Here is a 144,179-nt window from a genome sequence, read left to right as displayed (position 1 = left end):
TTTTTTAAGCATCCTCTGTCAAAAAAGCATGCAGTTAAAACTATTAAAATGCTGAGAATGGATTGCATTAACATATCGAGCATTGCCACACCTTGTTATCCTTTTCTCCTCTGTCAGATCTTACACATGGGTCGCTCTTTTTGAACAACCTCCGCAGCCCTGCACGAAACAACAAATGTGGACAAATGTGTGAGCTGTCGATCGTATCAAAAGTTTATTAATGCTTTATCAAATCAAAAGGTAAAATAATTGATAAAACATTTGCATGATGTTTTCACAGTAGCTTTGCCAATAAGTACCGTATTTTTAGGACTGTAAGTCGCGTTTTTTTTCATAGTTTGGGTGAGGGGGGGGGGGCGACTTATACTGAGGAGCGACTTATATGTGAATTTTTTCACAAATTTTCAAAATAAAAAAAATAAAAATTGAAACCGCGATAAACGAGCCGTGATGTAGCAATGTATTACTGTAATTTTACATAAAGGACAAAGATTCGATCATGGCATGACGAAAATGACGAAGGGCCCCACTACTACTGGCATCATTAGCGACTTTATTTGTAAGTGACACGGAGGACGAAGAGTTTGAAGGATTTAATGATTTGGAGTGACACAGAAGGTTTGAAAAACTATTATGACTTTTACGCACGCCTGGTCCTACTCTGCGCAGCTTTCTTTAACCGCCATGGATTGAAGTTAGGGGCCGGCGCTCGGCCGGGTGGCTGTCCAGGAACGGTGGATGGGGCTCGGACATGGCTTTTACGGACGCCCGGTCCTACTCTACGGAGCTCTCTTTCACCTCCGTGGATGGAAGTCGGGGGCCGGCGCTCGGCCAGGTGGCTGTCCGGGAACGGTGGATGGGGCTCGGACATGGCTTTTATGCACGCCCGGTCCTATTCTATGGAGCTCTCTTCCACCTCCGTGGCTGGAAGTGCCACCTCCGGGGATGGAAGTCCACGCCGCCACACGCCTGGAAGTCAACGCCGGCGCTTGGGGCCGTGTGGCGGTTAACTATTTATGTTATAGTTATTTCATATATTTTATTTTGTGTAGCAACTTGTATATGTTTTTATCCTTACAGTTCAGTAGTTGTTGGCTCGTTGAACTCTTGTTTTGTTAAATAAAGACCCGTTTACCAAACCCGCGTCTTTCCTTGTACTTTGTTAACACTACAATATAGTTATATACTAGATCAGTGGAATAACGACGAGGCTGACATCAGGGCGCACGCGCGACGTTGTTGACAAAGGACGAGGAATTTGATCGATGGATTTAATGATTTGGAGTGACACAGATGGTTTGATAATATTATTGCTAATATAATAGTTATTTGATATATAATTTACATGTCGTTATATGGGCCTGTGGAATATTTTGAAGTGCAACCACCGTCAGCTGAGGGCACACGGCCGGCATTGTTGACATAAAGGACGATCGATGGATTTAATGAATTGGAGTGACACAGATGGTTTTATAAACGTGTTATTTATGAAACAGTTATTTGAATAACTCTGAATGTTATGCCAGGCCCGTTCTCAGCTCTTCGTTTGTGTTTATGTCACGTTAGCATACCTGTCATTTAGCCTGTTGTTGCTCGTTCATGTCTGATCTTGGTGTTGGATTTTGTCGAATAAATTTCCCCCAAAATGCGACTGATACTACCGGAGCGATTTATATATATATTTTTTTTTCACGTTATTGTGCATTTTATGGCTAATGCAACCTATATTCCGGAGCGACTTTAAGTCCGAAAAATATGGTGAACGGTTTATTATTGATTCATTAAGTTTAACCTTGAAGTTCAAATTAAAAGAATTGGTGGAGAAAATGTGCAGGTTTCCTACTTACAGTATTTGGCACATGGAGTCTCTGTGTTTAATCTTCTTACAGGTGAGGAAAAATTAGACATAAGATACCCCTGAAAGGGGTTTTGAATTATTTATACATTGGTATTGATTCATTCTCAACAGATTGAAAGACTATGATATCAAGGCGTTAAAGTAATTCAATGGATTTCATGCGAGTTTAAGACACCATGCAGGCAACATAAATCAATTACAAACACATACATTGTGTATGAAACTGGCAGGCAACATGAACTGTCATGGCTGGACAGCAGAGATATCAAATTGATATTAATGTCTGTGAGAAGCCGTTTCCTTTGGAATTATAGCATTGGTGGTCAAATGTCCTCCAGGGGGCGAAGGCACAGCTAAGAGCATGAATGTTTAACAGGACGTCTCCATGCAAAGCCTCCACATGGGGAGTTGAATTATTAAGCACCGTGAGCTTGCTCCGCATGACAACACAGGTGACATTCTCAGCTCTCCAATCACTCTACAGTCAAGTTGAATATCAGCTTGTAATTTGTGATGCGTGGATGTAACGTAAAAGTCACTTTAGCCATAAAGTGGCAAGATTGTATTGGCTTTCTCATTTGATTTTGGTGGCTATCGAACGTTTAAACCTTAGAAAAGGTCTGCACTTCCTTGGTGATGTTATTTTGAATGATATGTGACTCATGGTGTTAGCTGGGGTCAGAGGTCCAATCAAGGCAGGCACTACATCACTTTATAGCGATTCGGCTCAGGGGCCAGAAGGTCACAAGCTTCAATACTCACCATAGCGGTCCTCAGAATGTCAAGGTGAAATGTTTACCTTGCATAGATTTGTTTTTAACAATATGCAAGTGGAGAGTAAAGTAGAGCACTTTTTAGAAAACACTCAGTCCAAGTACAAAGTACTTATGTTAAGGACTAACAAGTGTTTCAGCCTCATGGTAGTTGTGGATGACAAAGCAGAAGTGTTTGTTGAGTTATGTTTAGTGCTGTTACTGGTTTCACTTTGGGAGGTTTGTACTTCTTTTTGTTGTTGAATTACTAAATGTTTGGATGGGTAAAAACAGGCACCGACACCAACAAGTGTTTGTAGACTGTTGCATTGCGTTTAATGGATTAATGTTAGGCGGGTTGACTAAATATTAAAATATTAGTAACTAACTTCATAGGCTCATTTTTTGTAGATAGGCACATGTGCACTCTGCGTAAAAACTAGCAAATTTAATGCAGGACAAGTCTACTCTACCAAGCTGCTGTTTTTGCAACGCAGGGGATTTTGTGCAAAGAATCCATTGTTGTCAACCTTGTAACACTCTACATAGTAATGTGTAACAGGTAAACAAGAGAACTTAGTTATACTTGTATTCAACTGTCGTGACCCCTTTATTTTTATTAGAGGAAGAGAAAATGGGCTTGGCCTCCCACCACTCCCACAGTTTGCCTGCAGCTTCACCAGAATCGAATGAGTGGCCTGCCGCATGTAATGAACTTATTTAAGCGTCTGGCACTTATCATTAGTCCACATTAGAGTGACAGCTACATGGATGAGCAGTGGATGGAAGCAGCGTCAGTCGATTAAAATGACAGCAGCTTGAGAGCTACATGTCCGTTCTCGCTTCTTCAGCGCCTAGCTTCATTTACATACTAGAAAAGATAGCACATTTGGATTGCAGCCATCTTCACTTATAAAGACGTTGCTTTGGTATGATACAGTACTGTTGTCTGAACCTGGGAGTGGTGCTCTAACTTGGCAAGGTGTCTGCAGAGCAACAGTTATGAATGTGAGCTACACGAGCGAAGATGGTGTCACGTTGGAGAGGCCGAGCGATTCCGCACGGACTGAGGCGGCCAGCGCGGTAAGCAACGAGCTGGTGTTCATAAAGCATTACTCACTCGCTACGCCGCTGGAAGCACCTTTTAGTGGACTTTGAAATACAGTCGGCTTCCCCAGGCGCTTGTTCAAGTGAGATAAGTTGCTGGTTGGCTTCATCAGACAACAACAACAACACACACGCGCGCACACGCACACACACACACGCACACGCACGCACACACACACACACACACACACACACACACACACACGTTACGAAGCGAATGCCCCTCCTTAGATAAGTCGGAAAGTACACACACACTCTCTCTCTCTCTCTCACACACACACACACACACGCACACACACATACACGCACACACACACACACACACACACACACACACACACACACACACACACACACACACACACACACATAATTTGTGCACTGTAAACACACTACAGCGCTTTATTGCCTGCAGGGGTTGCTCTGTTGCCAAAATGCTCAGTGCTCATGTAAATTTGGCATTTCTGTTGCTTTAAAGTGTATGTAAATGCAACTTTAACATGCTCTAAAAAACACTCAGAATGTTCGATTATATTCACCTGTATCCAAATAATATTATAGAATTTGAAATAAAGTTGCATTTGTGAGCCAAATGCAGTCAATTTGTGTGTATTTCTCGATCTTCGCCGCCCCTGTCATGATTCTGGATCACGTGGTACCGTGATTTTGTTTGTCCAAACAAAACGAGCCAATTTTAAGTCAGTGATGCAGCTTAGTGGGGCCTTCCAGCTCAGAGTACTGGCTGATCTTTCTGGTCATCTTTTCAAATTCTTGACAACATGAAGACTCCACAGCAGATGTCATCACAACACATTGTGTACACGAACACCTAGCAAAGTACAATTTAAAATGACACTTTCAAAGTACCCAAAGTTAAACTTACAAAAGAAAACCCATACCAAATAAAACTTACACAAGAAGAGCCCTAACATGGCACTTGACAGCTGTCAGTGTCAAATGCAAAATGTAAACAAGGACCATGTGAAAATTAGGTCAATGCAATCTCCGGTTAGAATATCTTATTTTTTTTCCATTTTGTGCGTAGGTATTAACAAGTAGAATAGTTTTAAATTATTCACAATTATTTAGGCAGTTAATCATGGGCTATATTTTATGAACCAGTCAGTATTTCCAAGCCGATCCACATTTTCATGACCATGTCCCTGCCCACGACCACGATGATCGCCATTTTTGGTTTGATTTTCTCCCCCTGGGGTACTTCTCACCGGTTCAAATTGGTACACTTGTACCCCAGGAAAGAAATCATACTCTTCTTCATTTTCATCTGAAGGTGAAGAATCATCTGAGGGAGATTTGTCAGACGACATCGCTTCCGCTGCTGTATCCGCCATGAGGATTACATGGGCTAAGTAACTCGGCAACGCTTGGCGTCCTATAATCTACGTCACAGTCACTTCGGCAATTTCCGGGATGAACTTCAACGATCACATACAAACCGTTTATTTTTCATCGATTACTCCTCAATTCGTAATTTTATTCAAAAATTAACAACAGTTTCCTAAAATACAAGTCCATCTTTATCAAATACATTTTGGGACCCCATAGTGTCTTTACATGCCCTTTAAGTTTCATTAATTTATTGACGTATTATATATTTTTAAAATCCTATACATGCTGGTAAAAACCTTCTCCTGGGCCAAACAGACTCCATAAAAGCAATAGATTTTAACCTTTAAAAAGGCCAATGTTAAATATATTAAACGCCTTTAATTTTAAAATCTAAAAACAGAACATGAAGCTGTTCTGGAGCGAGGACATCAACTTTGCACCCAACACACTATGTAGTCTATCTTTAATCTGTAGTAATTTAGGCATGATTATACAAAACATTTTTTGCAGGATAATTTTGAATATAAAATAACAAATAACAATAAACAGTACTTATGTAAATAAGAGAACCTTCGACCACCAGCATGCAAAATACCAAATTCCAAATTTATATATTGGATGGATTGCACAGAGAGAAATAAAATCAATCAACACAATAAGTGGTAAGGTTGAGTATATGAATGTTTCTTTATGTATTACTTACTGAACTACATTTACTTAGTGAATGAGAGTGATTGCTCGGCATGCATATTTGAGTGAGCAGGGAGGAGGAACACTCACCAACACTCTTTACAAGGTGGTCAAGCTCACTGGTCAAAAGAAAGCCCTTAAACGAGTACATCCTCTGGAAAATCCAGTCGCAGCAATGTCTTTCTGGAAGACTCTGGAAGAAAGCAGCATTTACCAGTATATCCCCAAAAATGTTTAATGCAACCAAAGTGTTTTCTTTACCATCAACTCGTTAAAGTCGAGCCAGTCAGCCCCTACTAGTATTTGTTTTCAAGCTGTGATTTTAATTGGATTTCATTTAAATTCAGACCCACAAGCATTTTGCAAATAAAGTCAGTAATGGGCTTTATTAGTCCTTGGTGAAATGACGAGAGAGGATTAAAAAAACGAAAAAAAACATCCTTGCATCTTTCAGAACCAATAAGTTCTATGCTTTTTTTTTAATGTTCCCATTGCACCCATCGTGAAATCATGAGCAAGCTGAGTGTCAGCCAATTAAGAGGGGTTCATAATTCTGATTCAACCTTTACGAGACAGGAGCTATACCCCAGAACAGTTGGAACATGTGCTGGCTTTTTGCCCAAATAAGAAATAATATATTTTTTTGCTTGTATTGACCCTTATAGTTGAAAAAATTGCTGTGCTATTCACATTGATAAGTAATTAATACATATAGTATCTATATGTACTATATATTAGAGGAAAATCCTGTTTTGTTCATATATAAGACGCACTGGACTATAATCTGCAGATGTTTTCATGTTTAATTTCCATGTATAAGAGAATATGCACAAATCACACAATATCATAAAAACCATGAAAGATAGATAGGCCGCACTGGACTATAAGCCGCAGGGTTCAAAATGTATACCTTATAGTCCAGAAAATACGGTGTGCATGTTAGTGTGGTAGAATACTTTTACCTTCAGTGATTAATTGACTGTCAATTGAAGGTAATTTATGTGTTCAATCAATTTTGATGAGTCAGTCTAGTTTGCTCTTTAAAGAAGCACAACATGGCCAATGCAATATTTAACTGAAACAGAGTTTCCTTCATAAACAATAAAGTATATAGTATAAAGTAAATATACGTATGCTAGCCTATTTATAGTTTAGATTACTTAACCTACATGCAGACAATCACATTACCATTTGAATGCAGAAGCATTTGTGATGCAATATTAATGATTTTAAAATTTCAAACGAATGGAAGTTTTCTTCCAGACAGATGGTGAGCCAGACTGTTTATGCAGGATAACCACATATCCAAATATACTTTTAATATGTAAAAAACAGCTTACAGTTGTTAAAACTTCGAGTGTGAATTTAAATAAACTTGACAGACTTTGATGCTTATCATCAACAAGCGGGGTTGTTGAAATTTTGGGAAACAAACAAAAAGACTATGATTAAAGAGCACCACTTGTGTATTTTATGGAATTTGACCCATCTTAGCCCTTTTAAAAAAAGAAAATGGCGTGCTGCTTTTTGCCCTCTGGCCAACGTCTTCTTACATGTCATCAGGATGATGATTTAGGCCGTCAGCTATTCTCCAGATGTCTCACATTTCTGTCTGTATCCATGTGACAGATTCCAATGAGCAAGAAAAACATGTTTGATGAATCAGAGAAGAGTGGGGTAGACAGGAGTTTGGGAATCCAGAACAGCCTTAAATAATTCCACTTGTGCATAATCAAGGCTAAATAGCTAAAGGAGGACTCATATTCAAATAGAAGGCGTACATTACGCGCTGATACCTCCACGCTGCGATTGCCTAAGGGTGCTGCTCGGGTAAGCAGCAAATTGTATCTTCACTTGGAAAAAAAAAAGGCATAAGAGTGTGTGGTATGATTGCTGAGATAAATAAGAGGGTTCATCTCTACTCACTGCTCTCTCATTCTCTTTGAACTCCCGGCCAATTTGGACATGCCGACACTGACCTGCACCTGAAAGCCTGAAGAGCACAGACTGCGCAGCACCGCTCCATCCACGCACCCGGCCTCGGTCACTAGTTCGATCGACAGCTACAGAGCAAAAATGATAGTGTAATTGATGCTCAGCTTTTTTCCAGTAAACAGCCGACCTGCTGGTGTGAAAATGATTTAATCCCAAGAGACAATGGTGTAAACAATTTTTTTTCCTGTGATGGCAAAAGAACGAATATCTTGTTTATGAGTTTGCAAAATGTCTGATATTAGCATTAAACTAAATGGGTTTTGTTGCAGTGCCATCTACCTACTCAGCGTCTATTTATACAACATAAACTTCCCTATGGCCCTTACGTTCACACAAAATAGGCAAACCACCACTAACGTCAAATGAGTAGTTTTGGCTTATTGACTGTGTTCAATTCTGCTACCATAAAGGTGAAGTCATCAACAGTTAGATTGAGTGCCTCAATCCTTCTGTAAAACTGTAGCAGAAGTGAATGTGCTGTCGCAGATAAGTCAGTGATTAGGTAAGACCCTTGATGCCTGGCCTATTATATAAAAGGAGGAAGCAAGCAAGCCCTGCTACTATTGTCTGCAGTGTTGCAAACTTAATAATAATTTTGCTGTATTTTCCAACCCCTCTAGCAACTGTTCTTCCAAAAAAAGAGGCAAGCTAAAATGACAAAAGTGGTCCCAATGTTAGCAACCTTCTTATTTCTTGAACAGTGGTAGAAAGAAGGCCAAGATGATTTTGCCTGATAATACTTTAGACAGTTGTACAGTTTCATAAAGCATGTCTTTTAACTTGTGAATTTTGTTTGAAATGTGTATTTCCTAATCATAGTAATAATCTACTATTTCTGCACACGTAACATTTTGTTGAGACTAGGAAATTTACTTTATTTTCAAGAAAATAAACATAAAATAGAAAAAAGCTATAAAGAATAAATGTTGGCCTGGCACTTGACAAGCGTTCCAGTATACATAAAACACATATAGAAGGCATCTGTTCTAACTACTCATCTTTTGTACTGGTTAATCAACCAATATTAAAGTATCTGGAGAGTTGACAAACATTATGACATCTCCAGCTCATTTCCTTGGCAAAAACTGTAAAAGGAAAGTATACACCATTTCAAGTGTCCTGTGTGGAGGGGTGGTAAGTAGCCTTGCGGTAATGACAACTCCTGCCGACTCTGCGCTCATAATGTCCCCTCCCTCGTCTATTCACTTCTAAGTGCTAAGTAACTCTAAGCGCACTAAGGAACACTTGTCTCTTTTCAATGCCACAGAAAAGATTATTCCAGACTTTTAAAGATAGGGCCTTCAGAATTTGGCAGATGTGTTTTGTATTCACTTAGTAGAGAGATGAGTGCAAATCACTTATTTTCCTGAATGTGAAAATTAATAAAAAAAAAAGGTTTGGTAGACATGGATAGGCCAAGCTGTGGGATGCATATAGGGCAGCGGTCCCCAACCTTTTTTACGCCATGGACCGGTTACGTGTCCTTTATATAAATAAATAATACATTTATAATAAATATATAAATACGATGAAATAAAATGGTACGACTGGCATAAAAACAAGTATAAACATGAAAATAAAACTTACCATTACGTTGAATTCGTGGGAACACTGAGCTTGTTTCTCAGAAACGAGCCGGCGTAATCGGAGACAATGACACCCGAAGTGGTTAAGGTTTGTCTTTTAATACAGGATGCTTGGTCTCCATGTGCCCAAGCACTTTTGAAGGCTTCATTGCCTCGTTAGCTGGCCTGTCGCCAGTCGCGAGTCGCCACATATTATGCAGAGTGGGCTTGCTTGGCGCGTCAGTAACCTGTGGCGATAAATCCATATTTGAAGTAGGACTTTCTTTAAAATGCAGCTTTCCTTTTCTTAGAAGTCGTAGCCTCTTCTTCTTCTGTTTCCTCATTGGGCTTTTTTCCAAACATCTCTGTTTCTTGCTAATTTTTTTGCTAGCTTCGCGGGCTCGACTTGGGGGACGAGCTTCTTGACCTGAATTAACCTGTGTCAAGAGATAAAGCTGCGCAGATGGATGTAATTATTTATTTTTCAAAATAAATTCTTACTCATTTTTGCTAGCTTTGCGGGCTCGACTAGGGAAACCTGTCTCGTGACCAGGACGAACGTCTTGACCTGAATTAATTGATCGTCGATACATTTTTTTTTTTTTCTGTGCGGCGCTGCGGCCCGGTACCAAGTGACCCACAGACCGGTACCGGTCTGCGGACCGGGGGTTGGGTTAGGGGACCAGAAATCATAGTCAGGCCTGACAACATCCCGGCAAAGGTTACAAATAAACTAACTTGTGACATTGACAAGTCTTCATCAGGAATGTTTTCTTTTTAGTCCCATGGTAGGGATGAACAATTTGGTGAACAAATCTATTGAAAGGGTGTTTTCAATGAACTGATTCTAATGATTCAGGTAAAAGAACTGTCGTGCCCATCACGACTTCCTCTTGACTGAGGCGGTTGGCAAGAATAACAAGTGGATTTCGAACAAGTGCTTTCGACTTCAAGGAGATTACTCCAAATGGGGAAAACTTGTAGTTTGAATTTGGACTGACCCTGGCACTTATTTGACACATTTTCTGTTTGTAGCCTTTAAAGGCCAAACCTGGTGACATGGGGGCGCACTGGTTAGCACGTCCGCCTCACAGTTCAGAGGGTGCGGGTTCGATTCGATTCCAAGTCCGGCCCTCCCTGTGTGAAGTTTCCATGTTCTCCGCGTGCCTGCGTGGGTTTTCTCCGGGCACTCCGGTTTCCTTCTGCATCCCAGAAACATGCATGGTTGGCCGATTGAGCACTCCAAACTGCCCGTGGGTGTGATTGTGAGTGCGAATGGTTGTTCGTCTCTGTGTGCCCTGCGATTGGCTGGCAACCACTTCAAGGAGTCCCCTGCCTACTGCCTGATGACTGCTGAGATAGGCTCCAGCACGCCCGCGACCTCCGTGGGGACAAGCTGTACAGACGATGGATGGATGGATGGATGGATGGATGGATGGATGGATGGATGGATGGATGGATGGATGGATGGATGGATGGATGGATGGATGGATGGATGGATGGATGGATGGATGGATGGATGGATGGACAGGCCAAAGCCAAAATCGGTAAGCGTCGTGCTATACATGTTGATTAATAGGACACACTTGGGCGACAAAACACACATCGGTCACTTTCTAGTACATATGTTTGTTCACATGAGAAATGGCTGGCCACATATATGAGATGCAATCCTCTAAATTGGTGTAGCCAATCCATATGTAAAATGACAGGAAATTGGGTTGGACGAACCCCAAAATAAAAACATTAGCCTCAGTTACGATACATTTTGGTGGGGTGTGTACTGCATATTGCTGTGACAAATATTTTTGTTTACTTTAATATTGCTGTCCTGCTTATACTGTACATAATCCTCCAAAATGTTTATGTTTACTTGGAAAAATGCATTAAAATAACTTTGGCTATTGTGCCACATGCTTCACCAAGTGTAAAGTCACATATAGATTACATGTTGGGCAAATTTCCACTAAAATATAATGTGTATGATTTACGTCCACAAACTTTTTCTTAGCCTTTGTTAATAGTGATGACTCATAATGAATGTTATTAAAAATCAACAGCAGTGCACAATGCTACAAACATAAATTAGAATTTCTGCTGCGACAGACAAGTAAGTCATTTATTAGCATAACAACCAAACACATCTCATTTGAAGTGTATTCTCATGCGCCACAGCCAACACCCATCTTTGATTATTCCGTTTTATGTGTGGTCTCTTATGAGCAGCCAAGCTCGTTGATTATAACATTAGGAGACTTGCCCGCTCAGCAGACAAAAGTATTAGAGGTGCCGCTACAGCAACAGCCATGTGTCTTCCTTCCGACATTTACATCTCCTATGCAAATATAGATGGGGCTGGTAATCATTCATCAGGAAACCATCTCCAAATGGGAACTTCCTCTGTCCTGCTCATTTATTATTCATCGCCACGAACGGGTCAGGCGGCGAGAGGCTCCACGGCGACTACAGTCGGCCTCATTCAAGTGTTTATCTGCCACATTGCTGCTCCAGTGTTCTCCATCTCTGGCACCAAGCGTGTGTCACTGCAGCTATAGATAAAACACCTGGCCTACAGCTTCTTTGCTGTGTTCAATGATTAAATATGCCGCATGGAACACGTACTGTAGCTGCTTCACATTGGAGAAATGAACATGAATTTTCAAATGTGGCAGGCAACATTACGTGTAGAATACACATGATGTAGATCAGGGGTCACCAAGTTCGGTCCTCAAGGGCACCAATCTTAGGGTGTATTGTAGTAGGGCTGCACCTAAAACAGGCTGGATTTACACCCTTGAAGACCGGACTTGGTGACTCCTGATGTAGATGCATGTGCGCAACACTCCTCAACACTCTTCATCCCTAACTGCATTGTTTGACAGAAGCGGTGAGAACATCAAATTAACACCGAACAGAATAGAAACATTAGCTTCCGCTCCAGCAGAGGTTTACACATATAAAATCAAAAAAAAAAAAAAAAACAGGTCTTGATAACTTAATGACTATGGCACATGAAACAACAAGGAACAAGTCAAAGATTTGTAAGCATGGGCGGATGAGACCTGGTAGGCCCTTCTTGACCATAGGGGAGGGCTCCTACTTCATGACAGATATTGAGGTCGTCTCATTGTTCTTTTTTGATATCTCATCTAAGAGCCTGATTGCAATTAAATAAAACCAATAAAATCAAATATAAGTCAATAAAATCCCCATGTATTGTAGTTTGCAATAATTTTGCTATAGAAACAACGGTTACCATTTAGCTCCAACTACAAGGGATCTGTAGACTGGACCTTTCCTGATTTCCCTCACTGATAGAACACACCCATACTATGTCAGGTGGATGTTGTTATGTCAATCGATAAGCTAAACATACAGTACATCACTTGACTTTTTGGCTTGTAGCGACAAATTCAGCAAGGAATGACAAGGAGATTTTAGTTAAGTTGTGAGTGTTTTGTGAATTATGGAAAAGCGCCCTGGGTATATCCCCGCTGGTCTCTTATCATACTTAAGTGAAGCATTACCAAGGCCCTGCAGCGTACCGCCCCCCCCCCCCAATGAAACTGCCGGTGGTGCACAATCATCATGACCCTTTAGGGCTCATGTTTCTCATTGCAGGATGTCTGACAATTTGCTGAGCTGTTGAATTTGGGATGCAAGCTGACGAGGAGGAGATGCGGCAGTACCAATGAAAATGAAGTTCTTAAAATTGATCACAAAGTTAAGATTCTTTGGAATGGTCACATTTTCCAAAGTGGGTGGTGGCTCGCTGGAGCACTGGTTAGCACATCCATGTCACAGTTCTTAGGCGCAGAGTTTGATTCCGGCTTTGGCCTTCATTTGTGGAGTTTGCATGTACTTCCCATACTTGCGTGGGTTTCCTCCAGGTACTCCGATTTCCTATGATTGGCGATCAATTCAAGGTGTTCCCTGTGCTTACTGCCCAAAGACTACTGGAATAGGCTCCAGCATGCCTGCGACCCTCATGAGTATGAATGATTCGCAAGATGAATACATTTTAAATACCATATTCTTTGGACTATGAGGTACACTTAAAATACTTTCATTTTTAGATTTAGTGGGGTCACTTGCATTAACATTGAAGTTGCACAGAAGGAAAGGAAGGTGGCTAATAGTCTGCACCCAGGAGAGCAAATCGTACATTCAGCCGGCATAAGACGCTCTGACTGAACATCAAGCTTGCAAGCTAAACGAGTTTGAGACATAATTGTGAGGGACAGAGGCTCACTTGGGAGGAACAGGCCATCTGCAAAGGTGCAAACTATCACTATGACACTCACAAGGGCACAAATGCCACTGACACAACCAATTTATTCAAAAAGCTACTTTGTTGGAAAGAGAATTATAGATTTAAATGTAAGATGTACTGAAAGAGGCAAAGTGTATTTTATATTTGTACAATATAATGGCAAATATTCCTTAAGATGCACTCTTTTCATACATCAACATGCCTCCCTGATTGATTGTCAAACTCTAACTGCCTGTTAAAATCCGCAATGTGGTTGGTGCCAGGGAACTAAATAACAGATGAGAGGACAGGATGAACAACAGTACTTTAATTCACCACGACTAATTTGATAATAAAAGTCAATTTCCATTTCACAGAGCAGCCAATTACAGCATGTTGTCACCCAGCTCGGCTGCTTCTGCTGCAGCTGTTCCGGCTTCCCAGTGCACACTGTCTGTGATGTTTTCCCTTTACTTTTTGTGTGTTTTAACATGTTTAATGTCTAGTTCATGCACTATGTCCCATAATGAAACCATAACGTACTTGGGAATTTAAAGGGGGTGGCGGTGTTAGATTACTACTAACGTCACTAATTCCTCTATCGTTGAAACTTTGACCAAAGACATGCCAATATCTAATATGTAAAAACAGACTGATTATCTGTGTGCTGAATCAAAATAAAACATGCGCTTTTACTTTGGAAAACAAAAATCCACATTTTTCTCCCATTTTCCACATGTTATGGATTACAGCATTGACTGAATCAAAAGACTTTTTAGTGTTCTGTAATGTGAATCTAAAATAAAAAATTATGTTTTAATAAAGAGATTGGATTCATTGATTAATTGTCAAAATAATCAGCAGAGTAATTGATTATTAAAACATTGTTAGCCCTAAAACACTAATACTAAAATTAACCTCAAGTACTTTACCTTATAATTAGAAAGAAACGTTTTGACATACAACAAAACCTCAGTCAGAATGTTCAAAATGGTAAGTAACTCTAAACAAAGTTGTACAACTCAGGGTGCTGTGTCAATAACCTAGTGATTGGCTCTTTGACCTCAGCTGCCTTGGGTGTTTTGGATCAAACGCTGTTCAATCAATAGTAATCTTGTTTTGAGAAAAAAAAAAATCCTGAAAATATGAAGAAGGTCAGTTGAAATGTGGCTCAGTGAGTAACCCCAAATATTGCACCTCAAGCACTTTGGATCCAATCTAAAAATTATTAGGAATCTTAGGAACACTTTAAGCACTTTGGATCTAATTTTAAAATTCTTAGGAATCGTAGGTACATGGGATGACAATGACGACAACATCTGTTAGTATTTGTAGTCATCAAATGGTTAAAGATTAAGATTTGTCACTTAGAATGCTGAAAGTGAAAAGATAATTTTATTGTCGAACCTAGCTACCTCAAACACATTGGTTTGAAATTAATTAGGGTTCAATAATATTCTTGTTTTGGCCCCGTATTTTCCGGACTATAAGTCGCTCCGGAGTGTAAGTCGCACCAGCCATAAAATGCCCCAAAAAGTGAAAAAAAAACATATATAAGTCGCTCCGGAGTATAAGTCCCATTTTGGGAGGCAATTTATTCTACAAAATCCCACACCAAAAACAGTCATGAACGAGCAACAACAGGCTAAACGATAGCAACAACAGGCTAAACGATAGGTATGCTAACGTGACAAACACAAACAAAGAGCTGAGAACGGGCCTGACGTAACATATAAAGTGATTAAGGACAACTATTACATGAATAATATGTTTATAAAACCATCTGTGTCACTCCAATTCATTAAATCCATCGATCGTTCTTTGTCAACAATGGGTGCGCCCGGCTGAGGGCGCTTGCACTTCAAAATATTCCACTGGCTCATATAACGATAGATAAACTATATTTAAAATAACTATAATATAAGCAATAATATTATCAAACCATCCGTGCACTTTAAATCCATTAAATCCATCGATCAAATTCCTCGTCCTTTGTCAACATCGCCGCGCGTGCGCCCTGACGTCAGCCTCGTCTTTATTCCACAGATTTAGTATATAACTATATTGTAGCGTTAACAAAGTCAAGGATAGACGTGGGTTTGGTAAACGGCTCTTTATTAAACAAAACAAACTTCCAAGCGTGTGGCGGCGTGGACTTCCAGACACGAGAGCTCCATGGCATAGGACCGGGCATGCGTAATGGCCATGTCTGAGCCCCATGCACCGTTCGCGGACAGCCACTCGGCCGAGCGCCGGCCCCCGACTCAGTAGAGTAGGACCGGGCGTGCGTAAAAGCCATAATAGTTTTTCAAACCTTCTATGTCACTCCAAATCCTTAATTCCTTCAAACTCTTTGTTCTCCGTGTCACTTAGAAATGATCACCGCTAATGATGCCGGTAGTCCTTACGTGGGTACGTTTGTCCTTTATGTAAACAACCGCCGCGCCGTGCCACTGACGTCACTTGAAATAGTAATCCCTTGGTACATCACGGTTCTCCAAACTTTCTTTCTGCTGCTCGATTACTGTTTTCAGCTGCATATTTTACAACTTGAATTTTGTAACCTGCAAAATATGATTTTCTTTTTGGTGCCATTTTTCTTCAGCCCACCCAGTTGATGAGTCACGGACAACGGTGAAATTTAGACCGCCTTCATCCAGTTTCGTCTGAAAATATAATTTTTTTTCAGATGTAGTTTTTTGTTTTGTTTATTTGGTTGTTTTATCAAAGTCAAAGTCTGCTTTATTGTCGATTTTTTTTCATATACCAAGACACACAAAGAGATTGAAATTACGTTCCCACTATCCCTCGGTGAGATAGTACACATATGCATACAAGCAACACAAAAAAAAACAAGAAGGCACAAACAATGAATAAATAAGTGTTGAATAAATGATAAATAAACTAATAATAATAAATAATAATAATAAATATAAGAGGAGCAAAAATGGAGCAAGTGTACATACAGCAGACAGTGGACTTGGATATGGTGCTTTAAAGTGTTCATTGCTTTATTTGATGTTTTCTCTATTTTTTATGTTTTGAATATGTTCAAGATAAATATATAAAAGCATGTGAAGTGATCAACTATACTAAAAATAACATGGGAAGTGGTCAACTATACTTGTAAGTAAGTGATGTCTTAATGATATATGTATATATATATATATATATATATATATATATATATATATATATATATATATATATATATATATATATATATATGTATACATATATACATATACATATATATATATATATATATATATATATATATATATATATATATATATATATATATATATATATATATATATATATATATATATACATATACACACACACACACACACGTATACATATATATATATATATACTTATATTCCCGCGACCCCTATGGGGACAAGCAGTATAGAAACTGGATGGATACAAAAAGCTCATACAAAGAAAATACATCTGTAACCTTAGAGAAGGGCAGCGCTATTAACAACAATGGGTAATGGAGACACGTGAAGGAATCACAGATGTCAATCATCATTACATATTATCTGCTTCCAATCCAAATTCCAAATGATCCCCCAATTAAGAAGAAAAATGAAGTCATGGTTGCGCTCGGTACTTGACATCCTTATTAATTACTTCCTACTTTGTGAAGGATTGACTCAAGCTTCATGTCACCTTGAAGTCCTCCTGGGCGCTTCGCTACATTAACCAAGAGAAAAATGCACAAACGTTTAAGTTTGTGCAGGTGAGAATTTTTGGTGATATAATATAATAAGGGGTGGATGACATAATTAAGCAGCACAGTGGACTCACGATTAGCAGGTCTGCATCACAGTTCTGAGGTTCAGAGTTTGAACCTTGGTTCCAGTCTTTTTGTGTCAAGTTTTCGTCTTCGGTCCACTTGACAAAAACTTGCATGTTAGGTTCATTGAAGACTCAAAATTGTCCACAGTTGTTAATGTGAATGGATGTTTGTTTAAATGGAGGCTGCAACTGTCTGGCGACCAGTCCTGGGTGTAACCCGCCTCTTGGTCAAAGTCAGCTGGGAAAAAAATACTAATGAGAGCAAATGCTATGGAAAATGGATGGATGGAAAAATGGGCATTCTTATTGTTTCATTTGTGACTGTTATTGCTCTTGCAACTCAGTTTCACGTTTGGAAAGATAACTTGAAAGATATCTTAAGACACTAAATGACTCAGCATCTACTACTCCACAATAACGCGTATTGCTTGAGATCAGGTAATTGTCCGGAAATGACACAGATGACTTGCAAGTGGTGGCTTTTCACAGCAAACTACCCCAGTTAGGTCAAAATCTGAGAAATGAAACTGTAGCTTGATCACTTGTTAAGTTTACCCTAAAATACAACAAAGTGCCATCCATCTGAAAAGGCATCTGCTAACACGAGTCAATGAGCAGCCCTAAACCCTCACCTCATTTGTCAGAAAATTCATCAAATGCCCACATAAAACCACAGCAAAAAAAAAAAAAAAAACACAAACAATACTGTAACATCTGCTTGGAAGCTGAAAATAAAACAACTGGTGGTAAATCAATAATGTCTATATTGTAAAAATGAATCGATCCCAAAAGAAAAGAAAACAGAAAAATCCACCTCGCAAGTGAATAGTAAATCTCATGCCTACTAATACATTCCCCAAAAGTGTTGAAAAAAAATATAGCTTTGGGAATTGATACTTGTATGGACTCCAGTATCGCATCGAGTATCGCCATTTTAGTTCACACCTCACCTTTGCTGGTTAGATAACTTTTAACAGTATGTGTGTGCAAATACTACATAAATGTATTAGCTCTACATATTCATTGTTGTCTGTGTGGCATTTTTGGGTGCATCTTGATAGGGTTAAGCACGAGAGGATTAAAAATAACGGCACACATCCCTTTGCATACTTTAATCCTCTTAGTGCCCACCCCTAATACGTTTTTATATCTTTCCCATCTCTCGCCGAGGTGAAATATCAGATTAGTCGCTTATGCTCGACTCGATCTCATTACAACCTCATCTAACACCGAGGGGTTGTTAGGCCGATGCCGGCCGTGGAAACGCAGAGCAGCTCGAAATGATCGCGTTAGTGATTTTTCTTCTGAGTGTATAAACGCACGCACACACACGCACACAAACACACAGTAGAAACATATTGTGACATACTGTCTCTGGCCTTTCTGCATTCAGCATGAAGCTGATTCAAGTCAAAGAGACATGGCGGCTGTTGACAAACACCGCATACACAAGCCACTTAATAAGCCATACCTAGTGTGAATAATAAAAAAAATATGTGCCTACATTAAATTTACTCGCCATCATGAGCTAAACCAGATCTCAAAGTGGAAAAAAAATCAATAATTTTGTTCCAAAAGTTAATGAAACGTAGTACACAGGAGCTAAATCAATGAGCGTACAACTCGCCGCGTCGGCATACCACACAAATTGTCTATATTTCACAAGTATCTTGCGTTGTACAGCAAGAGCGGCGGCCATTGCGATTCATGGTGAGGTTGATGGAAAATACGACATTCAAAGGGAGATGAAGTGCAGGCTGCAAAGTTGTTACTCTGTTTTATGTCGCAAGTGGCGGCAACTTTTTATTCACTCTCAGGAATATTCGATGTTCTCGAACAGAAGGAGGCCCAGCTGGCAGGGGGTCTAATGAAAATAACTATTCAGTCATGATTAGTGCAAAATAAGACCCGCATGCTGAGTCATTTTTCTTTTTGTTCTCCAGCACCACTGCATGTCCTTAACCTAGCGTTTAGAGTGTATGAATGAAAAACTGAAACAAATATTGATTGTATTTAATATGATTTTTTTCAGTTGTAGGAATGAAATTGCCTGTTTAACTAAGGATGTAGCCGACTTGCAGAGGAGCAAGGTAAGGCAGTTTCATTTACCGTATTTTCCACACCATAAGGCCTTAAAAGAGCAAAGGTGCGCCTTTTGTGTGGACCGAATTCCAAAATCTGTAAATGTTGTTGCGTGGCTGCCGCCACATAATATGTAGCCGTAATATGCAGACCCGACGAACCAATCAGAGGACATTACGTTGTACGTAAAATACGTAGACCGGGGCAATAAGCCAATAAGAGAACTGTACGTAATACGTAGAGTACGTACCATTAATTTCTTGTTCAAATACCAAAATTGTAAATTGTCTTCCCTTTTAACAACAGTGAGATATTGCTTCTTTTTTTTTTATAACCCCACTTTAAAAATAAATCGTTCATAATAATAAGATAGTTATTATACTAGATAGTTATTATTAATAGTTATTATTAAGATAATATGATATAAGATAATATTAGATAGTTATTATTATTATTGGCCCCACCAGGGAAACCATAACTACGATGTGGGCCGCAACAAAAATGAGTGACATTTTTATCTGCATTAGGCCATTACAATAAAAAATAGTAATACAAATAAACAAACAGCATGTATTACTCTTGAATTATGCTTCTCATTAACCCGAATAGTCCGAAGGACAAGTTCATTTAATGCACTCACTGTTGAATCAAAAGCGATTTTCCGATTCAAATATTTTAACTCACACCGTTGGTTCCTTTAGTTCCTTCTACTTGTATAACAAAGAACCAAATGAATGAATACACATCTTAACAGTCAACTGACTAACCCAACACTGACACAACATTGCACAATGTCACCAATTGATCCTCATTGGCCAACAATGAATCTCGCAGGATGTGCAGTTCACCTCCTTATCAGTGGAGAAAAGGCAGCGGTTAATCCAACAGGGTTACGATTGGCAAAGTCGCTCTTTATCCAGCTAAAGATGATCCCGCCTTTGCAGCCCTGCGCCCTGCAGATATCAGTCAGAGCGTGCTAAAGTGTGCGTCGAACGTGGGCCCTGATGTAGGCAATGAGCCGTGATGAGGCACCCGTCAACACTGTTCCACACTGATGAGTATTGAAGAATGCAGAACAGGTGGACTCAGTATGCAGCATTCACAGCAGTGTGAATACATACCAATGGGCACGATAACGACTGTGTTGATGCTGGAGGGTAGGTGGGCAAGCAAAAGGTCCACATCAAGAGGAAACGATATGAATATCTTAAACTGTTACTTTTGAACATAGGTGGGCATCGTCCTCTATGCCTGAGTTTTCCGTCCCTATTTTAGCCTCGCCCGGTCGGTCAGAGTCAGCCATATGTCATCGACAACCGAGTTACCAGTACCACATCACGCACAGGTGCCACGCATTATGTGGCTTGCATTGTGTACAGTTGCAATATACATCAAGAATGAGAAACATACAGCAGACAGCCAGTCAAGAGGCAGTATTATCCCACTATGGTCAGCTCTCTCTTTCTCTCTCTATTTCTACCGCAGAAACCATGAATGAAATAACTGTTGACACAAAGAGAATTATTTTTCCACCCTCGCGTCACTGTATGGCTTGTGGATTATGAAATGCTGTGATCCACCCTCGGTCTTCAGGCCCGGGTAAACATGAGCTGACACACGGGGGAAAGGAATCCCCACTGCCTCGAGGCCAGATCTCCTCTGGCCAAAATAAGCAGCACCAACGCACTGACTACATGCTAAGCAACGAGAGATAATGAAGCCAAGGATTATCATATTCAATATGTTGGTATTTAGCATCAAAGCCTGGATAATGGGGAGGCACATTCATGTTTCATACATGCATCAGGAAAGCTTGCATTCAGTGGTGGCAGCCTGAAATTTGAAGGTAGGAGATAGTAAATAGGGAAAAACGGAAAGAAGGCGCACGCTGCCCTTCAGTCATCAGCAGCTCAGGGCTTTCTTGAGTTCAGGCAAGGGAAAGGTCTGGGCTGCACTGATTGGGCTGTATAGCTACCTCCAAGCCTGCACACAATAGACACAACTTACCTGATCCACACAGGCCAGGAAAACACCATGGGGAAATAAACAGTGTGCTTAGCGGTGGTGTAAATACGAGCAAAAGTTGCCAAATTTAAAGGGGCCCTAACGCTTCCAATTTACTTTCTTTCTTTGTTGCTTTAAATATCCACCAACAGTCATGACCTAATTATTTCCCTTATGAATGATTTAATATTTCTAGTTATAATGTGCATGTATGCAGTATTTGCATTTAACTCTGTACAGCAGTACTGCAATACTTTGGTACTCTGTCACTCTGTATATACCTCTTTCAAATTTGGAATTTGTTATGCACCAATATGGTTTGAAACACAAAGAAGATGCTACTAATACGATTTATTATAAAAAGTAGGAATCATATTTTGGAATACAGTTTGCTTAACTGTAAGCACAGTTCTAGTATTGCTAACAGCACATCCCACACTGCAAAATGCCACAATCTCTCCATGAAACTAAGCAATCGTTCGACTTTCTCACTTAGAACATCAGCAAACCGATCCACTCATGCCACATCCAACGCCAACGGCTTAGAAGAGAGCTACTTTCCATGCTAATTTCTTTCTTTTCTACCTCCCATGACGGTAATTCCAGACCAGGCACGAGGCAGGGCGACACGTGTCGCTCTATCGAATTGCTGAGGTCTAATTGCATTCTGGGATACACGCCTGGAATTCCCAACGTCGGCATTGGTGCAATTATTAAGCCTCGTTCCAAGGGAGGAAACGTTTGGAGTGTCCAGCCAGGAGATGCACTGCTGCCTTTGCTACGGCTAGACAGAAGCGCCATCCCCAGCTGTTTCGACTCCTCTGGGGCTCCACTGCACTTGGACTATTATGATGCCAACTTAGCCAGCCTGCTGCAATCATAGAAGCACAAACAAGCCCCTAACCGCACTGAATGCTAAGCCAGATCAGTCTCGCGGGTGGTTTGTCAGGTTTTTGCAGGGATAACATAGCATGAGATTATTTTTTTTCACTCTCATTCTCTCGCTTTTCCGCCCGTGTTTTGGATTCACTCTTTCTGAGGTGGAGAATGGCTTGACACATGCTGCTGACATGCACGCACACTCACACGGCGCTGTACTGTAGACACATATACACACCAGAAACCTCTCACCTCTTATCTTCCCTGAGACACAATATGCCAAAGCAGTCTGCGTTTGTTAGCTGTAGGCGGGGGGGGGGGGGGGGGGGTGAAAATGAAGATTAGGTGTTGATGTATGAGAATGAGATGTTGCTGAAATTTATAAGATGATGAAGTTCAACATTTTACATGTCATGTACAAGAAAGCGCTTATGAAAGGCAGTACATATGACCCCGTCCCTAGGCCACTGCATTTATCACACAGGCAGCATATGTGTGCCTGCAGCGGTGGTTGTGCCCACTCAGACGGACGGACGGACAGACGGACGGACGGACGGACGGACGGACGGACAGACAGACAGACAGACAGACAGACAGACAGACAGACAGATTTCATGTCTCTATTCGGTCACTCCACTCCGATTAAGTAAAACAGTTACACATTTGCACTCATTTGTCTTGAATAGCCAACGGTTGTAAAAGGTCTCCAAAAGGGTCACCGTTGAGATAAGTACCGTGTGGCAGGGATGCTATCAGATGGCAACCAAGTCCCACAATGGCATCGCACACTTCATTTGCAGACATTCTGCGGCGCACATTCTAGCAGATTTTAAAAGTGAAAATATCTTACTTCAACTCAACTAAAATGAAGGGCACACTCATGCACTGGGCTTGTTCTATCATAACGGTATTTGAATTCATACAAAGTAACAGTTTGTCAATTGGTTGTCTGTTATATTTTTCTATGTCATCTGATTGACTGGCTGTCCTAATAACAAAGACATTTGATTGGGGCCAAATGATAATCAGCTTGATGTTAAAACTCCGGCATGGCATTAAAGCTTTGATTTGGCCTATTGTGCTTTAGACCACCTGTTGAGGGGTGGGGTGGAGTTCAGCAGACTGCATTTCAAGCTGCAGAGAAAACATGCAGCTTGGATAATGTTCACTTTGTACAGCGAAAAAAATACACACATTTTCACTGGCTTGCCTTAAGCGATCATTGCTTTGGTAAAATATTCAATTTCCACAATTTGAGAATGTTTGATAGAACACCGTCACAAGGTCATTTTTTCTCAGGAAGAGAAGGCAAAGACAAAGGAAGCGTTGCATAGATTTTGCAAGAGATGTAAAATTTGAGAAATGCACTCTCACAAAGAGAGAGAAGATTAATGAGAAATAGTTTTGTCTTGAGTCACTCAAGGCCAATTTAGCGACCCAATGGTATTATCAACCTATTCCAATGGACTATACATGATAGATTCATTGAAGACATAAAATTGTCCAATGTAATGTACTGTAGGTATGAATTGTTGTTTGTCTATATGTACTGTGCAATTCGTCAGTGAGCATTGTAACTTCTACAGTGCCTCTGGGGATAGGTTCCAGATCAGCCATGACACTAATAAGGACAAGTAATATGCAATACTCTGCCAGTGATACAATACATTCATGATACATACAGATCAGAAAATGAGGCATATACATTTTTCAAGATGTATTCTCCCAAACAAGCATATTGTAATATTGAATGAAACAGCATGAGCACTCACAGATCACAGCTGCAGATTTATAGGTAGCCCTATTTGATGTGCACTGTTTGTGCTCACAATTGCGCAAGATTTGGCCAAGATAATGTGCATTTGGTAGTAAAAATATACAGTACTAAAGTACCGTAATTTCCGGACTATAAGCCGCGACTTTTTTCCATAATTTTGGACCCTGCGGTTTATAGTCAGGTGCGGCTTATATAAGATTTTTTTTCGTGATTTTTGTGATGACTTGATCACTTTTACTCTTAACACTATTATATACAGTAAAAGCTACAAAACAAACTGACAAATAACTCGTTTTCAAATCAGACGAGTAAAAACTGGTCAAATATTAAAAAAAAAGATATATTATTAAAAGTGAAGACAATTTGCAATTCTAGTAATGACACGAATGTGATGCACAATTTGTCTTCGCGGGCCACATAGAGTGATGTGGCGGGCCGTATCTGGCCCCCGGGCCTTGAGTTTGACACCTGTGCCTTACTCTTTCTCTTACTCTGCCATGTGGCGCAGAGATTACACAAAGCAGTGGTGCTGTTTGGACCATCTGCATTGTATTAAAACCCAATCAATCAGCATTTAAATTAAATTCTTCTGACATTTTGCTCACCAAAAACAAGTTGTAATGAATGTGAACTTTTAATGCATTTTATTCAGAAGGTTACTTTGAACCTTAAACGGCGGCGCGGCGTACTTATGGATTTTTACGGCCTCCAGGGGGCGCTCTAGCAGGAAGCAAGAGCGAGACAGGCGAAGAAGAGATAATGCGCTGAAGAAGAACAGCAGTGGTAGATGCGTCAACAGCACACAGTGTCTGCTAATTGCCATTTAAAAGCATCAAAAGCGCCAACCATCACAAATGGAATATGCTGCTCCTAAACATGTTTTTATTGGAGAGGCAAGTGGGTCATTGGGTTACTAATTATTAATCGGTTAAATGTCAACAAACTGCATATTAAATGAGACGCGGCTTTTTGATGTTCAGGGGCTCCACCAACCATGCAACTTCAAACAACCTATTCAGACATTTCAGTCGCTCTATTAACATTTGTATGGAACAGACAATCAATGCAAGGACATCTGCACCAAATTGCATGAAAATGCATCCAACTAGAATTTCACTCATGGGGAAATAAAACGCCAAGGCAGAAAAGCTCTAAAAATGTCCACCCAACTGTTTTTATTCAAACTCATGACATTCTTGCTGCACTCCAGTCCAGTAGATGATGATAGTTCATATGAATACAAATGTAGCTTTTCAACTTCACATGCAACTTGCATCAGTTTCGGAAGGGTGCATTTCCCACGTCAAAATAGTACAGTTTGAATCTGTGAAAAAAAATAAAATAATGTGTCATTGAGGCACTCAAACAATCAACAAGTGTGGCGGAGGTCAGCTGTATTTATTTCAAAGCACGTGGCTCTTGTATTCGAGAAGGGGCTGATGGTGGAGAGAAACCACACTGCTGCATCAAAGTGGCGAATATGGAGTGTAAGTTTTTATCTTCAAGAGAGCAGCAAAAGGGTAAGCTATCAGTAGCTTCCATCCAACCATTTATAGCGCTTGTGCTAAGCTGGAGTCTACCCCAGTTGACATTGGGCAAAAGGCGAGTTATACCATGAACAATGGCGTTGCCAGCGATGGGCGCTTAACCCTAGTCTGCCGAGTCGTCCTCCGTCTGCAACCTGGGCACCCTTCCTTCCTTGTCCCTCTGTCATTATTAATAACCTAGTTGTCCCTGCATCGCCGTCCAGCATCATCCAACAGATGAGACAAACATCCATCCATCCATCCATCCATGCATCCATGCATCCATCCATCTATCCATCCATCCATCCATCCATCCATCCATCCATCCATCCATCCATCCATCCATCCATCCATCCATCCATCCATGCATCCATCCATCCATCCATCCATCCATCCATCCATCCATCCATCTTCTTCCGCTTATCCGGGGTCGGGTCGCGGGGGCAGCAGCTTTAGGAGGGACTCCCAGACTTCCCTCTCCCCAGCCACTTCACCCAGTTCATCCCGGGGGATCCCAAGGCGTTCCCAGGCCAGCTGAGAGACATAGTTTCTCCAGCGCGCCCTGGGTCGTCCCCGGGGTCTCCTACCGGTGGGACATGCCCTGAACACCTCCCCAGGGAGGCATCCAGGAGGCATCCTGACAAGATGCCCGAGCCACCTCACCTGGCTCCTCTCAACGTGGAGGAGTAGCGACTCTACTCCGAGTCTCTCCCGGATGACCGAGATTCTCACCCTATCTCTAAGGGAGAGCCCGGACATCCTGCGGAGAAAACTCATTTTGGCCGCTTGTATCCGGGATCTTGTTCTCTCGGTCACGACCCATAGCTCGTGACCACAGGTGAGGGTAGGAGCGTAAATCGACTGGTAAATTGAGAGCTTTGCCTTTTGGCTCAGCTCTCTGTTCACCACAACGGACCGGTACAGGGTCCGCATTACTGCCGACGCTGCACCGATCCGCCTGTCGATCTCGCGCTCCATCCTCCCCTCACTTGTGAACAAGACTCCAAGATACTTGAACTCCACTTGGGGCAGGATGTCATCCCCGATCCGGAGAGGGCATTCCACCCTTTTCCGATCGAGGACCATGGACTCGGATTTGGAGGTGCTGACCCTCATCCTGACCGCTTCACACTCGGCTGCGAACCGTTCCAGCGAGAGCTGGAGATCACGGCCTGAAGAAGCCAACAGCACCACGTCATCTGCAAAAAGCAGAGACGCGATGCTGAGGTCCCCAAACCGGACCCCCTCAACGCCTCGGCTGCGCCTAGAAATTCTGTCCATAAAAATTATGAACAGAATCGGTGACAAAGGGCAGCCTTGGCGGAGTCCAACCCTCACTGGGAACGAATCCGACTTGTTGCCGGAAATGCGGACCAGACTCTGGCATCGGTGATACAGGGATCGAACCGCCCTTATCAGTTGGCTTGGCACCCCGTACTCCCGAAGGACCCTCCATAGAACCTCCCGAGGGACACGGTCGGACGTCTTCTCCAAGTCCACAAAACACATGTGGACTGGTTGGGCGAACTCCCATGCACCCTCAAGGATCCTGCCGAGGGTGTAGAGCTGGTCCACTGTTCCACGGCCAGAACAAAAGCCACACTGCTCCTCCTGAATCCGAGGTTCGACCTCCCAACGGACCCTCCTCTCCAGCACCCCTGAATAGACCTTACCGTGGAGGCTGAGGAGTGTGATTGCCCTGTAATTGGAACACACCCTCCGGTCCCCTTTCTTAAAGAGGGGAACCACCACCCCAGTCTGCCAATCCAGAGGCACTGTCCCCGATGTCCACGCAATGTTGTAGAGGCGTGTCAGCCATGACAGCCCCACAACATCCAGAGCCTTTAAGAACTCCGGGCGGATCTCATCCACCCCCGGGGCCTTGCCACCGAGGAGTTTTTTAACTACCTCAGTCACTTCGACCGCAGAGATTGGAGAATCCGCCTCAGAGTCTCCAGGCCCTGCTTCCTCAATGGAAGGCGTGTAGGTGGAATTGAGGAGGTTTTCGAAGTATTCTCCCCACCGATTCACGACGTCCCGAGTCAGCAGCACGCCATCCCCACTGTAAACAGTGTTGACGTTGCACTGCTTCCCCCTCCTGAGACGCCGGATGGTGGACCAGAATTTCCTCGAAGCCGTCCAGAAGTCATTCTCCATGGCCTCATCAAACTCCGCCCACGCGCGGGTTTTTGCCTCAGCAACCGCCAAAGCCACGTTCCGCTTGGCTATCCGGTACCTGTCAGCTGCCTCCGGAGTCCCGCAGGCCAAAACGGCCCGATAGGACTCCTTCTTCAGCTTGACGGCATCCCTTACCGCCGGTGTCCACCAGCGGGTTCGGGGATTGCCGCCACGACAGGCACCAACGACCTTACAGCCACAGCTCCGGTCGGCCGCCTCAACAATGGAGGCGCGGAACATGGTCCACTCAGACTCAATGTCCCCCGCCTCCCCCGGGACGTGGGAATAGCTCTGCCAGAGGTGGGAATTTAAGCTCTTCCTGACAGGAGATTCTGCCAGACGTTCCGACCAGACCCTCACAGAGCGTTTGGGTCTGCCAGGTCAGACCGGCATCTTCCCCCACCAACGGAGCCAACCCACCACCAGGTGGTGATCAGTTGACAGCTCCGCCCCTCTCTTCACCCGAGTGTCCAAAACATGTGGCCGCAAATCCGATGACACGACTACAAAGTCGATCATCGAACTGCGGCCTAGGGTGTCCTGGTGCCAAGTGCACACACGGACACCCTTATGTTTGAACATGGTGTTCATTATTAAAAATCCGTGTCGAGCACAGAAGTCCAATAATAGAACACCGCTCGGGTTCAGATCGGGGGGCCGTTCCTCCCAATCACGCCTTTCCAGGTCTCACTGTCATTGCCCACGTGAGACAAACAATTTGATTTAAAATGTACATATACCAGAGTGGGCAGCTCGGTGGAGCACTGGTGAGCGCGTCTGCCTCACAGTTAGGAGGGTGTGCGTTCGATTCCACCTGCAACCCTCCCTGTGTGGAGTTTGCATGTTGTCTCCGTGCCCGCGTGGGTTTTCTCCGGGCACTCCGGTTTTCCTCCCACATCCCAAAAACATGCTTGGTAGGCCGATTGAGCACTCCAAATTGACCTTCGGTGTGAGTGCGAGTGTGGATGGTTGTTTGCCTCTGTGTGCCCTGCGATTGGCTGGCAACCAGTTCAGGGTGTCCCCCGCCTACTGCCTGATGACTGCTGGGATAGGCTCCAGCACGGCTGCCACCCCCATGGGGACAAAGCGGTACAGAAAATGGATGCATGGAAGGATATATCAGAGTATCTTCACCATGTGGTGGCTGCCAGAGTTTTACAAAGGCTCACATTTACTTGTTTTCATTTGCAACCTTAAAACATCAAAAGGTTTCAAGTTAAAAAAGGCTTACTTTAACTAGGATCCCACTCTGCATTATAAAGGAAGAAAAACTATGAGAGAAATTAGGCTAACAGCCTTGGAAGAGCACACACAATGGCATCCACCAAAAACACAAACATCCTTTTTGTATCCACCCAAGCGCGGCAAAACTATCACAAAGTTGTGGTGAGTTTTCGGGATATTGAGTGAACAACACAAAGCCAATGTACCCAATTTCCTTTCCAATGCAGTCAGCCCCATCAGGCTTGTGCTTTGGGGAAATTTGGATTAAAAACAGGCCCAGATTAAATGTGGCACGTCAACAGCCACCAGACCAAAAATAATAATAAAAAAGAAAAAAAAATCTACAGAAAGGCAGAAGCAAAGGCCCATTTTGTTACTAAACCCTGACATGGTTGACAGTAGAAATTCCAGGTGGATAGTAATTGATGCATCCTAGAAGGAGGTGGAATGGAGTGAAGGGCAAGATCGTCATTTACAATTAAGCTTGGATCCACTTTTTTTCCAAACGCCTCTGGTAAAAGATGCACGGGGAATCTAAATGTTTAAGTCGTATTGATGAGGATTATAATAAGACCAATGTCATCTCGGGCTTAGGCGAAACGAGCTGTGTCTGACGCCTCTTGCATCGGTGCCAAGTTCCATTTTCGGGAGGGCCACAGAAGCGATAAGGCCGGCATCTGTCACACAGGCTCAGATATTCCATCGCAACCAAGACTGCCCTTCGGTGGAGCGAAGACCTCAGCCGACACCGCATCTCCCAAAATTGCCCGTCCAACTTGCTTGATCAAATCGAATATTGAGCTCATCAATATGGTCCCACAGCTGTCTTGTACAAGGTGATAATGTACATTAGAAATGCAACTACATTACTGAGTGAGAGTTTGGGCTAGTTTGGGCTATTCCACGTCAAATTCCATACTGCTGAAAAGCCATGAAATAAATATGTACATCATTCGGAATCTGACATGCTGATAAGCGACAATCATGCAGAGCAAAGATCTTCTGTTTAAAATAACAAAAACAAAATAAAATGTGGTGAATATGAACATAACCTGAAGCATCCAAGGGTCATTTGTATATCACACATATCTCTTTTCAATTTTAACATTTACTCATGGAAGGGGAAGCCAAGTCAAACATTTTCCTTACAATATTATATTCTAATGCCACTAGTGTAAACACTGTATTTTGTTTAATATTGTGTGTGTAGAATATAAATTAAGCAGCATAATGCATCATTTATCCATCTCGGGCGGCAGCCGTTTTGCCTTGTACTGCCCCATGCTGTCGACTGAAAACGTCATCACGGTCCCTTTGGGCTCAGCTTGCGACCAACCTCTGAAATCATGTGAGCCATGATTGGTCGTTACCTGAGCTCTTTGGCACTGTGATGTCATTTTTAGTCACTCCATCAGAAAGATAAAAATGGGTGAATTTTGCTGTAACATCTTATTGTGATGAACGTTTTTGATGCGACTTCCCCTTCAAGGTGGCAGATGAGCTGAAACCTATTACAGCTGACTTTGTGCGAGAGGAGGATACACTCGTGCCTGTTCGATGCCCCTTGCCCCGGTGCCAAGTTCCATTGCCAGACGGGCCACGGGGGTGATAACACCAGCATCTGTCACACAGGCTCAGCTATTCCATCCCAAGAAAGCTTCAGGGACAAGTCAGCAGCCACGTGTGCCATTCCTCGGCAGGAGAGCAGAAAGAAATATGCAATATGAGATAAAATTCTGTGTGTACTTTCAGCTGCAACAGTTCAAGCTTTCTGCCACAAGTGCTTCAAATAGCTTCAAACACCATGCAAACTTGTGAAATTCCCATGGACTTCAATAGCCTCATGCTGCCTGTTGCCTTCAAGTTAAAGAACAAACCTTGAAGTGCACACAGCACCATGCGGCATATGTGTGTCAAGAAACGCAATTAATTATTCACTTCCGGTTATGTCAGCCTGTGTTTTACTTTTCCCCAGTCTACTGTCGGACAATAACGTGGATTTGGATGTTTCACTCGTTGCTGTGCATGATCTCATTATCACTAACAAATCAATGCAATACCCGTCAGGAATGAGTTGAGCAACGGTGACCAAATGCAACTTGAACCAGGATTTATTGAAGGGAAAGAGAGTTGGAAGGGAGGCAGGTGGGGAACCGACGACACAGACGGGAGAGAGACTCACGGCCAGCAAACAAACAGACAGACCGACCGACCGACGGACAGAAGTCCACTTGGACAAGGATAAAATTCTGACCGTGAGCCTCCAGACAGACCGGGGGAAAACCAGACGACAGGAACAGGAACACTGGGCGCGGACAGGGACGGAACACAACAGTAGACACCGACGGGGAGAAACACACGGGCAGGGCTTAAATACACAGGGCAACAAGAGGAAGCAGGTGATAGACATTACGGTAACAAAAGGGGTGTGGCCGAGGGAAGTGCAGGCCTAGCGTGCTCTGGCATTGGCGTGACAATACCATGACAGCCACACATTTGACATGATTCCATATTTTGTTTTGAGTCATTTTCGTCGCTTAAAGTCAGACAACATTAAAAAAAGTAAATAATGAACATTGAACTTTGGCCACCGTAAGAACATATTAATTGTCCAAGTAACGAATAGCTAACTGCAAAACAAAGTCTTTATAACAGTACAACAATAACCTTGATGATATGGTGTGTGCTTGGGAGATGAGCTTCTTCACCGAGTGACAAAATGCAGTTACCTGCTTCTTCCTCAGCTTGTATACCACCCATCAACCTCCTCTTACTTTCTGATGTACATACTGCGCCCCATAATGTATTGTATTCATGTTATGGCCATGTTGCACCAAGCCACCAGGAAATGCATCGTAGTACTGCTTCTATGGTGGTTTACCCATTTTTCATTCTCACCTTCACTGGCACCCTCTTGGTTTGTGGTAACATAATACAATTTTTGGGATGTCTGAGGAAACCTGAGTACCAGGAGAAAACCAGCGCGAGCACAACTATATGCCAACTCAACACAACTTGGAATTGTGAAGCAGACGTGCTAACTACAAAGTACTCGACCAGTGTGCTTGGAATAGAAATGATCAATATAAATAATACAGTATGGAAATGAATTAAAAGATGAGCAAATGCTTTCAACAACAGTGACTGGAAATCAAATGGTGGCGCTGGAGTCAGTGTGACACCACTCCCTCCCTGCATACCATTTTAACACCTCGACTGTGCTCCAATCAATAATGTCCACAAAAGGCACGTCAACAGAAGGAAGTATATACCGAGCTAGATTGTAGCTCATAAATGAAATATGCCACCGCTCTCTCTGCGAGAAGAGAAACGCATTGTGGCTAAATTATTGCGCTAGTTTATGTTTGAGTCTGCTGCTCCGGGCGAGACTGCTGCCTTTTTTCTTCTTTTTTTTTTCTTTCCAGACTGCACTCCACTGCGGGGGTAAATATATCTGCAACATTTTGATCCACCTCATGCATCGAAGCAGCTCAAATTGGGTAGAAACCTACAGACCACAGCTTGGCCCTGTGGACAATTAACTCTCTGATACATTGGTTAGGGAGCACTCAGCCTTTCACCCAGCCTTTGCCAGGAATAAAGTTTGGGCAAAACACAGAAGAAAAAAAAATGACCTATCCATGAGTAAATGCAATGGAGTGCAAGAAATCAGATTTCTGTCACAACCTTTATTTCCGGATGCGACAGAAATGAGTGCTGATGCCGAAGTGCGGTAACGTTATTGTCAATCATTCAAAGGAAAGAGATGATTGACAATAAATGAAAATGTGTTTATTTTTAGTTAGGCTTAATTATACACCTCAAAACCATTGCAAGTATTGCATTCAGCCTTAGAGTTTTACTACACTGTATCAATTTGAGTGTTGAATTGACCACCCATCCATAAATTTTTCATACCACTTGCAAAAGGCAGACTACACCCTTGATTGGTCACCAGTCAATCACAGGCCACGTACTATATAGAGACAAACAAACATTCACACCATCAATGTGGGAACTGAATCCATGATGCATACAATTCAGGCGAGTAAATCACTTTGCCACAAGTGATGAGATGTGATCATCTAAAATTACTAAATGGCAAAGCCGAAATCTTAGCTACCACGTCACAGCCTCCACGTACAATCAAAACACATCCTGACAGTCTAACATCATTTATCTGTGTATCATAACCTGTCTGGATATGGAAGAGATTCAATACTTTGCCCATAAGAGGAATAAGGATAATGTGTAACCTCTGTATGTTTTGTCAACTGGATGGACCTCTTGAGACAGGAAATGTTATAACGAACATTCATGTCAACTTTCGGGTCAATTGGTTGTAATATTTTCTGGCAACATTATATCAGCCAGTTGCAGCCCTTAGAGACGATTCTGTGATAAAGGGCTTTATGAATAAATTTGACTTGACTTAAGGTACGGAATTCCATACTTGGCTCAGAACCTCCATTGTGGCATTTGCATGTTCTCCCCATTCTTGCATGGGTTTACTCTGCCTTCCTCTCACATTCTAAAAACATGCAACAAGGCTGTAAATGGTCCACATGTACATGTGAATGGTTATACGAGCTGTAATTAGCTGGAGTCCAGTCCAAGGTGTTTTACGCCTTTTACCAGAAGCCATCTGCGATAGGCTTCAGACCACCCTTGACACTAATGATGGGAAGGATTATGTAAAATGGATGAATGCATGGATGACTTTGCGTAAATTAATGTCCGCATAGAAACATAACTGTCATAATCTTAGCCTTCCTGAAAATGATTGCCATCAGTAAGCCTCAAGAGCCACAGACAAAGGCAATATTTAGAGCAAAAAGCCACTGGGTCAGAGCCATAGACGGCCATCTTAACCATGTCACTGTGCCCCCCTCCTTAAGAAAAATGAACGTCCCCAGCCGCCGCCTACGGTAGTTTAACTTGCTGACGTTAAGAATTTATGAGCTTCAAGATTCCCGCGGCACGCTCTCTCACCTCTTGTGCGAAGGCGACATCTCGAAAAGTGTTACAGAGAAGCAAACAAATTGCTTTTGATACCTGCTTGTTTGTTGAGGTGGCGCAAGAAATGAGACAAATGCTGTATATATATAAACGTATATACCTGTGTGTTTTTGGCAACAAGATGATTTTCAACAGTGTGTTTGCAGCAGAACTGGGCCATTCTTCAAATATTCTTCATGATATATCATATTGTAAATAGGGCTGCAACTAATTATTTTTTATTATCATTTTGCCAATTGATCAATGAATAAGATAAGAAACATGTTTTAATTTATATCTCTCTTTATCCACAAAAATGAAATTATTTCAAATTGACAATGCAGAGTTGTCGAATAATGTGGCTTTTCATATGGTTGTAAATCCACCACACTGAGTCTGAAGTTAATGATGGTGCATCTGTTAGTTTTTTTATTTTGTTTACAATGCGAGATTTCAAAGCCACTTTGTATTTCTGTCATCACCATTGATGAACAATCATTGGCTGTGGCTTAGTCCTCGATCACCTCTTGGACAGCACATTAATTGTGCGCCAACTGTCCAAAGCCATTTCAATATAAAGAGCAAATTGATTGTTCCATTGTTATTTTCCTGGCTTCCAAAGCTGTCTTTTTCTCTCTCTTTCCTCTGCAGAGGGTGAAGTAGCAATGCATGCAGCTGCGGACACTAGGTGTCACCCTTGTGACTTTGAAGACGGTCTGCCTCTGTATAGCGTGCGTGCGTGCGTGCGTGCGTGTGTGGCCTGAAGTGGAACTCGACATTAACCTCTTCAAAGTCAGACTGAAAACGAGACAGCGTTCGTATTTAATGCATGTGATTCTTGCGCTGAATGTGAATTCTTGTTTTTTTTTTTTTTTTTTTTTTTTTTACAATTTACACACCTAGTGCTGGTTTGTAGTGGTTGGTACACCAGCCTAATGAATAGAACACTAATGTTTGTTTGTTTTTCTGGAGGGGGGGGGGGAGGCTTTGTTTAGTTGCTGTGCGGATATAGAAAGTACATAATGAGAAAGTGAACGATTCGAGGACTTCTTTTAACTGCTAACATGCAGAAATTCAAGAAGTCAAATGCAGTTTCACTCATGCAACAAATGAAGCCACATACAATGGAATACAGAAATTTGGGAAGATATCGTAGGTCTTTTTTAGATGTTAAGTGGATGCAATATATTGGCAATATATGTTCACATGACCTCGTTAAAGAATAATTCACATGTCATTGGTTGCAGCGTGTAGTGATGCATCACAAGAACTTCAATATTAATTATTGTAAATTAACGACTCCCTGTCGAAAAGGGAGCATTATTATCATTTTAATGGCAGTTTTTGTTTTGTTTTATTTTTTCAACAAGGTCCTTGCAATTTATGGCTGTCAAGGGACTGTGCAGATATTGTCATAGGTGTCCAGTGAGTGTTTACTTGACAAACAAGTCTCGAGATGGACTGTGTTAGCTAAAGCAATGCTGGAGCAAACATTTTGTAATTGCAAAGAGGAGAGAGGAACAGGTATATCTGCTGGCCATTGTGTATCTTTTTTTTTTTTTTTTTTTGCCCCACCCACAAGCGACTCCGGCCCCGGCTGTGTAACCCCTGATTGGCTGAGGAGGGGACGAGAGAGTGGTGTGTGCGTGTATGCTTGTGTGTAAGGGGGGAGGGGGGGGGGGGTGTACTGCAGGTCCGCATGCACTGAGCGCTCGATCGGCTCGAGTGCTACCGCGAGTCTGGCAGTGTGCGTCAGTGGAGCGAGAGGAGCGCATGTTTTAGTCCGAGTTCCTTTATTTTGGATGGTAGAAGCTGCTGGGTCCTCCAGTGTGCACTCGCTTCCCATCATAGGCGCTACGTTTGTGGGTGCGTTTTCTCTCTTTTTAATCTATAACGGATTTCTTTAATGACGTGGATATTTGGTGCTTTCACCCCTCCAAGTGCTCTGCGGGGGAAAGTGGCATCCGCAACACTTGAGGAGGGGATGTAAGATGTGCTGGAATTAAAAAAGATCTTGGACTTTGCTGATGATGAGACATTCCTGGAGCGGGCGAACAAAATCGGACTTGAACTGTTTATTTTCTTATATTTGAGCAAGGATTTCGAATTGAAGTAAAATATATACAGGAATCAAGGAGGACTTTTGAGCATCATCTCATGGGGGATTTTTAAAATATATACATTTTTATTTTATGGGACTTGCTGCTCACTGGATTCCTCCCACTTTATTTTGGATCAGTTGCACTTTGCTCCTGTGAGACAATTGCTCGGAAAGGACATGCACAGCAGCACTTGGATGAAGACGTGCACGGTCAAATCACTGCAGCCCTCCCGGACACCGTGCGCGGTGCACAGCCCGGCCGTCACCCTTCGCAGCTCAACACCGCAGGAAGGACGACTCCGATAGATGTCAAATGTGTATGCACACGAAATATTTGTCTCGACACTTTTTAAAACACGTGACATGATTTTGGAGGTGGGTGCGTAATCGAATTTTTTTTTATTAAGGTGAACTCAACAAGTTCGGGCGGAGGAAATGGAATTTATACATGTAATTGTGCTGCTGCTCTTGTTTTGGGTCGGCGCCGAAGCTGTCATTAACCTCAAATATGGAATAAACGAGGAGATGAAGCCCGGCTCCGTAATTGGCAACGTGACAAAGGACGCGCTCAAACAAGGATTCCAAATTGCACCGCAGCCGCCCTACTTGCGGGTCATCTCCAATTCGGAGCCGCGCTGGGTGGAACTCAGCCCGGCCGGGATTCTTACCACGCAAATGAAGATCGACCGTGATGTGGTGTGCCGCCAGAACCCCAAGTGCATTATTTCTCTGGAAGTGATGTCCAACTCTATGGAGATTTGCGTCATCAAAGTTGAAATTGAGGATTTGAATGACAACGCGCCCAGGTTCCCCACGAGCCACATTGACATCGAGATCTCAGAAAACGCGTCCCCCGGGACCAGGTTTCCCCTGGAGGGAGCAAGCGATCCAGACTCGGGCGTCTTCGGAGTGCAGTCCTACTCCATAACCCCCAACGAGCTTTTCGGACTGGAGATTAAAACGCGAGGCGACGGCTCCAAAATTGCAGAGCTTGTCGTGCAAAAATCATTAGACAGAGAGACCCAGTCCCACTATACTTACGAGATCAGCGCGGAGGACGGAGGGGAACCACCAAAAATAGGCGCGGTTCAGTTAAACATCAAAGTCATTGATTCCAATGACAACAACCCAGTTTTTGACGAGCCTGTGTACACTGTTAATGTCATGGAGAACTCCCCAATCAATACTCTCGTCATAGATTTGAATGCAACAGATCCAGATGAGGGCACCAACGGAGAGGTCATGTACTCCTTCAACAGTTACGTCACAGAGAAAACAAGGAATGCGTTCAGAATTGATCCCCAGACCGGGATCATCACCGTCAATGGTGTTCTAGATTATGAGACCGCCCAGATATACGAGATCGACGTGCAGGCCAAAGATTTGGGTCCCAACTCTATACCGGCACACTGTAAAGTCACTGTGAATGTGATGGACACCAACGACAACCCGCCGGTCATTAGCCTGTTGTCGCTCAACACAGAGATGGTGGAGGTGAGTGAGAACGCTCAGCGCGGGTACGTCATCGCCTTGGTGCGTGTCTCCGACAAGGATGCAGGGGCCAACGGCAAGGTGCAGTGCCGGCTCCAGGGCAACGTCCCCTTTCGGCTGCAGGAGTACGAGAGCTTCTCCACCATCCTGGTGGACGGTCGGCTGGACCGCGAGCAAAAGGACACGTACAACCTGACCATCCAGGCCGAGGACAGCGGCGTCCCTCCTCTGCGTGCCACCAAGTCGCTGGTGGTCAAAGTGGCAGATGAGAACGACAACCCGCCGCACTTTCTCAAGCCGCATTACCAGGAGATGGTGATGGAGAACAACCTGCCGGGCTCATGTCTGCTGGCCGTTTCGGCAGAGGACCCTGACCTGGGCATGAACGGAACGGTGTCGTACTCCATCGTCCCCGGTGAGATTAAGCACATGGACGTTAACACATATGTGAGTATAAATCCGGCTGGCCGTATTTACTCCATGAGGTCCTTTGACCACGAGTACACAAGGACATTTGACTTTAAAGTCCTTGCCCGCGACAACGGCAACCCGTCTTTGTCAAGCAACGCCACCGTGCGAATCGTGGTGCTGGACGTCAACGACAACACACCCGTCATGACCAGCCCACCTCTGGTGAACGGCACCGCCGAGGTGTCAATCCCAAGGAACGCAGGCGCCGGCTATATGGTGACCCAGGTCAAGGCGGACGACTACGATGAAGGCGAGAACGGCCGCCTCACCTACACAATCTCCGAGGGCGACCGGGCCTTCTTTGAGATCAACCAAGTCAACGGAGAGGTGCACTCCACCCGCATGTTCAGCGAGAACACCAAGTCCACCTACGAGATCACGGTTGTGGCCCGGGATCACGGCAAGCCCTCACTGTCTGCCTCGGCCTACATCGTGGTGTACCTATCGCCGGACTTGAACGCCCAGGAATCTATCGGACCCGTCAACCTGTCCCTCATCTTCATCATTGCCCTCGGCTCCATCGCTGCTATCCTTTTTGTCACCATGATATTTGTGGCGGTCAAGTGCAAGAGGGACAACAAGGAAATCCGGACCTACAACTGCAGGTACTGACCCACTTTAGCGTGTGTATGTATGTGTGTGTGTGTGTGTGTGTGTGTGTGTGTGTGCGTGTGTGTAGGTGTGTGCGTGCGTGTGTGTGCGTGTGTGCGTGCGTGTGTGTGTGTGTGTGTGTGTGTGTGTAAGTGTAGGTGTGTGTGCAGCTTTCTGGGCCTGCAGATTTTTCTTTGCTTTCGTTTGAGGCTGCTTTTGAAATAGAATTAGTCCATCTGAGGATCATTGTTGCTTGTGATTGACTGATTTAATATTTTCTTTGTGACCAATTGTCTCTTAAGTATAAGTGTCATGTTCAATTTGTGGGCATGTTGCCGGACAATTAACGCCCTGCTGGCTCGGTGACAGTCGCAGACATTTCTTATTTAACCGTGGCTGATTTGTGGTTATTAACTTCAATCATCTATGATAATGGCGTTGGTCAGGTTTAGGCCACCTTTAATTTTGGCTTACGTCTTTGACAGGCTAAACAAATCACAAATCATTCCAAACGTGGTGTGGATGAGCTCAAATAAATAGCACTCAAAAGGCAATATTAACGCATTTCCCGGGAAGTGGCACATCAATATTTTTTGCACATCAAATGCTCTGTTTTTGTTCATCAATCTGCAATCAGCCCCGGTGCCACATTAACATTATACATTTACATATAGATTGGATTTAAGACTTCACCTGCAGCCAAAATCATATTTTGCTTCAAATATTACTGGAAGTCAAGTTTGGATGTTTTTCGATAGAGGGCCCATCATCATTCTAAAATCATAGATACTCATTTTATTTGTTGTTGTGCATTGTCTGGTTTAATATACCGGACGCAACATTAGGTTCTTTCAGACATTATATTAGGATTTTTTAAACAAGTGCGTTTCTTTACAAAATGCTCACTGCACATCATCATTATCTATGCTCTCTTATTGGGGATCACCAGATAGTACCTAATTTTATGCCTGCTGAGTGCATATACTGTCACCCTCTTCCTAACAGCTTTGAGAGAGTTAACATTCGACAAAGTGTTTTAAATTGAGGCCTGATTTACTATAGATGGATGCAACTCTGCCAGAAGCTTAATGGAAAGCGTTTTGCAGGTTGAAACGTTCTCCTGCTCATTTAAAAGTCGTGCTCAAAGTATAGATTATACTGTACTACCCACTATAGATTTCAAAATGAACAGCAACCCCCACCCCCACTGGGAGCTATAATGAGCAGTGATGGGATGTGTGCCCTTCTGAGTACCCCTTGACTAAGGGGGAGCAGTTATCTCCAATTGATTGCTTGTTTTTCAGTCAGCCTGCTTGACTCAGACCCCCCCCCCCCCCCCCCTCCCCTTTCTCGATTTGCATTGGGAAGCAATGTAGAGCGGAAGGTAGCATGCTAAATGATAAATGAAAACGAGGTGGGAAACGCTCTGCCTTTTGTTTGCGGCTGACCATTTTCTTTCTTCTAAATCTAGGGAAGTGGGGGGGGGATAGAATGAGGGCGATAGCTCTTTTCAAGATGCAATCTGAGAGAAAAATGAAAGCGAGGGAAAAACAATGCTGCTTCTTAGCCTTCGTGATTGTAGAAGTGTTGGGAGGATCAGAGCTGCATTTTAGTGAAGAAACGGAGGCCAATGGGGGCGACAATCACACAGATATTCCACACACGACTGGAGGAGACTAACTGGCATTTTAACAGTATAAAGCATATGCTCCGCACACTGATGATAGAAATGACTTAAACGTATCGCAAAGAAAACAAAATCACAAATTATCTCCAATAATTCACATGTGGAATGAGCATCTGTTCTACTGTGGAAATCCACAAAACTGTGAAGAATTCTTCATTTCCCAATCCCGGTGAAACCTTTGGTGCTTCTCATTTTCTCTTACAGTATATCAGTGAAAATTGCCTCTTAGAGCGTGTGGAAAACAGAGACCGGCAAAACTAATTTTATTTGCAGCCCCCACCCCCCATTGCGCCATACTCCATATTGCTAGTATGTTTGCTTGATAGTTAAAAAAGTGTGGTTTGTGTGCTTTGCATATGATTGCGTATACCGACCGGTGTTGTTTGTATCTGTGGTGTTTGGCATGTTTGCATACCGTCTGCCTGTTTGTGACATGTCCAATGTTGAGCATGCAAATCCAAACATACAAAAAAAAGGTCAGTTCCTTTTGTGTGTCAGGCTGGGGAGTCCCTTCAGTGGGTCTTGCCACCCCTGGACACAGGCATTTAGCATTTGTTTGACCCCAACATCATCCTAGCTGGCATGACGGTGCGAGCACGTATTTGACTGTGTGCAAATGAAAAGCAAGACAGAGCACTGCTTTATTGAGTCTGTTCAGTTTCTTTTACTTGCGCAGGGTGGCCGAGTACTCCTACGGCAATCAGAAGAAGTCGAGCAAGAAGAAGAAGCTGAACAAGAACGACATCCGCCTGGTCCCACGCGATGTCGAGGAAACAGACAAGATGAACGTGGTGAGTTGCTCGTCACTCACCTCCTCGCTCAACTACTTCGACTACCACCAGCAGAGCCTGCCGCTGGGCTGTAGGCGCTCCGAGAGCACCTTCCTCAACGTGGAGAACCAGAACTCGCGCAATGCCGCACCCAACCACGGCTATCAGCACCCGTTCACCGGGCAAGGCCACCAGCAGCCAGATCTCATCATCAACGGCATGCCGCTGCCAGAGGTGAGAAACTGCGCACAGAGCTCTGGACTATGTTGGGCGATGAGGCAGGAGAGCATCGCTGATCGATGTTGGGTGAACAAACCGGAAAAAGAAAAGCTTTCGTCATTCAAAGTGTCTGAACGATCCATCTGCTATCCGTGGATAGTCTGACTGGGACGGCAAGAGGCTGTTTGACACATTTCAACACATCTCAAGTTGGGGTGATATTTAGCGCTCCATCACAGCAAAGATGGTGCTGTCAGTGAAATGCCTTCCCGTCATTGATGGAAGGTTAGGCTATTTGAAATGTCAAGTGTGACCGTTTGTCAGTACATCTGAGTGAAATGTTCAAGGCCTTTCAAGAGATATTGAAGTTGACTTGAGAAAGAGCATTTTACCAGCGCAACCAGGATGCTGGATGACAGAAATGTTTTGCCCGTCTTCTTATATTTTCTACTTTTTGTGCTTTAGTTGGCACAAAAAGAGAACCTCTCTCGAGCGATGATTTATCGATCCAGCTAATCAGCTCTATCACATGTAATTTCAGGTGCTGGCGGAAAGAATAATCATTGGCTAAATTGCCTGCCCACTGTCCATTTGGCAGAGCGGGCGTACGATGTGAGTGCACGGTTGCTTTGTGCAGCCAGCCATTGAATTATCCTGACATACCATGCACGGCTCCAGCAGAGCAGAGAAAGTCTGACGAGAAAACTATTTGAGCTGACACTGTATGCAGACCAGCTGATTTTTATTACATACATTTTCCAATGTATCCACTGCTTCATTGGATTTCTTGTGCAACACACCTCTCAGTCGTCCTGACCCACTTCTTGTCAATCCTGCGAGAGCAGGCAACGCTTCTGTGAGTGATTGCAAATACACGTCTTTGCTTTGTCTGCGGAGGAGGTTGTGAAACGCTCACTCCTACAGGCAGCATCAGGAAAGGTTCTGCATCCGTACGCCCTACCAGACACTCGTAATTGATGACTCCAATCTGTCTTTGACATTCATGGAGAGGAAGGTAGGGTGCTGAGGGTCTTAGAGCAAGAAACACAAGATAGATATTGATGTATTGAGCAGATGATCCAGAGATATTCAGGCACCGATGGATTCAGAGAGCTCAATGAGACCTACTTACAGGCAAGCAGATTTACTGGGCCTGTCTGAGCTGGTTCTGTTACAGTGCACGAATATGAAATGATGAAATGATGCTTGGTGATGGTTAGCGGATCTATAGTACATTTCTACGAGATCACGGTGCTTTCGCAGCGGTGACGCATTGTAGTTGTGTCATACATGTTGCAAGTGATTCAAAGACATTTTTGATGTTTCTAATAAGAAACAAATGATTTTCAACTCTTTGGATGTTTTTGAATTTTCTCTGTTAACCAATCAACAGCACACGTGAGTACGAAGCTGGTCAGTTTCCCGTTTAAGGGTGCCTAAAAATCTGACACAGATGAGTAACGCCATCTTTAGGCACCATAAACTCTGAAAAGGGATACCTACAAACCAAAATTGTTTGTTCATGTTCTTCTTGGTTTATATCAACGGGTGACTTGACGTGAGGATTTTTCTAAGTGCATGTAGGTGTGGGAATGTTTTCATCAATTTATTTATCTACATTCCAAGACAACTTGTGACGTATCATAAAACAGTGATTCTTAACTAGGTCCTGAGCATGGCATATAAGCAGAGGTCTTGCAGGAAAGAACCCAATTTAACCTAATATGTCCCCAAAAAGTATCCAACACAAGTAATGAATCTACTTTGGTTCCCTGTCTATGCCGATGACTAATATTGACAGGGGAAATAATGAGAGTTTTCAAACATAAACTATGCGCCTTGGGTCGATAAAGGTTGGGAAATTCTGTTATTAATGGCTTTCATCTGACAGCAAGTCTAATCTTCATCAAAAATCATACGTCTGGTTAAACATTCACACAAGCACCTAAAGCATCCTTCCTCTGTGTCTTAATTATTCTATAAAAGCACATTTGCCACCAGATTAGCCCAGCCTTGATTTGCCTGGGCTAATGAACAAGTAAAGCGTTAGACAAATTAGGTTCGATTGATTCCGATAATCTTAAATGCAAAGCTCTGCGCTGCCTTGATGGAGCCCTACATGCGAGTGCAAACAGAGACGAGAGAACGAAGTGAAGACTGGTGAATGTGTGCCAGTGCCAGGTGTCCTGGCCAATGTTGTCTTGGAGCCACTTGATTGGCTTGATGGAGCCCCGGCCTGCTTAGCACGCAGCCTCCATCGTCGGCCACTTCTCCTGAAGTTGACAAGCATCTCTTTGAGCCAGTCGACCCCCGTGTCTGGAGATGCCAGTGAGACCGCGCTTTAACCTCCGACCGCATTTACCTCAACGGCACAGTTGCTGTTGTTATCGCTACTTCCCGCCGTGACATCTGCCGTCGACAGAAGTCCCGCAGCACGAACAAATGTTGCGTTTAAATAAGAAATGCTGTAGGTATAATTACAGCGCAATTTGTAACATTAGTAAACGGCATTGAAATGTATCAGAACTGATAAGGGGACACCTTAAATTGGAAACGAGTCGGCTTTCTACCTTTGGACATTCCTCGATAATGAGGATAGCTGCTTTCTGTAATGATGATTCAATCACCTTGTTTTAAAGGAGCTTTATTGTTTTTTACAGCTCTTCTTTCACTAACATCACATTTTGTTAACATTGAGCAATATTTTTGTAACTTTCCTAACTAACTTCTAGTACATTTAGTCAACATTTGCATTTTTTTTTTTACATTTAAGGTAACTGATATTTATATTATTTTGGCCATTTTTTTTCAAATAAACCTATGTTACATTTCAATGACTTGTGAACTGACGTTTGATAATATTTAAGAAACTTTGGTGGATTAACCTGAATAGGTATTTGGTCAATCAGCAAACATAATCATGAAACAGGTAAATATTAAAAAAAACATTTATATATAATTGTACAGCACATGGGCAATTAAACAGTGATTTCAATAAACCTATTTTGATTAATTTTAGATAATGAATTAATTATAATTAATTTATATGATAGTAAGTTGCACATTTTTGAAATTCTTACTCATCAGCACACTTGTTTTCCAATCTCATCCTTTTCATGAATTTCTCTGTGGCTCGGATGTCCAATTTGTTTTTGCTAGGCAGCTACAAGCATCCGTTGCAATCTATGTTTGTGATCAATCCACTTATACTCAAGCTTTTCCTGCTTCAGACAAAAGCTTGCTGCATCACACAAATATACATTCTGTAATTAAACACCAAACCAGGCCAACATAGTGGAAGGTGACTGTGACAGGTCTCCTCGAAGGACTCAGACCTGCAGTTGTGTAAATTGTATTCCCACTTGTGAGAACGTGAAGCAGATCTCTTAACACCCATTGTTTCGAAGCATGTCAGCTGTGAGATATTTGTACGAGCTGCCCATGTTGGATCTGAATGCTCACGGCAACATAGAGATGTCTTCTTTGGCTTAATTATAGTTTATCACTTGCTCGGAGAGAAAATTATACAGGAAAAGATTGGCCTTTGGCTACAATGTGTTTTTGAATGTGTTAGAAGGATTCTTACACCTGTGATACCAGATAATGAGCTCATAGTGGGAAGATAAATTATTCTAATTCTATTGATTCATCTCAGCCAGGTGTTTTTTTTTCTTCTTCTATATTTTAGAGTGGTAATTAATAAGAGAGAGTGACAAATAAAGCAGAAAGTAGGACTTCTCCAGCTGGCTGATAATCAATACAGGTTTCAGTCGCTATGCACCATTTTATAGTTGCAAGCCTTGCGATTTAATTCTAGATACACATCACATTGAATTATACAATTATTATGGAGAACACACTTTAATACTTAATATACTGCATTTGTTAATTTCAGTTTCACATAATAACCATCTGAACCATGTGATTTCTCCCAGCTGCTTGACAGAAAAGTCAATATTGGTTTAAAAAAAAAAAAAGTGGTCCATTGATGTCTGACTTTTGGTAACAATATTTAGTTTTTAGTTTAGTTTAGTTTATTGTTTAGCACAAATAACGGGAGACGAAGCCTAGGGCTTGTAAGAAGCTCCACTCCTGTTATATATACAAACAAAGTGCAGAAACAAACAAAGTGCTGTGCAGTCAATTGTCATTCAAGTGTTTAAGAAAATAAAAAAAAATCTATATATATATATATAATAAGTAAATAAACAAAAGCATAACAAGCTAAATATTATTTTTTTCATATTTATATATGTATATATACGAGTGTGTATGTATACATACATAAACAGATACACGATACAAAAATAAGAAACAAGCGGAACAAAATAGACACTTATCGATGTTGAAGCGATTAAAGAGAAAATAGATAGGAATAGCTAAAAGGGAACAGAAGAACTGTAAACAGAAAATAACAAAACAAAATATAGTTAACTATGTAAGATATATTTTGATATCATTTGGGGTAATGTTGGAAGCAATCAAATGACAATATCTAGGTAACATTTGGCAAAAATACTGTAAATTATGGTAACAATTTGCCTATTTGTAGAAATTACATTTGCTGCACTTTTTGTACCTATTGTTCTCTAAATGATGCTAAAGTTGGCTCACACTCCCTGGTAATTTTGGTAAAAATCATTTGGTACCATTTTTTAGTTACAAAGATTAAGTGAAGTTTTAGTCATTTTTTGCATTTACATTTTGGAAAGTTTTTGGGGGCTAATTGGTTAATGAATGAAAATACAACATTCATCCATTTTCGATACCATTTATCATCATTTGGGTTGCACTTGAGCTGGAGCCTGTTCCATCTGATTTTTGACAAGAAGCAGGGTACGCCCTTGATTGATCCCCATTCAGTGGCAGGGCACAAATAGACAAACACCCATTTACATTCAAATTCACACCTATGGAATATTTAGTCTCACTTTGCCAAATTCAGAATTAATGTTGAAGTCAAATCTATAACAGGGATAGAATACTCATAAATGTGATAGGTGTTGTTAAAATATAAACATAATGAGTGTAATACCGATTGTCTGTGATAAATCTCAAGGTCTGCCTGCCTCATCCTGTATATTGAGGCATTCATTATGTTACCAAAGCTGATGCCTACATAACAATATCAGCTTCTCAGCATCACACCAGGATGCACGGCTGCAGCCAAACATGTCACACTGAGCGAGAGGCAGCCGTGTTGCCGTCATTCACATCGTAGCAGGTGGCCTTCTACACTCGTGATGAATACGTACACACACACAAATGCCACACACAAAACATCTCTTATGGATTGTCTCATTTATTTGAAACATGAGCTGTGACATTATCATTTAGATCGTAGAGGCTGACTCAGGAATGAGAAGCATTGTCAATAATCAGACATCATAGTGATCCTGCATTTAGAGTGCCCTTTTAATGCTATTGTAGTTGTAATTTTGCGTTTAATATACGGTTAGCCGTAAATGTTGCTGTTATCGCTGTTGTTGTGCAGTAGTTTGGCGCTATGCTATTGAGAATATCTCAGCAGTGCTTCAAATTGCTTCAGGCATATTACTGTAAATTGAAATAAGGCCTATTTGCGTGGAGTTTTAAAAAGATAACGGCTCCTTTAGCTAGGGAAGGTAATTAGCAAAATCTTTTTTTTGTCAGCAGATTAACATGACTGGATTCACTCGATTCACTGACCAAGCAAAGGGCTACTTCTCCGACTTGCATGTACACTATTATCAAAAGTTCATGATTTATTTTCTCCTCACTTCAAGAGAGTTTGGGCAAAAAGCAACCCCCCAAAAGCTTCAGTCTGTCCTCCTGATTGATTGGCGGAGGATTCTGTTAATTATTTAAGTTGATTGTAAGGTAGAGACTTTGGAAAGGCTGCACTATTTTTCAAGTGTCAGTGTTTATAAGGACAAACAAAGCCTCGGTTGTCAGAAATGAATGAGCTGTGGGTGAGAGTGATGCACTTAGTGCCCTCTCAAAATGAGTTTGGCCTTGGTTCCATATGCACATTTGGGAACACGCACACACCACACACACACACACACACACGCACACACATGCACACACACACACATGCACGCGCACACACACACACACATACACACACACGCTGCTAATTTTGCTGTTGAACTGTTTCCACAGTCGGAGCCCACCAGTGGTGCCGGCCTTCACGTGGCTGTTGTGCGCAAATATAGTAGAAAATATCTTTTTGTCACACTTTCGGTTACTTTTGGCAACTAAACTTTGGTAACAGTTTTGTTTGATATCAATGAACATTTCCAATATTTTGGTATTTTGTTGAATAACCTTTCCTTCATAACCATTGTTGACAAACTTTTGCAAACGTTTCTTTTTGAGGAGTAAACTATGATAAGTAACACTGGCTACAATTTTAGTCATTTTTTTATCACTAGCTTTTGGGAACAATTTTTTTTGGAGCTTTTGCTGTTTACCTATGTTAACGTCTATCTGTTTAGCTAGTCGTCCATTCATCCGTTCATCTGTCTATCCATTTATCCATCATTTTCTACTGATTCAGTCCATGACAGTTTGGCCTTAGCAAAGGTCTGCACCCTGCTGAGTGCTATTTATTTTCTTTCTATAAAACCTGGCCTTCAGATGAGGACACGTTCTTTTTTTTCTTTATCTCCTTTCCATTTCCAACTACCACAATAGCAGAAAATGTCACATTTCTAATGTTAAATTACTATGTCCTACTTTGGAGATAAATATTATTTCATTGTATCCAACAACACAGATGGTAGCATTAAGTGAAGATAGTGGTTTAAGTGGATTCTAAACTGTGTGTGACAATATATTTTATTCAGCAGATACAAAGTGGTTACCATAATCATCCACTTTTCATCCAGCTTTGTTCAAAACCACTGAAAATGAGGAAATGTGGACACGCTTTGTATTATTATGCATCATAAAATAGGGATTTAATGCAGAGTCAGTCACAGAGCAGGGATAAATCTCTAAAGACTTTTAGTGGACGTGAATGCAGTAAGGCGACAAGAACTTTGGACCGAGGCTGATGGGTCCACATGTAATTTTGAGAAGGCTAAATGGAGTGAAGGAAATGGACATCGTGATGATGTTTATCACTAGGGAACAGGACATCATTACGCACCTTGTTAGACCCCGCAAGCAATGCTGCATGGACGTAATTACCCATTTAAATGAGTATCCAGTGGCGTTTTTTCATCCGCCCTACTCCCGCTTTTAATTTCTCAAATTAAACTCTCAGACATACTAAATATGCCATATTGTGTTTCCTTTCATGGAAATCATTGAACTGTCTCAAGTCCCAACAGAATACATAAATATGCAAATGTTTACCATCAAGCGCATAATTGTCTGAATTGTTTCCTGCAAAGGTTTATTAAGCCTTCAAGAAAACTTATGACTCTAGGAAGAGAATACGGAAAAAGAAATAGCTCGTCTTCCAGTAATGGGTCATGGGATAGCCCAAGAGAATGGTCTGCATTTATAGAGGGGAGAAAAGGTCAGCTTGCATTTTTAAAAACACAAAACCAATGATTTGCTTAAACTCAGGGAGAAATATAGTTGTACTCTTTAGACTTTTTTCTCACAATTTTCTTTCTCACTTGTTTTTAATTATGCACACCAATTAATTCTTAATATTGCCAAATAAATCGTGGGTATCTATTTTATTTTTAAGAAAGTCAAGACAGCCCTTTGAATACTTACATTTATATAAACCTTTGGTTACAGATGTTTGCACTTTTTTTAACTAACTAAAACTGAAATGGAAGGCAGTAAAGGCATTTGATTTGTCCCACGCCAATTACTAGAATGTAAATACAGTAATGCAAAAAAAAAAAAAAAAGATTCCATCATCATTGAGCAATGGAAAGCTCTATACACTATACAAGTATAATGCCAAGGCATTAACATTTGTCGTTGCGTATGTCAACATTTTAGGAAATTACCAGTTTGTGTTTTGCGTACTTTATTCATGGAGAATGAGGAATGGGGTTACAATGGCAAATAGCACCTGGCAAGTTAATGTTTTGTTGTTGCGAGATTTCTTTGTTTGTGAAATGCTCTTATCGCTCTCCTCCCCCCCACCCCCCACCCCCAAACACAGAGGCCCAGACATTTTTTTAATACTAGATGTGAGGAGAAAGTTCCTTGAGCAGGCAGCTCTGACACTGGGGAAGAGTGACCTTTTCGCTGAGGCCTAAAACAAGGAGGTAGCGGGAGGACGTTAGTTAGCATTTCCCCCCATCAGATTAAATGCCAACTTCTGCATGCATTATTGTAGAATTGTAAGTAGGAAGACTTGTCAAACAATTTGCCGGCACGGGTGGAAGAAACCCAACTGCATAGCAGTTGCTGTATGCCGTTGCGCTTTGCTGCGCCACTGCCACTACGTTTGGATGGTTGCTATAAACCTATTGTGGCTGGAATTAGCTTGATTTTTTTCTTGTGTCAGAGTCACATGCTTTTTTAATAGTGAGAAGAAAGTATTAAAAATGTAGCACTGAAGTTGTAAACAGACGGGCAAATACTGCATTGTTGTTTTGTTTGGCCCGGTGGTGCAGAGGCCCTTCATTTCATTTGAGAACATTCAAATGGCGCTTTTGTTTCAAGACATAAACCCGCATTTGCATCAGGGACTATTATGTGGAGGTTTCAACTGTAGCAGTGGCAGAAATCAGCTGCCTCAGAGGCACAGGGCGACGTAGCCGTCAGAGCAGCGGGGTGGCGTAATTGTGCATTGTGCATCCACACAACAGAGGTAGAGCATGTAATGAGCTGCAGCACTTGCAGCCAGCCAGTCTAATGGGCTATGACCGAGTGTGGAGGCCTCACGTTCCCCCTGCCCTGTGTTCCTGCCATTTTTTCTCCCATGCTCATCCCCCTCCGACGCCGTCACCCCTGTAATGCCCTTCCTTTATCGCTTCTCCCTCAGCCGTTGTCGCCCCCCACTCTGTGTGTTTAGCTCCTATTCTCATTCATGATGTGTGCAAATCTCAGAGCAGTCTGTGTGATTGAGCTTGACATAAAGTGGAGGATCCGCGAGATGACATTAAGAATTAAGCAGCACAATGAAGGCTCTGGGAGAGAATTTTGCTGATGTTTGGTGTCGGGGATTTGTTGTTTGAAAGTCTCACCTTTCCATTAAGGAGTGCTTTGCATTTTTGCATTCACACGCAGATATGCAGGTTTTTTTACCCAAGCCAGTGTTCCTGGGATTATAGGTTTCCAGAAAAGGGCCTAGCGTATTATTTACACCCAATGGCGGCTTGAAGAGGGATGAGAATCCATTTCTTTACTGGAGTAATACCAGGTCAAGTTGCTAAGACAGGAATGTGTGCCAGGAATAGATGACATTGTGTCTTGTTGGGCTCAAGACATGCAAAGGATGAAAACACCATTAATGATAATAGTTATGACTGCCTTGCTTTGAAATTGATAATGACGCCGCTCGCTTGTCGCATTAGGAAATAATATTCAGGCCGCGGCGCACAATGGGCCCCGCTTTTTGACTTTCCCCTCACGTCTGACGTTTGACATAGCACAGCCCAGACAGCCAATTTAATGAACGAAAAGCACTTGGCCTCACTAAGGTGGCTTTAAGTGTCGTCTTTTTTTTTTCCATGCTAACTTCTTTAGTTCCACCTGAGAGCTGCTCCTTGCTCCAGTTAGAAAGGTAGAGCAGCAGTGCTCCTGAAAGAAAAAGCCTCCATTTATAATCTCTGGCTTTGAATAATGTAGGTTGATGATTCCTTTGGCAAGCAGACCAGGATGGTTGCCACAGACTGGTCTGGTTGCCACAGAGCTCTTATTGAGTGTGAGCATTGTGTTGTTTTAAATATTTTTTCTGCATTGAAAATGGTGGAAGGTATTCATCAAAATGGTCACTTTGGTATGCTTTCATTTTGATACCAGCTGCGATACAAATTCATTTAACATGGTAGTAATTCATTTAACTGCATTTATGAAACCGGACTCAAGCCTGATTAGGTGAACAAGTGAACATGAAAGTTTCTCAATGTAACCATTCCGAGTTAACACACTGAAATGATGTTGTGAAATGTTTAACATGCCAGTTATCCCACAGTGTCAAAATCACACATTAAAATCTAATATTTAATTTTGAATAGAGCTTTTTCAATCAATCACCTACTTTGAGAGCACAGAAAATGAAGATGGGGAGGAATGACATGGTTATGGTGTTGTGACTTTTGATTTGTACGCTACTTGCTGATTATTATTTGAGCCTCTAAGCCGCAGATTTGGCTTTGTTTTTGCCATGGCAATTCGTGTCAATGGGGACAGGAGAGTTCGGCTTGAGGAGGACCTCCATCAGTTACCTTGTTCATAGCACTGGTCGGAAGCCACTCACCCAGTTTGCATGAACATGATTTTTTTTTTAAACATGCTTTTTTTGGTTTAATTTGAGGGACTAGATCTAATCCAGACTAAATCTCTCAAGGATGAAGCCCCCTCCCTTCTCCCACCGCAGTCGGATTACCGGAGTGTCTTTAAAAGGATAAGGGCCCGTTTATCGCCGCTTCCCTCAACACTTGTTTGGGATTTAAAGAAACGGGGGAAGGTGCTTCGTCGTCACCTGATGTGGCCGGGGTGGAGATGAGTCAGAGATTAGGCATCTGACAAATGAGATCAATGATAATCACAATTGGCCGTTTTCAAACAACCTCACCCACTCCCCACAACACAACAGAAACAAACGCATATGCTTCCACTCTCACCCACCCAAGTAAAATCATTGTGTGAAAGAGGCTATAATGAGATGTCTTGTTGATCGTGGTGAATGCCTCTCACTCGTTTATTAAAGCCACAGTTGAGTCTCCTGCAAAAACAGCAGAAATGTTCAGAGCATGTGACGAGATGAGCTGCAAGAAAAGAAATGAACCAATTTGCTCATTTAACTTTGCGCTCAATAAATATATCTTTCCCTTTAGAAAAATTACCATATTTTAATATCTTTCATCTTGTTTATGAAATTAAAATGAAATCAAATTGTTTTTTTGTCATGGGAAGCACATTTGAATGGTGGTTAGCTTGTTAGAGTCAAGAAATGTGGGTTTTCATAGATTCTCCCCCAGAGTCTTCTTTCTTTGGTTAATTCAAGACATTAGTTTGGTATGAACGTGAGCGTGAATTGCTGTTTTGACTATATGCGCGGCCCTGTGACTGGCTGGTAAACAGTCCTCACTCAAAGTCAGCTCGGACAGACTTCAGGAACCAGTGCTATAGAAATTGGATGGAAGATTTTCCACTAAAGCTGCTAATCAGATCTACTTGGCTGTTTGTTGTATGCTACTTAAATGTAGTGTTCAGTCATTATACATCGCACCAAAGCAGCTGAAGCAAATATGGAGCTCCAAAGTCCAAAAACAAATTTCAAAGTTCATCTCAGTTGAACTCGAGTGCAATGCACCCAGCAATGGACACAGCATGAGCTCACAGAGGCTTTATTATCAGACTGTCGACACATTGATTGACACACATATATAGATGACTTTTTGCTATACTGCCCCTGTCAGGAGCTGACGGGCATGGGCAGGAAATACTAATAGACATCTTGTTTATTAATTATACAGGCACTATTTTCAGGTACACTTTAACAGTTTTAACTTTAAAGCAAGTATCTACGAAATTGGACTGAATGAACTCGATGTCTTGTTTTATGGCTATCCTGCCCCTGTGACTGCGTGTGTTTTCTCCAGGCACTCCAGTTTCCTCCCTCATCCCAAAAACATGCTTTATAAGCTGATTGAGCACTCCAAATACCCCTAGGTGTGAGTGCGAGTGCGGATGATTTTTTGTTTCTGTGTGCCCTGCGATTGGCTGGCAACCGGTTCAGGGTGTCCCCCGCCTACTGCCCGATGACTGCTGGGATAGGCTTTAGCACGCCCGTGACCCCCGTGGGGACAAGCAGTATAGAAAATGGGTGGATGTTGAAAACAAAATTGCTTTGGTGAGAAACAATGCTTTTCATATCAATAGTAAGTGAAGAAAAAAAAAGATAATTTGGTACACATTTTCTCACAAAACAAAAGAACAAATCCATTTAGCAATGAACACAACAAAGGCACACTTAAATTTCTTTATAGTGCCACAAAAAAAACATAACTTGCTGTTCCCCTTGTAAGCTTTGCTGTTTGAAATCAAGAGTTCTTGTGGCATTATTTTAAATTCAACCTAAAATTCATGCAATATTCATGAGTAATTTGACCCACCTTACACAGCTTCTTTCATTTTGCATGACTGTTTTGGCTTGAGCTTTACTGTATAATTAAGGTCCCCATGCTCCTAATTTTGACCAAGATGACTCAAAAGTTCATGGACTTACCAGCAGTAAATACAGAATCTATCCATTCATTTTATATAGCTCTTGTTCTTATAAAGTGTGTGGATGGGCCTATTATAGCTGACTAGCAAATCGAAAGCACAGATAGGCAGTCAGTCAAATTCACATTCCCACCTGTCTTCAGGGAAACCTACATGCATGTTATTGAAATGGAAGAAAGCTGGCGGCAAATTAAAAATCAGTAAATAAAAGTCGGAGAAAAACATGAGCACATGTTCAGGTGGTGGGCAGGAAATGAGATACTTGTATAAGTGTGAAGCTGTTGCTTATTTTGTTGGTGTTGCGATGATGACAAGGTGACTGAATTCCTTGCGGATCCTGCGTGTAAAGCCCTGAGCTCTTATCTCGGGAGGCAGCCTGGGAGTTAAGATGGTGCCAAAACCACACAGGGGAGATGAGGCTTGCGTCGAAATACTAGAAGCACTTCGGCGAAGGGACTTGTTTACATCGGCCTCAACGTTTGTCTCAACTCGTTAAGCCGTGCTCACGGTTGGAACAACAAACAACTTGCGCCTTCACAATTAATAACAGAACGTATAGGGCTATTTGAAACATATTAGGCGACAGCTAATTAACAGACGCAGCAATGAGGTGAATGGGGTGGCGGCCTCACCTCTACAGGTAAAAAGACACACCCATGTAGCTTTTGTGTCAAGTGGTGCCCAGCAACGCACTGTGCAATTAATTAATTTGAAAAGGAGCCCTAAACGATGGCAAAAAAGAACGTCAACCTCTCCCCTACCCTCACTCTCTTCCATTATCCATGCAGCCCGCATCCTCTCTAAATAGTTTTGCGTGACCTTTGCTACAGTAGCTCTAATTATGAACAGCACATAGGCCCTGTAAGGCACACGACTAATTAGAGTGGATTTATCTGAGGGGACATTGGCGCCGTTCTTCATAGTCATGACTCGGCTGCCATCAAGCGCAGGTGATTTAAAGTCGCCGCTAAGGTTAATCTGGGTAACACAGTAATAGTAATTAGAATCATAATCGTGACAAACATAGTTTTCAGATCAGTCGCAGGGATCATTGTTAACAAGGCGCCTTTATCGTCTCTGGGTTATTTTTCTTCTTGCCACTCCTTTGACTGCGCTTGTTGAGAGCTACTATATCTCCGTTTAAAAAAAAAGGCATTGCCCTTTAATATGGGACCTCTTGTCATTGCATCTCATAAAGAGTTGTTACTGGAGAAAGCAGTATTTTTCAAAGCTTCGACATGAATGGAGAGGGGCAGCTGGAGCTATCTTTTGGCTGGCGGGCAACTTGTGTAATGAGCCTAAGAGGGTTCCAATTATTCCACTTGTGATCAAAAAGGAGATGGAGATTACTTCTCTATCCTCCTTTTCCCTTCGCTCTCTGTCTCTCGCTGACATTTTGCACAGTAACATCTTTTGATAGGAGCTGGGGAAGGGAAAGGGAAAAAGATGATTACTAGAGAGTGTCTGATAGTCTTGAACAGCCAGTTCTGGCCTCTGCATTAAGACAAAATAAGATTTTCTGACTCACATTTTCTTTTGTGCTTTCCTGCAGGGATGGGCCATTGAAGGCAAAACCTCTCACGTGCATTCAATGTTCATTCTTTAAAGTCAATTCCAAATGGGCTGATTAACGGGGTACTGTAATTGCTTTGTTTAAAACGGGAAATAGTGAAACAAAAAGGTAGTGGAGGTGGCGTTCAGGGCCTGGACCTATGTTTTTTCCCCACAAGATAAGAACAATAAAAGTCAGTATAGTTGAAACTCAGAGCAAATCAATGTAGTCTACATTAATAGTTACTTTTTGCAAAATGTGAGCATAAAAACACTACTATTGTAGGCATATCATTGTGTAAATTTTGCAAGCCAGGGGGAACCTCACACAGTACTATTTTAGAAAATGTATTTAGCAAGTAAACAAAAACTAAGTAAACCAATCACCCTTTTTCAATAATAGAACCATAAAAAATATGTATGTAAACACATAAATGTAAAATGTAAACACAATGGTGCAACTCAGCTAACCAGTTGGACCGTGCCCAATTTTAAACAAATGCGCTTTGGCATAATATATAGGCAGTGAATATGAACCTCTGAAAAAAAAAAAAGTTGAGTAGCGGCTCAGAGCTAAACCCCGTGGTAATAAAATGCACATGTGCACTATTGTAATCAACCTACCTGTGGAACCTCAATACATTCACTTTCTGTATTAGATATCAAAGAAATATTTTAGACCAAAACCAATATTATGATCACAATAATATATGTGATCAAAAACAATTGGAATGATTTTAAATGGTTCAGTCCTGCTTTGACTGCAAACGTTACGAAGAATGGCGGGCCTGGTCCGCGAGAGACTTGATAGCCGAGCCCTGCGCAATTTTTCTATGAAGCCATCAGGAGGAAGGCGTGTTGTGTTTGTTGTATACTTGCACGCTGCAGCTGTTTCTCCTCCGCCTAATAGTGACAGCCATGCCTCCCCCTCACCGCAGTACAAAAGGGAGTCGAAGTATTTGATTGTGTACGGATTGTTTCCTCCCCCATTTGATTTATTAAATTTACAGATTACAAATAAAAGTACATTAGACGCCCGGGGGTGACTAAAGGGATTTCTCTCCCATCGACCATCAAACTATCGGGGCCTGGGAGAAATGAAATGATGAAAAACAAAAGATAATATTGTGTGCTATGGCGCTGGGACAAGGCGAACTCTTCCAATCATCCCAGATAAACATCCAGCCCAGAGATATGTTCTTGCAAGATAACGGCTTAGCACACACGCTGACATACAAACACGAGCGCGCACGTAGTGGCGCTTCGGATAAGCACCGAATATTACTACATGTTGTTTAGGGTGGCGGAACAAAAGGATTAAAAAGGACTTCATTTTAAGAAATCAAAGCTGCGGAAAGGTGGATGCTGGTGTGTAAGATGCATTTCAATGGGATAGATTATACTTCATAATGGAGACATAATTACAGGCAAACAAGATAAGTGTTAGCGTATGTGTGTGTGGTAATACAGCAGCACCTCGCCGTCATCCTGTCAACGCACCGCAGGGGTAAGGACGTGCAGTTTCACCGTCTGTTGCTGTTTTCCGCGACCCCCGTAGATTCCCCCACGGTGAAAAACAGTTTGCCCCCCAAAGTCGGGCAAAATACAAATTCAATTAAATGAAGTCAGTTCAGCTAATCCCCCCCAACCCCCAACACACGCACACACACGTACACAATCACTTCCCCCAAAGAGTGGGTCAAGCCCACTGCATCTGGCCCCTCTTTCTCTTCCAGCGGCCCCCTGCTTGCACGCTGCTAGGTTTCTGTTCCCTGATGGAGATGACTGTTCCAGTTTTCTTTCCCACTGTGAGTGTGCGTATGTGTGTGTTTGGGTCAACACTTGTCTCACTGCAGATTTCTGTTGCGTTATTCCCCTCCTGACTCACCAGGAATGCACATTGTTTATCCCTTCCCCTTTACTTGTTCTGAGTTTTTTTCTTTTAATCGATAGTTTATCAAAAACGGAGGCAGCACAAGATGGGATTCCCATTGGAGAGCCCCCGATCCTGTTAAGAAGCCGGATTTATAGGCGCAACGATGATGAGCAAGCAGATAATACTCTGCTGTCACTCTGACAGCTGCTTAGTAAAACCATCGCTGTAGAACACCAAACAGATGTGCATCTCATTGATTTACCAGCAAACAGGATTAAAATCATAGTATGCTGCCTGCTTATCTGGATCACCGATAGGCGTGGCCTTGTTTTGGCACTATTTAAAAAAGTAGTCCTCAATCTGGGGGCTTGGACACTGTGGGTCCATGAGCTCATACCCGGGGTAAAATAGTTTGAAATTAATTATGATATGATTAGATGATATATTGTGAACCTGACATGACTTCACGTGAACACCATTTCAAGCTCTCTCACTCTCCGATCATGAAAATGTCTTTGCAAAAAAGACACATCTTGGATGTAGATGTAGAAAGCCTTGGGTCAAAGATGTCGATAAATGACTGCTTTTGCGACATGTAAACGGAAACTGTCTTTGGCAATATTCAGAGAAATTGATTGCAATTACTACCCAGCCAGCTCCTTTCCTGTTTTACGTAAAATGGATTAAAAATGTTTCCATTCATGTAGTCTGCTTCTTATCCAGAATGAAACATTGGTTGATCTTTAAAAAAACAGTTGTGAGAATGATCAGAGGAATTGCTAAAAGAGTGATAAATAACAGTAAATTTCTCCACTGTAACAGGCCCCTTGACCCAAAAGGCTTGAGAATCCTTGATTCAAAGCATTGGTTAAAAAACTGCTGCGATACAAAGGTTGTTTGCAAATGTAATTTTTGTGTTACATTGGGTGAAGCTTCTGGAGCACACGGATACTGCATGACATGCATCTTCACCATATGTCCTTTCAAAACTACGTCACCCCTTCACTCGAGTGCTATAATGTAAACATGATTTCTTTGCGAGAATGGCCCGGGGTGGTGGGATTAATGAACTTTGATGAAGTTCCACTCCACCCCAAGCACTGCCTCCCTATTTGCCGGAGTAGCTCGTGAAGCCAGAGTATGTCTACAGGCGGTGACTAATTCCCTTTACCCAGTGTCAGATTAAGGCATGTCAATAAACAGACCAACTCAATCCGTCTCTGGGCGACTGCATCCGTTGGCCGAGTCTTTGCTGTCTGTAATGAGCTGCTGCAAATCTCCATCGGACTGAAATGTCTGGAAAGATGCCTTGTCACAGTGGGTGAGGAGGGGGCGATGTCAGGAGTGGCATTGCAGGGAAAGATGGGACTGCTGCCCACCTTTAATACTCCATCTACAAGCTTTGAACGTTTTCTTTTTGCTCCCGAGTGGCATAATTCGGGTATGTGTCAAGGCATTCGGCATGTAATTAAGATTCTTCCAAATGTGGATAAAATCAGATATGAATCGGATATCTGCCAATGCAACCGCAGCATCAACAGATATGATCTACCGTGTCAATGTGAACCCGATGTCATCAGCAATCAGTGATGTATACACAGACGCGACTACTCAAACAACCTAAATAATGTAATCCACTCATCAATCTAAAGAACAGTAAAAGCATAGAGAGTCTAAATATGGTACAGATCAGTAGTCAAGGCAAAAGCATATCAGCCCAAAAAAACTAAAGACATTTAAAATTGAAATGCAGAAATTTAGGTGAATTTGAAAAAATTGTAAAACAAATGTGCAATGCAAGGAAAATATTTGGGTCAAATAATTTGAAAAATGTTTCAAAAGACCATAATCTTATGTGTTGCGGGGGAGCATAGTTTTTAAGCCGCATTTAAAATCATTTACACTTGTGGCTGACTTTTACGGAAAAAAAAAATAAATAAATAAGGAAAATATTTGCTGATGTATTCATTGCTTGAATTCATTGTGTATGTGATACTGGAGGCAGGTGTGCATGTCAGTAGTGTTCTGGTAGTTGCTACGGTGACATACATGCTAAATATTCACATCAATCATTCAAATAGTTCTCTTATTTATGACCTGAATAGTTGTAGGCTAATGTATCGCTTCCTGGTTTCAGATGCTAATTTCTGTACCGTTTCTGTAACCAAAAGCTTGGCTCTTTGCATAATCTACACTCTTTCTGAATGTGTATTTGTAAAGCCCGGCCCAAGGGAGGTGTAAACCTTTGGGAATATCTCATGCTCTAATTTAGTGTCCCTGACTTCTCCCTACAATGCTGGCTAATGTAGGGCAGAACACGAGGAATCAACGCTATCTAGTAATTCTCACACCAAAAAAATAAATAAATGACTGCTAATTATTTTGAGAGTAGTGCTTGTTCCCAAGGGGTCACAAGCACAAATCCTTTCTAGAAAAGTTGCAAAGCTCATCTTTTCCTTAATCCAAACCTCCCTTCTTCATGCCAATTTACACATTTTTTGATAGGGATGAGACGACTAAAAACTTTTTGGCTCGAGATCCAAATCAAATCAAACCCCCAAAGACTTGCCCAACAGGGGGAGTTCTTAAGCTGACTTCTCATAGGAAACAGCGCAGATACATTTTTCTCCCACAACCTTGCCGCTTTATTATTATGTAAAACCGTCCAACTTTATCTCATGCTCTTCTTTCTTGCGCTGCAATGGATTGAGTCTGCGGGCACGTGCTGCCATGAATGCCGAACAGGTGTTCAATGAAACTCTTACGCCGCCTCAGGAGTTTGAAGACGCAGCGCCAAGATTGCTATTCAACTGATGCTGACCAGTCTTGTCACTCGGAACAAAGGCAACACAAAACAACCACCGCGGGAAGTCACAGGGACACCAAAGTTTTAGAAAAACATGTCAGAGGTGAACGGCGACCCCCTCCCTGACCAGAAAGACAACAGACTTAAGCGGCTTAAGCATCGCTCGACTACGTTGGAATGCAGATGTCTGCAGAGGGGAGCCTATTATTTAAGATCTTTTCATCATGCTGAAAGGGGGTGGGGTGGGGAGGGGGGTTGGCTCTAAAACACATGAATAATGAATTGCATTTCTATCAATGTATGTATAATTAATCACATGTCTTCCGACTGGATGTCTACGGAGCCTCTAGGCCTGAGTGACATGGAGACAAGTCTGGACTATTGTCTGAGTCTCACAGTAAAAAGACAAGTAGTTATCATAGGCACTTTTCTTACATAGATGGTATGTGGGGGTTTAGCAACTTATTAAATCGATTAAGTGATCGTAAAAATTATGTCGATTGTGTGGAATTGAATTTTGATCAGTAGTGAAACAGCAAAATTGAGTGCACTACTTGACTGTAAATAATAGGGGAGCAATCTTTAGTCTGAGTAAGAACAACAACGTCAAGTTTGCTAAGTTGAGCTACGTGGAAGCTGGCAGGGAAAACAGAGTTCGGAATATTCAGAATCACCTCAATATCCCTCCCCAGCAAATTTGTTTCTGAAAGACACTGACGAATAAATGTCGTCTCTTGGTCCGAGAGTAAACTAAGGTTGACTTTTTTAGCCTTTTTGTCCATTTTACGAGTTTCGCAATTGATTGTCTTTTTAGACCCGGTGTGTGAAGTATTTGTTCACCTTCACACGGGAAGGCTAAATGACAAAGACTGAAATGCAAGCAGGAAGTGGTGCTGTGTTTACGTGCCTGTGTCATTGTGTTTGAGAGGGGCCATTATTTGGTTTGCTGGGAGAATACTCGACATGTACCGCACCATCAAGGACAAAGTGATGGCCATTGGCTTTTCCTTCCATTTTTTCAAGCCACAGAAAAAGAGCTGACTTTTAACACATTCTCTCAGCCACAATAATTCACTTTGGTAGCATGATTAATTCCCGGACGCGGCAGCCGGGTTTGGACTAAATTGACGGGTGATGGAGTGAAATGATGCGGGGAACGTGGCAGGTTGTTTGTCACATGTGTACCCCTCTGTCACAATTGATCGAATATAATTTGAGCATGTGAGGGAGCCCGTTGATATTAAACGGGAATAACTCTCCGTATTCATCAGGGCTGACTCCCCGCAGCAAGCAGAAATAGAAAATGTAATCTCATCCGCAACTACGGCTATGGCCTAAAGCTCTCTTCCACGCTTTTTCACCACTGATCCTCCCTGAGGGGTCTTGGCCTGTCTCAAGGAAGAGGGAAATCTATAATCCAGCAGATGGCCGAGGACCTATGAGAATTTCTCTTATCCGGGAAAAAGGTGGAATAGTTGTGGGCGTCCGGGGCAAGGGTTGCAGGGGGTTATGGTAGCTCAGCGGTATGCGGTAAACAGAATATAGTAAACTCTTCACTGAGTTGGAGTGGTCTTTGTCTTTCACATCACCACAATAGGGCTCAGTGGCACGGCAGGGGGCAGACCTACAGGTGAGCCAGTCGCCTCTTTAAAAGCGCATTCCCGCCAAGTCGGGGGATTTGGGGACGAGAAAAGCTCAACAAGGGGGAGCGTCTGTGTGTGCAAAACCGTGTATTAAGACTCAGTTAAATTCAGCTGCAGTCATGAGGGAACGCAAACATGTGCGTCTGCATCCTCATGAAAGCAGACTTAGGACAAATACACATTCCAGCTCAGTTTTATTGGACACAATGTTAGCATCCCATCCATGCAGACATGCCGTCTACCAAACGATTGTTTATCAGCATCACAGCGTCTTCTTTTATCGCTACTTTGTTTTTAAACTGTAAATTGTCACGGTCAGACAAAAGAGAAAACGGGAGAAATTTCTCTACCTATAAATTGAACAGATTGCCGGTGACACCTTTTATGCATCCCTTTTTTTCAGCATCTTATTAGTGCCTATTCCTCCATCTGCCTATGTTTACTCCAACTTAAATGTTGCGGTTTTCCACCACCAACTTGGTAATTCATAGAGTGAGGCAGCGGTGACATTCTGTCTTTATCTTCGTTCTCCTTGCTATCTTTTTGCAAAATCTGCTGAGCTTGTCGAGTGATTACTTGTAGAAGAATTGGCACTGCCCACCCCACCCTTACTCTTTTTCCGACCGTACGTCCGGCGCTGCGAGGAAGGCAAATCAAATCTTAGAGGAGATTGCTTTTTCTCTCGATGCCAAAAGACGAGTCCATTGTCCTGGTGACCCCGCTTTTATTGAAGAGAAAGATGCAAAGGCTAAAAAAACCAACAACTATGGGGATGGGATGTGGAGGGTGATGCTTATATGTCCTGCAGGTCAACTCTCGCCCATTTCCTCCCATCTTGAATCCGCTCCCTCTACTCCCCTCCTTACTTGTCGTGACACAGTGATCAGTCACATTCCTCCCCGCAGTCCTCCAGATGAAACGGAACAATAATTATGGGAATAGAGTGGCTCTGGCCGCCAAAGCGGGGCCGCTCAGATCACAACAACACATTGTCCAACCTGATTAAGGAGCCATTTGCGGCCTCCCCCCGTCTCCTCGGCTGCTCTCGGCTGCAACTTGACCCCTCGCAGCAAGACCTATTGATACGCCCTCTGATTTGAGGTCGTCACGAACGTGGGCGTTGTGTTTCTGTGCTGAGCATTCGTTGGAGTGAGTGACTCATCAATGTTGCTCCTTCTGCTTTTGAGGAGAAGGGAGCAGTGGTCATTTCCTGTTGAATTCTTTGAGTCAACTTAGCCATGTTGCAAGCTTGTTACAAGCAGGGTGTTTTCTGTCTGCCAAATGAACAACAGTGTTGATGGCAGGCAATAACCACCTGTGAAATAAACTTTTTGGAAATAGCGAGCAACTGAGTTGGATCAATAATTGCAGTGTTCAAGTTCATTCGAGTTAATTCCTTAATACTGGCTCAACTGAGCTCGAGTGAAGAACGCTAAAGTATTGTGAGATTTCAAGTCTTGCGCTACAATGCACGTTATTGACCTCCAGGGTTTTGAGCATATTTTGATGCTTTTGAGTTTTAAAACACAATCCATTCTTTGATGCTTGCTGAACTGTGCTACACAGAGGAATGCTGCACTCACTGTATTGTGTATTATTGCAATTTTTTGGGGGGGATTTTTCAGGTATACTTTTCTGGAAAAAAAATGGTTGCCACATTGTTAGATCATTTGGAGTTTCACCATACGTATAACTTCTAACACAAGCCGAATTATTTATTCGATGTGAGCTTTAGTGAAGAACGCTGAGGTCTCACTAGAATTGCTGGAGTCACACCTTACATGATCAACCTTTTATAGGTTTTGTCTGACTTTTGAGCTTTATTATTCCAAAATTTAAGTCGCTTTGTTTTCGATCTTAAAATGTCTGAACAAAATCTGAGTTAATTATTTGATGCTTTCTGAACTGACCTCAAGTGACGATTGTGCCTAATTGTGCGACCTTTTCCATATCTCTGTTAAATGACATGATGATTGCTTCTTTTATTATCTGTCTACGTATTGTATGCACGCTGGAAAACAACTCAGGGGCAAACAATGAAACATTAATAACCCTCTCTTTTTTCCTTCAAGGAATTGTCTCCTCTTTACAGTGGCTTGTTAAAGTTTGTGTTAAAGAAAGGGACTATGAATCATGATAACCTTCACGGCAAACGCACTGATTCATAATGTAGTGCATGTCCTTGCTTCCGTCATTACAGTTTTTCCCGGCTAAAATAACAAAGACGAAAGGAGGTATTGAAGATGTGTGAGTGTCTGCATTGACTTGGCTTCTTTGTTGTATTTTTTTGTTTGTTTTGGGATGGTTGGGTTCTGTTATTCTTTCAACATAGCTGTAGTATCTGCACAGCTGGCCTCACTCGGATGTCAAGGGGTCGACCCGCAGCGTCTTATCACCGCCTGCTATCTTCACTTTGGAATTTAAAGTGAAGCCTCTGCTTTCTTTCCTCGGAAAACACCTGCATCTGATCACTCTTTGCAGGGAAGGGTCACTTCCTGCCTTTTCACTGGACCTCCATGCTTTTTATTTTAGAAGACTCCCGTTTTTTGTGGGAGTTGACACTACACAGTGGCGCGACAGGGGTTCATACGTCCTCAGCAAATATAAACGCTGGGCGAAATATGAATGTGGGATGCCTTTGAACTTTACGCTGTAATGTGGGTCAGAGATCTATCGCATGCATATTCTGAAAAAGTCTTTTCATCTCCAATTGCGGCGTTAAGATTCCCCCAGTACGCGCTTAATTTCCTCTCCTTCTCTCGCTGTTATTTATTTAATTTTCTCCACATTAATGTGTAATGTTCTCAAATGTGTTAGAAGTAAGCCCTTCGCACGCGGGGAGAGAAGGGAAACATTTTCGGATGATAGGGGGAACTTTTCTTCTTCCACTTCTTGCCTTAATGATTCTGTTTCAAAGTTGGTGGGCTGGCCAGTAAAGGAGTGCATGTGGACCGGGGACTGATGAAACTTGTGTTCACCGCACCACTCAACACCTCGTCAGCCTCAGTGTGTTTAAGCGTGTGTATGTGCTTTAAAAGATGCAGAGGACGCTCTCCTTTGTGGAAAATAACATTCCTTATGAAAACCAATCACTGCTAACATTGTTATAGTTTCTTCTCCTATTGAAAGTATGTATCTCCCTGTTTCCACCCTCCCCACTCATATCCCCTCCTCACCAACCCTCATCCCACCCCACCCCACCTCTGTGTTCCAGACGGAGAATTATTCAATTGACTCCAGTTATGTGAACAGCAGAGCCCACCTCATTAAAAGGTACGTTTATTATTATTTTTTGTTTCATGCACCTTGCTACCATTGTTATCTCTTATTGTTTTATCTAATGAGAGCGCAGGAATCCTTGCAGCAATTTGTATGTGTTTGTTTTGGAGTGGGGATAATACGGATTGCAAAAGAAAGAAAGAAAAAAAAGAAATCCTCCAGATAATTCATTCAAATGATGAAGAAAGATGGATGGAGATGACTTAATTAGATACAACATCAGAATCTACATTTATATGATAGGAATCAACCTCAAGACCACACGTAAGCAACACGCAATGCAAACCAGTTCTTTTAAAGTAACAGAAATAAAAGTTTTTGCTCACCCTCTTACAATACAATGCCTATTAGTAATCCTTTCAGCAAGCTAGCAGTCACGCTTCTGCTAACTTAACATGCGAGGTGCCGCAGTTCCACCATATCAAATAGCAACCAATGTAGAGGCGATTCAGGGTTGCCATGGCAATGTCAAATGTTGTATTCACTTTAATCTACTGTATATGTCATTAAACTATGTGATACTTTAAAAGAAAGGGAAGGGAAGTAAACATTTTCTCCATGCGCTCTCCCTATAGTTGTGAAGTGTTACTCATTTTTCAAGACAATCAGACAAAAAAGAAATCAGGATTTTAACATAAACTTATGAACATCATCTTATCACAATCTTTTAAGCAAATTTATATGAATTTAAGCGCAAAAGTGACATAGAAGGTGTCCAGGCAGGTCCACTAAACTAAAGACCAACTAAAGTAGTTGTGGGGTTGCAATGGCAATGAAAGACATTCTGTTATCCTTAGAATCTACTTTTATCTTATGTGAATTATATGTCATCTAACCCATGAGAGACATTTGATATAAATCAAATTCTTTAAAATATAAGCTAAGTCACATTTTCATTCCCCCTGTAATTGTGAAGTCAATGTTAGGGTCTTTAAATTATTATCAAGCAATGTAGAAGGCACCCAGGTAGGTGCATCGTAAGACCTACAGAAAAGGAAATCCATGGTTCCTGTGGCAATTAAATATTCTCTGTTCTCATTATTAGAGTTTGAATTGAGGTTGTATTAATCATCGTTAATATCCCACTGAAGCAACATGAATGAAAATCCTATTTTTTTTTTTTAGCAATATGTCAGCGTATTTCCTTCTTAGGCTTCTGCGAGCAGCTTTGTAAATCTAAAAGCCATAGAGCAAGCTACTATGCAGTTTCTTGATATCAACATCATCATAGAATGATTGCGCAAGGTAGCAGTCATGCTTGCGCTAACACAACATGAGAATTGTCCAAGTAGGTCAGCCAAAATAAACCGCACAGAGAATGAGATTCAGTATTACTATGGCAATGAAAGGGATTGTATTGTACGTATTAGAGTCTACATTTAGCTGATAATTTCATACATAACGCGACACAAATCATATTATTTTGTAGCAAAAGCAACTAATTTGTTTGCTCTCCCTATAGCTGTGAAAAACAACACAAGTCATAGAACACTATGCATAATCATGACCTTCTGTTGCACCGATTATGAGAAGAGTCCAATTTATGAAAGACCTCCAGACTAGCTTATCAGAAGTCAGTGGCCCATCAGAATGAAAATTAAGATGTTACATTAAAAAATGTACAGTTGCTTTGAAGATTAGATATGATAGATAAGAATAAGAAGAGTATTTTAAATGTAAAAAACAGCTCCTCATTTGATATCTAAGTCTCAACGTTATGTTTCTATTAAATATTTTACGACATTTAACAACAGAACATGTTCAACGACCTCTTTGTTGTACATGAGTCATATTTTGGTGACATTGTAGGAGTACTATCTTCATTCACACTTTGAAAATGTTTTAGAATATTTATGTGCAAATAAATATCATCTGTCACGATACTACGGTTTGAAGGCGTCAGAATATGCCAACCAGGCACTTGATGCTTTTTTAAGGCTTATGGTTGGATAAATAACAGCTGGTCAGTTTGTTTTTATGTGAAAGTAGAGTCGATAATTTAAAACCATCATCCATGTGTGGACTCAAAAAACAGATTCATCTATTTAATTTTCCCAGCACATGTCCTTGGGGTCACGTTGGGCTAGAGGGGGGGTACTTCATGTCACTAATCAATCGCAAAGCACTTAGGGACAAATAACTATTCATATTCACACCCAAAGTATAATCCATTGCAGGGATGGGGGCCCTTGATGATGATGATTATGTATTTATTTATTTTACCCCTAGCTCCAATTTATTAAAAAAAAGGACTTTGCACTTAATGTCGGTTTCTTGTTCAGCACTTTTGTGCTGTCCTGAAATGGTCATTTTTGTGCGAGAGCTCATTATACTGAAAAAATAAACCACTATGTGGTTATTTCTGTTGTTTGCTTCAAATCTTTTGTTGCTGGGTTAAGGCAGTTGGGTTTTACATGCATTGAAATATGTATTATCAAAAGTGAATAATATAGAGCGCTTATTTATCCATATTTAACATAGCATTTTTTTTATACATCTGGTTATGTTGTATGTACACCCCCCCCCCCCCCCCCCCCCCCCCCTCCAGTCACACTGATAAAAGACTGTGGCCCCTTCCAGCATTTCAGTTGCCAATCCCTGGTCTATAGTCTTCATGCATGAATGTGGGAGGAAGCTGGAGTATCTGTAGAAAGCCCACGCAAGCGCAGGCAAAACTTGTGGTCTCCATGCGGGAAGGACTTGAGCAGAGATTTGATCACAGATCCTCTTTGAGCTATTAGGCACATGTGCTACCGGCAAGTCCATCGTGCTGCTCCAAAATTGGATACCTACGTGGGAATGCAGGTTTAGGAAATGGGCACGGGGGTCAAAATAATTCCCTCCGGTTGTGGAATAGTTTTGCAAGTGGGATACTATAGCTTCCACAATTGTCCTTTTGTTACCTGCAGCTTTGCAACAATGGGGGCTTTCTTTTGTTTGCTCCCGGCTTTGCCCCCTCCCTACAGACCCATTATGACAATTTCCCCTCCAAAGATTTCCTGCATTTATGTAAACAAAGAGCATGGAAGTGCAGATTCCCACAAAGCAAACCCCTCAGGAGCCCAGTGAACCCCCCTGGTCTGATACAGGTGCAATTACAGTGATAACATCAGAAGGTCAGCATTATCCGCCGCTTCAGCCTCGCAATGGGGAACGTTCGGCTAATGTTTGAGGATACAGCTACCTTGGAATGTCCTTCACTCCTACCTCCCACTCTCTCGCTGCTTCTTCTTCCAAGAACACATGTTGATTTATTCCCCTGCTCTTTAGTGTTGTTTATAAATGTGAATTTGTTCCGGTGGGATGGTACTCAAACGAGGGGAAATCACACTGTTACTGTGCAGCTGTTGATTGTTACTACCCCCTCCCCTCCCCGCCACCCACCACCCATCCTGCTTTATTGACTGCGAGCCCCCAGTGCAAGGCAGATGCTCGGTTTGCATGCCTCCAGCGTTTCCGACATCCATCTTCCTTGCCGGAATTCCTGATTACTGCAGTATTTGTCTGATTGAAGTGAGCGAGTGCCTCCCTGTTTGTTCAAGATGCCCTTGAAGGCAGCGTGTCCATCCAACATGTCTTTGCCTGTTGCACCAGGGAGATTCGTACAAGCTCTTTATATCACGGTTATTTCAAGTTGAGTGTTTTGCTAAGATTTATTTCAAAGCCAATGATTTTTTTAAGTTCAGAATAGGTAGAAAATAACCTCATAAAAAGCACCCTGGGAGTGAAAACGATGGGCACCTCCAAGGCGAACATGTGAGCGACGCTGATGTGACAGTTAATCAACATCTTTCTCGGTCCTCCCTTGTGCAGCACGTCGACATTCAAGGACCTAGAGGGGAACAGTCTGAAGGACAGCGGCCACGAGGAGAGTGACCAGACCGACAGCGAACATGATGTCCAGCGAGGACACTATATCGATACGGCTGTCAATGACATGCTCAACATGACCGTGCCTCCCAATGTTTGCCAGCTGCCAGACCAAGGTAAGACCACATCCGTGTTGTTGTACAACATAACAGCCAAACCATCTTCACCGGTGCAAAATGGTGGCTTGTGGATCTGGTTTGTGTTTTCACCAATGGGTGTGACGTGATATCATAACAGTTTGATCACTTTAAACTAGCTGAGAAATAAAACAGTGAACAGCAATGACTAGTCAGGTAATGACCAATCAGGGCTCACCTGTTTTGAGACTTTGGTCATGTGATATTTGCATGCTGAGTAACGATTGGTCATTGCTTCTTTTGTGGACCGTCAAATCGATTTTGTGGTGTCAATGTGACCTCCAATCTATATAAAATGACAAGAGTGTCATGCCAAAGGCAATGGGGATTTATACATTTGAACATATACTTTATTAATATGGAAAATTCATCAATAGTTCAATTTTAAAAAATGGAACATATGTAATAAATATGGTCATCCGTTGGTTGTGTGGCAGTTTGCGAAAACGGAACAGGCAGGTTTGTCTTTTTTATGCTCCTCAGGCTGACCTCAAGTAATCCTGGGGTGATTCTGAAAGCACTTTTATTTAATTTATCCAATTATGTTAATGATAAACTGTTTAAATGGTTGTATAAGGTTTGGTTTGCTTTGTTTGCTCTTGTTGTCCTTAATTAATTCTATAATTGTCACTTCAAATAATGCAGGACATAAAATCAATGTGAATGTGTCCACAGTATTGGATATTGTAGTAGGACAGAAGTTATTTTGGTATCCTCAAATCTACTCTCACAACTTTCGACAATTGGATTGGGAAAAAAAAAAACACATTCTACCCTTCTGATGCAACCTCAGGCAACACGCATTGATTGACAGCAGCTATGTTTGCGTTTGAAGGCTCGTCGAATCCCCACGAGCTAGCGTGGCAGCAATTAGGCTCACAAAGGTGGACTTTTACATATCTCCACGAGTCCTGATCCATTATTCAGAAGGATCATTTAGCCGACGAGTTAATGTTGATGTTTCATATCTGACTGAAGCGTTTAAAAAGACATCCCGTCGTCTGGCAGGAGTCAGTGTAAGGGGTCGTGTTGGTGCTTAACTGCTGCCACTCACACTGGAGAGGGAGGATGAAAATGTCCGTGGCCGGCCCAGATGTTGCCGTGCACCTGGTAGCCATTTAAGACTCGCAGGAAAACACCACAGTTGCACAAGCGTCCACTTTGGGTAAAACTTTAGGGTGACCCCTGTTTCCCTTTTGAGCTCGACAAAAAAGGTTTATTAATAGCTGTCTCTTCCCTCAGTGGTGTTATTTTAACTCCAACCATAATAAGCACCTTACTTTTCTTCTCCCCCTTGCTCACGTACAGAATCAATTTTTAATGAGTGCGAAGGAACAAAAATCCCCTTTTATGTCAAGGAATAATAAGGCTTTCTTAAAGTTGATATAGCTGGGAGCAATTTTGGCTGAATGTGTTGTGTAAGTGGGGAATAATAACATTAGGAGACACACTTAATGACAGCCATGTAAATGGACTCAGTCGCCGCCGCCTGCCTGGCTGCTCGCCCGTCATTTGTAACAACTTGGCCGAGGTCCGCGCCTGACGTCAAAGCTACCCTCAGTAGCATCACATGCTATTCAATGATAAAAAAATAAACGACTGTTCATTATATCTCAACCTACCAATCGAGCCTGATTTCATGTAATAATTGGACGAAATTGGAGATAATGCACATCATGAGTATTAAGTATTAAGAATGCGTGGTACACTTTCATTTCAGTATTCATCCTTTTAAGCAGAACAGAAAATTGATAGTGAATTGATAGTGAAGGAGCTGTTTTGAATTCCAATCAAATCATCTTGATAGGGATTTCTTTCCACAGAGCTGCTCCCCCCAAAAATGATATTTGTTTTTCACTCTTTGTCAATAAATGGTAAGAGCCACAAGAAAATTATGAAAATCCTTGTTAAATTCACTCCCAAAGACTTAGATGTCTTTTTAGACTCCTCATATTCAATCCCAGGTACCTATCTCACCATCCATTCATCTATTCGTCGATCAGTCCCCCCGTCCGTCCATCCAGGCTACAAAAGCGTCTAGAAAAGCTACTGTAGTAGTGGGGACAGGTTTGTCTTCATTTTGAGTCCATTGAATTGACAAAAATTGGACCATGTGAAGCATTTACTTTGTGTTGGATGAAGGGAGGAATTATCAGAAGACAATTTACTGAACACACTTGCACGCCTATTGGGAGACACAGCCACAGCACAATACACAAAGACAGACAACGTTGAGAATTCATTTCCTCCGTGCACACTTTTATTGTCATGTTTTCCTGTGTTGATAAGGGCTATGAAGAAAGCAAGTGGGAAGGAGCGTAGGTTAAACTCCCAGGATTGAACAGAGCAAATATTTACCATTCCCAGTGCCATGCAAAGGTGCTGTTTGCCCAGGAGACAAGAGTTGCCTTCACACAAAAACCCTCCAAAACATCATAAACATGCCGCCTTTCTTTCATGAGGGAATCCCTTTGTGCTCAGTCAACCCCCACTGCTCTCAATCACAATGAACAATCCTTCTTCCTCCAACACATTTAATGTTTGTCACTACTATTGGACATTTTTGACCCGTTTTTGAGGGTAAAAACTGTTTTGATCTCGGCCACAGGTGTCAAACCCAGATTCGGTTCGCCACATCATTGTATGCGGCTTACAAAAGCAAATATCTATGTCAACCTCCATGACCCTTGCTAAAATCTGTATCAAAATTTTAAATTGTCATGTGCAATAAAAAAATATTTTTGGAAATTTTTGTCACCTTTTTAAAGTAACTTGAGCAATAATTTAACAAACTATTATTCTTGACTTCTTCTTTTAAAAGTAGGAATCTATCAATTTTTTTTTTTTTTTATAATGTTAGTACGACGTGTTATTTGGTGTTACCGTCATGGCGACTCTGAGGAAATGCGTAACCGCAAAGTAGCTGGCTACAAAAATGAGTTTTACACTGATCTAGGCAAACTACAAGACAAAGAGTGTGAAGGGAAGTAACATACTGGACTGGAAGGGATGAGACTATGTAAACAATTAATACCTATACAGGAGGTCCCCAAGATATTAACGCAATAGGTTACGAGAGGCAGTTTGTAAGCGGAATTGTTCCTAAGTGGAGACACACTAAATGTTAATTCAATTGTTGTTGTACAGTATTGGAGACACAATGGCAACTGATGGATAAAAATAAATAGTCAAAGAAACTAAAATTAACATTAGAAGTTAATGGAGCCATGCCATCTTTTGAAACAATGACACATAATTACTGATAAAAATCCATTTCAAGGCACATGATTGAGAATTGAGCATTAAAGTCAAAATTAGTTTTCAATCAAAATAGATACGGTCACAAAAGAGAACATTTCACTCATAGTATACTCCTCAATCCCATTCTATTGTAAATATACCAAATAATTTGTGTATTTATTATTTACGTTTCCCCAACACAAACTCGAAATACATGAATGATTTTCAAACATAAAGTCAGATGCAGATTAAATCTGTTTGTATTACTTTAATTCATTTTTGACTTGCTGTCAGCATCACACCCCCAGCTGAGAATCAACGTTCTAGTGTTTCTTAAGCGTTTGCTGAATCCCTGCCAAGAATCTTAAGAGGAGCTCTTTTTGAAAACCTCACTCTGGCCGATTAGATTATTGAAGTATTTTCAGAATAAATCACATTAAATCTCTTTCAAATCTATAATGGAATGGCTATCTTTAACACTGTCATGAACGGATGATATGGCTTAAACCGTAACCTCCGAATGAGTGACGTATTAACTATATTCTTTATTTTTCAAGTGAAATTGGACGGATTTCATTGAATGGAGCTTAAGCAATGCCAAGCCATTACTGTTATGATAAAAGCCAGCTAACAGACAGCTAGATCTTTTTTTTTTGTGCGGTCTTCTTTCTTTTGATTGTCAGCGCTCTCAAGTAATTCCTGGCGGATGTGGATGAGCCGCTGTGTTTTTACGGATTAACATCCATGTTTTGACAAATTTCTCCATGTAGGAGTAAAGTGGGGAGTATGACAGTATTTGGGATTTATGGTTTTGCAGTTATTTCAAATTTATTAGAGTGGGGCCAAAAATAAAGGAAAAAAAAGAATCTGCCCTTGTGGCTTTTTTACACACTGAGGAAAGCGAGACTGTTCAATTAGCTCGGGCAAGGAACAGGCCTCCTTTATTTTTGACATATTCCTCTCCCCCTTCATCTCTGGAGATTTTGTCTTATCTATGTGCCAGTTCCCTGAGGGGGTGTGCCTGAAGCCTGGAGCCCAGAAATGGAAGTTCACTCCATGGGCCACAGATTCCTCCATATTCCCATCTTCCATCAGAGGGATCCACTGGGTCTCACTGTTCCTAATTGAATCTAAAATCCCTCCTCTTCCTCTCGGATCGCAAACCTTTTTTTTCTGTCTTCCCTTAAACTTTGTGCCGCTCAAGCACTTCCCTTTCCCTGTTGAATTTGAAGGGGGAAAAAACGTAAAAGCACCTCATATGTTTCTGCTGCAAAACTTGCCCTAAATTCAACACAGGAACATTTCTAGTTTGCAGTTCTGTGATCTCCTAAGGAAAATGCTGACAGGTGTCAGAGTGTGCGAGTCGGCGGGGCTGTGCTGACAGCAGGGGGAGGAAGAGCAAGAGCAGGAGGAGGAGCAGGCAACGTGAGGCAGGCAGAGAGAGATGAGCGGAGAGTAGAGTAGGCAGTCATAGTGAGGGAAAATTGGGGGGGGGGGGGGGGGGGGGGGCGAGCAAAGAAACAATTCATCTGACAGGTAAGACTGATTTTGATTTTTTTCCCAGTGAACAAAACTTCAACAGCATCGAATCAAGTGTGCCAACAACAAATCATGCATGATGATATTTTTATGATCACATCCACAATCCAAACTCCATACAGGGACCATCCATTTTGATTTGCTTAATCTAATGTGGGAGCCATGGAGGCAAAATGGCCGACAGTGACAAAGAGCAGTGGGGAGGTGTAATACGAGTTAAGGAAGACGGAGTGCATCGCAGAGCGCATGTCCGACATGAGAAAAGATGAAAGCGAATAAATTGGAATTTCAAGCTGTGTCCACCTGTGTTCCACTTTCCTCCGTCGTAGGAAATGAGGAGGAATAATTAGCGGAATTATTTTTGAAGAGCCATGTTTAAGGATCCATACTGTGTGATTTAATGGTCAAGATGACAAAAATGCTCACACTGTAAATCCATGTCTATACTGTTCAGCTTAAATCGGAGGACACTGCGGACGGCAATAATGATCATTTCAATCTGTAGTCAAACATAAAATCAGAAGAAGCCTGGACAATAATGCTAAAAATAATGTGAACTACAAAGCAACATGCTCCACTGGTCTTTCATATATCAGTTGTGTGACTGACCAAACAGATTTCAAATTAACTGATTATAGGGGAGTTGTCGAATAACGCCCTGTGTGACATGCCCAATTCCAAAGCCAGTTGAAACCTGGCTTGAAAAGGTGCAGCATGAAGCTCTTTTTACTTCCCATAAGAGGATAATGTTTCTGTCTGAATGACAATTAGGCAAACTTAAAGGGCATCAAATCCACAGAATTTAGTTTTGGATAAAACACAAACATTTGCAGGCATTTTGAGTTTTTTTCTCTGAATTGGTCATCAGATAAATAAACCATGTGACAAAATATAAATACTAAAGTACTCTTTTCACATGACAGTTGCGTCTTGTGCATTCAAAATACATAAGAAGTGAGTATCTGAGACAGTGACAATTGTTTTCAATGCAAATGTTTGTTGGCAGTTGATATCCATTTTTAAACTCTTATTTGGCGGTGCTGCTCCTCTGATGGTCTGCCTTTTTACCAACTTCAACCCCCGATGTGAGGCAATGTTTTTCTTCAATATTAAACAAACAGTAACAGTAGTGTCTTGTTAATTCTGTAAGAATGTCGATAATACCTCCATCTGTCAAAATGACAACCATACGGGAACTCAAAAAATAGCAGCTTCTTCCCAATTCCCAGGCACCGCTTGGTTCAGGTTGTATTATATGGTAGATTGGTGTGGCATACTTCGCATCAACATTGTACTATTAAAAAAAAAAAAAAAAAAACGAATACGCTAAAAAAATGAAGCTGGCATTGATCAAAATAGGACAAACATGAAGTCGTTGCAGATAAGTACTTCAAAGTCTGTGATCACGTGGAAAAAAATGCCAAAAAAAAATCTCAAACATAAGTTGTGTTCATTTGTTTAAGCAATATTCACAGGTTTAAATTGGCTATAATTGCATGTAAATTACAGACAAGGTGGAGACAGCCCATAAGTATCGATTTGTGAAAAAAAAATGTTGAAACCATATTTGGACATAAGATGTTTCTGCCTGATAGCGACGACATGTAGATTCAACAACATGTAAATTGTGTTCTCCAACTCGTAAGAAGAAAAGCTGACTGGCATTTATTGCACCCTGTGGAAAAGAGGCTGCCATCATTTTCTTTGTTTTTACACATCTGAATATGTTAAGCAAGCATGTACACCACTTTCATGTTTAAAAATAGCCAAAGTCTCTTGGTAGTGGTGTTTGTTTGCTGTACTTGCTTAAGTAAATCAACAAATTCTTAAAAAAATCCCTGCCCCACCTCTCCTTTTTCCGTTCTTTACTTATTTCCAAGCGGGAATAAATCGAGGGATGTGTGGATGTATTTAAACAAACTTAATGTGTTTTGATGCTGCGTTAAGTTTTCCAAGTGTCTTTTGCTGCCGGGTTTTGCGCACGGGGACAAATCAAGAGTGTAGATTATCTCTCGGCCACGGAATGTCGTAGCACGGTAGAAGCATCACCTGATCCGAACAAAGCTCCCATGAACAAAGCCGGTGTATTTTAATCAGCTCAAGAAGAAACTGCTTATCTCCATGCACTTGTCATGGATAGCGTATTGAACATATCAGAGAGAGAAATGGGAATAGTTCATTATTTTCTAGGGCTCACAATGAGTCTGATATATCTTATAGGGGGGCCTATGCTGACAGCTCATTTTCCTCACAATCCTGGTATTCAGCTCGCGCTGTGAGTGTGTGTGTGTGTGTGTGTGTGAGGGGGGGGGGTAGAGAGAGAGAGAGAGAGAGAGAGCAAGAGCGAGAGAGAGAGAGAGAGAGAGAGAGAGAGAGAGAGAGAGAGAGAGAGAGAGAGAGAGAGAGAGAGAGACAGAGACAGAGAGACAGAGAGACAGAGAGACAGAGAGAGCAAGAGCAAGAGCGAGAGAGAGAGAGAGAGAGAGAGGGAAAATAGGCTACCGGATCTCCATTGCTTATTCATGATGCTGTGGCATGCTAGGTGTGTTAATAATCCACACAGAAAGAGAGTAAATCACACTTGTTTGTCGAACACCTCTTCAAGCCGGGCCCCGGTGGACGGCAAGTGGGGAAACGAGGCTTGATCAGGGGGATGGGAGGCAGATTAAAACTGGTAACGGCTTGGAGTTTGATGGGCAGGAGTGGATTGGATTTGGAGCCGGAGCGGAATGTTAAAATGGCTCGTGGGCAAACACTGCCTAGAGTGTTGGAGAGTCCGTTTTCAAAGGTTAATCACAGAAAGATGAGGAGATAGAGAAATGGTTAAGGAGTGGGGGACGGAGCATTTTAAATGAGGCAAACGAGTCACCTTTTGTATGCCAGAACACGCCCGAAAACTCACAGATTTTTGTACTACGTCGAGGTGAAAATGTTTTATTTTCTCATTAGCCCCATTTGGAAAAGAAGGAAAAAAAGAGTCTCAAGCAACAATATCAACAACTGACACCAACTTGAGTGTGCATCTATCATAAGGAGAAAATGTCTCCTGGACCATGCCTGACATTGTAATTGGTAATTTTAGTTATTTAATGTATTCCAAGGAACAAACAGGAGATACTAAACTGCAAAGATGAACATAAATCAAGTTCGTGCACAAAAACATGAATTGTTGATTAGAACATATTTGTTCATTCCAAATGAAGTTTGTGAAGTCTCCATGGAGACGTTCCAGTTTTGCAACCAGAGTAAGGTTTGGTTCTTCCACACCACATTCATCTAAGCCTTTTGCTAGCGACAAAAAGAGCCCTATCAAAAGAGGGATGTCTACTTCAATTAAAAAACAAGTCTAAAATCTAGCTGCAGCTGTAATTGATTTATAAGATTTGCGCAACCTGTAATTGATTAATTGCATGTTTTATTTAACTAATCTGGTACATACAGTGTGTAACGTGTATCGTTACTAAGTGGACTCTACAAAGCAGGGGTCCCCAATTCCAGTCCTCGGGATCGGGTGTCCTGCATGTTTTATATGTCTCCCTGCTGCAGCACACCTGATTCAAATGATCAGGATTGTTATCCAGTTTCTGCAGACCTTGCTGATTATCCGATCATTCGAATACATAGTATAAAACATGCAGAACACCGGACCCCGGGCACCCCTGCTATAAAGTAATAACCTTGACATTTATTATTTCCCCATCTTGGCTATGTTTACAGTTACCTTCCCTTCTCCGTGTGATGTGTCTTGTGCACATACGGTATGATTACATTAGTCTGGGTCATTGCAGGAGCAGAGCAATGTTCACCACTTCTGGGTGGCGATTTGCATGATCTGCGTGATGCACATTCAGCATAAAGCGAGATTAAGATGGCTTCCCACCTACACACTTAACACATGGTGCTGTGAGCACACTACTCTCTTCTAGTCGTTAGGACATTGTGGCGGGCCCATGCGACAAACATGCAGTTCAGTTAAACCAACTTAGCTGACTTGTTTAGTGTTTAGAATAACACTGCGCTTAGCCGACGTAATGCCGTGACACCGACATTAGAATTCCACTCCCAATGACGCTGCACACAATTAAGTCTGACATTTTGTAGGAGAGACATGAGAGTTTATTTCTGTTAGGGAAAGATCTCTGCGATGGATTAGCTGCATTCAGTCATTTAAGCCATGCTATTTGTGTGCACACCAATAGATATAGTAAAATGAAGCTTCAAATTTGCTCCACGAACCAGTTGCATTTTTTTGACCCCTCTAAAAGGCACTGCTGGTTTAAATACTAAATGGGTTAAGAAAAACAGCAGAGACAATATCAGTACTTAAAATACAAATTTGTCACTATAGGTGGTTCACATGCATGAAATGATATGCAATATGGCATTGGTAAAAAATAACAACAAATTGCCTTGCTTCAATTTCCTGGATTTTCTACAATGATGTTAAACCACAACAAAAGTAGGCAGGACATACATAAGTAACACACTACTGGTGTTATTGTCATTTGCTTCACATGAAACTGGTCCATGGTGCAAAAATGGTTAGGGACCGCTTTTGCCCCAAACACCTGCCCCAAAGACAGAAAATAGCAGTTAGGCTCACTCCGGAGCCAACGCTGAGCTGTAAACAGAGTCACAATGGACTCATGGCATCATTGTTACTGGCAGAGTAAACAAGCTGATATGAACGCACACACATATACACATGGTCCAGAGGAGACCCGCGAATGGGAAGGATACCCGCCGAGAGACTGCCAAGCTAGGCTTGTATTACAGGGATCCCAGGATATGAGACACCGACTGGGCGGTCCGCATTCCCTCCAGGCAGCTGGCCCTCGGCCCAGTCGGCTATAATCAGCTCCATTACCTGTAGCACTGACTCACATTTAGGAGCTCTCATAGTGAGTTCGTGGAGCAGAGATGAAGCGGACAGTATTAACATGCGAGAAGCCGATGCACATGCACACTTGCATTCTTCACGGGCACGTAAAAGGCATGTGTTTTATCTCCTAAGAATATAAATTCAACACTCTGTTGAAATCAGTGGGAATAATCAAGCGTGGACAAGTACATTGATGCTCACGCTTTTCTGTCCAGAATACAAAGAGACACTTTTCATTGCAGCTGGGATAGAGTGGAGGAGGGGAGTGATGGGATGGGGGGATACTTAAGGCATTTTAACGCCACTCACTTCCCTTCCTTTTCCGTGGGAAAAAAGCTACACCTCTACCCTCATTAATCCATTTGACTTTTTTTCCATCTCATCTGTTCATCACATTGATGGGGCATAGCTTCACTGGAACAAGGAGCAGCAGGTTTTCATCTGTGCATTACACACCTCAATTTGGAGCGCCAAATGCACAGAATGTGTTTTTGTTACTATATAGCAGCAGTTTTCAATCCCAGTCCTTATTTTTGAATCGGGTGTGTTGCAGCAGAGAAACATATATAAAACATGCAGGACACAGCACCCCGAGGACCAGGTTTGAAAACCCGTACTTTTCAGGTCAAGTAATTAGTAAAGTAGCTGAACTACTTCTTGCAGGTAACTGTGACAACACTGATCCTGGTCGTACCTTAACAGTGAGTAGAGTGAAAAAGTGTGCTCTTCTCGTCGGAATGTGCTGAAGTTCACCACTCAAATACGCTTACACAATATAAATTACAGTAAATATTTGTATGACAATCACTTGCAATATACATACATATAAAACAAACAAGGTATTGTAAATACGGTAAACGTGTGTGCCACAATACCAGACACCGTATTCTTTGGGCGCCATTCAGAACCGCCAAAAGATGCATACCGACGACCCCTGTAATGTGTTCCCTTCATGTTTGTTCAGCAATTATTTTATTAAAATTTAAGCAACCTGATTTTAACACTGACCTAACTACTAGCAGAACCCTGCAGATATAAATGGAAGGTTAAAGGCAAGCCATATGACACAGGTCTACTATTACTATCTTTCATTCAGCAATCAGCATCAGTCCTCTCTCGCTGCCCCCCAGGTGACCTCGGCGAGCCGTGCTCTAACTCGACATTCGGTCTCAGCTGCAAGCAGCTTAGCGCGTGACTCGCGATATCAACTATTGATGAGGCTGGACCTTTTTTCTTGGTCAAGACTCTTCAGTAAATCTTGAAAGTTAACTCGTCACAGACAGACTCCGAAGTGGGCCGTTTTGGCTCTTGTCAGGTGAACTACAAATAGCATTTGGCTCAAGTGTAAGAATAAGCATCGAAACTCGCCAGAACATGTTTACGCAGTGTTATAAAATAGCTAAAGCTGTTATAGCTAACATTTTACAAAGGAATATTTATATTATAAATTACATAGTGTTAACACATTCTTAAAGAAATACATATAGGGGAAAACAATAGCCTGAGTGGATGCCTAGTCTGCCCCCTGATCTTTTCTGTTACCCTTCGACAGAAAAAGTCCAATACTTTGAAAACAGAATGTTTTGGCCGGCAAAAATCCCCAATCTGTTTTGACAAAACCAGACATTTTCTTTGATTCTGCTTGAGTTTGGTGAAACATGACCTTCCTATATCGTGTTTTTGTTGTTGGTGTTACAGCATGCAAATGATACACATCTGAAGTGCAGCGTGCATGCTTGTAACACTGCCTGCATGATTACTACCAGTAGTCACTCTGAAGTGTGTTGTGCTACATGCTAGTTTACGCTTGTTTTTCGCCCACTTGAGCGGGAAAAAAGGTCAACGGCTGAGCGCGGCGCATGGATGTGTTTGTATCGTTGCTAGCGGTGGTGCATAAGCAAATTAAGTGAATTAATCAACATTAACAACATTATTCACAAAGAGCCTTTTGTACAAAAAGGGATATTTCCTTCAGGCAAATCTTTCTGGGCATTAGCATAATTATCGTATTAATGCAAAATCAGGCAGATCTGTTGCTGGTTATTTACACTCTTGGGCTTAGTGTTAGTGAGAGGGAAAAAGTGCACTGTAATGGTTTTATTGTCCTTTCTTTCATATAACTAAGCTGGGGACTCAATCGATGGTGGCCAAATTTGACTTTTCAAAGGCCCTCTGTCCCCTGCCTCTTAAAGGGAAGGATAAAAGGTAATGGGAGAGGTTGGCTGTTAAGTTTAATGGCAGACAGGCAAGTCTCAGAGGGGCTCTATTTAATGATGTGCCTCTTCTCATGCCGCGCTCGTTAAAGACGAGGCCAAAATGCATGAAGAGGACAGGCCCGCAGCGCTGCACCCCCTCCCACCACCACCCTCGTCTAGGAGCTGCGGGCTTTTGTGTGTTGTGTGCACCTACTCGGCTCACATTAGCATCAGGAAATAAATAAAGCAGGCTTGACCTCTTCATTCCTCAACATAGGTTCAGCGACGTTGCGTTTGGAAGTCCACGCAAAGCCTCTTGTGCAGCTTTCCCGCTATTGAGAGAAGGAAACAGGGAAGCGGATGGCGGGAATTGGATCTTTGACACCTGCCACTTCCACTCTGTTGCACCTTGCTTCACCCACACCTCCACCCAACCCTGCCCCTCGTCTTCGCCCACCCATCACCCATCGCTACACATAAGGATGTTTGCGTGTCACAGCTCAGCATGTTATCATGAGTGGGCGCACACAGGGAAATCCAATTACTTCCACTGCGTCAGACCCCTGCCATCATCCTTATGCATGTAACTCAAATTAAAAGAGATGTGCCCATTAGTTTCCCCGTATCCTCATGGTCTTTCCCTCCCCTGCACATGTGCAAATCTTTTTGCGACTTGGACACTGCACAGTGCTGCACTAGATGGCAGGTGGTAATGCTAAGGCTATCGATTCTGACTCATATTAAGTGGTATCGTGGAGCGGCTCTCGCTGTGGTGAATAATGTGGAGCCAGAAAGAAATCAGCACGGCTGTTGCTGTTTGACAGGCAGAATGGTGAAGAATAGCCTTTTTGATGAGGAACTATTGCACGTTGTAACCAAAATGAGCTTCTACACCAGGAGTCTCGGATGCGTATAATGCATAGCCTTGTTTCATTAACAACCAAGACTGGATGTATAAATGCATGGGATTAGTAAAGAAAAGTGGATTACTCTGAAACACTGAATCATTCCAACCAGACTTACAATACACACTTGTGTATGAGTCAGATGCGGACCAAAGTTTTTGCGCATCTTAATGTAAGTCAAGAGCCAAGTTGAGTGAGCGCAAAAGGATTGACTAAGGGCAACTAAAGGTTTAGGTTTTTCTATGGTTTAGTGTCTTTCTTAGAGGAAATGGTATAGAAAATGGATGGATGGAATTTCAAAACTTTTTCCACCATTAATGAGATCCATAACCTGCACACACACACCACCCCATTAAAATAATCAAAATCAAAAGGTACAAAGAAACAGTGCAGAGTCAGCACATAAATGCCAATGTTTAATGCCTCTGATTAACACTAAATAAAGTAGTATGAGTAGTATAAGTAGTCTGAAATAAATTGATTTATTCACAAAACAAACAAACAAGGTATGTGGAATTACCCAAATACTAAATTAACCAAAGCAATTTCAAACAAATGTTCAAAATAAAGAAATGCCGGGAATAAACTCAAAACTCCAGAAAATGTAACATGACGAGCAACAGCACCCATGAACCAACAAAGCCTGAATGAAACCAGGGAGCTATATACAAGCAAACTGTCATGACAACGAGGTACACCTGGAAAAAAAAGTGGCAGGAGAGATCTGATTCGTTGACAGCAGAAACGGGTTGACGAGAACAGGTGGAACCGCAAATTTAACGAGTTGATACGACATGAGGGGCAAAAGGGACATTGGAAAACATGAAACAAAATGTAAAACTAATGTCTAAAAAACACAAAGAACGCTTACACAGTTTAAACCGCGAACAGAATACGTCTAGTCCCAGTATTTCCCAAGGATTTTATTCGCTGTCTCATCGCTATCATTCATTCTGATTTTAGAGGTAAAACTTGAAATCTGTGAGTCTAACATATCTTAGTAATGGATGTATTTATTTATTTATTTCAGAATCTGGTCCAATGCAACACTGGGCATACGCGACAGGTACAATTAAATGTCCAAACACGCGTTGACTGCCACAGGTTCTTGGAGGCAACAAAGTAAACCATGATGGCTAACCACTCCACCTCATTGTGTGCCTTTCTGCTCACATAACTTAAGCTGCCCCTCATACTTCATACTGCCACTCACCGTATTACAATGTCCTACTTCCAGAGGTTGTTAAAATTACCTCGAAGAGACTTTTCAAGGGAAGGGGGAGGAAAGAAAAGACGGAAGGTAGAGAGGGAAATGAGAGAGCGGGTACCTCACCGGGGCTCGGTGACAAGATAAAATGGAATATTAAACACATAGGCCTGCCTGACACAAAGTGAATGTGACTGAATGAGAAGGCACATTGTATTAATTATGTAAGGCTGCTTTTTTGAGGCAAGTCGGAAGCAGAGCGAGAGAAAGAGCGACAGAGACAGAAAGAGGAATGGTTTGGATTTTGCTCTGCCGTCCAAGCGTCCAAACATATTTAGTGTCACTAAGGTTTTGTGTTTCTTTGATTCCACCTGGCAAAATTAAAGAAGCGTGAAATAATCAAAAAGGAAAGAAAATAGACACGGTACTTTTTGGTTGTCTTATGCGTGATGGATCATGGGATAATGAGTTCAAATGACACCATACGATTATAGCACAAACCCATGTGTTCAACAATGCTTGCTTTGGTGTCGTGAGAGGTTGATGATGAGCACATAAGGATGACCCTTCAGCATGCCCGTAAATATACAGTCGTCGCCGACCATGACCTGAAAATATATTGTCGACGGGGTGAGGTGTTCCGGACGGAACTAAGTGCCCATCGATCACAGCACAATGCCCCTCCGTTGACGATTGGCCATGGAGTGGTGCTGTGGATGCGCCACCCAATTTGACTTTTCACAGAAATGTTTTTCAAAAGACCATTTCAGATAAGGACAATTTCTTTTCAAAGTTACGTCATCAATCCGTGGTCAAACATGCACATACAATTTTGCGAGCTATTTTGACCAAGTTGTCTGAATGTGAAAAGTTTTCACAGGTCATTTAGCCCATTTAAGTACCTCCCCTTGGCTTTCATCTCCATCTCAATGCTGACCGCTGCTTCGGCCCCTCCTTTATGTTTCCCCTCAGACTCAGGTTTAGGAGCAAATTATTATGTGAGATTGGTCAGGCTTAAACACAGCTTTCATTTTGTCCTCTGATAAAAGCTGTGCTGAGTTAAAATGACTCAATCACATATGCGGGGGTGGGAAGATCGCTCTGCTGTCATGCCTGCATTGGCATGTGCACAGCTGGCATACCAGGCGCCCGCTGTGTGGAGAACCAGCAGGGCCAGAATATAGGCTAATTGTGAGGCTTACCTTTAGGAGGGCAATTTGAAAAAGCGGACAATTGGCAAGGGTAACATTTGCGTAGTTGCTGTAGTAAACACCACACTGCATATTGCAATGCAAAAGCTGGAAAGTATTTCGAGTATATAAAAATATGCTACCATTATTAACCTTTTGTGCACTTGCTCTTAAGAATCACAAAAAAACATTCATATTCAAAACTATTTATTTGTTCAACTTCCAGATAGAGTTTTGTCATTAAGGTCAAAAATGCAGCTGGGACGATAATAACAAACTTACACGTTTGTTTTTCTTTTTTTCCTTTTTATTGTCAAGATTGTGATGTTTGTTTAATTTGATTTAATTTAAGTTTAATTTCAACTTGAAATCACTTGCTAAAATATTTTGAATTTCTTTTCAGCACATTTAACTCGTGGTTAGCAGGTATGCCCCCCCCCCATATTGACTTCCTTTTTATTTTATTTGTTGGTTTAACACTGTTGCATTTTCAAGCTGTACGGTGTTTAATATCACACTGCGAGCAAAAAAAAAAAAAAGGATAAAAAAAAAAATACTCCTGGCCTGCGCGACAGATGGTCCTCACTAGGTACGGCATTGTGAAAAAATCTTGTCATTGCCCGGACATTAGAAAGCGCTCACCCACGTAACATTACAAAAACTATTTCATTTGTACTTCACACAATAGCCAACAGTTCTGCCTTTAAACCTAACAAAGATATAATGGTGTATTAACAGCATAGTTGTGTTTGTTCTACCCGGCCGTCTCTGTTATACAGCTGTTAAACATCTGCTGTTTGTACCAATTTAGACGCGTGTGCATTGTTTGTTAACACGGGTTAGGTAATTCATTCCTCACATCAGAACCTGCTGGCTCGGGATCGCCAGCGGCCAAGGTCAAAACCTGGAATACAGTTTGGCCTGTTTCTTTTTGAACAGTCAGACAAGTGCAGCTATAGCATGTACGTATATACAGTACGTACTAGAATTAAGCTGAAGTGACATATTTTAATAGCCGCAAGGATGGTACAGCTACGCGTGCGGCAAGTAAGCTGTCAGATATTCCGCCGCGTGATGGATTTGACGTCAAATCTGTTCTTCATCAATTGACTGGGGCTAACGTGCAAATGGAGAAGCGTGGAGACCCATGACTTCGCCACACGTATCAAGGTGCTAACAAGACCGCCCAGTGATTCCAATTTCTTTGACAATTAATATTTGACTGCCAGACTTAAAGTCATTCTAGACAAAAATGTGAAGAATTTTGTATGAGGGATAGATTTAATTACAGCAATGTATGTCAGACAGCAGTGCTGATGAAACGAAAGGGGAGGACAGGAGGAGGAGACGCGTAAATGATGGGCTATGGCAAGGGAGCTTCAAGGGATGAATCTAGTGGGTGTTTTTGTGGTGGTGGTGGTGTGCACGGAGTGATGGCTTGCCCGGCGCAGTAAGGGTGCCCCTCTACTGTTTGTAAAAACAAGACCATCACACTCCATCTTGCCGCTCCCGCTGGAGCCGAGCCCGCTGGCTGATTTATGGCGCACGCGCTGAATTGGCTCGCTGGGATGACAGCAAAGCTCGGACTCTCCCGGGTGAGTGGTGAATGAGGCTGTTTGTCCGAAACTAAGCTGGCAAACTCACGCGTTCCACTGAGGTGGTTAGAACTGACTTGATGTCTACATGTGAGCATGGACCGGACTCCCAAAACTGGTTCCCACTCTCGTCTGCCTCTGCGCTGCTGGTGCCATTGTTCTCCCATATGATTCTTCTAACCCCTTCTGTGGCAACTGCTTCATCAAGGCCCTGTAGTAGCAATTTGGATTTAATCAATCTTTGCTGTGTGGCTGCCAGAATGGAAAATTAATACCGAGTGCAATTACAAAACAGCCATTTCACTGTCAAAGATACAATGCAGCGCCGTGATGAGAGCAGCGAGAGAATGCTGTCGAGCAGCAAATTTTAGCCCTTTCATGGCAGCGAGTGTCGGGTGCCATGTTGTCTTCACAACAACCACGGACGCCAGAAGACACGCTCTTTGAAAAGATTTTGGGATTTTACACCGTTTCAAATAAGTCAACAGGATAAAGTCAGTCCCAGTGCATTGGGGAGGAAAATGTATTTTGAAATTGCAACCTGGCGAAAGTTCAAATAGTGAATGCAAGCATACGGCTGCTCTGAAATGTGTCTGACTCAAACATAAACCCTTCCATGGACATGGAGTGATTTGTCCTTCGACTTCAACTGCTTTGGCCTTCTTGTGTTCGATGCAATTTGAGTAGAAGTATTAGATCATTTTTAGACTGAGTTGAAAACTGACACCAGTAATGTTATCTCATATCTAACTGAGCACTAACTTGTGTTGGCCAACTTGTGTCATTCAAATCTAATAGACATCGCCGAAAGTTTACGAGGGGTGGTTTGAAAGCTGAATGCGGCAGAGTGCGCAGGAACATGTACCAAAACGGGATCAAATCAAACTTGGCATAGCATAGCAAATGTTGAAATGTTTAAAGAAGGCAAGCTAGGAATTGCAGTCAGTAGACTGCAGACAGGAAAGCACTATCAATGTAGCCAAATCCAAGATGATAACATTGTTTCCTGACTCGAGAAAGCCTGTCCAGCTGCCCGGACCATCGTCAGTCCATGATGAGGTTGTTTGTCAAAACGTGCCATTGAAATGCAGCCGATTGCCATTACTTGATGACAGAGTAGCTTTTTGCTCTCCCTGTCGAATAATTGTCTTTTCAAACACTCCAATAGATATGTCGAAGCAGTTTGATTTGATAGGGTTTAATTTCAAAGGCTGTGACGGCAGAAGACGAAAGTGGCGCATCAAAGCAAAGTGCCGCTTCATTCGAGCCACACGTAAAACATATCAAGGTGTAAATTGCTCTTAATTATTCCCTTTCATAGCGCCAACATCACAGTGGCATCAACATGTCTGCCTGTCAGTTGCAGAGCGTGTATTTTCATATGACAAGCACAATGCGGGTGCTCGTCGCACCGACAGCAAAAGTGTCAGCGCAAAGTGGAGGATACAAAAAGGGAGTTTAGAGCCCAAAGTGGCAGCCATTCTCCCTGTAAAGTGATTTATCACACCGCAGTGCTGTTTCGGGGTCCCTTTGGGGTTTGTCAAGCTGTGATAGCAGCCTGATTTAAGTGTGTCATCCTGCATCACACACAATTTTAACATCTCAACTTGACCTTCAGAATGACCACCAGTCTCTTTAACGTGTTTCATAGGATGATGTCACTGTTCAAGATCTTCCGGTGTGTTTGCCGACGTTGACACAAACTAACTTGCAAAAGCTCTGGGAGTTTCTTTGACGAGCTCCTCCTGACAGTGAACGCATCCCCTCCCTGCTCCCGTCAGGGGGGATTTTTAGTCTTTCGCTGATTCTTTTTTCTCGCCTTTTCCCTCCATTAGCCACACACAAACATCACCTCCAGCTGTATGACAAGAGGGGATCATTATGTGCGCGCACAAGGCGATGGCAAATTTAGCGATGAGCTTGTCGGGGCTGAGGGATTCCTCAAATCTCTGTGCCAGCAAGTTAAGACGTCTTCATCAGATGGAGGGAGGCACAGAATTTAATGAGCATGGTGACAAACTGCGAGGAAGAAATAGAGAATGTTTGGGTTATACTCGTCAACATTTGGCCGGAACTACAATTACAACTGGAATTGAGATATTTCTCATGGTGTCAATTATGGTTTAATGTTCATTCACCTGAGTTTGGTGCAAACACTGCAAGTTTAGTTCCCTCTCAGTGATAGTGTGTCAGCGAATGTGAGTGGCCTTCTATCTTAATGTGCCCTTTGACTGGATAGATGACCAGTCCGGTGGGAAGTCTACCATTCATCCTAAAGGAAATTAATGTGATAGGAGAGATGAGTACTTTTCTTTACGTTTCTAAGTTTGATGCCTTACTTTAAGTCGAGTTCTTTGTCCTACACACGCACATGGCAATTAGTAATGTTGTAGTCAAGACCGCTCATACTTAGACAAAGATATTACAGAGTTTCGAGACCGAGACAAGACCAAGACTTTTGGAGGTCGAGACTAAGCATTGCGGGTAGAAAAGATCTTATTTTTGCTCATTGTCTTAGAATGTTTTTTTTTTTACGATAACATTTCCGGTGTGGTTTATTTCACGGTTACTTTACCTGTCTTTATGCTGCCTCTCGGTATGCAGATAAAAGTTGGACGTTGTGCCAGCACCACCGAATTTGCATGTTGGAGAGTGTTTCTGCTTACATTTCACTTGGCAAATGAAAATCTTTTGGAAACCAAACCTAGTTACTGGCGACTCGACATTTTTTCTTATTTTTCGTCTTGAGTAGTCTTCCCTTTCACTCTCTGAGTGCATGGGGCATTGGCACTCCAGGTGACACCAAGAAGGAAGCGCAACACCCTCCATCTGTGTTTCACACTGTTCACATTTCTTGGTCTCAACCGGTTTTGATAAAAAAAAATCCTGAGTCCATCCTGTCCCAGACCAAGACAAGCCAGAGTAAAAATGCTTTCGATTCCGAGACGAGACTCTTAAAAATGGTTTCAGGACGAAGATCGATCTCGAGAACTACAACACAAGCAATTAGATAACAATCTTTCTCCTCCTATCAGAGATCCTTGTGAGGTTTTTGGAGTTTCCAATGCTCTGTTGTGGATAACAAACAAATCTGACCTTCAAGATGATTGACCATCATATTTAAAAACAAAATCAAATAAATCAATCTTAGCCGTCACCATCTTTGTTTCTGCATTGGCTTTCAAAGTTAAGCGCCGCTCTATGAATCCTGAAATTAATCATTGACAAGCTTATTATTGGGTTGAGAATAGGAGAAGATTGTGCTTTGTTGGAGGTCACTTTTTTGATGTAAACTCTGCCTCTTCAAAATTTGTCACGGCTCTTTAGAGCGACATCTGCGTTTTATAAAGCTCCACGCAGAGGCAGGATGTGTGCGTGTTAATGGCACTCGGCTTTTACAACAATGCCATTTACACCCTGGTTGCTCTCCCATAGACCCCAAAGGAACGGAAAGAGCGAGAGTTGAAAAAAACATTCACTGGAAATGCATGCGCTGCTAAGGGGGCATCATACAACTTGTGTGTTTCTCTTTGTGCCCCAAAGGCTTTTCATGCTTTTGAAATTGCTTCAGGCAATAGAAAAAAGCCAAAGTAGTCGGCGGAAGCAGCATTAAATTACAAAGACGCTTGCAAATCTTTAATCAGTTGAGAGATTTACTATGTCAACCGTGTCACTGGAGATTTTTCTAAAGCTATTTCTTATAATTAAATGCAGACCTTGAACTGGACAAAAGGATGAACCACGTGATGTTAATGTCACAGGGTTGGATAAAGACTCAACAAATATGTGTGGGAACACATAACTTTTGCAGATGACACTCTAATTTGGATGTCATGTGCATGTAATTTCCTACTCATGCAACATACCCCCGTCCTATTTTGTATAAGGTCAAAAAACATAGTAGCAGAAAGTGGATGGTCACCTAGATGCCCTTTCCCCATAGCAGCAACATCCAAAATGGCTTTAGAAAATGGAAAAGAATGGCTTTACTCAGCCTTTCAGGTCATGCTGAAACCAGGACACTGTCCCAATTCAATGAGTGCATTTCCACATGCTGTCTGAACATCCTAACAACATTGTCAAGGTTTGGTCTAACACCACCCTTGTGGGTGACAAGTCTAACCCGTAGACAAGATCCTAACCATGCAATAAACTCCCCTTCAAGGAACCAGGCACTCTTTTTCAGTCAGGTAGCCAATTAAAGGCACTGTGTGATCAGGTTTTATAGGAATCAACCACTATTGTTGCTCAAGTAAGACTGGAGAGACTTTTGGCTGTGATTACATTTTTATGTTCTGATTGGATCCCTCAGCTCGAAACAACAACCCCAGCTTTGTACCCTTAGTCTGCTTGATTGCCACCAGTGCAGCAGCTCCAATCAGCATCTATGCAAATGCAAGAGTGCAAGATTTGAAAATTGATTTAATATTCTCATTGTGCAATCTTTTCTAGGTTGAGGTGATGTTGATGATGTTATACTCCTTAGTAAAATGGTAAACCCCTGTTACATTTCTGAATGTAATATGAATATACAGAATGTGATCCTTTGGACAACGGTCACTCGTGATCTGTTTTCTTGGTGCTGGTCTTACAGGTAACGGACTCACTCCGCAAGTGACCTTTCAACTAATATGGGATTTGCATGCACATTCTCACATTATCATTTTGATTAGACAGTAATGGAAGAAGGAGGCCTCTAGCAAAGCGTCACAGCCACATCTCCAATCTTCAGTTATCGATCCCCAGAGCCTGCGCTGAGGTGCAAGGAATGAATCAAGAAAAACAGATCATTAATGATTTTAATTAGGTGATCTGTCAGGCTGTGATTGCCAGATGTAAGCGTATGCATTTGGGTCGATTGCAAACAACCCCCACTCTGAGATCCTGTCTTGTCACCTTGGGCCTCTTGAAATGGAGGTTGGCTCGTGCTCAATGAGTAGATTGGAGCGCAAAAATGTGTCAATGCATATCTGTGCAGCAGGACGGCTCACTGGAGAGAATTGTCATCTATTATAGGGCTCAATCATCTTTAAAAGGCGTGCTGCGGCCAACATTTTGTAATCAATCCTATGAGGTAATTTAGTCTGCAAACGGCAGGAGAGCATGGCACCTGCTTGCTGAAGAGCTGTTGTAAAAGTCCTTCCCCCTTTTTAAGATAAACAGAATGAGAAAGTGCGTCTACACAGACTGCAGACAAATCTCATATTCACTACAGACTAAAACATCATTACATATTTATGAGTCAGTGCCAGATGACAGGCGCGGAGAAAGGGAGGAACCGGGGCGACAACACCGAAATGTGTCTGGTGTCTCTGTGAGATATCTGATTGCACTACTTCAAACAAACTCTGATGATCTAGTGTTGCCACCCCCAAAAAGATTATTATAGAAAGGTGGTAAAATACTTTTGATAAACAATTCATCAAATTAATCAGCAATTACAGCACCACTTCAACATATTCTGACAGTAAGCCCTAAAGTAGGAATAGGTTCTTTCTGACAAGAATTTAAGGGTGTATTCAAACCTGGCTGCTGGTCCGGATCTACACGGATTGAATCCTGGTGCGGATTAAAGAACCGGACCGAGACACACTTTTTAAAGTGGTCTCGGTTCGCTTCCAAAAGGACTCTGGTGCGGTTCGCTTCAGGTGTGAATACAAACAGCGTAGATCCGAACCAACTCCAGGATAGATGCGCATTTTTGGACTTAACAAGCCATCGCATGTTTTCCTCCATTTACGGGCCTGTGCTCCGTGTGCCGCCCTTGTCATTGCTGTCCAATGGGAGTACAGATCATCACAAGCGTGGACGTGTTTACAAAATACTCATTTTGTTGTTTTTTATAATTCCTTATTAAATAACAGCTTTTTTTTTTTGTGATTTACAATAGATGTTAACAATTCAATCAAACAATTCTCCTGTGTTTTTTTCAGCTGGAGAGCCCGCTGAAGGCTTCCACTGCCAAGATGAATGCCGCATCCTCGGACACTCTGACCGCTGTTGGATGCCTCGCGTCCCCCTGCCAGCACGCGTCAAGTCCCCTGAGCATGCTCGTAACGTCATCGCTTTGTCAATCGAGGCCACCACTGTGGACGTACCCCACTATGAGGACGGCACCACCAAGAGGACTTTTGCCACTTTTGGCAAGGACGGGCCAGAGGATGTGGAGCGAGGTGATGTAAAGGGGAAACGGACTCATGAGTCACAGGTGTGCAGTCCCAAGGCCAACGGCGGCGCCGTGCGCGAAGCCGGTAACGGGCGAGAGGCGGCCAGCCCCATCACTTCCCCCATGCACCTGAAGAGCCCTTTGTCCAAGCCCTCGTCTGCCTACAACACACTGAAATGCCGCGACGCGGAGCGCATTGCCAACCACAGTCTGCTCCGGCAACCAGAAGGCAAAGACAGCGAGCCGTCGGTGCGGGAGTTTAACACGCTTCTGCACGACGGCCGTGACAAAGAGTCCCCCAGCAGCAAGCGCTTGAAGGACATTGTGCTTTAGTGAGCTTCTCCGCTACGCGCTTACAGCTCACGCGGTGTCAAATTCACATACCATATATAAATATACAGTATATCCTGCAATAGCTGTGTGTACACGAGAAGAGTCCGGCCGTGGGACTTGACCAAACACACCCGTTTGCGGTATGCAATATTCAAGAGTGTGCTGCAGCTAGTTGTGTGCTCATGCCAAGGTAGTAGATGTGGCTTCGTTGTAGTCGCAGTACTTTCTCCTTATTTGCATTATTATTATTTTTTTTTCTATAAGCAGCGATTGGACAGGCAGGTTACTGTTTACTGCACAGACATGGCCAGCGGAGCACTCCAGCTCCCACGCCAAAGCGGGACACACTGGACACCCGAGGTGCCAACACCCGAGTACAGTTATGCCTTTTGGACAACTTTTTGTATCACAATTCAACATTTGCCTTCTTTGGTTTTCGCAGTTTGTTCCAAGCTGCCAAAATCTGCTCTTGGTTCCTTTGTATAGTGAGATCAGTCAGTGTAATAAACAAGACACACAGGATTAATCTCAAAAGGTATTTGTGCATTCGAGGGAGATGTAAAATGATGACCTATCCGTCCTGTTTGCACACACCCTGTCTACTACGAGACGCTTTCTCTGCATCTGCGAGGACACGCCGGCGTCACCAGACTGTGAGCTCTTTACAGTATTTATACTCAGATGGAGCTATGTGAACTGTCGCTATCTGTGGCTATACACCCCCCCCCCCGAAGAACAATGTAAGCAGAATACACAGTCATGTGTTCACACCCGGTTGTACGACGCCGCATCTGTGACGCCCAACCTTGATTGTAGCCGACGGAGCACAAGTTAGGATCTTGTGCTCCGTGGAGTCTTGTACCTTTTTCTGACTTTTGACTATGGGGCTAGGATAGAAGGGATCGTCACTCTTGTCTTGCTATGTGGAACTCTGTATAGAGTTTTATTATTATCATTTTTATTAACCTGTTGTTATGTGACAATCCCTTTAATATTTTGTTTCAACAGATTTAAAAAAAGACAGATAAAAATAAACATTGGTGTTCAACTGAAGCTACAGTAGCGTTTGTAACACAAACACAAAAAAGGGGAAAAAAACAAGCCAAAATATATTTTATAGATAATTTAAAAATGTATAATGAGAATATTTAATGCTGTGTAGTTATTCTATGAGTAAGTTATACTTACTTTTGTTTTTTATTTCTTTTTTGTCTTTTGATTTTTATATTGAAATAGTTTTTGTTTTTGTTTTTTAATTTTCAAAATGAACGTGAATTAGTTTTCTTTGACTGTGTTGCCCCTGGAAACTGTTGACTTGCAGTCTACCTTGTTGTAAAGAGTTTCTTATTGGTCAGTTCTTGTGCCATCAAGTTTCTGTGTGGAGAACTAGAAAATGTTAAAAAAAAAAAAAATACAAAAAAATACAAAAAAAAAAAAAAAAAAGCTATTCCAGCACCAACATTAGTGTGTCTGTTCAATGAGCATTAGAGTGAGATAGCAAAAGAAACCAAATAAAATAAAATAAAATGAACCAACAATGCAAACATAAGACCTGTAATCTTACACTCAAGCTGATAATTGGGGTTCCACCTGGCATTATACTGGGCCCAAAAAAAATTATATATATTTTCAGATATTTCACTGAAAGCTTGGGCTCACCCAGCACTCGTCACGCATCTGTTGATCTGACACAAAGTTTGTATAAGAGTGGTATAAACAAGACCCCTGGCCCCCACAAGCAGCAGGCTTATGTCTGACATGACAAACATCGGAGGCACGTCAGCAATGTGGTTTTATGTTGCTTTGCAGTAAACTTGTACAATGTGGATCGTGTGAATGAAAGTGGACAGACTGCATAAAAAAAAAAAAAAAAAAATCTAGATCTTGTAACTGAATGTTTTGCTGGTCTCACCCTTGGCTTCTGGCAAAATGAACATCAGAATAATCACTGAATGTATACAACAGCTTATAATTAAACTATTAAATGTGCTCTGCCTTGTTGACTGATCTTTGCTGCACACACAAGTCAAAAACTAGAAAAAAAGAAAATCCACTTTCGGAAATGATGTGTGAGCGTCAAGCAACTGAGTGAGTCTTTTGGCTTGGCAACACTGCCAATATTAAGCGAGTTGATCGTGGAAGAATTTTCACAGTCAAATTTCGTGTTGTAACTCGAGCAATGAATGGGTTCTTTAAAAGATCAAAGGCTGATCAAGAAGCTCACTTGACAACAATGAAAACTGCTGGTATCTTTGCATCGTGATTCAAGCATCTCAACAACAATGGACCTACAATTTACTCACAACTAAATGCATACAAATATTCCAAACAACAATTATCTAACACAACTTCAACATGGCTTTTTAGGCCTTGCACCAGAAAAAGAGTTGGCTTTGATCATATCTACTTTCTTTCCCAGATTCTTTCAAGGAATTACAGTTCACGTGAAAGTAAAAACTGTGTTGATTTTTTTTCAAAGACTTACGCCTGAGGTGGGTATACAGAGGCAAATCAAAGGACAAACACAAAACATTTACTAATCCATTTGATTGTATTTAGACATGGCACATCTTTCATCATCATCATCATCGGTTTAAAGTCCGTTTTCCAGGCACCGCTGGGTTAGACTGGGTTCTTGATATGGCTTTCTTCCACCGGGAACGGTCCATGGCCATCTCGTGGTTGATGCCGAGTGCCTTCATGTCGGCTGACACGGTCGTCTGCCAGGTCTTTTTAGGTCGGCCACTGGGTCTTGTTCCCTCTACGTTATACGACATAACTTTCTTCACCCAGTCGTTCTCGTCCTTCCTCACTACATGTCCGTACCATCGCAGTCTGCCTCTCCTCACCACATCCACTATGGCCTCCACTCCCATCTTCTTTCTCAGCTCTGCACTGTTTTTTTCTCCCTCATTAACACACCACACATCCATCTGATCATCCTCATTTCTGCTCTGTTTAGTTTTTCTTCGTGTTCTATTTTCAGGGCCCATGCCTCACTTCCGTACGTCATACTACTTCTGACGCAGGCCTCTCATCTTCAGGGATGGGGTCTTAGATGTTAAGAAGGGCATGAGTTCCCTGAATTTCTTCCACCCGCTGCTCACCCTTGTGGTCACTGCTAGGTCCACCCCCCATCAGCGTTAAGCATGTCTCCAAGGTAGCAGAAGCTGTCCACCACCTGGTACATCTCCCCATCTACTATGAGCCCATCTTGCTCAGCTGGGTCTGCTTGGGCGACTTCTCCCCTGCACCGCTTGCATTTGAAGGTCTCACTTGCAGCTAGTAGGCTGCCTTTTACTCATCTCCGGTGTACCCATCTCTGACAACCCTTGCACCGGATAGAGTTGGCTTGCACCCCCTTCCCGCAAACTCCACATGGCCATGCTCCTGACTGTGGTACCACTCCCAGGCCAGCACCACCGACCATGACCTTTGATTTTGCTGCATTCACCTTCATTCCTTTCACTTCCAGGCAGGTCTTCCAGGCTGCTAGCTTCCTAGCTAGGTCTTCTCGACTGTGAGCCATCAATACCAGGTCATCCGCGTAGAGCAGCCCCATGGTAGTCCACCCCTCACTTCCCTCGATACCACATCCATCACGATAGCAAACAATAATGGGCTGAGCACCGATCCCTGGTGCACCCCTACCCTTACTTCAAACCCATTACTGTCGCCAACTCCGGTTCTAACAGCTGTGCATGCTCTGCAGTAGAGACTCATCACAGCCTTAACCAGTCCCTCTTCCACGCCCGACTTCCTTAGGGCCCATCTCACCACCTCCCTTGGCACCCTGTCGAATGCTTTTTCCAGGTCAACAAAAGCGAAGTACAATCTCTTCCTCTTCTCCTGGTGTTTCTCCTGCATCTGTCGGATGACAAAAATTGTGTCTGTTGTACCTTTACCAGGCATGAAGCCATACTGCATCTTGTCCACATCTACCCGTGACCTCACCCTCCTTTCCAACACCCTCTCTAACAACTTCATTCCATGCTCCAGCAGCTTTATGGCCCTGTATGACCCGCATGCAAGTGGGTCCCCCTTCCCTTTGAATAGCGGCACCAGGACGCTTCTTGTCCAGTCCTCCGGAATGTGTCCCTCAGCGATGACACTGTTACACAGGTCAGTCATCCACTGCACACCGACGTCTCCCGCTGCCTTTAGCATCTCTGCCACCACTCCAGATGGTCCAGCTGCCTTTCCATCCTTCATGGCCTTCATGGCTTTCCCCACTTCTGTTCGCGTGATCAGGCCACATTCACCCTCCACTTCATCGCATCCCACCTCTCCATCCCAGCCATTCTCCACATTTAGCAGCTTCTCCATGTACCTTCGCCATACTTTCTTCACTCCTCTGTTGTCTGTCACGATGTTGCCATCCTCATCCTTTACACAGTTTGCACCGGTCACATCACGCCTCTCCTTAACCATTTGCTTTGCTATCTTGAAGAAGCTCTTTCGTCCTCTCTCACTCTCCAATTCACTTGCAAATTCTTTCCTCTTGGTCTCTTGGGCCTCCCACACTGCTGTCCGTGACGCCCTCCTTGCCTCTACATACCGCGCTCGGTCTGCCTCCCTTTTAGATTTCTTCCATACTTTATGGCACCTCCTCTTCTCATTCACCGCTCTTTCGACGCTGTCATTCCACCACCATGTCTCTCTTTGTCTTGCTTTACCCTTTGACCATCCGCATGGCACATCTTTACAGTTCTTAAGTCAGGGGATCACATTCACACGAATGCAAAGAGTATGGAAAACTAATGGATAGATGTATTTACACATACATGACTGTCCCCATAAGGGATAATAGAAATAATCTTCGGGGTCAAATAAAACAAACAGTCAAAATTAAATAAAGTATTTGGTGAAAGGGCAAAATTATGAAAAATAATTTTAAAAATGTGGCTATGAATCACAAAAACATAATTGCCGTAGGTGGTTTTGTTAAAAGTCAATTAAAAAAGGCATAAACAAAAGTGACATAGTATATGGTGATGGACTACATACACTTCATTCTTATAGAAAGGAATGTAATGCAATAATTGTTCATCAACATTTTCATATTTTGCATGTTAAGGTTCCAGCTAAACAAGTTCTGAAATGTAAACAATTCCAATATTGCTCTTGCACCTATTTTCAAACTGATCATTATCCTGGTAAAATTTATCGACAATGTGGTATAACATGGCGTGAACGTGTGCCACTTTGAAAACAGCAACAAGATAGGGCCATTCTTTTTTTTAATAATAAAATGGAAATTAACAGCTGGAGTCAGCGCTGGCTCCACAACTCACCATTAATATTCAGAGCACTCGCTTTTGCCATTTCCAATTATTTTCTTCACGGACCTTTGGGGGAAAATTCCAACAAGTGAGGCGAGCGCTTGCATGTGTCTATTTCTAGTGGGAAGTGTTCTTTTTATTTCTCTGAGTGGGTCACAAGGTACCATTTCTGTGACAAAAACAACACAGTAACTTTAAAGGCCAGCGTTGCGTTGAGTCTCATGCTCCTTCTCAGCCAGCAGTATGATGTCATTAATGACTCGTGTACACTATTGATTTATTTGTTGACTTTGAGTGGAAGGGTGGTGGAGTCTGCTACCTTTCCTATAATGCTCCCACTCGATAAACGCTCCAAGTTTCACCTCTCTCCCACACACGGAGCAAGCAAGCGAGCAAGCTTATAAGGATATATCGCATATAAAGAAAAGGATTCCAGGGCTGGTGAATGGATGAGGGAGGAAGGAGAATGAGCAACAGGAAACAGGCAGCTACCCTGTCTGATAAGAGGCTGTCTTCATTTCTCTAATTAATTTGCCATTGCCTCTCTATAGCCTCTGGTGGAGCCAACATGAAAGCTGGTCTGAAAGCCCTCTTGCCATAACGTGGCCATTAAATCCATAAAGAGGATCTTGTTTCTTCCAGCTAAGTTGCAGGCACCGTTGGACCGCATAGATGGATTACCACTGGAGGGGTTGGACTCCCAAGCAGACAGAACAAACTAATATATAGCAGTCAATGCATTCAGTATACGTGCAGTCAAGAAAAATATTATCGTCAGTGGCTGGAAAATTAACTTACCCACACAGAATTTGCCCCCTTTATGTTTCTGATGGGACAAGCTTCCACTGAGTGTGTTTAGAAGTTGGTCAGTGTTTCACATTTTGTAAATTTTGTTGCATTTATTTTAATTTTTCTCTAATCAGTGCAACCTTTCCACCACGATTAAGGCCTGAGGTCAATTCATCGAGCCATCCATAGAAGTACCCCGCAAAATGGTGGTTGTTTGAGCACATTTAATCGTTCCTGATTCACAATGGTCATGGAGAATTTCCCCCCCCCCCCCCCCCCCTTACAGCAAGATTTATATCAAAGGTTACCAGGACACACATCCTATTAAGGTCCTATTAATGTTTCAATTATCACGTGTTAAGAGGGGGAATCAGAGAACAATTAGGGTGATTTATTTATGACCAGGACAAGCACAAGCAAAGCCTGCTGCAGCCTGGCATTTCTTCAATACAGAATAGATAGAAGGTTCTTTTGAATTAGACCCCAAATACTAAAAATGTGCAGACTGTTACCGGGCCTCAGACCAGTGGTTGCAGCCCGCTGTAGTCGGGGCCGAAATCCCAATAAAAAATAAACTCTCCATATTTCACTACCCAAAGTATGTATCGTATAATACAAGAAACCGGTTGACAAATAACATCCCGCCCCTCTGCCCCCGCAGCCAAAGAAATCGTTGGCCGATACACTTAAAAAATAAATAAAAATCTCCCTATTTTTCATGCCAATGAAAAAAAAAATCTCCCTATTTTTCACAACCCAAAGTTAGCAAGTATAAGACCAACCCCTCTTACTCGAATCACTGATCTCTGCCTCTTTGGTGACCTCATTCTTTCAAAAGAATTTGCAGCTGCTCCTTCCTCACAAAAAACAGCAACTTCTATTCAATGCTGGTGGGTGTTCACTTCAGATTTAAGTGACAGCATGTTTGACACTGGGTGCACGACTTTTGGTCAAAGGAAGCCATTGGTAGTGTTAATCAAGAACAACTAATTTATGCATTATATCATAATCAGTTTTGAATGTAATAATTTTCTCCTCCCAAAACCCATCCAATTCTTGGTTCTTTCAGCCCATATCACAAAGAAAAATACCGAAGAGTATTAATTAGCGGTGATTTACTGGCAAGCACTAAATCCTGAGCGGATGAGAGATTCCTCCACTTTTAAGCACATCAGCCATTTCTTTGAAGACTCCTGCCGCCCCGCACATTAAACGATTAGCCGGCAACCTAACTCACCTCAGAAGAACAGTCCGCTCGGTGACTTGAAAGAGATACCGCTGCCATCTTAGCGCGATATGAAAGGCTCAGAATTAAAGAGCCTTTCTGAGAACGAATTTTCTTGTCCCACTTGCTAAATTTCCTTTTTTTTTTTTTTTTTAATGAGAACATTTACCATTTGTCCATTTTAACTGTCTAATTACCATAGAAATGGTAAACAAAACAGTTTCAGGAAAAAAAATAATCAATGAATTGTACATCTAAATGCTTGTTACCCAGCAACCTAAGCCGATTTTCAAATGGAGAACCAAGCTATCTACTATAGCCAGCAACTTAAGCTGCAGTAGGGATAATAATATCAGCAATAGCCCAAGAGACACTAGAGTTTAGTTTTCTTCAGCCATCCTATTTTCTACCTTACACTGTCATCCCTTCTGGATAAAAATCAAAGCGATCCCTGAGAAACATTCTGGCCTTGCATGAGACCTCACACTTCAACTGCACAGCTTCTCCACTGAAACTCTATCGAGTCTGGACCAGTAAGTGATTGCAACACTTTGTCACTCCTACAGCATCGCTCCAGTCTGTGTGCTTGGAAAGGGTAACTAAGGATGACTTATTAGGCGATGAAGGAGAAAGTTGGTAGAAATTATGAAGACTCTTGGGGATGGATTCTTCCTGTCCGGCAGGCAGGACTTTCCACACAAGAAGAATTGCCTTTTGTCTGAGCTTCGTTTTGTATTGAAAAGGTTAGTCTCTGTCTCAATGAGAAGTGGCCTGCTCATTGCTATCAGTAAGAAGACTGATTACGCTCTCCATCTCCCAACCACAGCTACATATCTGCCCGTCCTGGTCACTGACCACTTCCTTTTGTGGCGACCACAAAGGATCTTTGATCACCAGTGAAAAGAGTTACTCAGACAATAGTCTTCATTCATACCGGCCCGCCAAGGCCTTTCGAGAATGGGGGAGCAGCAGCAACTTCTGTCGCCACATTCTTCCAGCAGTCTTTAATTAGACGTGATGCTGGACAGATCATATCATAACCATTAGTGATGCCCTGATAACACAGCACCAAAAGCTGCTTTGTTTGAAATGGGTCCAGCGAGACTACTTGGACCCCTCGGGCCACCTGGCTGACCTAAGCCACCTTGCTCGGACGTCAGATGCCATATAAGGGGGCGTATGAACACACTCACGCGTGTGCACACACCACACCCTCCACTTTAAGGAGGATATTTTGTCTGATAGCTATAAGAAATAAGAGTGTATGGCCTTTGAAATCCTCTGTTTTTGTCAACAGGAGACCTGGATCTTACTACAACTCTCCATGGGCGTATATTATGGGACTGGTGATGATTGGACCCACCATTGATTTATTTCACCCTGATGCAGGTACATGCTTCTTGCTCCCTTTACTTTAGAAAAGCAGAAGCACTGCACTTGGAAAATGTCCCTATCACAGTATATCAGATTGTTGTAGGGTACAGTAATCATCAGTGGTGCCTGGTGGAATTTTTTTTTTGGGGGGGGCGTGTGGTGTAAAAAAACAGCACGTGACGGTTTGAACCTGTATCACAGTTAAATTAATGCACCGCAAAGAATAACATTTACTACTGAGCAAAAGCAAATTCCATTGTAATTTCAACGTACAATAAGTCAATCAATAATACGCCTCTGAAGACAGGCAATAACTTGAAGGCAACAAAATTCTGCATGTCAACCACACTTGAACCAGTCCTCAGACTAGAAGCAAGCCTTCTATTTCCTCTCAAAGATAATGGTGAGTACACAGACGATCGAAATAATTATTTTGGCATGTGCAGATTGAACAAATATACTGTAAATAGTAGTAGAAGAGGCCGAAGCGACTACATCCATTTCTACTTGAAATGCGCACTGATCAGATTGTCAATCATAAACCAAGTACATAAATAAATAAATAAATAAATAAATAAATAAATAAATAAATAAATAAATAAACCCTGTTGTTCAGAATAAAAAATTGGACCGGAATAGCCTTGGATGAATTATTCAATTCACTATTGTGCCTCAGTTAAAGAAAGAAAGAAAGAAAGAAAGAAAGAAAGAAAGAAAGAAAGAAAGAAAGAAAGAAAGAAAGAAAGAAAGAAAGAAAACCCTAAAGCTTCACACAGTGGTACACAGCAAATACAGTGAAAGATGGTGAGCTGAAGGTCATCACAAGGCAAGTTTTTTTTCTTTTTTTGGACAAGAGGGTTGGCTATAGCTGACCATCATCAGCAGTCATTCTGCCTAGTCAACGTGTTCAATTGAATTACTCGCAGAGGGAGTCAATGAGAGAGCCGTGCAGTCGCCTGTTCAGCCAAGCACATCAGTGAATACACATTCAGGGCCACTTCGCCCTTATTTTGCTGCTTGTCAAAGAGAAAAAGAATACTGGTGGATATGTACTCGAACAGAACATTCAGTGCACTTCCACAATCTTCCAAGATTACCCTTATAGTTCAGCGGCCTTGCTTATCAAACTGTACAGGATTCAAAAGGAAAGTGCACGAACACCAAAAATGCATATGAAAAAAAAAATTGGATACATCAATCCATTTATATTTGCCATTGAAATGCCTTGAGTTGGGTAAAAAAAAAAAAAATCAAACAACGTTGAGCACTCAAAATGAACTTCACATGTAAAATGAAAAACAAACTCCCAAAAAGGAAAAAAGATAAATATGTTAAAAAATAAGAAGATAAGGTTAAAAAAACAACAAATATATACTTTAAATTTATAAAATGTATTTTTATTTTCATCATCGTTTTAATGCTATTGACAAACACAGCGTTTTTCTGTTCCACGCATCTATCTGTTTGGGCTTGCCTCATAGCGGGAAGAAAAACACATAGTGGTGGTTAATAGATGACAAATTGTATTTTCCATTTGACAGAGAAAACAAAAGTGATATAGACAGTTGCAAGATGAAAGGAAGACAGCGTGGATGTAAAAAAAAAAAAAGAAAGGGGAAAAAAAAGAACGATGTCACTCGTGAATGTTGGCTTATTACTTTGCCTGTGATGTTCCATTGTTACACAACATGAGCTTTTTGGAAACAAAACATCCAATGTGTATTTGGTAGGCATCACGACTTATCCTGACAAGCGTTATTCAGAAAGACCAATATGTGCTTCACATCCTTAATTTCTAGTCTTCATTATTTGAGCAACTGAAGTAGAACAATAGGATTTCAACCACTACAGACCTCATATTTGATCACATATTTCAAACAAGAGGCTCACAGTAAGGCAACATTTAAAAACTGTGAAAAAGCAGACTGGGGCATAGCAAGCTCATGGTCGGGGACAGGTAGAAGGTCGGGCCAAACAGAGTCAGGCATTTCACTACACAGCGAATCAGGGAAACGGGAATCAGGTGACTGACGGGATTGCCGGGTTTATATACATGCCCTAATCAGCCGGTAACAAGGGCACAAGTGGTGTTGATCAGCGCTGATTAGCAGCTTGCAGTTCCGGATTGGCGCCGCCAAGGATTAGTGCGAGAGCGGTGCAAAGACGCGACATTATTGCATGTTGACAAACAAAACACATTTGCCAACGAAAATACTGAAACCATTTTTTTTTATTTATCATTAAAATGTATCTTAATTTTTGACTACCAATACACTCTTATAATATGGTAAGAGAATAAAAAATAACAAATTTCTTTGCTTTCATCAGGGTGCCGGTTCACTGTCCCACAGTGTAGTGTAGTGTAGTATTCTCAATCTTGATAATAAATGGTCCATTGGGAACCTAAGAGTTTAAATTATCATATGTAGTTACCATTTTCCTGAGTGAAGTGATGTAACCAAAAACACTAAATCCAAACAGTAACAAAGTGACATGTAAAATCAAACAATACAAGAGTTCTGTAAATAACTGCTATTGTAGTCCTTATAAGAGGCTGTGACAAAAAAAAGAGTGTTGAATGAGGTTCAGTCCTCTGCATAGAAGAATAAGCGATTATGCTTATGCAGAAACTAGAGCAGTGTTGAAAGCGTGCATTTTATTGTTCTCTATGTTATTTAAATCTCTGAACAAAAGTGAATGGATTGCCCGCAGCTTTGCTTCAACTACAGGTGTGTGTGTGTGTGTGGGCGTGTGTGTGTGTGTTTGTGCGTGTGTGTGTGTGTGTGCGTTCGTGCGTGTGTGTGTGCGTGCTTAGAGTGCAGCTGGTGGAAGAAATTGGACATGCTTGTTGTTTTGCCCAAGTTGTCCAAATCGTACAAGACAGATTGTTTTTTTTCCACGACACAAAAGGGAAATCATGGAATTGTGTTGTAAGGCAACAACTCCACTCCGGCCACAGTGTCTTATAGCTGCTTATAGCACAAATACATCTTTACTGACTCACTTATACAGGATTTATGTTTATGTACAAGTCATGCAACAGTATTGCATCTGGATCATCCTGCTGATTATTGTGTTGTTTAAACATTTTAGTCAGAGATAAAAATCAATTTTAGAAGAAGTTAGGGGCGACGGTAGCTCCGTCTGTGACCGAGGGTTGAGAGTTTAAATTTTGACCCCCTACCAATTATTCTAAACGGCAATAAGTAAACTACTCTGACAGAATATGATTCACTTAAATTACGATGCAACATGAGTTACTCCAATGTGGCATAATGCAGAAAGCATACGGTGAAGCATTTTTGTACTGTGATATTTTCCCATTATACTAATCCATAATAATCCATCCATTTTCTGAACCGCTTAGTCCCCACGGGGGTCGCGGGCGTGCTGGAGCCTATCCCAGCCGTCATCGGGCAGTAGGCGGGGGACACCCTGAACCGGTTGCCAGCCAATCGCAGGGCACACAGAGACAGACAACCAATCGCACTCACACTCACACCTAGGGACAATTTGGAGTCTTCAATCGGCCTACCAAGCATGTTTTTGGAATGTGGGAGGAAACCGGAGTGCCCGGAGAAAACCCACGCGGGCCCGGGGAGAACATGCAAACTCCGCACAGGGAGGGCCGGAGGTGGAATCGAACCCGCACCCTCCTAACTGTGAGGCGGACGTGCTACCCAGTGCGCCACCGAGCCGTACTAATCCATAATAATAATAATAATAATAATCAGACAAGGCGGCTCGGTGGCGCACTGGGTAGCACGTCCGCCTCACAGTTAGGAGGGTGCGGATTCGATTCCACCTCCGGCCCTCCCTGTGCGGAGTTTGCATGTTCTCCCCGAGCCCGCGTGGGTTTTCTCCGGGCACTCCGGTTTCCTCCCACATCCCAAAAACATGCTTGGTAGGCCGATTGATCACTCCAAATTGTCCCTAGGTGTGAGTGCGAGTGCGAATGGTTGTTTGTCTCTGTGTGCCCTGCGATTGGCTGGCAACCGGTTCAGGGTGTCCCCCGCCTACTGCCCGATGACAGCTGGGATAGGCTCCAGCACGCCCGCGACCCCCGTGGGGACTAAGCGGTTCAGAAAATGGATGGATGGATAATCAGACAAACAACCATTATAGTAGACTCATCACCATCCTAACAAAGAAAGTACAACACAATAACCATATGAGACGGCCAACAACTGCTACAATTTACTGAATGAATTTCATATGTTCTAATAAGCTCCTGTGACATTCTTGTTGCTTTCCAGTGGAAGTGTGAAGGTTTTAAGCTCTTAGGTCGCAGTTACACCTGAACAAAAACAGGCCTCCAGCATGATACGGCATGGTGTTTTTCAAACTTTGCACCAAATATAGTTTCCTGTGGTAGCAGGCCACCTTTTTGGGGGGCTTGATTTAAAAATTTGTGACTCGATGATGATTTATTTGTCAAAAAAAAAAAAACAATCAAATTGGTACTTCTGGTGTAAACATTTGTGAAATGAATGCACCCTCATCCTCCAGTGCTTTTGAAAAAGTTGCCTTCCCACTCCAACTTAGCCCCACCATACAATACTTTGAGGAGTCCAAGAGAGGCCTTGGGGAATACGTGTGGTGACCTCATGAAGAATAAGTAGTCCGGTCTGAGGTCGTACCCCTGGAAAGTTCAACAATAGAAGGCATTAGTAATCACAACAACAATAGGGGACGGTGGGGAGAAAGTAAGTCACTGTGAAACTCGCTCTCACCGACTCACTTGTAATAAAGCTACAGCTTGCAATGTTTCCAAAGCCAAGGAGCATATTTATGGAGCTTTATGCTACCATAACGAGAAGGTCCTCATGGGATTTAGTGCTGCACAAGCTTGAATGGTGCACTTCATAACAACACTCTACTGGCGCACTAGCAGAGGACTAGCAACATGTTACAATATGTGGAGGAAGAGGCAGGGGAAGAGTTTATGGTCGTGCAGTTTTTGAAGTGCAATGCTACGTGTTGTTTCTTTTCTACCCTACACGGTGTGTACGATGTAGTAAGGCTAAACCTAAAAATGGCTATATAGGGGCTCTTGAGGACAAAACTTGAGTACCCCTGCGGTAATCATGCAATACAAACTAACAAGCAATTTAAACAGACAGATTTGCTGCTTTGACAATATGATTCGACTAACTCATGTTTTAGAGAGCATTAGGAGACAGGATATTATACTGAGAGACAAATACTACCACTTAAACAAAAAGTCAGACCCCATTAAGTCAATCAGCATGACATCGCTGACAGTCCTCAAAAAAAAAAAAAAAAAATCTAAGCAACAAATCAACAAACGCTCGAAGCATAAATGGGTGGTAGGGAAAAAACTCATTGTTTTTGTCACACGACACAGAATGTGGGCAAGGAATACATTATTCAGGAGATAAAAGCTCAGGCACAATTTGCTACATAAAAAAGATGTAAATCAAAATCCCCCCCACAATGCTCTCTACCAAGCAGTAGTTGAGCCTTAATAGGGGCACTTTATTTCCGACTGTACATCAGTGGATTATGCTGAGCAATGGAGAGCAAGACCTCCTCGCTACTGCATAATCTTGCCATCGAAATATATTTATTCAAATGATTAAAAATTGAAGGGGCCGGCGCTACAGGCGGTTACATCATTATTGAGACTCCGGGGAGCAAAATAAAATAGGTAATGTATATGGTCTATCTTGTAGCAATTCAGTTCTGTTTAATCTGCCTAAAATATCTCAAGATGAGGGCTAATGAGTAGCACATTTTGAAAAAATTGAATGGTTATGACTTTCACTACAATAATAATAATAATGGTAATAAATTATATTTATATTGCATTTTACATAGCATAGAATCTCAAAGTGTACTACAATGACCGTATAGCAAAATTTCACATGCAGATCAAACACAATGCTATTTTAACAGCAATTTGTTCAAATTTAGAAAATGCTTTCTGAATCTCACTCACTCAAGGCCTCTTTGCCATCACGTTGTTTGGCAATATGTCTACTGCATGTGCCACATTTACAGATCCACACACTAACTGGACAGCTTGAAGACAGCTTAACAACTTGATGCAAAGCAATGCTTTTCAGAGGCTGTGAATACTGCGGCAGACGGCGTTCAGAACTACCGCGTTGGAATCAAAACAACAAATGAATACAGAGAGAAACGGTTTTATGTGCAACAGTGACTAAGTTTGCTTGAAAACCCTCAAGACAGAATCGTTCCCAGTTTGCTCATAAAGATGGCTTAGGGGCAATAGAAGGTCTGGTTCCTACACTTTTAAAGAGATACAGGTGAGAGTTGTGTGTTTTGTGCATATCTGTTGTCATGAGCGACTTAGTTGACTTTATTTCTTTCCCAAGCATAAATGTGCTTTCCAAGCAACAACGCGTGGCACAATGAAACTAAAATCTGGGGGGTTTAATCATTATCAATGTAGAACTCATACACTGCTTCTGCAGTGCTGCAGCCTGGCGAAAGGGTGGCACGACTACGCTGATGCAGACATTCATTAAAACTGGTATTTGGCATGATTAACGATTGTTGCAATTTGGGGAGAAAATGTACAACCTCTGTTGGGATTTGGGGACGATAATTGGACTGAGTTGCGAAATGAAGTAGGTGGTCTCCCTTGCCCAACTTGCCCTGTCATGTTGTGTAGTGCTATAATGTCTCTTAGAGACTAAGTCTATGGAAGTCGCCGACTTCATTTCCTGCAATGCACTGCAATGTTTCACTTCACTTTTTTTTTTTTTTGGGGGGGCCTTTATTATGCATTCGTTTCATGCGGGATAATTATGCTGCGTTTGATTTAATGAAGCGATAATTCCATGATAATTAATATAATCCTGAACCAAAGCAAATTTGCCTTGTGACAGTTGTTTCTATAGTGGGGAGTCAGTGCACGGTAGAAGTGGCCACATAACAGTTGGCAGAGGAAAAAGAAGAAAAGAATTATTAAACTGAATTTGACCTACCACCTCATGATGGACCCAATTTTTTTTCAGTCAAACAAAAAGAAGGTGCGAGAGAGTCATTTCTGCTCTTTTATAATGCGTTTATCTTTTTAACTCGCACATACACTATGATTTGAGTTTTATTTTACATCTTTCATCTGATTTAGCACAAGGGCAAAAAATATTTTTTGAGGTTTTGGACTTAAATTACTAACAGTCTAACAATTTTATTGACACTGATGCTGGGGCTGGTAATAAGTGTCTCCGTCAATGGTGCTAGTATAGAATTTCAAAATGATGCATGCACATTGAAATAAGAATGACCTGAAAACTGCTTTATCAATAATGACAATAATGATTTATAATAATAATACAGTGATCCGTCGCCATATTCAAATAAATTGAGAAAGAGCAAAAATAGCTGCGCTCTGTGTCAGTGACTTCGGCAATATTATGCTGTCACTGTGGAACCTATCAAACAAGTCCAAGTCTTCAGCTAACAACTTGGGGCTCACTGTGGTGGCTGCTAGTTTTAATAGAATCACATTAGTGGCGAGAAACAAGGGCAGCAAAAAGCTTCATTGCTAGATTATGTCCATTAATGCACAGACAAGAATTGTGTGCCAATGATAACGATATCCATCGTAGAATCACAAGTGCCATTACACTGCATTGTCTCTGTCATCATTCTTGTAGCAATAACTACGCCAAACGGCCATGGCATGGTGAAGCGTAGATAATGGTGAGTGCCACTTTAAATTCTTTGGTTTTATTTTGGTCCTTGAAAGTATGCCTTCACATGAAAATGCTTACATTAGAGAAAAGTATCTTGTGCTTGTGTCCTTGTTTATGTTGACAGAAAATGTTAATTATTATGAAACAATTTAAATATTATCTCTAATACTACAACATCAATGGTTTGTCTCCTGAAGATATTGAATGCAGGTGCAAAAGGGGTTGATCATTTGTACCATTCTGAATTAATACCATAATACTACCGAACAATTTGGGTGCATTTTGAGACAAACAATGACAATTATACTCTATGTATCATTATTCATTTTGACAAATTATTCAATTCAATTCATATTGTAGCTCTACAGTGAAAAGACTCATATTGTAAAATGAGGGTTGAGCGCCCAATATTCTATTTTGTACAAAAAAAAAAAAAGGGCATGCGCGGATGAGTGTGCATGCGTGTGTTCTAAGAAAGGCAGCGGTTCTCAACCCTGTTTCTCGAAGGCCGGTATGGCGCGCGCACGCACACACACGCACGCACGCACGCACACACACACGCACACACACGCACGCACGCACACACACACACACACACACACACACTCACACCACCACAAATTGTCGCAATTATGCTATCATGTTATTACCTCTGCACCAAGGAGCTCACAAATAACATTCAGCTCACTATGGCTTGTCGCTCATTTGTGAGTGTTTCATCTGGACGACCGATCACGCAGAATTACAGTGTGGTGTCAGATTAATTTGATTTATTGTTGATGACATCATGCAGGGGCGGCTCGGTGACGCACTGGGTAGCACGTCCGCCTCACAGTTAGGAGGGTGCGGGTTCGATTCCACCTCCGGCCCTCCCTGTGTGGAGTTTGCATGTTCTCCCCGGGCCCGCGTGGGTTTTCTCCGGGCACTCCGGTTTCCTCCCACATTCCAAAAACATGCTTGGTAGGCCGATTGAAGACTCCAAATTGTCCCTAGGTGTGAGTGTGAGTGCGATTGGTTGTCTGTCTCTGTGTGCCCTGCGATTGGCTGGCAACCAGTTCAGGGTGTCCCCCGCCTACTGCCCGATGACGGCTGGGATAGGCTCCAGCACGCCCGCGACCCCCGTGGGGACTAAGCGGTTCAGAAAATGGATGGATGGATGGATGGATGGACATCATGCAGCTTTGAAGTGGGAACAATCACATTCAGCGCTTCACTTTTCCATGACATTCCATGACCATTAAATAAATCAGTGATGGAATGCACTGAAGTCAGCGGATGTTTAGTCCGGTAAAACTATAGATTAGAGCATTGAGATTGTTGGGAATTCTGTGATTAATAATTCATCATTTCTCCGTTTGCTTGAAAATGAAAAAAAACAACAACACTTTTATAACTAAATAACTTTTTTTCTAATTACACATGCATTTGCCTGAATATTTAACGCCAGGGATTCACATCATTGCTACTATGTGCCGTAAAAACTATGAATCCACTCATCTTAATTCATCATATTAGCAGTGCCAAACTCAGTCAAAGGACTGCTAAACTGAACCTCTCGGATGAGTTACTTATCCCAAACTCACTCATTCCAAAATGCGGGATTTTTAGCAAGAATGTCAGTGGTGAAGTCATGGCCAGAAAATCATGTCATAGTAATATCTGAATGTCCAATCATATTTGTATAATGTCATCCTTATACTACTCAAAATTACAGGGCATGTGTACATAGAATCTGAGAATTGCAATGACATGTTATGATATATTAATAGACGTCATAGTCAATTTAGTCACAGTGTCTCAAAGTCAGATCTTGTTCTTCTTAATGGATGTCATGGTCAATTTAATCATGCCTTAAAGTCAAATCTTATTGTTCTTCAAGTGTGTGGTGTTTGACAGAATGGCCGACACAGCACGCTTCTCACTTTCCACCGTCAATCACAAGTCTCGCCCACCGACCGCGGACTTTGAGGTGCAGGCTGCCGCTGGCTCCGTTTCTATACTATTTTAATCAAAGCGAGCGTAGTAGTTTTTTTTAAGTCTGGTTCACACAGCAAGATTTTGAAGTTTTCGGACAACTTCCAAACTATGAGAGACCCCACACATGATGAGAACAAAAAATCACAGGTATAACAGTTTCAAACGTAGCGTGTGTGGTGTGTGGCCACATGGCAAGAGCAAGAGTTTTTTTTTTTTTCTTTTCTTTTTCATCAGAGCTGAACTGAATTTTTCATGTTGGTTAGTAACAGCATGGTCGCGTACTGCATTGTAGGTTTCCTCACGGGACTCTAATTTCCTCACACATTTCAAAAAGTTAGAGTCAATGAATATTGATAATTTTCCATATGCGTGAATGCGAGAACGAACACTTGTCTAAACATTCCAACAATCTGTGCGTAATATTCCTGTTGTATTAACTTGACGGACTTCACAACCAGTCACAATGTAATTTGGGGGAGTTTGTTCGAACCAAAGTTACATAGATAACATCATGAGCTGATCTGGTGGACAAAAAGGGAAACTTATTACTGTGCAGCTTTTTTTTTAACAATTCTATTGAAAAGGTCTTTCAGATGTTAGTCCAGCTGTGACGAGTCGTGCTGCACATAATATTGGACGGCCAGGGCGGTCGCTCATTAAAAAGCTCCACTGTGCCTGGAGAAGTATGACAATGAAGCTACAAGGCTATTGCTGCTGCAGTCGTGAGCCTCCGCGCACCCTTTTCACAGCGGTCAGTGTGTTTGTGCATGGCCACACTAATTAGGGGAGCTGGACTGCCTTTCTTTCTTCAAATAATTTAACCATCAGGGGTCAGATCCCATTAACTGGCAGAACCTCGGGTCTACTATGTGTGTTCATGATGCTACAAATGGAAAAGAAAGCCAAAAGAAGGGATAGAAGACACCGAGCTACACAGCACGACATGTTTACTGCAACGTCACATATATATGCTCTTCTTTTAAACAAAAAAAGTATCTTGGGCGATGAAAGGGCATCGGCGCTGAATCCACAACCATGTGGTATTCATGGGCTGCTGAGACGGGAGTGGAATAAATTGGCTTGGCTGATTCACAACTGCTCTAAAATAGATTAGAAAGGTAAGCCTTTGATTGAGCATAAGATGGACCCCCGACGGTTAAGTGAAGTTTGATTATTGGTGTTGAAATTCAACCGGAAAAAAGAGCGAGCATGGCTGCAGGGTGCAAGTGTGCAGAGCCTGCAAGAAGGCAGTCTTTTTAAACCAATTATAGGTAATTTCCATGTGTCTTTATTCTTGCAACCCATTTCATTTGACCTTGGATGTCCCTCTGCAGTTATCCGCACTGAGGCTATGTAGCTCCCTGGTGAGAAGTCTATGTATTCTATAATTAATAATTAATCAGCCCGGTGCCAAACAGACAGCAGGCGGGTGGAAGCACTGACACATAGAAAGAAAGGTGCTGTCACTCTCTTTCCTCATCATTGATGAAGTACTCATAGCTGCTTAAATTAGAACAGTGCAATCAACATCATTGTTGACCATTGTGCCAGAATCATAGACATTTTCAGCAAGCATTTTGCATCTCCATTGATTAAAAAATGACATACTAATTGCTTTAATCATGCAAACTCATTATCAATAGGATCATATCGCTTTGCTGTCAGTGAGTGATTACCTTGGCACAGTGTTAAATGCTAGATCCCAGAGTGCCATCTTTTTCCCCGTCCCCAACATCATCAGCTAACACACACCTAAATTGCTGACTAAAATACTGCACATTGATAAGTGTGTAGGGTGGTGAAGAACAATTAAACAAACAAAGCAAGGTCTTGTTTGCCGCTGGCTTTTAAAAATACATCCTAATTAATCTGATCACCCACAGGAGTTGCTCTTTGTAAGCGAGTAGGCATAATGCATTACAATGTACAATAACTATCTCAATATGTGTCAACAGTGAGCGTTTGTGACTAGCTCTCATTCCGCTAGAGTCAATTCAAATGATCATGTTCTCTTTTTGTAAAGACCATCGGTACTGTTTTCATTTATTGGCCACAATGCACCTGTACGGCTATTGCTATTTCAAAATTTATTCTATGTACATAATGTGATGTTACGCACACCACAGAGCAACATGTGTTGCTATAAGTTCAAAAAGTATAAGAACACGTGAGCCAATCAGAAGTCTCAAAAAAGTCGTGAGTGGAGAAAAATGATGAAAACAGCCTTAGTTACTGATACTTGTCAGTGGTCTCACTCTGCAGTGAAGAAATGGAAGCCAACACATTGACCATGTGGCTGAACGCAAAGCTTTTAAGTCTTTATCTGGTTTATTTTTTCCCATTCATTTATGTTAAACCTCCCAGGATAATGCATGGAAATTGTTTCATAATACTTATTCTGGAGTAAAAGTCCATAATCCTATATTTTATTATTTAATATTCATACGCAAATATGAGTACGTCGGGTCACTACTATAATTTCTGTGTCATTTAATGGGGCAAGACACATCGCTCACAAAAAATCATATGTGCCAGAAAGGCACCATCCGGGAATTCCCCCAGATGCTGTCTGAGTGATTGAATGACAACAAGTTCTTGCAAGTGTCTTGGGCACATTAACATCGTTGGTAAGAGCGCCCAAGACGAGCATCACTGAACAGCTGAGCAGGACAAAAGTGAGCCTTAGAGGCTCTGGTAAGCTGCTCACGGGATGGAGCTAACTTGCGTTGACCAGCTTGTGGCTGTTGATTTTTATTAAAAGGAAATCATGTAATGTGGATGTCTTTCTGGAACTTACATGCCCATTTAGCGATGTGACTGGTGTCAAGGAAATTAGAAGTGGGCTGTTGCAGCTGTCATAAATATGACCCTTGCGGTAAAAGATGCCTAAAGATCAAGGCTGGCTGCGTAGAGCATTCTCTACTCACCATTGTCCACGCTGTTTTATAACTTTGACTCAGGAGGGTTCATAAATCTATATTGACATGCAAGCCTTTGTCGTGTGTAGGCGGTGAGCCTATAGATGGAGTCCCCACCTTGAATCTTGAAACTTTTTTTTTTACATTTGCCACAATTTTATGTAGACAAGTAAATAAGGTGTCAACAGCACTTTACATGTTATCCGTGTGCATGTATTCCTGCTGGAGAGGATCCTTGTGAGTAGACCCTATTAAGAATCAGTGGAATCAGCAGCAGCACTCTCTAGACTGACGACCCCGTTCTGCCGCTGCAGCGTCTCCTCTGAATGACATTAATATTCATTTTCTTGGTTTTAACGAAGCAGGCAACAGGCATCGGGTGCCCCGGGAGCACCACGTTTAGCATCAATGGTGATACAGTCAAACAAGCAAACACAGAGGAAGTTGGATGTCTCCTTCCTCTGGGCTCCATATTAATGAGACAATGCCACACTTCAGCCAATTAGGGACACCCCCAGACAGATGCCTTTGCTCCAAGACAACCTCCCACCGTAGACTCTGTCCCTCCCCCCTCCAGCCAGTTACCAACACGGTAACACATACATCATCTGCCACAGACAAAAGCTACGCAGGGTTGCCTTATAGCATAGTGTATGGCTTTGCAGATAATGCAACAACAAACTTTAAAGGAACAACACGTCTTGACCCTATATCCTCATGTGTACACTTAACAGTCAGACTGTGAGGGCTTAATATTTAAGACACACTCTTGCTAAAATATATCACATCTATATTCTCCACCTCATCAAACAAGCTACTCAAAGAATATCAGATCCAACATGGCTAAGGACCATAAAGCCTGATCAGATCATGTTTTTCACTAATCTGATCTGATCTTCAAACTCCCAGGGAACGTTGCTTGGTAAAGGTGAGACGTTTCTTGGGTCACAATTGGTATGTTTCTCAAATTTCCATTATTTTCCACCACAACGAATTGCTAATTTTCCTTCAAACTAAGATCCTGACTGATTTCAAGCAAGATTTACCTCAATAAACCTATCTCTAGATGAGCACTGTGATTGACTTTCAGGGCCCATCCTCTTGCCAAAAGTGAGCCAATATGGACAAAAACATATCGATTATCATTCCCATCCTTATTCCCTATCACGTGTAACAGTGATGTAACCACAAGCACAAAAGAGAATCGTTCAACATCAGTTGCTGTTTCCATATAAGTTAACAACCTCTCCCAGTAACAAAAGTTTCAAAAAACTGTTGAATTTATACCACAAATCTTGAACCTATAGGCAAAATTGCATCAGTTCTCGTAAATATGCTGGATGAAAGATGAAATGATTGTGGTCAACAGAGATTGTATGTATAATACAAACTAAGACTAGATTTGTGTTTGCATGCAAACTTGAAGGCTTGAGGCAGTCGAGACAGCAGATAGCAAAAGGGGCCTGGGGACCAAAGAAATCATTGAGCTTGGCTGGTATTCAGGGTGGATCTGGCCTGTAGTAGAGCACAGTGGGCCTGATACAATTCCGGGGGAGGGCAAGAGTGGCATGACTAGAATACATTCTGTATAACTTGAGCAATTGCCAAGGTCACTGAAGTGAATGAAACACTCAATATCATGGGAAGTAGCATTTTTACAGGCACTGTATCCTTGGTCACAGCTCATACCAAGGAGATGCTAATGATATAGCTTTTTGAACCATCTCTTTAAAAGATTCTGAGAAAGACTCTCCTACCGGGAAAAGCCCTTTCTCCTTTGTTGGGTGCATGTTTTAAAAGTAAGGCCCTCTCATACAAATACGACAATTTTGTGGGTATGGTGCAGAGAAATATCAGAGAATGAAGTGTAAAGCTTTATGCATTAAACCAGAAAAAAAGACAAAGAAAAATCACTCAAATACAATTTCCGTTCATCGAGCAGAGTAAATGCCACAGTACGAAAGAGATATTGTCCATACCACATACATGCCAGCCATCACTTATTTTATTAAATCGATTATGCCTATAATCCACAGGTGTCAACTCAAGGCCCGGGGTCCAGATACGGCCCACCACATCATTTTATGTGGCCCGCGAAGACCAATTGTGCATCGACTTAATCTGTCAATACTGAAGTTACAAATTGTCTTCACGTTTAAAAAATACAGATATTGCTAGCCATTTTTGTTACCATTGATCTTGACAGTTTTTACTAGTCTCCGGTTTCAAACTTAGTTATTCATCAGTTTGTTGAGGTCGTAATGGCCCTCCAAAGGAAACTATGACTACGATGCCGCCCGCGACAAAATTGAGTTTGACACCCCTGCTATAATGGGTGAAATATCTCACTCTGGGTTCGGCAACCCAAAATGCTCAAAGAGCCATATTGGCCCAAAAAAACAAAACAAAAAACATACCTGTCTGGAGCCGCAAAAATCTAAAAGCCTTTTATAAAGCAACATAGACTGTCAATACATAAGTTGTATGCCTACTATTAAAATAATAATTTAAAAAAATAGTGGTATCAATTCGATCATTTCTTCTTGCGCCCCATTAGAGTTCACGTACCTGCGTAGCAGAGCTGGCTGTTCGAGATCGGTCACGTCACACGACTCATCCATCACAGGCAATTGAGAAAAAGCTGGAGCTGAATTGTTGTCCTTGATTTGCTGATCGGTGATATTGTTTGTGCGGAGAGGCATGTCTTTAATTTTCTGAAATAATGTCGGTTTTGTTTTTGAAGTCCGAAAATAGGCACTCTGATATTTTAATGAATTAATCCCTTCATGTAGTCGCCATAGATGAATGGTTTTCCGCGTTTTATTATCTCCGGGGCTGCAACACAAGTTGCAGCAGTAGTAGTAGAGTTTGGAAATGCAATCCACTTCTTGAAACAGTTTTTTCGGTCCTGATATTTCTCCACCAGCAATGCACTTGCAGCTTTCCTCTCAGTTGCAACCGGGTGATCGGCAGCAAATTTAGCACGCTTTAGCTGAAAATGTCGCTCCAAATTCCTCTTCTTGTTATTTGACAACTTCTCATTGCAAATGAAACATGCAGGCAATGCTTCAGCATTGGCAATGAAAGCAAAAAGTTCAGTCCATTCTTTCTTAAACCCTCTGTTCTCATCAGCAATCTTTTTCTTTTTGCCTTTTGAATCCATGACCCATCACGCACACACCTGTTTGTTGACAACTCACCTGTGCTGTGTCGCAGGCTATGACGCAAGTTTGCTATTTGGCGTCATTCTTAAATTCGGTAGCATAAGAATGGTTGTCATGATTAGCGTCTAAAAAACACATTTAAAAAAACCAACAACAACAAAAAAACAACAATATATTTTTCCATTTTCACGCATTTTTTGCAAAAACCGGTATTCGAACAAAAAAATCGAGATTTGTTTGCTTCGGATGTCGGACGAAATTCGGTTGTCGAACCTCGCAAGATGAGGCGAGAGGACCCGCATGCCAACTGACTCCGTTCGTTATTACATTCTCGTTACTCTGAGGATTGCATCAACTATAATCATGCCTCCAAAGGAAGCAAGTGGGAGCAGTAAAGCCATCCTAAAACACAAAGACGCTCCTAAAGCAACGCGACACTGAGCGCCCGGCGCACTGCGGTTGCGCGATCGGACCAAATTAAGCTCCCTGCGCACTGAGGTCCATTTAAATTTTGGAAAGTACATTAAGACTTTAAAAATATTTTCAATATTTTAGCGACCGCTCTGTCACACCAATGCTACCAGCTCGGTGCAGTTGCGCGGTGGGCGGCGCGCAACGTTTGCGCGTTCGGGGGTGCGCTGCACTTGCGCGATCGGACAAAATTAAGCTCCCTGCGCACTGATGTCCACTTAAATTTTGGAAAGTACAGCAGGACTTTAAAAATCTTTTCTAAATTTCAGCGACGGCTCTGTCACAATAATGCGAGCAGCGTGGTGCAATTGCGCCGTCGGCAACGCGCTACGGTTGCGCCGTCGGCGGTGCGTTGCAGTTAAAAAGGCGTTTCTTTTGGCTTGGAACGGATTAATTTTTCTACCATTATCTGTAATGGGATAATATAATTCGGAATTCGAACGATTCACTTCTGGAACGGATTGTGTTCGAAAACCGAGGCTCTACTGTGTGTGTGTGTGTGTGTGTGTGTGTGTGTGTGTGTGTGTGTGTGTGTGTGTGTGTGTGTGTTTGTGTGTGTGTGTGTGTGTGTGTGCGTGCGTGCGCGCGCGCGCGCGTGCGTGCGTGCGTGCGTGCGTGCGTGCGTGCGTGCGTGTGTGTGTGTGTGCGTGTGCGTGTGTGTGTGTGTGTGTGTGTGTGTGTGTATATAATATACTGTTGATGTTAGCAACTATTTTTTTCATTAATTTCATCTGTAATATCCCATTTCTGCATCAGTGTATGGTTGTTTTGCTGGTGTATTGCTACATTGTCTCCGTGATCTAAAGGCCAAGGCTTAGTAGTTTGCAGTGGTTATCCAAATAGGCTTCCTCTTTAGCTTGATTGTGCTTCTCGCATACCCGATAGACGTTGATTCATCTCTTTGAGATGTTGCTTTCATAACCTGTCAGTAGTCACCCAGTGTGCAGACGTTTGGAATGCTCTTGAGAACCTTTTCGTTTTGTTGTTGCACAGTCAAACTGCATAACTGAAGTAGTGCTTAAATGCAATAGCAGGGGTTGCAACAGTCATTGAGATAAGCAGAGGAGTCCCGTATACACCTGATGGATGTGAGGTCTTAGTGAAAGACTGTCGCCATTCATGTTTGTGATATTAATACAGCAATGTGATTATTATTGAGATTAATGTGTGCTTTACTGAATTGCATAATACTGAAAGAAGCTTGTCATGTTTTTCTGACCTTGTTTTTGAACAGGTTGTGTAGCGCTGTGCATATTGATCCAAGTACCGATACTAGTGTGAGTATTGGTATCACATCGATTCCAAACAGCTTACATTGATCCTGTACATACATATATTTATTATGATTTCTTATGGGTCTTTTGAGAAATTCTCTTAAGGATATGATTTTACATGTGCTTCACAATAGTTATTTTCAAGTAATTATTTTTACAGAGATGGAAATTTTATGTAAAAAGTTATGTTCATTATTTTCGCCTAAAATAAAATATACTCTTGAGTGAGAATTGCTTGACGCAAATAAACTACCTGTTTACAAGTTCAGGGCAGCAGTATACAATTCAGTAGGCCTTCTTGTGTGATGTTAAAATAGTTAAAGTCCCAATGATCATCGTCACACACACATCTGGGTGTGGTGAAATTTGTCCTCTGCATTTAACCCTTCCCCGTGAGATTTTGATCCATCCCCTGGGGGAGAGGGGAGCAGTGAGCAGCAGCGGTACCGCGCTCGGGAATTATTTGGTGATCTAACCCCCCAATTCCATCCCTTCATGCATGTTTGCATGTTTTCCCCGAGCCTGCATGGATTTCTTCCGGTTTCGTCCCACATTCCAAAAACACCACTCCAAATTGTCCTTATGTGTGATTGTGATTGTGAATGGTTGTTTGTCTATGTGTGTGTTCTGCGATTGGCTGGCGACCAGGATAAACTGTTCGGAAAATATATGAATGGATGTTCCCTCTGATTAGTAGTACAAGGCCAGCAGAAAGGAAACCAAAACAATGGTAGATAAAGTTGCACTGATGAACTTATTGAACAAATCGAATAAAAACAAGCAAGGATTTGGGGTCAGGACTAAAGGAATTTCAGAGAGGCAGGGACTATGACTATGCAGATTACTACTACCACTTTGTACATTGCAATTTAAAACAATACTCTCTGTATGTTTCCATTAAAGGTATTACAGCACGATTAAAGACCTCAACAATCTAAACGTGTTATTCAAAATCACACGGGGATGGGTTAAATGCAGAGGCCAAATTTCACCACACCCAGATGTGTGTGTGACGACGATCATTGGGACTTTGGGACTTTAATAGGATAAGCAATTTGAAGAAGCAGATTTTTTTTTAACCTAAAAGTACTTGGTATCTGTATCGGTGATACTGGTATTTACTTGGTATCGATCAATCAATACCAAAATTTCAGGTATCACACAGCTCTACAGTTGTGTCATTGGTTTCAGGTTTAATCTTTAGCAATTTTTAGCCGTTTTCATACTCCTGACACTCTGGTTTCCTTTCACAGTCCATAACCGATAAGTTAAAAGGGTAAAAGAAAAAGTGGCTTGAATTGATTGTTGACATTTTGGGGTATATTGCCTTTGTCTGCAGGCTAGAGGAAACTGCTTGCAGGGGAAACATTATTGCAATCCAACAACTGTGAATTTCCTCATGTGTTGTTTTCTCCCTGTAAACCCTTTGCAAATAGAGATTTGTATTCTATTAGTTTTTCCTCAAGCTGGCATTCCCAAAGCAAACTGAGAATATATACATCTGTTGGTCACAAAGCGTTCCAACTTGTAGCCTTTGAAGAAGACATTCTCTGTAGTTTGCTACTGAGGAATGGAGATTGGACTGTCATCCGGTGATGTCTTGTCAGGTTGCTTTGAGCTGGATCAGCCCTTTGCCAACACAGCCTCCTCAAAAACATCAATGTTCTTTGGGAGACCAGTGTGTTTTCTACCAATGTTGTTCCTATTTCACTAATCAAAATGCATCCTTTGCACATACCAATGACAAATTTTGCAGTGGCTATGCAGAACTAAATATATATTTCAAATGAATTATTTGTGTATTATATGAAGTATTAGTACATTGTGATGTACGTATACATTTTTAAACTGTCATCATCATGACAACAATAAAAATTCACATTGACATCGCATTTTTCATAAACTGCACATTTTCAGTTAACTGCAAGTGTCAAACAAAACACAAGTTAGAATACAATCAAATATAGTAAAAAATTATTTAATTTTAATCATAATGAATTTTTGTTACCTATACCAAAATCATATAAAAGATAATTAAGTACATTAAGAAATACTGAGGGCCATAAGTGTACAATAAAAAGCACAAATGTGTATTCGGAAATGGATGCTGCCGCAAAGTGACAAATCAAATGTAATTTCTCGAGTGGGAAAGTACAGACAGAATAAAAAATAAAGAAATATATATCCTTGCTCTCCTTCAGTTTTCACCATAGGCCATTTGCCCATGTTCTTGTGAATTAACTTTCAAGGGCAAGGAGTTTGATAAAATAATTAATTTCCCAAGATGGCCATCACTCAATCACTTCAACAACTCAAATCCATCTTTTGTGAAAAGAAGCAGGAAAAATATTGAGGTATTAAAGTGCAGTGTAAAATGACGGAGATTGCTTTGTACTTCTTTCTTCTTTCCTGAGTGTCAAAATCTGAAGCGAAGATTTGTAGATGGGAATCTTGAACATCCATCCATCCATCCATCCATTTTCTGAACCGCTTAGTCCCCACGGGGGTCGCGGGCGTGCTGGAGCCTATCCCAGACGTCATCGGGCAGTAGGCGGGGGACACCCTGAACCGGTTGCCAGCCAATCGCAGGGCACACAGAGACAAACAACCATTCGCACTCGCACTCACACCTAGGGACAATTTGGAGTGATCAATCGGCCTACCAAGCATGTTTTTTTTGGGATGTGGGAGGAAACCGGAGTGCCCGGAGAAAACCCACGCGGGCTCGGGGAGAACATGCAAACTCCGCACAGGGAGGGCCGGAGGTGGAATCGAACCCGCACCCTCCTAACTGTGAGGCGGACGTGCTACCCAGTGCGCCACCGAGCCGCCCTCTTGAACATCCCATTGCAGTTATTCATGCAACAACTACAACTGTATTTTGATTTTTTTTTTTCTCAAGAACTGAATGCCCTTACCGTGTGTAAATACTGTTTCTCAAAAAAGTAAACTGACACATTTTTGCCTACTTCAGACACATCTATTTTTAATTGACAGTCTTTCTTGGTTTCTTTGTCTCTTAATCCTCTGACAAACAAAGCAACATGGCAGTTAACCAATTGCGTAGTAAACTGGACTTCAAAGTGATTTATTTTTAAGAACAGTGCAGCAGCAGTCCAGATTCAGACAGTTTATATACAAACAAAAGAATAAAAGCATGCATGCGGAGTTGACTCTTTTTTTCCAGATAGATAAAACAGATCATGTGATATCTTAGAGCAATGATTGAAAAACTGAAATTGTGTGAGTGAATATTATAGTCTTGTGTTGCTGGGCGGCAAAGTACAATGAGGGTGACATTGAAGATAAGGTCTCAGAGGTCAGCGTCGCAGTGCTGATGCTTTCCCTGCATGGAAACTGAAAGCAGGAGGTCAGTCTTTGTTCCACTGACGTGCTAGGCTTTCCCCACTGGTGCCACTGGTTCATTATTCTCAGGGTCTTAACGGTTCATGGGCCTTAAGGGTGAAAAGGACAAGGCGGGGTGTCATACAGCTTCACAGAGACTTGTGTCTACATGTGACATGCGTTAAAAGTCACCAGCGGCAAACAGTTGTTGCACCACTATGTCAATGCAGTAAAAAAAACACATTTTATCCAAAGTCAGCCAGGACGGGATGCAGCTCTGTGCAGCCCTGAACAAGGCAAGTTATATAGGAAAGCAATGGGTGGATGAACGAATGAATAGTTTGGCATACTTGTCTCCAAGATGGCTGCAAATGACTAAATATATAGATATTAAGGTCTTTAAAGTGTCATAAATACCCAGGGACAAATGACAAGAAACATATTTCAATGACATGGGGCCTTTTGTGCGGCACATCCGTACTTCTTGAGTGATGCATTTTCACATGCTCGCACTTGCAGGTCAACTCTATTTCATGTACACACCACATATTACTAATTTGACTTTTCAAGAGGGACAGTTTTACAACCATCCAAATAAACCTTGATTCCATTTATGCAAAACTGCTACATAAATTATAACAATAACCATATGATGTATTATAAAAAATATCACTTTCTTCTATTATGTACCAGGAGGCACCGATGTGTCGGTTCACCGTTGGTTCAATTCTAATTAAAAAAAAAAAAAAAGACAAAAACAATTCATCTTTGTGTTATTTATAGCAACTAGCCAGTCATGTTTGTTAAAAACCTGGTGTTACACTTGTAAAACACATTTTATCAGTTGTAAAGCCACACACCTTTAACAGTGCATGCAGAATAACACAGATAAACTCTTCACATTAAAAATTCCATTTCAAAAATTCTATTAATTTTATAAAGTCGAGAAACAGTACAAGGATCTCATTTTTGACCTCCAAGCAAAATACACAAGCGTAGTACTGATCTTCTCAAAGGACAATAGACCTGCTATCTGCTTAGTACCACTCTGTCTTGCTGTTGTCCAAATCGGTGTACACAGCAGAAGCAGAACAGGTCTTGTATTCGGAAGATTACATCCTCTCATCAAGTGTGAAACATAGCACGGTAGCGTTGTATAATAATTGGCACGCGATTTTGAGTTTTACAATTGTGCCATTAGGTGAGATAATCAGCCCTCGCATTGTGTGAAGTCAACCTCTGTGCTATGATCGAGGGTGGGTATATGTGTGGCTTGCTATCACAGCTACTGGGAACTAGTTGTAAGGTGATAAAGAAAACAGTAGCCATCCATGCCACCCCCCTCAGATGAAGCGCCACAATAAAAACATTAATCTCTTCTGAAATGATACTGTCTACTAAATCACGCATTGCTTCTCATCGCTTGAGACTAATGAATGCAGCATAATCAAATATGTGATTGTATGTTATTCAACGAGGGGAATGAATCAAAGTGCAACAACAGCATAACAATTGCAATGACTGTCTTAATGAGAATCTCATTTTTACATTGGTTGATTGCCAAAGAAAGAAAATGTTTTACTTTATTCAATTGATTGTTGGAATTAATTTCCCCAATGACATGATAAACAACAACAACTAAAGACCATTATCAAAGAATGAGGAAAAATCCATGCATTTCACGCATTGTTGTTTTTAAATTTGCATGAGATTTGAGATACCCTGTGTTGGGTGCAGCCAAACAACCCCACAGCATAACGGTGCCTCCAGTTTCACAGTAGGCTTACTGTTCAGTGGTCATGGGTACAAAATATTAACTCAATTTTTTTTTCCAAGACATGTAATTTGACGATTTCAAGGCCCACAAGATATGGTATTCAATAGTTACATATTATATTCTGGAAATTTACCATATGAAAGAATACACTCGCTCCTTTCACTAGGAAAAAAAAGTTTGTTTCTGCCTTTTTGGTTTTATAATCACCAGAAAAACAAAAAAAAAAAACCCAAAAAAACATGTACAACAAACACCAAATATGTATTTTTCTGCAACAAACGTGCAGTATTACGCATCATCAGACAATCATGTCACGGATTTGCAGTGGTCCGTTGGATGCGCTGGCGCTATTGACACCAAAATGCTATTAAGCGGTGAACTCAAATCACCCGACTGACTGCAGCCCCAGCAAAGTGATTGCTCACAGTCTGAGCTCAGAGACAGCAGAGTGCATAATAGCAAACAATAACATGACTGTGTTCAGCTGGGTCCCCAAATTGGCATCGGTTGCTCCGCTCTCTCTGTGACAGTTGGCGTAGGGGGGGGGAAAGAAGCTGTCAGTGATTAATTTCCTTACAAAATATTTTTTTCCTGCAATTGACAGATGTGTTCTTGCCGTTGAGGGAATGTAATTACAGTTTTTCAAGTGCTGATATTACAAATGAGAATTTCATGCTACTTAAACATCTATCCTACTTTTCAGGGGAGATGATTACATATTTACTCCACTCCTACTGTTGAGTTTGAAGCAGGGGAGACCAATATGGTACTTGCTGGCCTGTTCTGAAAATAACTCACCAGCAATAAGGCATTGTGATTTCCTAGGTAGAAGTAGTTCTAACTAGGTACAAGTAATAATTTGAAAATGTAAACATTTGCAGGGTTACGAATAATAGTGTTGTGTTTCCTAGACATTTCACGTCTCTTTCCGAACTTGTTAAATCCTCCCGTTGATATTTACTGAGGAATCATTAACGTGATCAGTGTCTTTGCATAGGTGAATATCATTTGCCCTTAATAATGAGAAGGTAAATTGAGCAAATTTGTCATTTCATCAGTGCGCATCCGATAACTGCCCATTCATTACCTGAGTAGTCACTCTTCTTTTCCATCCATCCATCCATCCATCCATCCATCCATCCATCCATCCATCCATCCATCCATCCATCCATCCATCCATCCATCCATCCATCCATGCATGTATGCATTCATTCATTCATTCATTCATTCATTCATTCATTCATTCATTCATTCATTCATTCATTCATTCATTCATTCATTCATTCATTCTCTGGCTACCTACATTTAATATAATGAAATGCCCATGAGGTAGCAGAATAGAATACTATAAATATTTTTAAATAATTATTATATAATAAAAGTATCCACCAGAAGTCATATTCCAGTCATGTCTTGGTATAGCCTTCATGCTACTGTAGAGCAAGTGTGTTTTGAATCTACTTTGACCTTGTCACTTTTCCTAGGTGGGCTTGACATTTTTTGACAAGGGGAATTACGGGAGAATAATCAATAAAGAGAGGTGACATTTAATCCAATGAAATAATACATGTGACAATATGGGAACATACGATAATGCAATTTTGTATTATACAGTTTTAGTGTGACTCCTAAAAAAATAATTTACCTTTAAAACTATGTTGTTTACCGAATGTCAACTCGTACGTGTGCATACACCCACAAGCTTATGATGAGTCCCATCAAATGTGTCAATCAAGTAAAAGAACAGATTGAACACGCAAACAGTTAGCAATCTCGCCTCACAATTTTAAAAAAAATTAAAATATCTGAGAACCCCAACTGTCAGCTACTCATTCCGTGAAAAATAATGAACCCATAGCTGAGAAATGGTGGAAATTATAAATTAAAACCAACACAATGTAAATTAAATAAATAATTGAGAACAGATGCAGTATATTTACAATAAATACTTTATGTACCTAATATGATGCTATTTTTAAAGGTATATATTATAGCAATGCTTTGCGAGCTAATTTGTCCTCTTTTTATTTGACGTTTTTTTTTAAACTATTTAATATATTTATTGTCGATTATCTAATTTATTACTTCGTTTGAACTTATTCCCTTTCAACCTATTTTGCTTCAAAGACTTGTAAGATCATCTATTTCTATGATGTTTTTGTTTGGATTTGAACTATTTTGCTATTGTGAGCTGTGAATTATAATTGAATAATGAAACTGATCATATGGAAATACTTTTGCTTTACTTTTACTATGCTTTAATATACATTCTTCTGTTTTTTCAGTAATTATGTAGTTAAAGTTCTGATTTTACATTAAAAAGATTGTTTGTGTATGTTTGCTTTACATTTTAAATTTGTTAAATAGTACAAGTGCAATGTGTGTATTTCAAGCCTACTGTAAGTTCCCAATAAATTCAAAAGAAAAAAAGTGGGCACAAAATTACATTTATATTGATTAGGCACTATGCAGCAAACATGTTAAGACTAAAACATTAAACGTAGTTTCTTCGGTGTGATCTATTGCATCATTACCATTGGAATGACTTTGCTACCGCTCCTATTTCCACATAGTTATCTTGTTACCCCTGATGTCTTGTACTTCTGCGGGCGCCACTTTGTCTGGGCCCATCCCACGAGATGGCAGCCATGAGGGATCGGGCCCGGACCATCAGAACGAAAGCGCTTGCTGAGATTAGGCACCCGCTGTGTTGGACACTAGTCTTAGGGAAGAGGAGGTGAAAGTTTATCTCAAGTGATTATCAATTATTTCTTCTCAATATGTATGATAGAAGTGGGAAAATCTTTAGTTTTATTATTGCGTCACATTTACCACGTCCGCCTCACAGTTCAGAGGTTATGGGTTCAATTCCACCTCCGGCCCTCCCCGTGTGGAGTTTGCATGTGTGTGTTTTTTTGCGGGTACTTTGGTTTCCTCCCACATCCCAAAAACATGCATGGTAGGCCGATTGAGAACTCCAAATTGCCCGTAGGTTTGAGTGTAAGTGCGGATGGTTGTTCGTCTCTGTGTGCCCTGTGATTTGCTGGCAACCAGTTCAGGGTGTCCCCCGCCTATTGCCCAACGACTGCTCGAATAAGCTCCAGCATGCCCGCGGTATGGACAATGGATGGATGGATTTATTTTTTGTACTATTTAGAAAAAAAACTTGTTTCTGACATTATAAACATTGTTTAAATGTATTTTTCTTGTTTTAAATTGTGTTCAAGCAAGTGTTTATTTTACATTTAAAAAAGTATATTTTTGTTAAACAAAATAAAACATGTTCCTAAAAGGGAAAGGGGGGGTGACAAAAAAACAACAACACACATATACGTATGTTGAAGGCCAGAAAAAACATTGCATCCACTCATTGAATTACTAGTAGCCACCATGGGTTCAGTGTATGTATTATCAAATATAAAAGTGGGAGTATCCATTGAAATAAACACCGACATAAAGGAAAACACTTGTATCACAGAAGACTTGGCTGGAGACCAACCCAGAGTGTATGCTACCTCTCGCTCCAAGTCAACAGTGATTGGGTCCAGCTCTCTGTAAAAATGTCTAAGGTCTATGTTTCAGGCCTACAGCTGTCCTGATTGTCAACATCAGTCAGGATAAAGGCTGTTTCTAATCCTAATGAAGATTATCCTATTACTTGGACTGGACTGATAAGGCACTAGTCTGTGACACTCCATTTTCAGGAATGAAACCTTATCGAGAAACTATCGAGTGATAGGATCACTGCAGACCATTAAGTGAATATCTAATTAACGTATTATGAAGGCATCTTGGAGCAGGCTATCAAACGGGCTTCTCCAGGCATCACTGCGTCCATCTGACCTGATTTGATTGTGCGACCGTATTAATGAGCTCAGCCATGGCCCACATTCAAGCCAAAAGAGTTTGGGCAGTTGTGATGATTGTACAATAACAGAATGGCAGTAACAAACAGAATGTTGGGGTCAAAATTTGTTCCTATTCTTATTCCATTTTTTTCTTTTTTAATGTCATTAAATCAGTTTATTTTTACACAACCAGTTTTATTTACCGTATAGCATTAATGTTCTCAAACATTACCAAATGCATACTCGACGACATCCTTAAATGCAGGCTACATATCAAACATAAAATTATTTTGGCTTACTTATACACACCTACTGTTTGTACATTTCATTAAATAAACAAATAAATAAAATACATTTCGTACGCACGTACGTACAAATGACTGAATAAATAATTAAATACATAAATGAATGAATGAATGAGTGAATGAATGAATGAATGGATGGATGGATGGATGGATGGATGGATGGATGGATGGATGGATGGATGGATGGATGGATGGATGGATGGATGGATGGATGGATGGATGGATGGATGGATGATGGGTTCCAATAATGTCATCTTAAAGTGTTTTGTAAGAGAAGAATTTTTGGTACATGTTCATATCTCAAGCACAGTCCTGTTACAAACATCAATTTAAGGCTTTTAGGTTTTGCTGGCTCCTGAGTTTTCAAAAATAATACCAGTATAGTTTGTTCAGGTTAAGTTGTCATCGTCCTATTTCACAACACTTAGCAGCCGCATGACATTAAAGAGTAACACTGCAAAAATGAAAGCCAACTGTCTTTCACATGCTGTCTTGTAATGGAAAGAAGATCCTAGATGTCCTGTGCATGATTTGCATAACAGCTACTTTGCATGACCCTCTTTAAATTTGCGTTGAAACATGTAACACAGGTGAACATAGCCCGTTCAGAGTGTCATAAACTGGAATCACCCGGTATCATGTCACTTACCCACGCTTGTATATCGAGACCCACCCTGTGAAGGAGTTGCTTGTTTGACACGTCCGTAAGTATGAGGTGTGTGACCCACAAAGAAAGTGAAGGTCACTTTAGGGTAGGGAATTAAATGAAGAATCTCAAGGTGAGATTCAGACGGGATTATGGTCATCGTGTGCTCAAACTCAGGGGGGTTTAACTTCACTTTATCCATCTGCTGTTCTCTCGGAATCCCCTTCGCTGGCTGGTGTCAGAGAGGTTCACTGCACTGCCCCTTTCGTGTATGGGAACATCCATGAATATAAATGGGTGAACTCCTCCAAGTATTACTCCTCATCACAGCCTCACAGCGAGTTGAGAATGTCAATACCTGCATAATACGCAAGAATGCTTACTTCCTATACTTTCCAAAGGTTATAATGTAGCAAGTTAGTGGTTATGTTTTCGACTGTGTGGCCAACTTAAATTGCCATTGCGGGGGATTGGATATGACACAAGAACTGAATAGTTTAAGTTTAATTTTGTCAATGGCTGCGGTTGATGTTCCAGTTTTTCTTAGCTCCATAATAGATTTTTTTACCACAATTAGGACTCCGTGAGTCGTCACCTTATCGTGGTGGAGATTTGCGTGCCCCTATGATCCTATTAGCCATGTTGTCGGGGGCTTCATGCCCCTGGTAGGGTCACCCATGGCAAACGGGTCCTAGGTGAGGGGCCAGAAAAAGCACGGCTCACAGAAGCCCCTTATGATGATTAAAATAAATGGACTTCGTTTTCCCTTGCCCGGACGCGGGTCACCGGGGCCTCCCTCTGGAGCCAGGCCTGGAGGCGGGGCTCGAAGGCGAGCGTCTGGTGGCCGGGCCTTCGCCCATGGGGCTCGGCCGGGCACAGCCCGAAAAGGAAACGTGGGTCCCCCTTCCCATGGGCTCACCACCTGTGGGATGGGCCAAAGGGGTCGGGTGCAATGTGAGCTGGGCGGCGGCCAAAGGCAGGGACCTTGGCGGTCTGATCCCCGGCTGCAGAAGCTGGCTCTTGGGATATGGAATGTCACCTCTCTGGCTGGAAAGGAGCCCGAGCTGGTGTGCGAGGCAGAAAAAGTCCGACTAGATATAGTCGGACGAGCCTCCACGCACAGTTTGGGTTCCGGTACAAGCCCTCTCGAGAGGGGCTGGACTCTCTTCCACTCTGAAGTTGCCCACGGTGAGAGGCGTTGAGCAGTTGTGGGTATACTTATTGCCCCCCAGCTGGGCACCTGTACATTGGGGTTCACCCCGGTGAACGAGAGGGTAGCCTCCCTCCGCCTTTGGGTGGGGGGACGCGTCCTGACTGTTGTTTGTGTCTATGCACCAAACGGCAGCTCAGAGTACCCACCCTTCTTGGGGTCCCTGGAGGAAGTGCTGGAGAGCGCTCCTTCTGGGGACTCCATCGTTCGTGGGCAATGACAGTGAGACCTGGAAGGGCGTGATTGGGAGGAACGCCCCCCCCCCCCCGCCGATCTGAACCCGAGCGGTGTTCTATTATTGGACTTCTGTGCTCGACACGGATTTTCAATAATGAACACCATGTTCAAACATAAGGGTGTCCATGTGTGCACTTGGCACCAGGACACCCTAGGCCGCAGTTCGATGATCGACTTTGTAGTCGTGTCATCGGATTTGCGGCCGCATGTTTTGGACACTCGGGCGAAGAGAGGGGCGGAGCTGTCAACTGATCACCACTTGGTGGTGGGTTGGCTCCGATGGTGGGGGAAGAGGCCGGTCCGACCTAGCAGACCCAAACGCTCTGTGAGGGTCTGCTGGGAACGTCTGGCAGAATCCCCTGTCAGGAAGAGCTTAAATTCCCACCTCCGGCAGAGCTTTTCCCACGTCCTGGGGGAGGTGGGGGACATTGAGTCCGAGTGGACCATGTTCCGCGCCTCCATTGTTGACGCGGCCGACCAGAGCTGTGGCCGTAAGGTTGTTGATGCCTGTCGTGGCGGCAATCCCCGAACCCGCTGGTGGACAACCGGCAGTAAGGGATGCCGTCAAGCTGAAGAAGGAGTCCTATCGGGCCGTTTTGGCCTGCGGGACTCCGGAGGCAGCTGACAGGTACCGGATGGCCAAGCGGAACGTGGCTTCGGCGGTTGCTGAGGAAAAAACCCGGGCGTGGGAGGAGTTTGGTGAGGCCATGGAGAATAACTTCCGAACGGCTTTGAGGAAATTCTGGTCCACCATCCGGCGTCTCAGGAGGGGGAAGCAGTGCAACGTCAACACTGTTTACAGTGGGGATGGCGTGCTGCTGACCTCGACTCGGGACGTTGTGAGTCGGTGGGAAGAATAGTTCGAAGACCTCCTCAATTCCACCTACACACCTTCCATTGAGGAAGCAGGGCCTGGAGACTCTGAGGCGTTTTCTCCAATCGCTGGGGTCGAAGTCACTGAGGTAGTTAAAAAACTCCTCGGTGGCAAGGCCCCGGGGGTGGATGAGATCCGCCCGGTGTTCTTAAAGGCTCTGGATGTTGTGGGGCTCTCATGGCTGACACGCCTCTACAACATTGCGTGGACATCGGGGACAGTGCCTCTGGATTGGCAGACTGGGGTGGTGGTTCCCCTCTTTAAGAAGAGGGACCGGAGGGTGTGTTCCAATTACAGGGGAATCACACTCCTCAGCCTCCCCGGTAAGGTCTATCCAGGGGTGATGGAGAGGAGGGTCCGTCGGGAGGTCGAACCTCGGATTCAGGAGGAGCAGTGTGGCTTTCGTCCTGGCCGTGGAACAGTGGACCAGCTCTACACCCTCGGCAGGATCCGCGAGGGTGCATGGGAGTTCCCCCAACCAGTCTACATGTGTTTTGTGGACTTGGAGAAGGCGTTCGACCGTGTCCCTCAGGAGGTTCTGTGGAGGGTGCTTCGGGAGTACGGGGTGCCGAGCCAACTGATAAGGGTGGTCCGGTCCCTGTATCACCGATACCAGAGTCTGGTCCGCATTTCCGGCAGTAAGTCGGATTCGTTCCCAGTGAGGGTTGGACTCCGCCAAGGCTGCCCTTTGTCACCGATTCTGATAATAATTTTTATGGACAGAATTTCTAGGCGAAGCCGAGGCGTTGAGGGGGTCCGGTTTGGGGACCTCAGCATCGCGTCTCTGCTTTTTGCAGATGACATGGTGCTGTTGGCTTCTTCAGGCCGTGATCTCCAGCTCTCGCGCTAATGGTTCGCAGCCGAGTGTGAAGCGGTCGGGATGAGGGTCAGCACCTCCAAATCCGAGTCCATGGTCCTCGGTCGGAAAAGGGTGGCATGCCCTCTCCGGATCGGGGATGAGATCCTGCCCCCAGTGGAGGAGTTCAAATATCTTGGAGTTTTGTTCAAGAGTGAGGAGAGGATGGAGCGCGAGATCGACAGGCAGATCGGTGCAGCGTCGGCAGTAATGCGGACCCTGTACCATTGTGGTGAAGAGAGAGCTGAGCCAAAAGGCAAAGCTGTCAATTTACCGGTCGATTTACGCTCCTACCCTCACCTATGGTCTCGAGCTATGGGTCGTGACCGAAAGAACGAGATCCCGGATATAAGCGGCCGAAATGAGTTTTCTCCGCAGGATGTCCGGGCTCTCCCTTAGAGATAGGGTGAGAAGCTCGGTCATCCGGGAGAGACTCGGAGTAGAGTCGCTACTCCTCCACATTGAGAGGAGCCAGATGAGGTTGCTCGGGCATCTTATCAGGATGCCTCCTGGACGCCTCCCTGGGGAGGTGTTCCGGGCATGTCCCACCGGTAGGAGACCCCGGGGACGACCCAGGACGCGCTGGAGAGACTATGTCTCTCAGCTGGCCTGGGAACGCCTTGGGATCCCCCGGGATGAGCTGGATGAAGGTGCTGGGGAGAGGGAAGTCTGGGAGTCCCTCCTAAAGGTGCTGCCCACGCGACCCGACCCCGGATAAGCGGAAGAAGATGGATGAATGGATGGATAAATGTTGTCAACATAGACTAATCAAACTTAAATTAGTTAAGTCTGAAATTATAGGAATTTGCCTAACTGTCCCAATATCTTTGGAGTAGCCACCAGTGTAAAGGTTTTTGTTGGCCCAGTGTTAAACCCTGAAAAAAAATGTACAGAACAAACTAAAATATGTTCCATTATTGCACATGTTATATTGTGTCTAATCCGTCATTTTGATTTCAGTTCAGTGCAAATGCTGCTCTCCTCTGGGATCATGCACTCATAATCAAATCAAAAGCCTGAAAAAGAAAATATCCTTCTTGGTTTGAGCCTGTTCTAATAGATCATCCTTGTGGTTGCGAATTATAAATACACAGGATACAGCTTACCTTAGGGTTTACTTGGCAAAAAGCACTATTAGATTCCCAGGTCTAATAAAAGTGAATTCTACGAGAGGAGGACCACCGGCATACCTGGCTTGCATCTGCAAAGCAAATACCCCAAACGAACACAAAGAGCATTATCAGGCTGGAGACAAATCCAAAGACAAATAGAGAATGACAGCGATATGGTTTTAGCAGAGAAAACCATTAAAATTCTATTTAAATCATAGTGGCGTGCGCTGGTGAAACAATGCACAAAGCCGGGCAGACACTGATGTTAGGGCCTGTGCTTGTGACTCACTTCTCCCATGAATTAGAGAATGCTACTCCTTCCTGCGATCAGTCACCCTCAGGCAGAACTGGTACCAGTGGACTGCCAGAGCGAGAAGAGAGTGGGTTCCAGTTGAGGCTGAAGGCCATGCTACCAAACTCCTTTTGAACTACGGTGGTCTGCAGTAGTCATACCAGATTATATAATATTTAGTGATTATTTTATATGCATGGGCTAAGGAGAGGGCGCCGTATATGCTGCACATCAGAGAAAATGCACTAATAGACGATTTGGCAAGGTGCCCTTACTGTAATGCATTCTTACAGTCTGACTCCAATAATAAAAGCTGAACATAAATCCAGGTTTTTAAGAGCCAGTTATAAATGAGTGCAATGTCAGCACCATTAGAATGCCATAGTATGGTTTTGTGTGTGTACTTGTATATAGCATAGATATTAAGATTCACTTGAAACTATTTAACAGTTAAGATACAGCTAAGTTGCTGAGTCACTAAAATGATCAGGGAAGGTAAACTAATTTTTAATTTTTTTCTCTGTAAACATAATGTTGTGTACAAACTTGGTTTGAATCAAATGAATGTGCTTTTAAGCTTTAGTAGTATCATAACCACTGTAGTTATCACTGGAACGTAAGGACTGTTGTGTATTTAGATTGTATGGTCCTATGTAGGAGAAATTTACATTTTCAGAGTAGATAGTCGTAAATGTTAACACTCCTGTTGTGTGCTGTCTCAAAATACAGGTTTTTTTTTTTGCTTCATATTTAATGCTATTATCTAATTTAATGGGCAAAATGGAGCAAACATAAAATGAACATGCTTATATATAGTTGTACTAAGTTCATCTTGTTTTTCCTTTTTAATCACTTCACTGGTTTCTTTTATAGGAGCCGGATCAGTGGGAGACTGCTCCTCCCCAATTGTAGGACAAGCAGACTGAAGAACTCCTTTGTCCCCCAAGCCATCAAGCTATTCAACTCCTCACTGGGGAGGAGGTGACATGGACATGAACAGGGACATAACTGTACACATTCTTCACGTCAATATACAATGCGCAATATTATGGCAACTACTGTGTAGTGTTTTTACCTCCCTCGATTTTCTTGCCTAGTTTATCTTTTGGCCTCTTTTACATTTCATTGCTATCTCTTGCACTGTGTGTATTTCTGCATCTTCTGTATATCTTGATCTCTTGTGTTTTTCTTGTGTATCTTGTATTTTACTGCTACTGGACACAGAATTTCCCTGAAGGAGTAATCCCAAGGGATTAATAAAGTTGAGTCTAAGTCTAAGTCTAAGTCTAAGTCTAAGTCTATATCAAACAAATTGTTTTAGGTTCATTACCTGACATGTTTCGGCGGTTTCATCCATCAGCTGATAAAGACGCGTCACTATCACATCGGTGACACTCGGATGAAGGCGGAAGAAACCGCCGAAACATGTCAGGTAATGAACCTAAAACTATTTGTTTGATATAAAAGAAACCAATGAAGTGAGCATGTGAAGTGGACAATTGGAAACCGCCTTGCACCATGTGTCCATGTGTGACCTCGTCCTTCTTCACCCCCAATAGTGACATGGGCGATATGAAAATATTTTTAAGATGATAATGATTATAATTTGTTCAATGGATTGATTTCTACCATGATTCAAATTGATTGTCCTACGCTGTTGTAATCATCAATGGAACCCCGTGACGTTTGATGCAAACGCCTCATTATGTTAAATACTACCTGTGCAAAGTCTTGGAAAATACCAAAAGAACTCCACCCATTTACACAGTTAGATTGTGCTTTGTGCTAGACTTGCGCTGGGCTAGATGCCATGCTCCACCATTTTCACTGAGGGGGCCCACTTGACCCATACCTCTACAAAACAAGTTGATTACTCTTGCTGACTGTAAGTTCCTCTACTGATATCACCATGTATTACAACAAAAAGCTTTACCAAAACATTTGTTGTTTATAGAGAAGACATGGCATCCGTAATGCTGCTTTGTACTACTGTGCTTTAAATAGTCATTGTGTGCAGCGTGCAAAAAAGATACAAATGTTAGTATATAAATTACTATGCACACAAACTATTGTATTTTCAGTTTATTTGTCATCACAAATACATACAGTGGGAAGTGAATATGAAATCAGTTGCGTGTTTATTACCTTTCTCAACGTACATGCCAAAGTGTCAATGTACTTGTAATTTCAGCTTGCACGGCATCCCCTGGCTGAGCGATGCATAGATCACCTCCTGACAGAAGCCCATAGCTCATCTTTTCCTGAGCTAACCACAATGCCGAATTTTTCAAGCAAGATTGATGCTTTAAACGGGGAGCGTAGGACAACTTAGCGAACAGTTGATAAATTGACACTCGCTTAAAATGTGCCGTTTCCCTCGACACTTTTGCTGTGAAAATAGAAATGTATTTACATAACTTGATACTTCTCTGTGTGTGCTAATCAATTTTGGGCACTCTTCAAGAATAAACAAAACTAGCCTGGTGGGATTTTTTTTCTCTCTCCCAGAAACAACTGTGGCGTTTTATCTTAACTGCAGATTACTACAGTGATTTATACATATAATAGCCGTGCCCACAGCAAGTTTGCTCAATAATAGATAGCGTTGCCTAGCAACTATTGAGTGCCATGACAGTACCAGCTACTGGATGTAGGCTGCATTTTGTAGTTTTCTCTGTCTTCTAATTGGCCAGGTGGGTAAACCTTGATCCCTTGCCACACTCCTTGTCCCACTTTCAGTCAGAGTCTAAAGTGGAAGATGGCACCGCCGTTCTGCTAACCTTCTGACAAGGGAGATGCGCGCACAAACTGACTATTGCCGATGCGACACACTATGGGATTTAGGATACTTGCTGCCTTAAAAGAAACCCTCAATTTACAGCAGAAAACGTAACACACTGAAGTATGCATTTATTCATGTCACAGTCAATATTACTAGGTCATTGAGCCTTTGTCTATATATACACGTATGTACCAGTATAGAGTAAATGAATGAACAAAGCAATTTTTTGTCCATACTACAGGTATAATGGTATAATTTCCTTTTGTATTGTATAATGAGCAGTATAGGCTTAGAGTCTTCAATACCCCCGAGGATCATCTCCCATCTAGCTTGTGCGGAACTGCCAACTACATAGCCAGATTGTGTACAACATCTCGCCTTTTTCAACTATTAATTAGTTTCCTCTTTATGGGAGATTGTTTACATGAACGTACACAGCATTGTACTGATGGATTGTCTCCGGGGTAGCTAACCAAACATACATACACACACACATACACACAAACACACGCACACATGGACGAACAAAACATCTTGTCTTTAGATGCACTCGCCCACATTCCATGGGTGAGTTGAAAAATGTGCAAAAGTTCTGATACAATGTGTGTAGTGGCTTGTGAGTTATAATCGACAAATACATAAACATACACAAATATCACTGTCTAAATCTTTCGTTCATTGCACAGTTGAAAAAAAATATTCTGGAAAATGTTATGAACACAACATTGAGCATGTTGACATTAACTAAGGAGTTTCCATAAAAAGTAATGATTGCAAAAAGGTGCATTTTCCCACCAACAAAAAAAAAACCCATTAATTCCTTTATAAGTAAACGTGCAGTAATATGATTATGTACCATTATTAGAAAAGTAAATTAGAAACATATAAACAACAAAAACAATCAGTTTGAATTTATGGCCAAGGCAAACTATGAAGGTGATTTGAAGCACTGATTCCAATTTTCAACCTTAAAATAAAGTTGATCAACATAAATGTCATTTTTCAATGCAAGTCTTCTTGCATTAGACTCCTTCTGGTATATATTCCAATTAGAAGCCCTCATTGAGTTTGCCACAACAAGCCCCCACCCCCCCCTCTCCCCACTCACTTGCACTCACTTATTGTGACACTTTGATGTGTCTTTTTGGCCACCTCAAAGAGGTGTGTCACCTCACAACTTATCAATACTCATGCCTAATTAGCCACAATTAAGTTTGGAGTAAGCTACAAATAGGAGGGCAAAACAGAACACTTAATTATCTCTCTTCGCAAGCTGTTTGCAAGCCTGAAAGATGAGCGGGAGGGGATGCAACACTAATTAGCAGGTTCTTTAAATAGCCTGCATTTGGATTACCTTATATCAACAACAACAAAAAACCTTTTCAGTCAGCTGCCAAATCAAGTTAACTAGTTGTCACAAATCTTCGCTCCACCGATTTGCTTACTTCCACATTGAAAGGAGTAATCATTAACTCATCAACTATGAACTATTAGTAACTGTCAGAAATTATGGGGAGTGGCTGAAAGTTATTTTAGTAACGTAGATTAAAAACCAATTAAATCAAGACTGTACCAAATCTAGGACTCTAGTAAAATTTGTGCTCTTCTAAATTCTTTCCATGGCCAATTCTCTTGAGATCATTCCTATAGCAACATCAGTCCACATTTATGGAGCTAATTTTGTTTCTGACATTGGAGCATCACTTACATTTTTGCAACTTTTGCACCACACAGCACAACTACTTTTGCCCGATTTGCTGATTATCAGTGTGATTGTACCTTTATAGCTGCTGGTTTGGTTAGCAGCAGAGGCACTCAACAATTAACAAATGTGAATATCTTTGTGAGAAGGATTGGATCTATGAAATGAGATGATAGTTACTACTCGTTTTGAAGAGGTACAGTCGTTTAATTGAGACCTCATGGGACATTAGTCAGCACATTGTTTTGGATTGCTCACAGACAAACCAGATCAAGATTCTACACTGAATTCTACCATACCCAATGTCCTTGCATCCAAGACTGTGTTGCTGTGGAATTTTCCGGAGTTTATCATATTGTACAGTACACAGTGATCCCTTTCCCCCATTGAAACTGCGTGACTTTTACATCAAAGGAATCTTCCTTCAATTGTGCAAGATGTAATTGCCCATGATGGTCTCTGAGGCGGTCGAGATCCTACAGAGGCTTTACGCTTATGATCAGTCATGTCTCAGCTTTTATCAGCGGCCCCGTGGCATAAGTCACAGCAAGTCAGGACTTTGATAGTGGTGTGTCACCGGAAGGGACAAGGAGGAGTTGGTTGACCATCAAGGGAGACTGGGAGCGGAGTAAATTCATTTGCTGCGGAGCTGATGATAAAGCGGGTCATTTGTACACAGGCTGCACAGTGGTCCCTGCAGAAGGGAAAGGCGAAGCGAGAAAAAGGAGGAAATGGAGCATGGGAAAGGGGGGGTTACCCTAGTCTCCCACTCATACTGAGGTGGGAAGGTGTGTGTGTGTGTGTGTGGGGGGGGGGCACAGTGACAGATAAAAGAGCCTGTGAGCTCCAAAGACATAATCACTAAAACAGACATGAGACACATCTCACTGCAGTGTAATATGAGTAGAAATGGTAGTCAATACCTCCTTCGTTGTTTGAGAATTCATTGACTACAACGTATGCTGTATCAAGGAAGTCCTGCAGCATTAATCAGTTATACAAAGTATAATAGTAATCTAAGAAATGTCAGAATAGGTATGAAGGAAATATGACGTAATAATAAATCTTGACGGAGAGATAAATGCCTTTGTCTAATGGGGAAGCATTCAATTATCCTGTTAACAGAAGTTACAGTGAGTGTTTTGAGATCATAGTCATGTCAACTCAAAACCCCAACTGGTCTAACCTCAACATTCAGAATAATATTGCATTCATGAAATATGAATTAAGTGGCAAAATCTACCTGATTTTAATCCATATCAGAGGGTGACCATTTTACAAGTTAGTGTCGACTGAAAATGACATCACAGTGCCTAATTAGATATCAGTGCTTATTAGATAACAATCCTCAGGAGGGATTTTAAAGACTCCATCCATCCATCCATCCATCCACCCATCCATCCATCCATCCATCCATCCATCCATCCATCCATCCATCCATCCATCCATCCATCCATCCATCCATCCATCCATCCATCCATCCATCCATCCATCCATCCATCCATCCATCCATCCATCCATCTTCTTCCGCTTATCCGGGGTCGGGTCGCGGGGGCAGCAGCTTTAGGAGGGACTCACAGACTTCCCTCTCCCCAGCCCCTTCATCCAGCTCATCCCGGGGGATCCCTAGGCGTTCCCAGGCCAGCTGAGAGAAATGGTCTCTCCAGCGCGTCCTGGGTCGTCCCCGGGGTCTCCTACCGGTGGGACATGCCCGGAACACCTCCCCAGGGAGGCGTCCAGGAGGCATCCTGATAAGATGCCCGACCCACCTCATCTGGCTCCTCTCAACGTGGAGGGGTAGCGACTCTACTCCGAGTCTCTCCCGGATGACCGAGCTTCTCACCCTATCTCTAAGGGAGAGCCCGGACATCCTGTGGAGAAAACTCATTTCGGCCGCTTGTATCCGGGATCTCGTTCTTTCGGTCACGACCCATAGCTCGTGACCATAGGTGAGGGTAGGAGTGTAAATTGACCGGTAAATTGACGGCTTCGCCTTTTGGCTCAGCTCTCTCTTCACCACGACGGACCGGTACAGGGTCCGCAATACTGCCGACGCTGCACTGATCTGCCTGTCGATCTCGCGCTCCATCCTCCCCTCACTTGTGAACAAGACTCCAAGATACTTGAACTCCTCCACTGGGGGCAGGATCTCATCCCCGATCCGGAGAGGGCATTCCACCCTTTTCCGACTGAGGACCATGGACTCGGATTTGGAGGTGCTGACCCTCATCCCAACCGCTTCACACTCGGCTGCGAACCGTTCCAGTGAGAGCTGGAGATCACGGCCTGAAGAAGCCAACAGCACCGCGTCATCTACAAAAAGCAGAGATGCGATGCTGAGGTCCCCAAACCGGACGCCCTCAACGACTCGGCTGCGCCTAGAAATTCTGTCCATAAAAATTATGAACAGAATCAGTGACAAAGGGCAGCCTTGGCGGAGTCCAACCCTCACTGGGAACGAATCCGACTTACTGCCGGAAATGCGGACCAGACTCTGGCATCGGTGATACAGGGACCGAACCACCCTTGTCAGTTGGCTCGGCACCCCGTACTCCCGAAGCACCCTCCACAGAACCTCCTGAGAGACACGGTCGAACGCCTTCTCCAAGTCCACAAAACACATGTGGACTGGTTGGGCCTCCCATGCACCCTCGAGGATCCTGCTGAGGGTGTAGAGCAGGTCCACGGCCAGGACGAAAGCCACACTGCTCCTCCTGAATCCAAGGTTCGACCTCCTGACAGACCCTCCTCTCCAGCACCCCTGAATAGACCTTACCAGGGAGGCTGAGGAGTGTGATTCCCCTGTAATTGGAACACACCCTCCGGTCCCCCTTCTTAAAGAGGGGAACCACCACCCCAGTCTGCCAATCCAGTGGCACTGTCCCCGATGTCCACGCAATATTGTAGAGGCGTGTCAGCCATGACAGCCCCACAACATCCAGAGCCTTTAAGAACTCCGGGCGGATCTCATCCATCCCCAGGGCCTTGGCACCGAGGAGTTTTTTAACTACCTCAGTGACTTCGACCCCAGAAATTGGCCCTGCTTCCTCAATGGAAGGCGTGTAGGTGAAATTGAGGAGGTAAGTATTCTCCCCACCGACTCACAACGTCCCAAGTCGGGGTCAGCAGCACGCCATCCCCACTGTAAACAGTGTTGACGTTGCACTGCTTCCCCCTCTTGAGACGCTGGATGGTGGACCAGAATTTCCTCGAAGCCGTCCGGAAGTCATTCTCCATGGCCTCACCAAACTCCCCCCACGCCCGGGTTTTTGCCCCAGCAACCGCCGAAGCCGCGTTCCGTTTGGCCATCCAGTACCTGTCAGCTGCCTCCGGAGTTCCGCAGGCCAAAACGGCCCGATAGGGCTGCTTCTTCAGCTTGACGGCATCCCTTACCACCGGTGTCGACCAGCGGGTTTGGGGATTGTCGCCACGACAGGCACCAACGACCTTACGGCCACAGCTCCGGTCGGCCGCCTCAACAATGGAGGCGCGGAACATGGTCCACTCAGACTCAATGTCCCCCGCTTCCCCCAGGACGTGGGAAAAGCTCTGCCGGAGGTGGGAGTTGAAGCTCTTCCTGACAGGGGATTCTGCCAGACGTTCCCAGCAGACCCTCACAGAGCGTTTGGGTCTGCTAGGTCAGACCGGCCTCTTCCCCCACCATCGGAGCCAACCCACCACCAAGTGGTGATCAGTTGACAGCTCCGCCCCTCTCTTCGCCCGAGTGTCCAAAACATGCGGCCGCAAATCCGATGACACGACTACAAAGTCGATCATCGAACTGCGGCCTAGGGTGTCCTGGTGCCAAGTGCACACATGGACACCCTTATGTTTGAACATGGTGTTCATTATAGAAAATCTGTGTCGAGCACAGAAGTCCAATAATAGAACACCGCTCGGGTTCAGATCGGGGGGGCCATTCCTCCCATTCACGCCTTTCCAGGTCTCACTGTCATTGCCCACGTGAGCATTGAAGTCACCCAGTAGAACAATGGAGTCCCCAGAAGGAGCGCTCTCCAGCATTTCCTCCAGGGACCCCAAGAAGGGTGGGTACTCTGAGCGTCTGTTTGGTGCATAGACACAAACAACAGTCAGGACCCGTCCCCCCACCCAAAGGCGGAGGGAGGCTACCCTCTCGTTCACCGGGGTGAACCCCTATGTACAGGCGCCCAGCTGGGGGGCAATAAGTATACCCACACCTGCTCAACGCCTCTCACCGTGGGCAACTTCAGAGTGGAAGAGAGTCCAGCCCCTCTCGAGAGGGCTTGTACCGAAACCCAAACTGTGTGTGGAGGCATGTTCGACTATATCTAGTCGGATCTTTTCTGCCTCACACACCAGTTCGGGCTTTTTTCCAGCCAGAGAGGTGACATTCTATGTCCCAAGAGCCAGCTTCTGCAGCCGGGGATCGTACCGCCAAGGTCCCTGCCTTTGGCCGCCGCCCAGCTCACATTGCACCCGACCCCTTTGGCCCATCCCACAGGTGGTGAGCCCATGGAAAGGGGGACCCACGTTTCTTTTTCGGGCTGTGCCCGGCCGGGCCCCATGGGGAAAGGCCCGGCCACCAGACGCTCGCCTTCGAGCCCCATCTCCAGGCCTGGCTCCAGAGGGGGGCCCCAGTGACCCACGTCCGGGCGAGGGAAATCTAAGTCCAAATTTGTTTTTCTTCATAAGGGGTTTTTTGACCCGTGCTTTGTCTGGCCTGTCACCTAGGACCCTTTTGCCATGGGTGACCCTACCAGGGGCATAAAGCCCCAGACAACATGGCTCCTAGGATCATTGGGACACGCAAACCCCTCCACCACGGTAAGGTGATGACTCATGGAGGGGGGACTTCAAGCAGCTCAGGAAAAAGGACAACTTTCTTAAATTCACACTTTTTAAATAATGATAAACACCAATCAATATTCAAAATCTTTGGTGGTCAATATCAATAGGCTAACTGAGGCTGTCAGATCATTGTAACGGGACAAAGTGACCTAAATTACATAACTCAACTTTCGTCAAAATTGAACTATAATTCAGTGAGGCTAGGGCCTCTGTCTCTGTTTGCCTTGGGCATCCAAATGACTAGCTACGGCCCTGAAATGAGTCAGCCAAAGTGTGAACATTCGTGGCTTGTACATTGATCACAAAGGCAGCTCAGTGCTGTGAGTAGCTACTTGTGTGAATTACACCGCACATTGACCGTTGTAGTTGCACGTTCGTTGCGGTAATGTACTTCAATTGTGCGGGGGCATTGTCAACACGATGCAAACCTGCTTATTTTGAGCCTCTGGTATGAATGAATTTTAGGTTTAAAGTATTAGTATAGGGAGGCAAATAGAAATATTTTTGCAAGGCATCAATTAGTCTTGTTTTTATTTTGGTTTGCTTTTTAATATGTATCATTGGCAGGACTCGGTGCCTTGGTTTGAAACATTTTCACGTACAGGTCAATGTGGATAGGCTACAAACCAATTTGTTTCAAGGAATGGTGATGACACATCATACATGAAGCAAAGAGCTTTATGTAAATATGAGTCTTCAGCCCCCCCCACCCCCCCCCAGTTTCACTGATACGTCATAATTGCACATTGATATTTTGATATAGAATCTTGCGTTTTCATAAGCATACACATGCAATGTCATAACTACATATATATATATATATATATATATATATATATATATATATATATATATATATATATATATATATAGATGTAGAATGTTGCATGTACTTCCTGTATGACCACATGGTCGTCATTGTGCAGTTTGAGTGTTTAAACTTGGAACGAAAGCATGAAATGTCTCTTGTCTCTCCGGGCTGTGAAAGATTTATTTGCCTGAAGAATTTCCCGCACTGTGACAACTTGTCAATTAAAGTCAGAATCATTGCGGCTGACACCTGACACTTCTAATTTTGGTCACTGCTATGCTGGGCACCTCTTCACATTCAATGACAATCATCTTTAAGAACCTAGAAATTTGCTACGTTGTCTTTGTTTGCACTCTTTTAAAGCCATTTAGCCGGGACCAAGATGTGACCATTCAGTCAAACTTTTATCTGTGATCCATTACAGCGGAATATCTCTTCAAATGAACAATTCTTTTGTGAGAAAGTATTACAAGGAATTGCTTTATCAACCGATTGATTCTTTTCTCAGTCAAATTGAGCTCAGCCGCAAAAGTACTGGCCAGAAGTGTAACTGCGGTCAATAATGCAGCCAGCAGGTGGCCAGGGAAGGGACTGTTGATGCTTGGACAAATGTGATTCTTTCACCACGAATGAACATCTATCACTCAGTGAACAACTACACCCACTGATTCTGCCCTGAATAACTTACTCATTGCAAATAAAATGACATCTATCACTCAATAAATGTTCTGACATGAGTGAGTTGTTCACTGCCACTTAACATTATATAGTCAAATAAAAGTCAATTAAAATTCAGTTCTGCGCCAAGTAATTTGTTGACTGCAAATGAACGACACGTATCACTGACCACTCATTTGATTCCAATAATTTCTTTATTATGCGAGAGACTCTTTCATCAGCATCCGTTTCTCAGAGCTAATGGCTAATGTTGAGTTATGCTACATGAAAACAAACACAGACATGTCATGTCGACATTATTTCAACAGACAACACAAAGTAGTGAGAGTAGACCAGTGACACAGCGAGAAGTGTCATTCAAGTCAGACGACTTCATTCACGTTCACTAAACTTACTGCTAAAACTAGTACTGTCTCTGGGCTTTTATTCCTTTTGGTAGGCATTTTTGTGTTGTATACAGCATGGAAGGCAGAGACCTTTTCTGAGATTGTGAATCAAAGGTTACGCTCACACTTGTTTCAAAGCATATAGCGGTTCATTGGCAAAGACGAAATATCACATGAA

The 144,179-nt window shown here is 42.4% G+C and overlaps 1 protein-coding gene across 5 annotated transcripts; it reads left to right on the top strand.

Annotated features, from left to right (window-relative positions):
• Positions 1-35,730: 35,730 nt before the first annotated feature.
• On the top strand, positions 35,731-94,134 carry pcdh19 (protocadherin 19). 5 transcript variants are annotated; one of them, XM_049747181.2, is made up of 6 exons: positions 35,733-36,465; positions 36,556-38,715; positions 41,047-41,392; positions 64,822-64,880; positions 68,700-68,872; positions 91,580-94,134. In XM_049747181.2, exons 2-6 carry the CDS (start codon positions 36,584-36,586, stop codon positions 92,143-92,145), a joined length of 3,276 nt encoding a protein of 1,091 aa, XP_049603138.1. In that variant the 5' UTR covers positions 35,733-36,465; positions 36,556-36,583; the 3' UTR covers positions 92,146-94,134. The 5 variants fall into 5 exon arrangements, with proteins under 5 accessions (XP_049603293.1, XP_049603382.1, XP_049603138.1 ...); XM_049747336.2 differs by having other exon boundaries at positions 35,731-38,715; positions 41,047-41,179; XM_049747425.2 differs by having other exon boundaries at positions 35,732-38,715; positions 41,065-41,179.
• The last annotated feature ends 50,045 nt before the right edge of the window (positions 94,135-144,179 follow it).

Source organism: Syngnathus scovelli, chromosome 1 (assembly GCF_024217435.2).
Source record: "Syngnathus scovelli strain Florida chromosome 1, RoL_Ssco_1.2, whole genome shotgun sequence".
Classification (NCBI taxonomy): domain Eukaryota; kingdom Metazoa; phylum Chordata; class Actinopteri; order Syngnathiformes; family Syngnathidae; genus Syngnathus; species Syngnathus scovelli.
This window is presented reverse-complemented; position numbering and strand designations above follow the sequence as displayed.

Coding starts and splice junctions, on each gene's coding strand:
- pcdh19 (XM_049747181.2), top strand. CDS start 36,584: ATGGAATTTATACATGTAATTGTGCTGCTGCTCTTGTTTTGGGTCGGC. Junction 64,881..68,699: donor AGAGCCCACCTCATTAAAAG/GTACGTTTATTA, acceptor TCCCTTGTGCAG/CACGTCGACATTCAAGGACC. Junction 68,873..91,579: donor TTGCCAGCTGCCAGACCAAG/GTAAGACCACAT, acceptor TGTTTTTTTCAG/CTGGAGAGCCCGCTGAAGGC.